Consider the following 138,883-nt stretch of genomic DNA (forward strand, 5'->3'; position numbering starts at 1 on the left):
TGGCCGTGATGACCTCAGGCCTGGCCTCGTAAACAAAACGTGTTCCTAACTTTCACTAGTACGCCACAGGATACAGATCCTTGTCGTATTTATGAAGAGCATTTATTGATTGCGCAAAGCAACGCAGCTCGCTTTTCATGAAGTAGACATACGCGTATCTGCCTTGTACCAAATTTCACTAGGTACTGCACCTTTATTTACGAACAAGCATCATTATTTCGGATTGCACCAAAAATATGAGATTAATCAATTTTTTCCAAAGCTATATAATCATGCAAGCTAAAATCACAACGGTTGGAGATTTATCTTGACTGTATCAAATCATTTTCTGAAGAAGTGCTTAAATTTCCTTGCCACCTAGGACAAATTCGGTGCTTATTTCGTACTCCTTCCGTTCCAAATTGTAGGTTGTTTTGACTTTTTTAGGTTAATAAATATTATTATGCACCTAAACTTACACTATATCTAGATGCATAATAATATCTATGATCTAAAAAAAAGCTAAAACGACCTACAATTTAGAACGGAGGGAGTAGCAAGCATGTCTATAAAAAAAGGATCTGTCTATCCCTCACTCGAGTGATTTGAGGTCTCTTTTCACCTGAGTGAATTGGGTAGACAAATCACCCAATATAGATTAAAAATCTGGGTGATTTGAAGCCTGCCCTCACACGGGTGAATTGAGCAGCCAAATCACTCAAAAAAATTGGGTGATACAAAATGGGTGAAACAAGGATATTGCTCACCCAAATTTAATACAAAACAGATTAATATGCAAAAAATTCTAAAGCAGCTAATATTAGATTAACGAATTATGAAATATGATCAGAACAAACATATTTAATACAAACATAATTACATAACATATTTAAGACAGATCAGATCTAGCAGACCATATTCTGAAAAAAGAAAAATTACATATCGAGTCTGAAAATATTACATAGCATTATGAAGAAATTACCTCATACTTTTTAAAGTAATAATACTTAGAAAGTATTGTAATGTATTGATGAGTAGATTCATTTGCACAAAGAAAATGAACATAGGTGAATTTATGTTCAGACTAATGAAAAAATAATTAAGACCTAAGGAAAGCAGGTTAACATTTTAAATTGCAGTGTGACTAAAACCACCAAATGACAAACATACTTCTACAAAAATAAATACCAGACTTGTCAAATAACTCAGATTAATCTGTAAGGAAAGCAGATTAACATTTTAATTTGGGGTGTGATTAAAAACCTGAAATGACAGATCTGTCAAATGAACAAACTTCCAGAAAAAAAATTCCAGAATAGTCAAATAACTCAGGTTAATCTCTAAGGAAAATGAACAAACTTCCAGAAAAATAAATTCCAGAATAGTCAAATAACTCAGGTTAATCTCTAAGGAAAGCATGTTAACATTTTAATTTAGGATGTGACTAAAACCCTCAAATGACAGATCTGTTAAATGAACAAACTTCCACAAAAACAACAAAAAATATTACACAAAGAAAGTATCTTAATCCTAGCCATGTGGATATCTGCATATATTAACACAAATTACATATACAGACAGTACAAATGACAATGAGGATGTCCATATAAATTTAGTGCATTTGAACTGTATATGAATCTACCTACGATAATGCATTTAGACACAAAGAATGCTAAAAATGGATGTATGGAACATATCAATCAAAGAGTTGCCAGATGATGAGATGAACATATATGAACAGAACTGTATGTGTAATATGCCCTTTTCCGTAATTACTTATCCATTATACAAAGCAGAAATATCTAACTAGCTTACCAACAGAAAGTACTTCTGCCCAAAATATCTTAGATGCACAGTTAGGTTATTCTGCAAAATTCATATTATACCCTACAACCAAAGGAAACTCGTAACATCATACCGGAGATAAAAATTCAATGGCTGAAGCTAGAACTGATAGAATAGACCTATGTGATAGAATAGACTTATGGATAACATCAGCTAATAAATAGAACGCATATGGAGCCAATCAAACTACAGTAGCAAATTAATAAGGAGATATTAGAGGAATCGTATAGTTGCTTTTCCTAAATGTTGACTCCCCCACCTAATTTTGAATTAAACAAATCCAACTGCACAGAATAATGAGTAATTGAACTATCAAACAGAGCTTAATGAACTTGTCAAGCAGATCTAAAAGGGGAAACAGAGGAAACATAGAAATCACATCGATTATAGGGTTTTATTCAAAATTAAATGGTAATAAAGTGGAGAAATCAAGGACTAAAAAAGTGAAGAAATTTAACCTATCAAAGATACTGAATACAAAAGCACAAACTAGACCGAAGCAAGAGACCGAACAAGCACAAGCCACAATTGCATTGAATAAAAGGATGGAACTAAGAGTAGAAGTGCACTGATTCTTCTGCAAAATATGAAAGGTAAAACGAGGACAAACATACACAAAGTTCATAGAACCAAAACAAGTAACTTTATAGATGAACTCACAAGCATACCAGGCAACTAAACCTATGACTGCCTACTAAGGTAACCATAATTTTCAGCATAAGATAAAGGTAAAAACTATGGCAACAAGCAGATTCTTCAGGTAGAAAATATGATAGAGATAGAAATGCTAAGACTAGAATTTTTTGCTAAAAAGATAATTGATAACTACATTAGATCACAAGATAATTATTTAACACCTCAAGTATATTACACCATTATATCCAATAAGTTATGGTGCAAATGTTGTTGTGATCACCAAAATATGAAACTATACTGCTCAAATGTCCCAAAATCCCCATAACCATATGCAGATTACTCAAATACCTCAGATTTTTTTTCTACGGATTACAGATAAACAAATTAATTTGGATACTGAAACCCCCAAATACAGATTGATCAAATGTACCAAACTTTCCAAAACCATATGCAATTTAGAGCATAAATTAGATGCACAGATCTGTCAAATCATCAAACTTCTACAAAAACAAATACCAGACTTGTCAAATAACTCAGATTAATCTCTAAGGAAAGCAGGTTAACATTTTAATAAGGATAATAGTAAGACAACAGTAGTTCACATATGCTTGTAAAATACAGATAACAAAAGGTAAGTCTGAATGAACTTTAAAGTCTGACATGAACAAAAGATAATAAGAGGAGAACTAGTAACATGGATAAAGGCTAAAAACCTAGTAGCAACCAATGATATCAGAAGTTGTAGATATTCAAATAGTAACTGATGCGGAATCATTTGGAATTCTCTGATCTACACATATGAAAATGAAAAAAATTAGAAAAATTAAATGGAGAAATTGAAGCATCAAAGATAAAGTACATGTAAGGACAATCTAGAGTAGGGTGAAAATATACACATACCGCAATGACATCTTCCTCTTCTTAGAACCGCCAGCTTCAGCATCATCTTTGCCCTTTAGAGCTGCCTTGTCATCTAACATCTTCTGGGCCTTAGTGATTCTCTGTTGCTTCTTAGTCCAGTAATTTGGATCCACCTCAGATATGTATTCATCAGTGTTGGCATCCTTCATTGGGACATGGTTAGCGTTATCCATAGCATCATGTTTCATCCTCCTGAAGCCGATAACAGCTTGCACACAGACTTTAACTTTCTCATGGAGTCTGTTAGCATCAGCAGCGGATGAGCACTGGACAAGGTATTCCCCATTATTATGGAGCTGACCAACCTTGAAATTTCCATTTTTCAGCAAACTATAAAAAACTTCAATCACTTTGAACAGCATTTCATCATGATCACTATATTTTTGGACAGCAACATAGACTAGAGTGCCTGTGGGTCCATTCTTCAGATCCAGATATGCTGCAAGAGCCTTTCTAGGGAACACATTCCCCTCATAAAGCCTCCTCCTAAGATCCAGCATTTTCTTTATGACAACAGAAATAAAAAAAGTGAAGCATAGAATTGACAAGAAAAATATTACATAAGAAATAACTGCATATTAACTAATAAGTTTAAAAACAGGTTGTTCTGGTAGACCGACCGAATCATGAAAATTAAAAAGTTATATGCAAAATAACACAAAAAATTCAGCTTTATTTTGTAATATAGTTATAAAAGAAAATACAATACAGTGGGTATAATAAAGCACATGATAATATAAAAGAGATATCAACTAGAGCTTGTCAGCTTTGTTGAGAGTAATGATGCAGATCAAAATAGGGAAAAAATACACTGATGGACAGGACACCAAAAAATAGATAATTGAACTAGATAAGAAAGTAAACCAGATACAATGATGAAACAAAAACAACAATAAAGCTATAACTGAATTGAATCAAATGACCCAAAATAACCTCGAGGCACAAAAACAAGATTAACAAGAATTGGTGCAGCTAGAAAAGTTTTAGAAGCCATACCTTGTTTGTCACTAATGAAGCACCAATTCCTAAAAAAATATAGAAGAAAATAAAACACAAGTTATCTTCCTTTACATGGATTACATAATTGCATATTAATTTAAATGTATATATCAGTGCTGACAAACTTCTACAAAAATAAATACCAGAATTGTCAAATAAATCAGATTAATCTCTAAGTAATGCAGGTTAACATTTTAATTTGGGGTGTGACTAAAACCCCCAAATGACAGATCTGTCAAATGAACAAACTTCTACAAAAACAAATTCCAGACTTGTCAAATAACTCAGATTAATCACTAAGGAAAAATAGGTTAAAAATTTAATTTGGATTGTGACTTAAACCCCCAAAAGACATATTTGTCAACTAACATATTTTTACAACCAAATGTTCACTTACTATGAGATGAACAAAGTAATTCTAGTGAGTACAGAAAGTAAGCACTAAAAAATAGAGTTCTGTTGCTGAACAGGCAACAAAATCTGACATATTAAAAATGTGATTAAATCTGACAAGCAATACTTCACGTAGAACTTAAATGTATATATCAGTGTCGTCAGATTAAAATTATATGCAAAATACAGGACCGTATATGATTATATCTAGTAAAGTACATTGGTATAAAGAATAACTTAAAAATAGATCATTTACCTTCGTAAAAGATTTGATGTGGAAGAGACTAATATGAAATCTGCTAATAGGAAAAAATGAAATAAAGTTAGATTAAATCCATATGGGTATGCAAGAAAATAGAGAAGCAAAAAATGAATGTGGTATAAAAAACCCATGACATCATACATAAGATATAAAACAGAAGGAGGAAAAAACCCCCTAAACATGGATAAAGGTAGAACATATGGATCTTAAAAAACCCAAAAAAAGGTTAAAACCATAAGAGGAAACAACATTTAAGATGGAGTACTAGAGATGGTTGAGATTGGAATAGATATATAAACAAGAAATGAAAAAATAAACAAGAAAGGCAGGAGAAAACCTACCTCTGCCTTCGAAAACCAAATAGAATAGAACAAAGAAATATAAAAAGAAAAACAAAATAAGGAAAAATGGATTGAGATCTATATTATCCTCGAGGACAAAAGAGAAAGGAGATTAATCTAATCCTCGAGTTAAGAACAAACACAGAAGAGTGGAAGATGACCGGAAGATCTGAAAAGAAAAAGATCAAAGGAAGAAATGATGGAAAAGAACAAAAATAAAAGAGAAAAACCTACCTCCTCCGCAGAGAAGAAGGCAGGACAAGAAGTTGGAGAGGCGGACGAAGGAATAAATGGAAAGAGATGGTGGTGGTGGTGGGGGGGGGGGCATATAAAGGCAACCGTTTGAGAAGGTGGAGAGGCGTGCAAACTGAAAAGGCAGCCAGAAATCACGTGCGTATGGAACTGCACCTGGCATAAAAGCGTGCGGTTATTCTTCCAACTACCAAAGCCCATCTGAAAAAAAACACACTTCAACATGATAGGCCGGTGGACGAAGTCCACAAAAGCAACATGGGCCTAAAATTTAGGAAGTCCATGAAGGAGATAATAACTAATTGAAGAACAATAAAAGGAGCAAAGCCCATTTAGAAGCCCAACTTTGCAACTTGGTTTCTATCTGGAAATCGAATCCAACTTTGCAAGATACGGAAGGGACCCATGGAAACCCAGATCCAGGCGATAGAGGTGGCAAATAACACCAGAGAAACGAGAGGGGTCTCAAATCTTCAAACAAGCAACAATATAGAGGTATCAGCAATAGATCCAACACATGTGCAAACCTCAATTCTCAGGTAAGAGACATAAACTAGTAGAATTTACAAGTATATTCTTGATTGTACCAAATTATAATTGAAATTGACAAACAAATCTACTTTCTCATGTGTATATACAGAAAGAACAGAACAAGGAGCTTCAAGTAGAAGAAAAGCTTAGGGCTGATCAAGGACAGAGTATCAATAAAGGCATCATTCAGACACAGAATCAAAGGTATCAAAAATTAGAATAAAATAAGAACATCAATGTAATTATATTACTAGATGGTGTTTCAAGTGTGTCTGATCATATGGACTACTATATGAATGCTACCTAGGTTGTACCCAAAAAACAACAACCTGTCAAGAAAAAGCATATCAAGAGCAAGTTAAGATCACCTGGATCAGCAAGTATAGAGATGACAAAAGAGTAAAGAATCATAATTGACAATGCAGAGGTAGTTGTTTTATTGATCAATGAATATAATTTATGAATGATAGGAATGTACTTACCTTCATATATTATGAATACCAACATGATGTGCAGGAAGAGGAATCGATAGCACAAATGCCTAAAAGAGATATAAGCAAGGATCAAATGGTGAGCAACCTTGGAAGCAACAATTTCGACATTCAGAATATGGAAACAAGATCAAGCTACAATAATGAGGTGAGTGTGTTTATAATAATTCAAAAGTTACATGAATGTAAGAACAACTGGTAAACACAGAAATAATACTGCAGTCCAATAGCTAAAGCTAGGAAGGTAACAATGAAGATCCATCAAAATGGTTACATATATATTCCAGGTAAAACAAATAAAATGAGAGGAACAATCAGGACAGATGGATTACGAATAGTGGACAACTACTGATTTTGATAGTTTGGGCTATATGGATGTAGATAAATTATACAACTCTCAACAGGTGAAGGGATAATGTAAAAGATAATAAAATATCCAAAACAAAATGAAGACTTGCATATAGATCATTGAAATTCCTTTTACATGCATGGATATTTCACAGGGTTGCTGATGGAACAGATTAGAAATTCTTAGAAAGAAATACAAAATGAAGGCAATGCTCAGGTATAAAATTGTGTTGGTAACAATTTTTGAAGTCACAGTCATTGTAATAGAAAATTATAGAACATATATTAGTGTTTACATGACAGTTTATGGATGTGTGTATTACAGGGAACAATACAAACATACATAGATATTCTAGCTGAAAAATATGGACTTGAGGTATATATCAAATATTAAACTGTCATGTATATTGGGAATAAAAAATGAAACCTAAACAATGTACTTGATAAATTTTTTATGTGAAACAGGACATGCATTTGCAAGGATTTGAACAACCAAAAGTACACAAAATGGATGCACAGAGTGATGATGATGAGGTAAAATAAAATTTCATTGCAGTAAATAATCTTGATTATGATGAAAAGACTGAAGAAATGGAAAAACTAACCAGCAATTGCAAATATTCTTGAAGATGGTGAGCAAAGAATCAAAAGAAGAAGTGGCAACACCTAGGGCATTGGTAGTAATAAATTTTGAGGTACAAAAATTAATAATTTGATATCCAGAAATAAAAAAGGATGCATGCATAGTTAAGATAAAAAAATGAAAAACATACTTTGCAGGTAGAAGAAGGAGAAGAAACAAAAGCATGGAATGACAAAAATTACTAGGTCAATGATGGAATCTGTCAAAATGACATTTTCAGTGCGTTACAATTAGAGGAGGTGAGAACAAAATTGGGAACACAAATGTAAAAAAATAGATCAAAATAATAACACAATTTATGGGAATGAATAAATGAAAAACATACAATGTTTTACTTTGTAGATTCCAAATCCAAGAGAGGATGGTTCAGAAGCAAATTTAGTGTCACAAAATGTTGAAGAAGGTAGTAATGAAAACAAAGAAGAGGAAAATGGCAGTCAGGAACTCACAGAAGAAGAAGTTGAAGCATTCATCCGCAGTGAGCAGTTAGCAGCATTTGAAGGAAATGATGCAGACATTGACAACAAATACATGCCACAAATAGGTATGGAGTTCAAGGATAGACATGATGCCCACTACTTCTTCTCCTTCTATGGTTTCCTTGCTGGATTTGAGGTTGTGGTTGCACATGTTACTCGAACAACTAGCAAGAAAAAGAACAATGAGGTATATAAACAAGAAATGAAATACCACAGGTATGGAAAGCCACTAAAGAACAAATAAGAAGATGTTACAGAAGACACCCTACTAGTGGAAGTAGGAAGCACAAACAAAGAGAAAAAGAAGACAAATGTGTAGGTAAAAACAGACTGCAAGTGAGTGATGGTTGTTAAGGAAATAGTAGGAATTTGGAGAGTTGTGAGACTAGATTTAGACCACAAAATCTAGTCCACAAAATCGAAACCAACTATTCAGTGGAAGGAAATACATGACAGACATGAAAAAAGGTATGATCATAACACTGAATGACAACAATATACCGACAAGGAAGATGATAGCAATCCTATTATACCTTAGAGGTGGTTTGACAACACTGCCATACAAGACAAAAGATGTACAGAACATTAGAACAAAAATAAATAGAGAGGTAACTGGAAATGATATGACACAAGCCATGGACTATTTCAAGAAAAGAAAAAAAGAAGACCCAACTTTGTACTACAGATTTCAAGTTGATAAAGATATGAAAGTGAAAAATCTTTTCTGGAGGGAAGGCATATCACTGCAATGGTATGCAGAGTACGGAGAGTGCGTCAGCTTTGAGACAACGTACATGATGAATAGATACAACCTACCATTTACACCATATGTTGGTATAACAGGACGTTCAAACACATGCTTGTTTGCGTGTGCATTCCTATCAGATGAAACAACGACAACTTTGAAATGGGTGTTTGAAACTTTCCTAGACTCGATGGGAGAAAAACACCCAAAATTGATCATAATAGATCAGGACAAAGCAATCAAAACAAATACAAGATTAGCAGAAATGTTTGAAGATACAGTTTACTTCTCAGTGACTGAAGATGAGTTTGAGATGTTGTGGCAGAAAATGATATCTGACTTCAAACTTGAGAATAACAAATACTTCAACAAGATGTGGAACAAAAGAAAGATATTCATACCAGTGTACTACAAAAATGACTTCTACCCATTCATTCAGAGCACTGGCAGAAGTGAAGGTACCAATGCTAGATTTAAAGATAATGTTGGCCCTACATACAGTCTTGTGAGCTTCCTGCGTGAGTATCAAAGAATAATAGATGTCATAAGAAACAAGGAGGAAATAGATGACAACCAAAGCAAGCAGAAGATGCCGAAAGAGCTGTACTATGGTTACACAATAGAGCAACAAGCAGTCGAGTTGTATAACTGGAACATATACCTCAAGTTCATGAACCAACTAAGACAAACAGAGAGCTACAAGTACAAAGAGACAGAGAAGGCAAAATGCTTTGAACTATGGTACAAGTCAAATCAGATTAAAGAAAGGTAGAGAATAAGGAAATATATAGTTTTGACTGACCTGACTGAAGGAAGAGAACAATTCAGCTGCTTATGTGGGAAATTTAACAAGGATGGAATATTCTGTACACACATCTTGAAAGTCATAGTGGAAGAAGAGGTTAAAAAGATACCAGAGAAATACTTTATAGATAGGTGGAGAAAGAAGGAAAAGAAGATTGCAATGCCACTAGTTCGAGAAACATCAACTACACATGAGTTGCTAAGATTTAATTTGCTACCAAGATAAGGGGCAATATTGATATCAAAGGGAGCAAAAAAAGAGATAGCAACACAGTACCTTTTTAAGAGTTCAAAAGGATTGACAAACATCTAGACATGTTACTGGCAGAGGTAGATAGAGGAGCATCATCAAGTGCACTATGGAAAGTGGGCAAACAATTAGTTTGGAGGCATCAAGCAGAACTCTACCAGAGGAAATAGTGGTACTGAGAGATCCAGACAGCATATAATAAAAAGGAAGGCCTAAAAAGCCAAAAAGACTGATGGGAATGGTTGAGCAAGAGCGTGAAAGAATGAGAAAAGCTGAAGCAAAGAAAAAAAACAAGAAACCTGCCATCGCAAGTAAGACTGAAGTTAAAATAAATTTTATAGTATAATTTTGTTATGCATGCTGTAGGTCCACAAGAAAAAAGTAAGAAGAAGTTGAAGAAACGAGACATGAGCAAATACAACGATGACTAGTACAAAAAAATGCAAAAAAAGGGAGGAGTAAAAATATAGGAAAAAGTTGCATCTAGAGCGTGGAAGAAGAGAAAAAGACAATACACTATTTATAAATGTATGCAGTTCAAATCTATTATTATGTAATAAAGAGTATGAGTATTGAATATTCCGGATTCAATTTAATATCATAAACTTATGTATGCCTATTATATGTACTGTATGAAAACTGTTAGATGACAAACCGAAACTAATTACATGCTTGTGTTGCAAAACTTACAGATAGTAAGCTCCTGTGATATGAATGGTTACATTATGTAAATTAATTAATATAGAGAAAAAGAGAATATGATAAGAAATGTTATTTAAGAAGGTACAAAATTTAGAATATGGTTACCTGGCAGAAGGATAGCAAAAATTCAGAATAAAATGTGTAAACTTGAAAACAGAAATAATGCATCTTCTTGTCATAAATCCTAAAAAAACATAGGTAGAAGTGACTAGAAAATACTAATTAAAAGTACAGAAATAGATAAGTGAAAAGATAAAAAGGAAGAAAACTAACCAGAAGAATGTTTGGAGCCAATGTTAGTGGCAAGATAGTTATTAAGGTAAAAAAAATCCTACAAAAAAGAAGGCAGCAAAGCAAACAAATAAAAAAGAGTATGAATAAATGAATATAAATTGAAAACAGATGATAATACAACTTCACCTTGGAATGGCAGGAAAATATCCATCAGCTTAAAAGGGAGAGATGAGGTGAGGACATCAAAAAATAACATAGAATGAAATGTTGAATCCTCATATACATCCCGTATAAACTTAATGAAAGGTACACAAAAAAGGGTAAAATAAAATAAAGAGAGTCATGGTAAGTCGCCAAATAATGATGCAACATTAGTGAGATAACAAAGTTGAAGTAAACATATTAGGAAAACTAGTAGCATAGTAGCAGGCACATATTAAGTTCGAATGTAGCACATTGCGCGACATAGTTCACACTGGTTATCATACGTAATAAAAGCTTGTCTTATTACATGCTCCATGAGCAAGAAATTGCAAGCAACTGTTTTGTAGACGCAGAGCGACTTTGAAGGCTGATGAAGCAAAGATTGGTTGAAGAAGCAGGGACTATAATAGACAACAATTCCATTACTGATTGTCATATGCCTGAAAGAAAAGGTACAAAAATATAAATATCAATATATGATTACATCAATAGCAATACAAGTAGCAAAAGAACCAAAAAAAATAGTGAAATACCTTGTGATCAAATGTGATGACTAGATCCTTGTTTCCATTATTCTTATGAGAAAAAACTAAATCATTTGCTATCTTGATTCTTATGTTTGGGATATCCTTCTCTTGAAACAGATTAGCAAGGAGACTTCTAGGTAATTCCCACTTCTCCAAAAACATCATAACAAAAACTCCAAAATCAACTCTACAAGTAAAAAAAAGAATGATAAATACATTTGTGATAGAAGGATCATGAATTTATGAGTTCCAAAATAAAAAAGTAAAATAAATGAAGAAGTATATGAGTAGTAAAAAAAGGAAAAGTCATACTCATTAGATTCAGACTGTCGAGGTACACGTGGGTAAAGCAATTCAGATTCTTCAAAATGCTTGGAAACACAAACATACTTATTTCACCCGAATACAAATGAAGGGATCTATAATAAACACACTAGTTTATTAGAAATTATAAAAAAAATTTAGAGAAGAAAAAACAAATGTAGAGACATACCATTTGATCTTTAATATACACATGATATTCATCATTTTTAGTGTAATATGAATCAAGGAAAACAAATTTGGAGTCCTTGATGTCAACAATGAATAGAAACTAATGATCATCATAAAAAGTAGGGAAATATAGCTGCAAAAAAGAATAAAAAACAATGTTTAATAGATGATTTATTATGTGTAAAGTTAAACTGTAATTTCAACAAAATATAAATATAGAAATAAAATGGAAAAAAGGAGCATACAAGATCAGACTGGTGCAGCGGACGGGTCTTTCTAGATCATTTAAGTGCTTTTAATAATATCTTCACTTGCATCATGAGGGTCCTTTAACAGTTGTTCCTAATAATACAAAACAGAAGATCAAAAAGATATAATAAGTAATATGTTACAACAGACAGAGATACAAATGAAACTTTATAAATAAAGAAACTTAATAAAACTTACAGAAATGTTAGAGAAGAAGTAATGGCGCTTTGAATCATTTGGGTGTCCTTTTGGTGTGCAAAAGAAGTGGTAGCAAAAGGTAACAATCACAAAGTTATTAACACAACCACCTCGTTTAAGATATTCACCTAAGGACCAGAATGTGCATCTAACTCCACCAAATAGAACTGCATTCTCACTATGAGACATAATACAAAAGTAAAAATATAAGCACAATAAAAGTATTAATTGAGAGAACAAAATAACAAAAAAGTGGAAATAGGAAAAGGAATATACTAACCTACTGGAACTTGAGGAGGCTAAACTGCAGGTAGCTTGATAATTAGCAATTTTAGATTTGCTAACATGGTACTTATTGCTTTGCGTGACAAACTTATCAGCAAGAAAATGACTTGGAACTACTAGTCTTCTTGGTCCATGAATTGGAACTTTACCTCCAGTTGAGGAATTTCTTACTTTGTAGTCAGGAAATTTTTGAAAACTTTCAGGATCCAGGGAAGAATTGGAAGGGCAAACATGAATTTTCCTAACAGATGGAGTTTGAATAGATGATTTGAAATTATTAGAATTGGCATTGTACAATGCATCAGCTTTCTGCACCATATCATGAACATTCTCAGCCAAGGTCCTTGACCCAACAATTTGAATATTGGGAGAAGATTGTACCTTTAAATAAAATAAAGGGTAAACAATGAAATATAAAAAATACATTCATAAATATTAGAAAGAAAAATGAAAATTAACTTAAACAACTTCCATTTTTATGAGAAGCAACACATGCATCTTTCTTAGTAGAACTGCGAATAGAAGGAAAAATAGGAGCCTTCTTTGACAAATTTGGAGTAATACGAGGGCAATCATAATATAGTCCTAAAATGAAATGAAAAAGATTAGAGAAGAATAAAAAAAGAAGAAAACTTAGAAAAATAAAAATATGTGGAATAAAAACACTTGTTTGAAAAATACAAAAAAGAAAAAAAGAAAGATAATCTAACCTCCTGTGAGTCTATGAGAATAGTATTAGCAAAAGCACAAGGGTCCTGAGAAAATAATTTAAAAGAAGAAAGATGATGTAGAAATAAAAAGTAACATAATGTCCAAAGTGCAATACTACAGACCTATAGAGCTACGACGCCTTGAACAAGGTGGAGAAACAGAATCTGGAGCATAATCATTAACAATGCGTATAACATTTTTATCTCCAGAAACAGAATGACTGAGAGATATGCATTTTGACTGTTGATGACTTAATCTAGCAAATTTCAACATATCAGACACAGGCTTTTGAACAGAATCTTTCTGAGTCAAAGGTATCTGATCAAATGATTTATCCAAATTGCACTTAATTTTGCCGTATATATCCGTTTTCCGACATGAGAGAAAGGAAAATGAAAAGGAAAAGTATTAGCAAAAAGAAAAAGGGACATCAAAACCAAAACTAGAAAAGAAAGGATATGTTACAAAAATTGAAAGCAAGGAAAATACAAAGATGTAGATAGAATATTACTGCTACATCGAGCATCAGTAACGGGGGGCTGAAAATATGTTTGTGAGATTCCTTTGTCAGCAGCGGTAGTTACAACTGAATGGAAAAATAAATGAAAAAATTCACATTAAAAAAAATAAAAAGGCATATAATAGAAGTGAATAATGTAGATAATTATAATTTCAAATTTATAACTAACCATTTTAACCAACTTTTTCATAAGATGATCAACCTCTGTGTTGCCAGACTAGAGAAAGAACATAGGGAATATAATGAGAATGCATGAAAAAGGTTGGTTTTAAAAAAACTAAATGATTGAGGTAAGAATGGAAGAATACTCATATTTTTTGAAGTAGGAGCTGTAGTTTTATGATGTTGAGATTGATGTCGAACAGAAGGTGAAGTCCTCGAACGCTGGACAAAATTGAAATGTTAAAAAAGTCTAATGCATAATATCGAAAAGTATAAAAAATATAGAATGTTAATATAACAGATGTAAACTTAAGAGATGGAAAAAAAGAAAATACCTTTCCAATATCAGCAGATTTATCAGAACTGGGTCCTTGAGGGGGAGGATCTATTTAAATGGTATATTTTTCATGATAGAAAGAAACAAGACAATAGAAATTGAAACATGAATAACATAAGAAAAAGAAAATGAAGGTAGCAGTAACCTGGAAAATCATGAAAACCAAAAGAAGGAGGAGGATTAGATTGGGGACCACCGCCGGGATCTGAGTGCGATGGAGATGGACTGGATCTTCAGAATGAGTTCTTTCAGTTTCAGCTATGGCTTTCATTAGTTGAACAACAAGATCCTTAATTCTAGTAGTAACATTGGAAGCATAATTCAAAACCTTTGTAAACATCCTTTTGAGATCATCAGAAACATTGTCAAGAGAAGTCACATCCAAGTTAATGGACAAGCCATACATGGAGCGATGCTTTTGAACCAACTCTGAAATTTTAACCTTCAAAGTATGAGGTATCTTACAACCAGCAACTTCTTCCAACTGTTGACAGAAATCATCATCCAAAGTGACATCAGGTTCAGTAGACCTGAATAGACAATACTGCAAGGAAAAAATGAAACTCAATTAAAATATGAAAAAAAGACAAATAAAAAGAGTGTAGACAAAATAACAATGAATTAGACAATACAATTCAAAAATAGATAAAAATGAGGATGATCAAACTTGAGCATAGCAGATAGAATCATAATCAAGTAGAGGTCTATGTCCATATACTCCAAGAGGCTTCTTATCAAGGTCTGAGTAGAATTGAATCATGGAATCTTTCCAAACAGAGATCCAAGGTATATCAGGTTTAACTTGACATTGATAGAAATCAATGTGATTCAAATACATGACCTAAGGAAAAAATACAAAAACATAAATGTGATTGATCTATTTCCATATACTCATTGAGATGAGTAGAGAAAACAATGATAAATCTTATAAATAACTAAGCAGTAGCAAGAGTCAAAATAAAAAAAATCATATATTATCATTGATCAGATGACCATGGAAAAGCAATGAATAAGCACTAAAAAATAAACATAGGCTTGATAAACATATGGAGAAAAAGAAAGACTTAACACAAAAAATTAGGAAGACTTACATCGAGATAATATATACATCCACCTAGACATTGTCGAGACTTTGAACTGCCAGCGCTAGAATTCACTCTATTGAAGACCTTAACATGACCTAGAAGCCAAGATAGAACCAGGCCACACCAATCGTAGTCTTTTGCATTATCGATATCTTTGAAGACACCGAAATATTTTGGGCTGGGAATCAATGATGTGTTGGAGCATAGAAAACTACTAAGGGCATCAACCATAAAGCACACAAAGACATCCTCATCAGACATTTCAGCTTGCTTGATGATTTTCTTAGCAAAAAAAGTGACTTGGGGTATATGCTCCTTGCCAAATTTTGACAGAACAATTGACTTTCCAACATTGGAGTCAGCTAGAAATGGTTTTGGACCAAGAGGAAGGCCCAGCACTAGATTGATACATTCCTTAGTAAGGGATATAACCTTTACACACAAAAAAAAACACATGGACAGACTGGGGCTCAGAAAACAAAATGAACATAGCTGAATTGAAGACATGCTCAGAAAATTATCATAATAAAGCTACTAAGACATAGGAACAAAATAGGATATGCAGATAATGGTAAATACTAAAATAAGATGAAGAAATCAATAAAGTTGTAATCAGTAGAAAACACAAAAGCTGTGACCAGATTTATATGCGTACTCAAGGGAAATACCTAAGTAACAGAATAGTCACATGTCTCAGAATTACAAAAAATAAAAAGAGGCCACAACAAAAATCCTAGAGCCCCGCGAAATTAACAACTCAATGATCCATATGTTACAAAATAATGAACAAAGTAAATAGTGTAACTACAGAAAAGAAAGGAATACAAATCCTTAGTAAGGAAGATAACCTTTCCTCCCAAAATAATATCACCAGATTTTGAATCAACATGGCGTGCAATCCAGGTCGCGATTTTTTTAGGGATAGAGCACTTGCTAAATAGGAGAAGAGAGCCAAAACCATAACCTTCAATGACAGCTCTTTGGTGAGGTGTCAAAGCATCAATGAGATTTGCGAATGCAGTAGCAGAAAATCTAGTAAAACCATCATCAGTGTTCTTAGTGACCTTAGACCTTTTAGACTGTAAATAAAAGAGGAAAAAATAGAATCAAATGAGAGCGTGATTCAAAAAAAACAAATAGAGTTTGGTTCCATAATATATTAGAAAAATAATATACAGTAAAGTGAAATATATAAACCTTATGCTTTGAAGAGGAAGATAACTCACGCTTCAACTTCTTAATAAGCTTGAACTGAGAGATAAAAAGAGTTTAATATTAGAATATAAGACAATCAATCAAATAGATTGAACTAAAAGCAGAGTACAGTGCAGGAGAATGTATATGAAAAAAAGTACACAGTTACCATACATCTCTCATAACTAGGTCAAAGAGAGCTTGGTTAAAACCTTCAGTGCTGTCGGATGATGAAGATGACTTCATTTAAATATGAAAAAAAGATATTGATATAAGTTAAAATATAGAATAACACAACTACATAAACTTCAAAAAAAATTGAATTAAACTCATTATACTAACATTAGATTGGGCTTCATGGTCGGAAACAAGATTAGGTGAGTCAGAATCAAAGGTAGGTAGTTGAGAGCATTGCACATCTTCGAAATCAGGGTCCTCAGATTCAGCACTAGATATGTCAGCAGCATGAGTAGAGCGTTTCCGAGTCATCTGGAATGGGTTACCTAAATCAAAGAATGAATGGATCCACATAAAATCCTAGAGAGAGGATGGATTAACCACAATAAAAGTAGATCAGAAAACCGATGAATCAGGCAATCCCACCACCGCCAAATCCTAGAATGAGCTAAGCAACTAGATCACATAAGAACAAATAAACATATAAGCTTATACTAAGGGTGCAACAAAATTTCAATTGCAAATAGTATTTCAATTGCTAATAATTAAATGGATGCAACAAAATAATCACTATCAAATCATAATTTACAAGTACATATGCATCATAGTTCAGAGGATACAAAACACTATAGAAACCAAATTGAATCTCATGAGTATAATCAAAGAGATACATCAAGCTATAATCAAGAAATTGAACATAGTAAACAGTTTCAGATAGGGACGATATCATCAAGTACAGACAAGCCTAATAAATCCTAGAAAATTAACGAAGCAGCAAACCCTAGCGGAGATTTTTTCAGATAGAGAAGCTAAATTATACGTACTAACAGCAAGTGATCATCGAAAGGATATTACCAGCATATTACCGGATAACGCGAATTTAAATAGGACAAAGCTAAAATAGGACACAAATTTGAACGAAAGGATTGAAACAGAGGGAAATAGTGCACAGCTACGAACGAATCACCAAGTTAAACAACACACATACTGAATTAGAACTCCACAGAACAAGAGATACTCAGATTAGCATAAGAAACTAGTGGATTTTGACAAAATCAAATAGGTATGTGCCAACAAAGAATGAAATCAGAGGGAGCGCAGACAATCAAATCGGATACATATAAGCTTAATACTAAAGCATAGAAAACTAAGCAATTAATTGTACTCATAAACATATAAGCTTATACTAAGGGTGCAGCAAAATTTCAAATGCTACCAAGTAGTAGAAGGATAATTAAATGGATACATCAAAATAATCATTATCAAATCATAATTTACATGTACATATGCATCATAGTTCAGAGGATACAAAACAATATAAGAACAAATCCTAGAATGAGCTGAGCAACTAGATCACATAAGAACAAATAAAAATAGAAACTACAAACAAATCAAAACCCACGAGAACTACTAAATCGACAACATAAAGGATGGGGGTTGATCAAAAGGGTAAGGATGCCACGAACCCTAAGGGCGAAATAGATGACAAAATCAACACCGCGATAAAAATCACAGAACAATAGAATAGAAAAGGGGGGAATCGAGAAAACAAAAACTAAAGCACCGAAGCAGAACAACAACAACCAAGGGAACTAATGGATAAACTCGATCCAACGAGGGGGAAATCACCATAGTGGTCGGAAGCCTAGAATCACCACTCGATGCTGGGATCTAGGAAACACAACAGTGGAGGGGAGAAATGAAATAAAACATCAAAGCAGAACAACAAAAATCAAGAGGGGGATCGAAAAAACAAAACCATGAACCGAAGCATAACAACAACAACCAAGGAAACTAGATCCAACAACGAGAACTCACCGCGGCGACCGGAAACCTAGAATCGCTACGCGTCACCTGGATCTAGAATACCGAACAATGGAAGGGGGAAATGAAACAAAGCACATAGGATTAACGGAGGGCACGCAGCGCCAAGGATTCAACGAGGATGAACGAATCAGAAACAAACAAAATACATATCATCAAAATCGTACGTGACCAAAAATACCAAAACACATAGGATTGGGAACGGTGGGAGTCGAGCAATCAAATCAAATTCGCGCATCTAATGGAACAATATCAACTGGAAGCTAAATGACTAAGCAAACGCGCCATGAACCTAGGGGAGAATCAAAAAACTGCAACGCAGAATCATCAAATCACCAGGGGTGTGACCAAAAAATCTCAACACAAAAAGCGAATCAACGCAAACAACAGAAACACAGGGAGAGGGGCGCAATCAAACAACACATCTACTAGAGCGAAATGGGTAGACGGAGTAGAAATCTCACCGGGGCGGCCGAAACCCTAGCTCCACCTCGAATCGTCGCGGCTCGGGAACGGGGAGGAGAAAGACGAAGCGACTAAAGGTGAAGCGGAAGAGACGCGAAAGAGACGAGAAAGAAACATAAGTAATGGCGCGTTTTCCAAATACAAACAGTGACGCGGGCCCACAAGTCAGAGAGACAAAGCAAAACAATGGTGTTGGGAGAACGTGAAGCGCCAAATCCACATCCAACGGCCAAAAAAATCGAGTGAGCACCGTCCTCAAATCACACGTGTGAGGTTTAGCTTTTCCTTAAAAAAAAAGTATGCACCAATACCGATGTGCAATAGTGCTAATTGTTATTGCACACAGTTTGCATCTTTTTATTGTACTACTGCGTGTCAACTGCTGTTAAGTTTTTCGTTTTTCAAGAACACTAGCATCCCAACCGCAGGTTCGTTTGATCCAGGGCGCTTTTCGTAACAGTTGGACGTAGCATCTCGAGGCGTCGTCCCCGGCTGATTTCCCTTTAAAAATGTAGCGGGATGGCGCGAGGGTGTCCACATGATCGGCTCATCCCCACGCGCCCCCGGCGCAGCCGAGTTCCACGCCGCGCCCGCGTCCACTCGCGTCGCGTCGCGCTGCACGCATCGGCGTCACGTGCCGGTGGCGACGTCTGGCGCTACAAGAAGCCCCCGCGCCCCGCAGGCCTTTCTGATCAGCTTCTTTCTCCGAGCGTCGAGCGAGAGAGAGAGATGGAGCAGCAGCAGCAGCTGCGCGACGGCGATGGCGGCGCGGCGGAGGGGGACATCGAGCGGCTCCCCGCCGACCTCCTCGCGCACGTCCTCTCCCTCCTCCCCTCCTTCCGCGACCTCTCCATGTACGAACCACTCGCTTCCTCTGATCGATGGATTCTGCCCGGCTTCTTAGCTGATGTGCCATGTCGATCGTGACTCGAATTGCTTATGTTCTGCTTCTATGTGTTGTGGCCGTCAGGGCGGGGGGAGTGAGCCGGAGGTGGCGCCGGGCGGTGGAGCGGTCGCTGGCGTCGCGGCGGCGGCTGAGCTTCGCGGGGCAGCGTACCGGCGACGACACCGCCGCGCGCCTCGTTCGCGCCGCCGTCAACCTCCGCGACCTCGACATGTGAGTTCACCGGCTCGATATCGCCTACGCTTCTATGTTCTATCTCTCCCTCTCCCTCGATCGACCGATCAGTCCTTTCCTAACGCTGTCTCCCCGTTCTTGGAGTTCACGAAGCTGCTGGGGGTGCCAAATCTCCGACGAAGGCTTGATCAAGATTTCAACCGCGGATTGCGTCGGGAAGCTGACGTCCATATCGCTCTGGGGATTGGCTGGAATTACAGATAAGGGCGTTGTTCAGCTGGTGAGAACGGGAATCTTCTGATTAGCTTGTAGATGACCTCTTGTCAGTATTCAGATTGAAGTCATTAGCTCTTGCCCATTGACAGAAAAAATTGAACGAAATGGTCTCTGCTATTTTTCATTAACCTGATCTTTTTGTCAAGTGTACGTGAATCAATTTTCTTGGTCATTAAATTTGCGTAGAGATTGATATATGTTATTTGATAGGATGTTGACTTATGCTCAAGAAAAAGTTGGGTTGCTTTACAAATTATAATTGTGTAACTTGTTTGGTTTTGCTTTCTCATCATCTGCTTATAATTTTATTCATTCTTTTCTGGGTCATGTCACCATGTAGACTATTAGGTTGTTACTTGAAGAGTGATCCATGTCTGGGGTGAACTCACCTCTCTCTATCTGCAAGAAAAAAATTGTTGACAATTTGGTTAACTTGAGTAAGCTTGTCCTTGCAGTGTTAATGTCCATTATAAGAAATGTGCTTTTGTCAAACGTCCCTTCAGATTTCTTGTGGTTAGCGCATCAATTGCTTTCAGTTTTTCCTAGGTCATGTACCAGTGTATTAGACTTTGCAGCATGTCGAGAATCGGAATGATCTTTATGATTATTTAAGCAAATAGAACTCATATCTGCAATGCTAGCAGTTTGGTGATTCAGACCACTAAGAACTTTTTTTAGGTGCTATTTGCCCTCATAACAATTGCGCTTTTCTCAATCTCCCCTGTAGGTTTCAAGGGCTTATTCTCTTCAGCACCTGAATATTGGTGGGACATTCATCACAGACGAGTCCCTGAATGCAGTTGCAAATAGCTGCACAGATCTGAAGGTGCGCCTCTCGTTTATGAACTTCAATTATTTCAGTATTGCAAATTATGAACCTGACGAAGCACCTTATGAAAATTGGGTATAGGAACAGTCCAGTCGGTAGTTTGAACTTTGAAGATACTTCTAGTAGAAGATATTTGAATTATGACATTATTCTGATACTTTGGAATTAACTAGACAATGAGGAAAATAAAAACGTGGAACAAATCAATGAACTTGGTTGGAACAAATTAATGAACTTGGTTTGTTGGGCCTATCACGGAACAGTGATCCATTCAATTTTGGTCCGTGGTACATTGGCTGGGAGCAGATTAAGTATAGCTTGGACTTATTATGCGTAATTATGTGACAAATAATGCTAGGTAGCAATTGAGAATTCCTTTTGTCATCGTTCATGTGATCAGAATATGCATACAGGAATTTGAGTCTGCTGTTCTTTTTGTATGTTTTCTAAACATTGTTTTTTCACTATATAGTAAGCTGTAATTATTCAGACCACCAGCCCACCACTGCTTTAGCACAAAGAGGGGAATTCAGTATCAGAGTAACTAGGTCGTCTGGTCTTTTTACCTAACAGGGATACATGAATATATCCTTGCTGCACTAGTAGTTACATTTTTTTTATTTAAGCTCAATCTCTTTGATGAAGATAGAATCACAGAGATACAGGCTTGTGCATCTGCCCCTATGCCCATAAATCCACTTTCTTTCCCGGAAAATGCTTGTCAACATTTGCTGTTTAGTAGAGAAAGTGAGGTTCACTAGACTCTGTTTGGTAGAGAAAATGAGGTCAACTACACTCTGCATTAGCTTTCCGTTTGGGCGCTAACTGGAATCGACTCCTTTAATGCAATGAAACACGATGACTCACACAATTCTCCTGTGTTCAAGAGAAAACTACTGATCGTGAGGCCAATCTCAGTGTATGGTTTCATCGCACTGTTACCAAGATTGTCATGTCATGAAACTGTTACTCTCATTGCACAGTTTCATAGACAGCCTATAACATTTAATTTTTGCATAGAGTTATGATCAAATGTGTCATGCAATGAAACTATAACATTCTCAGTGTAAATTTCATTGGGTTTCATGAGACTCGGTAACTGTGCCAGGTGGGTTTCATGGGATGAAACTCCTCTCTCCTCTCTTTTCATAATTAGGTTGCCAAGTCAGCAAAACTGCTGATGTGGCATAGAATTTAATGCCTATAAAACCCTCCGTGACACCCCACTAAAACTGGCCTTAGAGGGTGTTTGGATCTTTAGTCCAGACTAAAATTCATGTCACATCGAATATTCGGAGGTTAATTAGGAGGATTAAGCATGAGCTAAAACTAATGGAGTCTAATTCCCAAGACGAATCTATTAAGCCTAATTAATCGATCATTAGTACATGTTTACTATAGCACCGCATTGTCAAATCATGGACTAATTAGGCTTAATAGATTCATCTCGCAAATTAGCCTCCATCTATACAATTAGTTTTATAATTAGTCTATATTTAATATTTCTAATTAGTATCTAAACATTCGATGCGACAACAAACGGTACTTATATAGTTATGCTTTCCACTAAGGAAAACATGGAACAAATCAATGGACTTGGTTCCTTGGTCCTGTCATAGAACAGCATTTATCTTAAGTCCGGGGGCCACGGCCATCAGCTGGACAGATGCTTGTCGTGCTCGTGCAGATTGAGGTGGCCAGTGGAGCTAGATACTGATTTTATTGTCAGGATCTGGCGTGCAGTACCTGACCACGAACCCATGATGCTGCCGTTTTATACTGCGCGGTGCCTTTCGGAACATCCCTGGCTGTCTGTCTGTTATATCACATAAACGTAGGCTGCTAATAGTTTTTCCTACAGCTGTGAGGGGGTTAGTTAGCTTTCAGAGCTTTGACCAGAGTCGTTGTGCAGCTATATGCTGATATTCCTGAATCCTTTAGTGAACAGTGAACACTACATTGGGAAGCAGCAGTGATTACATACAGCCAGGCCATCCTATATTCCTATTTGTGCAGATTTATTTCCAGCAAACTAATCCAAACAGAGAAATTCCAAAGTACTTACCTGTGGCATTTAGTTTTACTGTTATGCACACTGCACAGCATAAAAATGGTTTGGTCAAAACATATCATGCATGAACTTGGTCACAACATACAATTTGCAACGTGTTAACCATCTGCAAAGTTCAGATCACCTGAAATGGAAATCTGAGTTGCTGACAAGTGCTTGAAAGATGCAGTTGACTTGCATGCTGAGTTGCTGACAGTGTGGTGGGGTGTGTCTTCCATTCCATTCCATTCCATGTGCAGAGCATCATCCTGTGGAGCTGCCGGCACGTGACGGAGGCCGGGCTGGTGGCGCTGGTGAACAATTGCCGGCGGCTGGAGTGCATCAACGTGGGCGGCATGCGGGTCCCGCCGGAGAGCTTCGTGGGCCTGCTCTCCATCAGCCCCGCCCTGCGGATCAGGTCCATCCCCCAGATCCTCAACGCCGGGGTGCAGGTCTCTTGATTGATGCCGCCGTCCATGGACAAGGATTGTTACAAAAGCCCGCCATGAGCCCATGCCCATCACTACTTGTTCATGGCAGGAATCATCACAAGGGATCCATGAAATAAAGGATCAATTGTTGTTTCGTGTTGTCCTGATTATTGCTCTCCAAAAAAAAAAGATGTGTTGATTTGAAAATTGTATCTTTTGTATATTCATTCACACCTGTACATGATTTTACACAGAATAAGTGGTACCACCACAAGTACAGATTGTGAGAGGAAGGGCATACATGACTATGTACTAATGAACCATATAGTAAGTTAAAGTTCAGATAAATCTTAATGTTCAGTTTGATGGGCGATCTGATAAAAAGAAATGGTTAAATAAGACTGCATGGTGCTAGCTTGTGGATAGAAACCTTCAGCGACCTCCTTTAGGATCTTGTCTATTTTTTTCGTACAAAAAGGGAAATCGTTGCAGATGGATCGTCTAGAGTCATACTTGGAGACCTATATTCCACCAAGATGAGCTTCAGGATGGCAGCGTCTCACCAAACCATGCATGATTCACCCACCAGTGAGACAAGGACGCGAACCCAACTCCGGCAACCTGCTTAACTGTCCTGGAACCCACTCTCTGATGGGTTGATTTCCTTGCACGCCACTTCCATTAAGTGATGATCAAGCTGCTACAAAACTGCTACCCCTCACATGGCTGCCTGACTGACAAAGTGGTTAGTTCTTTGCCAAACTATGGCAAGTCTACAAGACTTGGAATTTGGGGCAGTGGTTAGTTCCTGGAACCCAACTAAGACCTTGTTTAGTTCACCCCCAAATCCCAACTTTGGCACTATGCAAAAAGAAGATTCCCCATCATATCAAACTTGCGGTACATGCATGGAGTACTAAATGTAGACGAAATTAAAAACTAATTGCACAGTTTTGTTGTACTTTGCGAGACGAATCTTTTGAGCCTAATTAGTCAATGTTTGGATAATAATTCACAAATACAAACGAAACGTTACAGTGTGCTACAGTGCTAGCACAGTGATTTTGGCACTCCAAAATTGGGCAACTAAACATGGCCTAATGCGGTGGTTAGTTCCTGGAACCCAACTAATGAAGTTTGCTCTAGGATTTCTTTTTGCAATTTGGGGCATTGGGTCTTGCGACTTAAAAAAAATACTTAGAAATTTGGAATCGGCATGCCAAACTGCATTATGATTGGTTTTTCCTTTTGTTCTATCCATAACAGCACATGGCCACAGGCCACATGGGCACTCAACTATCTGTCCTCTGACAGAGAAGGTTCTGTTCACAATCAAGTCGTTCGGCAAGCTACAGCTCTACATATAGATGCTACAAGCAAATATCTGCACGCAGCTGTCGCTGTCGATGAACTCCTCGCTCGAGCAACTGGATGCCATCTCTGTCAAAATGTGGAGTGATCGACAGACTGGGTAAAATTTCAAAGAGCACACGTACCAAACAAGAATGGAGTCCACAACTCTGGATGAATGCAAAATGCACCGAATTTGGCAGCTATGGGTAAAATTTCAAAGAGCACACGTACCAAACAAGAATGGAGTCCACAACTCTGGATGAATGCAAAATGCGCCGAATTTGGCAGCATGCCAGCTTCGATTCGACCAAGTTACCGACTTCCATTGTCTGAACTCTGAAGCGCTGAACTTTTGCCAAATTCCGGTTGGAGAGTATCGACATCGTTGAATTCGTCAGCAATTCGAAGTATGTTGTCAAGCTAGTATACAACGAAGCATAAAAACACTGGATCGGATCTTCATCGTATATGGAAATTAATATAATGATCTCGACATTTACGCATGAAATGGTGACAATTTCCAAGAAGATAGATTACAGGGCCAAGAAAGGAAGAGCCAAAAAGACGGTGGATAATTAATGCTGCGCGTCGTCGCCTATGATTGGAGTCGGGAGGCGGCGCCGGCGCCGTCGTCGGTGCGGGGTAGGCCGGTGGGGCAGCCGAGTAACGCTCACTTGACGCGGCGGCAGAGGGTGACGCCGTCGCCGACGGGGAGCTGGCAGATCTCGACGCGCTCGTCGGCGGCGAGCGCCTTGTTGAGGACGAGCACGAAGTCGCGGTAGTAGCGGATGTACTTGCGCATGGGGGCGTCGTTGGGGAGCACGACGGAGCCGTTCCACAGCGTGTTGTCGTAGCCGATGAGGCCGCCCAGCTTCACCAGCTTGAGCAGCCTCTCGTGGTAGTTGAGGTAGTTGTCCTTGTCGGCGTCCACGAAGACGAAGTCGAAGCTGCCGTGGTTCTTCTCCTGAAAGCATGGAGCAGAGGATTCAGGATCATTCGAGGCTCGATGTCAGGGGCCGGCCGCGATTTTTGGACGGGCAAGGTCAAGGACAGGAGAATCGGGCAGCATTTTTTTCGTACGTCGGCGATGAGGTCGTCGAGGACGGGGAGCGCGGGGCCCTCGCGGAAGTCGATCTTGTGGGCGACGCCGGCCTTCTCGATGCAGGGCAGGCCGAGCTCGTAGTTCTCGCGGTTGATGTCCATGGCCAAGATCTGCCATTCCAAGTCGAACCCGAAAAGAAAAATCAGCATTCTTTTCCATCAGCGGACCGCTGCTGCTGCTGCAATCCCAGAACAGGGAGGCAGATCTGGGAAGAAACAAAAGGAACTGACCGTGCCGTCCTCGGGGAGGGCGAGCGCGGTGGCGAGGAGGGAGTAGCCGGTGTAGACGCCGATCTCCATGGTCTTCTTGGCGCCGATGAGCTTGATGAGCATGTTGAGGAACTGCCCCTCGTCCGCCGACGTCGTCATCAGGTTCCTGCAGGACGCGGAAGGCATCGAATTTCAGATCTGACCAAGCTCGATTCGCATCGACCAAAGGCACACATACGTACCAGGGGTGCTTGGCGGTGATCTCGCGGAGCTCCTTCATGTTCTCCGGCTCCCGCGGGTACACGCTCGTGTCCAGGATGTACTGCGGATTTTGGAAAAATCCCGAATCAGTCAGCTCCTCAGAACCACACAGCAAAGGAGGAGGAGGAAGAAGATCTAGAGCGCGAGCGCGAGAGCTCGGGAATGGACAGGTACCTGGTAGAGGTCATCGCTCTTGAGCAGGCTCTTGTGTCCCACCTCGGAGTGGCGCGTCTTCTGCTCGCCGTTGCCGTTGGCCTGCTGCTGCTCCGCCGCCGCGGGCTGCTCCGCCGCCTTCGCCGCCTCGGCCGCCGTGCTGGCCATTGCCGATGGTACGGTAGTGGCTGCTGAACGGGTCTGGGAGATCTGGGTACGAGAGGGGGTGTAGCTGGATTGACCGAACCTTGCCTTTGGCTGCCAGGACGAGGCTGGCTGGCTGGCTGGGTCATATAACGCGCGGCCGCGGCAGCAGCGTGGCGGTTGGGCGGGGCATGTGAGGTGAGGTGAGCCAGGTAGGCGACGCGATGACCAGTAGGGCTAGCTAGTCGATAGAGGAGATGGGAGAACGTGAGGCAGTCGTGGGGGGCCGGCGCGCCAGCGGTCGTTGTGGGTAGGTGGGGACGTGGGGTGGCCGCGACATGGGGGTTGGGGGGGGAGGGGGACGAGGACGACGGGGGCTCGGCTCAGTGCGGCGTGCGCGCGCGGGTGCGGCCGTGTGGGGTGGGTGGCGGGCGCTGGAACCGCGCGTTCCGGTCAGAGGGGACGGCCTCGCTCTCGCTCCTGTTCCCGGGCAGCCGGGGTGCCCCGCTCGCCCGGTGGTCTGGTGCTGCGCGTCCATGGCCATGGGGGCATGTGGCACTGTCCAGTTGGGAGCGGAGGGTTGGTGGGAGAGGGGCGCGGCTGACTCTGCCCGGTGGTGCTGGCCGCCCGCCGAGACGGCGAGGCCTTGATGGTGGGGCCTCGCGGTTTGCCTTGCTATCCATCCTCCTCTTCTTCCAGACCGGGACCGGGGCATGATCCGTTGGTCGTCGCGGGGCCCGGCGGAAGAAGCACCCAATTGGCGCCTGCCGTGGGGGACGGGACGGTCCGCCCACCAACCCACCATACTTTTCCGTGCATCAATCATTGTTGGAGTCGAGACTGGCTCCACTTTTCTGGTAGGAGCAGGTGGAGGAGCGAGCGGCAATGCATATGCGTCGCACGCACCCGCGCCCTCTGCGGCTGCTTGCACCGGCCAATAAATTGGGCTGCGTCCCTGCCGATTTCTGGGCTGGATTAGTGAGATGAAGAGCCCGATTGGTTAGCTACCAAGATTTGGGCATGCCAAAATTTTAGCATACCAATTATTTGGCCACCATTCGGTTTGCTACCAAATGTTGCCAATGTCTCACATCTGACTTACCAAAATGTTGGCAAGTTTTTTGCCAGCTTTTGACTTGCCAAAACCTTGGCATGCCAATTTTGTTTGGTAGATAACCAATCAGTCTCGAAGGGCGATTCATCACCTGACTGTTGAGCTGAGCTTCATCGATCAGTCCCCACGAAATGTGTGTACGGAACCCGTTGTTTCGCGGAGCTAAAACACGGCAGCAGTGCATTCAGCCAGCGCACCATTTTTTTTTTTGTTTTATGTAGGGGATGGGCACGAGCAGCCCGGGGGGAGGAAACGGACAAACCAACCGGTGGCCGGTTGCGCATGATAAAGGCGCCGTGGCTTGTGTTGTTGTCGTGTCGGCCGCGGAAGACGTCAGGCGGCCACCGCGCGCGTGCCCGGGTACAGTTTTTTTTTTAAAAAAAGAATAATGCCCGGGTACAGTTTGCGAAACGGCCCACGAGCGGGAGCAGGCAACGGGCTGCCGCTTTGCGTGCCACACACGCGCGGGGCCAAATGCGGCGGGCAAGCTCTGAAGAAGAAGAGGGGTAGGCGTAGGCGGCCAGGGCGCCGAGGAGTATCGGGAGGCCCAGCCGCCGCCGTGGCCGGCTGACCGGGGCCCGAGGAGCAAGCAAGTTGCATTGGTTGGTGCACCGTACGTGCTGAGATCGGACAACAGATTGGCCACCGCCGATCAGAACATGGACCTGACGTCCTGACCCAACGGCCAACGCCATGCAGGGGACATGACACACGAGCAGCTGCAGCCTGGGGAAGAAACGGACAAACGAGCCGGCGGCCGGTTGCGTGCGGCGTAGGAGGCCCGTGTCCGCAACCGAAGCTGGCGTGCGTGCTGGAGGCCCTCCCCCCGATAGATGACGGGTGCACGGTGGCTTCTGGCCATTTCGGCCGCGGGAGACGTCACAAGTGGCCGGCGCGAGCGGGGGCAGAGACAAGGGCTGCCGCCTGCGATCGAGCCACGCGCCGCGCGGGGCCAATGTGGAAGACGAGAGAGGAGTCGGGAAGCCCGGCCGGCACCGTGGCCACCTGACCGCGCGCGGAGAAACTGGGTGCCGTAGGCCACGCCCGCGAGAGCTGCAGCTCCACCGGCGCCGAGGCCCCCGGGTGTCTTGTTTAGTTGCCTAACTTTGGGCTGCCCAAATTACTGTAGCAATACTGTAGTGTTTCGTTTGTATTTGTGAATTATTGTCCAAATATTGACTAATTAGGCTCAAAAGATTCGTCTCGCAAAGTACAACAAACTGTGCAATTAGTTTTTGATTTCATCTACATTCAGTACTCCATGCATGTACCGTAAGTTTGATATTTCTTTTTGCATAGTGCTAAAGTTGGGATTTGGGGGTGAACCAAGGCCTTGGTTGGTTTGGTTGCCGCCACCGTGCTGTGACTCGAATGTGAATTCGTGATTGCACAACAGCAGATTGGCCAGCGCCGATCAGAACATGCTCCTTCTGTTGTAAAAGAAGACGAGGCTGATGGATACAGGTGCTCCATCATTACCAGTACCCGGTGTCAGCACTGCCGTGATGGACCGGCCGAAGCACTGGCCAGGCCAGTCAGTCATTGCATTGCATGGCGTCTTTAGCTCCACGCCTTCACCTTCTCCATCTGGTTCTCCCGGTCGGCCGACAAGACCGTCGCCTGGACGGCCAACCGCGACGCTCCGCAGAGGGCCATGTATTTCACAGATCCGAGCAAATAACAACGGCTTCCAGAAGTCCGGGAGCTTAGATCTCCTCGACTACGATGGCACGGCCGTATGGAGCACCAACAAAACCGCGATTCATGCTGACACCGCAGCGCTTCTCGACACCGCCAGCCTCGTCATCATGGATCAAGGTGGTAATCGTCTCTGGAGTAGCTTCAACTCGCCGACGGACACACTTCTGCCATCGCAGTCGATGGCCACGAATACTCGGCTGGTCTCTGCATCTGCCATGGGTTTGCTCTATTCCGGCTTCTACACCTTTTACTTTGACAGTAACTACACCTTGAGTCTTATCTACAATAGAAAAAAATGAGATTAGTACCAAATATTGGCCTACACACAACCAATCATGGGCTAATAATGGTAACAGGAACCAACACGGTGGTCTCGACAGCAAAGGTGCATTTGTCGCTGGTGACCAACTTAAATTTGAAGCCTCTGATCTTGATTATGGCATCATGAGGAGGTTAGCTCTGGATTACGACGGTAACCTTAGGATGTACAGTCTAGACATGACGACGGGCAGTTGGTCCATCTCTGGGATGTTATTTGCTCGGCTCTGTGAAATATATGGCCTCTGCGGCGTAAGCAGTGTGCAGATACAGACCGGGGCCTGAGTGTTCTTGTCTCGAAGGCTTCGAAATGACCGAACCAAGTGACTGGAGCAAAGGGTGCATGAACAGGACAAGTAGCGTAGCCAGCACGGGATTCCCATTCACAAATCTTCCTGGAACAGATTTCTGGGGGTATCAATTAAACTACAACATGTCAGTGCCATTGCAGAAGTGCATAGGATGTGCTTACACCAGTGGAAAGTGAGCATTAGTCCCGGTTGGAGAGAATCATATCTCTTAAATATCCAATCGGGATTAATCTTGCAGGACCAAAGGCTCCCCTCTTTAATCCTGGGTCACTCACCCGGGACTAAAGACCCTCTATTTACCCTGACTAAAGATTTTTTTCTTTTTACCAACCGGGATTAAACACTTTTTTCCTTTTTATCCTGAATTATTTTCCATATTAATGCTAAGTGTTGCTCAATTTTATATATACCCGTACGTATACATCCTTAGCATACACTTCTTACACGTATACGCTCGTATTGTATCCATATCGTACATATATTTCATAATACGTATACGCTTGTATTGTATGCATGTCGTATATATATTTCATGATAGTATATGCCTAATATTAATTATAACTACTATATATATTCTTAGTATATTATATACATCAAACTAATATTAATACAAGTACTATGTATACAATAATTTGTCCTCGTAATTTTTAGGATCCTCCCGTCGTGATGTTGCTCGGTTCAGTTATTGAATGTCCATCATAATAAAATTATCTTTTGGGATTTATCACCTCGTACACCAGAAATCCTATGAGTGCTTCTTGGATTGCCAAAAGGCTTTCCTTCTCCAAGAGTTCTTCGTGAATCCGCCACATCTGTAATTTGGAAATACATGAATGTTACACCAATAATTAAATAAAAGAATCTAGAAAATAATTAATAATTAATAGGTTTATTTTCTGATAGCACATTGTCCCTCGCGAAATGGTGTATGTGCTCACAAACATAGTATCCACGTAATATAGCACATTGTCCCTCGTGAAACGGTGTATGTGCTCACAGACATAGTATCCACATAAATTATTCCCGTATTCATGTCCAAAGCACTTTAGTGGAAAAAAATAAGTTATGAAATATTCATGTTATAAAATATACAAAATATGCAAACTTCGTACATACCGAAAAAGTTATATCGAATGTAAGTTTTTCTTTGAAATCATCACGGTGATACTTACGAAATCGTTTCCATGTGCTGCGAATTAAAATAATGAATATGATACATGTTAGCTGAAAATTTAGGAAATAAACTTTTGCACAGAGATAAAGGTCCATAATTATTACAAGTTAAGCATGTCTTGCATGTCTTGGTACTCGTCCTTTGGTTTTCTCAATGAATCAAACATAATAACATTGCTTTGATCAATTATAATTATAAGAAGAATCCAGTGGTAACTGTGTACATAAATGTTCATATTAGAACTAACTAACATTAATTAATTAGGTAAGGAAAAGAAAATAAAAATAGATGGTACCCACACTTACTTAAAGTTGTAAGGCAGTAGTATGTATTGCTTTAATTCTGTTGCTCCAAGAATTTGTATATTGCGTCCAATGCAGACTTTGGTTGATCCCGTATCTGCTTTTGGTTAACAAACGTCGGGTCCATGAAGCTAACGTTGAAGTAGGATTCTTGGCAGCACCTCTAAATTTGCATCCTACATAAAATGGAAGATAAAATTAGTGGGACGACACACACACAATAATAAGCTGAGCCAAAATTAACATCTAATAAACACACTTACAGAACCCAGGTGCTGATAAGAGAGACATTAAGGTTATCTTGATGGTACACTTCATAAATATCCTTAAATTCCAACCACAGTATTTTCTCACCTTCACCGAAAAAATAAATCGGATTAACAAGAAGAGCGAACATGGTCCTGTCATTGGCCGACTGCTCCATGTACCACTAATGGAATTCATACAACTTAGTTGTGAGCTTTCGTACCAATTCAGGCCTGACTAGAGGCTTGCCTAACTCAAAGGGCCATTTAGGTAAAGTCTTTTCTGTTGGTGGCGGTTTGTCTTGCCCTAGAACTTCAACAAGCGAGAGATCCGTGTCTGCCATAAACTTAACGACCTTGATTTGTTGTTCTAAAGGCAAAGCTGCTATTTTTTGAGCTTCTTGATCTGCTTGCTGATCCTATTACCCAAGCTGGGGATAGTACGACTGACGACGACTCTCCTCGTTTTTTCTTCTACCAAGACTTAACTAACGAACGATCATAGTTCGATAGTAACGTCTTCTCGACTTCTTTTTTTCATGCCAATAAAATTTTTTAATTTATTTGGATCTACTGGCTTAGGCTCCACCTCCTTCGCTTTTCTTTCTGCAGCGATTTCTTTCAAACCACTCCCTGCTTGCGATGCCTCCTCCAGTTCCTCAGGAGTCATATCGCCTACTAGCTTCTTAACAGGTCCAGACTTCTTTGTTTTCTTCCTTAGTTCTTTCGCCTTTGGCTGGCTTAGCTTGGAAGGCGGTGGTCGCGACTTCTTGAGAGGTGCTGCACGTGGTTCCTTGCTCACACCAAACTTTATTCTCGGTGCTGCAGATGGTGATCGAGGAGGGGTGTTTCGGTCATCGTCGCTCCCGCTTGTAGGATTTGATGGTGCTGGAGATGGTGATCGAGCAGGATGCGACGGTCCTGGTGGTGACGACGGTCCTGAAGGTGGATGTGCTGGAGATGACGGTCTTGAGTTCTGAGGAGATGGTGGCTGCGGGGGATCTATGGGAAGAAATGATGCCTCCTGACCGGGGATGATGATGTAACGTTTGCGCCATAGAATAATACCATGAAATGCATCTCCTAGTGTCCTTTCCCTCTCACCTCCCAGGAGGTCGAGCTCTAGGCCTTCATATTTACTATCACAAATCTGCTCCACCCAACGGTGGAGTAGCCAGGTGGAATCGTCATGCCATGACTTGTCTGTCCCGGCAGGATTGATAAAGCACTTATGTACACCACCTATACTGTCGGGGATAGATCCCTAGTACCCGTAAGGAAGGAAGAAGACGGAATCCTAGTAGGATCTGTCCCGGCAGGATTGATAAAGTACTTCTGTACACCACCTATACTGTCGGGGATAGATCCCTAGTACCCATAACGAAGGAAGAAGACGGAATCCTAGTAGGATTCCCCTGTAATCCTACTAGGACTCATACCTCGTAATCCTACTAGGACTCCTCCTTGTAACCGACTAGTAATCCCGCCCCTTGGAGTATATAAAGGAGGGCAGGGGTCTCTACCCCCTGGAGTATATAAAGGAGGGAAGGGGTCCCTAGATCGGTAGGGGAAGACCTCATAGAACCACAACAGAGGACCAAATCCTCAACACCAAACAACACCAAAGCTCAGGGCACAATATACAACACCCAAAACAGAATGTAGAGTATTGCGCTACTCTAGCAGTCCGAACCTGTACAAATACGTGTCTTGTGTCCTTGCTTTTACCTTCGAGTTCCAGGTTCGTCGATCCACCACCAACCAATCTACTACCTCGGGATACCCCTCGGTAGGTTGCTGGGAATAAAATATTGACATCTAGCACGCTAGGTAGGGGTGATTGTCGAGATCATCGGGCGAGCTTGAAGGACCTCATCGTCAAGATCAATCTACTCGATAAGAAGCAAGTCGCCATTTTCGACGTGCAGGAACATGTGCCTGGGCAATGAAAATTGCCGAGCTTTTGGTTACCGGATGGGGACGGGGCAATGTTATCCAAAGGTCTTGCTTCTCAATGGCAAGAACTTCACGAGACCGTATATTGATATCTATCTGAAAGTACCCAAGGCTGGTCTTCCTTCAAAAAAGTTGGTCCCTACAATAAACCATGCTTGCGAGGTTACTGAAAAAGAAGCTTATCCTGCATCACAAATGTACAAAGATGGCACTTCAAAGTTCAAGTTCGACTACTTCCTATCTTCTGCATTGACATTGTTTGTAATTGAAGTGACTTTAATCATATTTGGGTGTTGGATTGTCTACAAATGGGAGAGAAGACCAGAGATCACAGACGAAGGCTACATGATAATTTCTAGCCAGTTTCGAAGGTTTAGTTACAAGGAGTTACAGAAGGCGACCAAGTGTTTCCAGGAAGAGCTTGGAAGTGGAGGATCTGAGCAGGGAGTGCTTGATGATGAAAGGACCGTCGCAGTGAAGAAGCTAAATGATATAGTCCAAGGAGACCAAGAGTTCAGGTCCGAACTTAGTGTCATTAGGAGAATTTACCATATGAATCTGGTGAGAATTTGGGGGTTTTGTGCTGAGAAGACTAACCGGCTTTTGATTACTGAGTTCGTGAAGAATGGTTCTTTAGATAGAGTTCTGTTTGATAATCAGAACTCATCTCCTGTGCTAAAATGGACCCAAAGGTACAAAATTGCACTTGGGGTAGCAAAAGGATTGGCATATCTCCACCATGAATGCCTTGAGTGGATCATCCATTGCGATGTCAAACCAGAGAACATACTGTTAGATGAAGACTTTGAGCCCAAGATTGCGGATTTTGGCTTGGTAAAACTATTAGGTCGAGAGCACAAATGTTGTCAAGAGTGCATGGGACTAGAGGATACATTGCACCTGAATGGGCTCTAAACCTTCCAATCACCGGGAAGGCTGATGTTTACAGCTACGGAGTAGTGCTTCTTGAGTTAGTGAAGGGGATGCGGGTTTCAAGTCAGGCGATGGAGGGCGAGATGGAGGTGGAAATGGCTGTGAGATGCTCTTCTGAGGTTCTTAAAGAGAAATTGGCAAGCGAAGATCACTCGTGGCTCCTGGAGTTTGTGGATTGCAGATTGGGTGGAGAATTCGACTATTCACAAGCAGCCATGATGGTAAAGATAGCACTGTCGTGTGTGGAAGAGGAGAGGAGAAGACGACCAAACATGAGCCATGTCGTTGAAGCTCTGCTTTCACTGATGGAGTAATTTCGAGTACCAGTTGTTATTGCTCTAGCAAGCTCTTTGCTACTGTGTGAGAAAATAATGTGTGTGATGTTGCCCAGAAATGTTACTGGGAGTCTTGTGCCAATCTTATGTAAGATATATAGAGAAAATTATCTAGAGAACTATCTTAATTATTCCTATGTAATAGGTGTGGAGCAGCCTTTGAAGATCCAATGTTCTTAATATGGGGTTCAGAGGGTAGTAGTATGTCACTTGATTTAATTGTCTACAGATACCTTTTTTTTCCTACATACATTTTTACATTGTACCTTTGGAAATGCAGGAATTCTACCAACTACTACTTCCTCCGTTCCAAATTATAGGTCGTTTTGACTTTTCTAGATTCATAGATATTATTATGCACCTAAACATACACTGTATCTAGATGCATAATAATATCTATGAATTTAAAAAAAGCTAAAACGATCTATAATTTGGAACGGAGGGAGTACAAGATTGCATACAAGTATATACTGAAAAATACTGTAAAGCATCAATGATGCACACCAGTATCGTCTAGTTATAGTCTAGTTTCTTTCTGATGAACAAGCAACAAACTTACAAACCCAACACATCAAAAATATCCAGCACTATCCACAGATGCACCATTCTTTACAGGCCGTTTGCTTAAAAAGAAAAACTTTACAGGCCGCCCTGTGGCGTTGATCAAGTACCTGATCATTCTTTTGTACAACTCAACGTACATCGTTATACCTAGGCGGCCAGCATTGGAAACAAGAGTCCGGACTCTGCTGGCTACTTAATCGATGACGAGACGGTTATGCAAGAAAGTAATGGTCTATGCAGTGGCTTAGTTCAGTACACTGTAACTCTTATGTTATATGTACTACACAGCACCAGGAATTCTTTGTTAGAAAAGGGCGTAATAAGACAAGGTAGACTGAAGAACAAGATATGCCAGAACTTTTAGAAAAGAAGACAACTTGTACATACACTATGCCGATGGTCACTGTACCAGAAGATTTGCAAAAGCAAGCGTTATTACAAGTACTCTGTGGCGGCTACACAAGTATGGGGGGAACAGAAGAAATTAAAGTTGTATACGAAAACAAGTTTGAAAGGCAAGCCGATCCATCACCAATTCACCATCGAACGGAGTTCAGATCACAAAGTCAAATGTCTGCTACATCCCTACGTCTGCCTCGCCGTCCTCGGCAGCTTATTCACCAATCGGTCCCATTCCCTGCTAGCCGTACTCACGTACATGCTGCAGAAAGTCACAAATAGAGGCCATCTGAAGCCGCCAGGTTACTTATGGCTCTTGATCTACACATATGCTATAAAGTACTCCCATATTAGCTTCCTTTCTGCATCATTACGAAGTAGCCATGGCCATGAGATGCATTTTCACCATATTCATCTTGTTTCTTCTCATGTTGTCCTATGTTGCTCTAGCAAACAACCAGAGCTACCTTGCTAGAGGTTCCTCCGTCTCCACCGGGGATGACACCACCACCATCCTAGTGTCGCCCAATGGTGCCTTCACCTGTGGCTTCTACAAGGTGGCTACTAATGCATTCACCTTCTCCATCTGGTTCTCCTGGGCAACTGACAAGACTGTTGCCTGGACGGCTAACCGTGATGCTCCGGTTAATGGAAAAGGATCCAGGCTCATGTTCCGGAAGGATGGGACCTTGGCCCTTCTTGACTACAATGGCACGGTTGTATGGAGCACCAACACAACTGCATCTCATAGCAACCGTGCAATGCTTCTTAGCAGCGGCAACCTTGTCGTCATGGATACAGATGGGCATCACCTATGGAGGAGCTTCGACTCACCAACTGATACGCTTCTACCATGGCAACCAATGACTCGAAATACTAAGTTGGTATCTGCTTCTGCTAGGGGTTTGCTCTATTCAGGCTTATATGCCTTCTACTTCGCCAGTAACAATATTCTAACTCTTATTTACAATGGTCCTGAGACTAGTAGTATATATTGGCCAGATCCATTCCAACTGCCATGGGATATTGGTAGGAGTACTTATAACAGTACCCGATATGGGGTTCTTGACCAGACAGGCCAATTTGTGGCAAGTGACCAACTTGAATTTGAAGCTTCGGATCTTGGTGATGAGATCATGAGGAGATTGACTCTTGACTATGATGGTAACCTTAGGTTGTATAGCCTAGACACAACAAGTGGCAATTGGTCTGTCTCTTGGATGGCATTTCCTCGACTCTGCGACATACATGGATTGTGCGGAGCAAACAGCTTTTGCAGATACAGACCGGAGAAAGAGTCATGCTCTTGCCTTGAAGGTTTTGAGATGATTGAACCAAGTGACTGGAGCAAAGGGTGCAGGCGCAAAACTAATACCATGCCCAACCAGGACTTCTCATTTAGGAAGTTTCCTGGCATGGACTTGTGGGGCTATGACCTCAACTACTCAAAATTTGCACCATGGTGGATGTGCAGGGATATATGCTTGAATAGTACTGACTGCCAAGCTTTTGGTTACCGGAAGGGAACAGGTGAATGTTACCCAAAGGTATTGCTTTTCAATGGAAGGAACTTCCCAGATCCATACAACGACATTTATCTGAAAGTTCCAAAGGCAGCATTGTCTTCGCCAGAATTGGCTGCTGGACTAACTCATGCTTGCAAAATTACTGAAAAAGAAGCATACCCCTCATTGCAAATGTTTGTGGGTGGCGGTTCCAGGTTCAACTTTGGATACTTCCTATCTTCTGCATTGACACTGCTCGTCATTGAAGTGATTTTTATTATAGTCGAGTGTTGGATCTTTTACAAATGGGAGAGAAGGCGAGAGATTAGGGACGAAGGATACATGATAATTTCCAGCCAGTTCCGAAGGTTCAGCTACAATGAGTTACAAAAGGCGACGAAGTGTTTCCAGGAAGAGCTTGGAAGTGGTGCATCAGGAACGGTTTACAAGGGAGTCCTCGAGGATGAAAGGCAGGTTGCAGTGAAGAAGCTACGCGATGTGATGCAAGGAGAGCAAGAGTTCAGATCTGAGCTCAGCACAATCGGACGAATTTATCATATGAATCTGGTGAGAATTTGGGGGTTTTGTGCTGAGCAGACTCACAAGCTCTTGGTTTCCGAGTTTGTTGAGAATGGTTCATTAGACAGATTTCTGTTTGATTCTCAGAACTTAATTTCTGTGCTGCAGTGGAGTCAAAGGTACAACATTGCTCTTGGGGTAGCAAAAGGACTTGCCTACCTCCACCATGAATGGATTGTTCATTGTGATGTCGAACCAGAGAACATATTGTTAGATGAAGAATTCGAGCCAAAAATTGCAGATTTTGGATTGGTAAAACTACTAAATCGAGGAGTAGGAGCTCAGATGTTGTCAAGGGTGCATGGTACTAGAGGGTACATTGCTCCAGAGTGGGCTCTAAATCTTCCAATCACCGGAAAGGCCGATGTTTACAGCTATGGTGTAGTGCTCCTCGAGTTAGTGAAAGGGGTTCGGGTTTCCAGTTGGGCGGTTGAGAGCGAGGAGCAGGTGGAAATATCTATTCGATGCTTTGCTGAGGTTCTTAGAGAGAAATTGACGAGAAAAGATCAATCGTGGCTCCTAGAGATTGTTGACTGCAGACTGGATGGAAAATTCAACTACTTACAAGCAGCCATGGTGTTAAAGATAGCGGTGTCATGTGTGGAAGAGGAGCGGAGCAAACGACCTAGCATGAGCCAGGTCCTTGAATCTCTACTTCCACTAGTGGAATAATGATGAACAAGTAGCAGTTTTTCTTTTAGTCTAGCTAGCTGATGTCCCATTGTGGGAGTGGATAAGTAAATAATATTGTGCTGTTGAACAGAATTGTTACTAGAAGCCATGTCTTGAGCAACTCTAAAGAACAAGGAGTAATAGTATTCCCTTCAGTGTATATATTTGGATAGTTTGTTCTACATAAAATGCACCCACTTGCACTGTTAAATGGTGAAGAAATGCTCGGAGTTGGATTCAACAACAAGATGAGTGCATACAGTCATAATGAAAAATGTTAAATCTAACACAAACATGCCAATGCTAGTAACATGTGTGAAGTGATAGTCTAATTTCTTTATTGATTTATTGAGCAAGCAACAAAATGAAGAGTGACGAACCAAATGGAATCGAAATATTCACCACTACACAAACTATACGATTAAAAAGAATCGACAATGACAGAAATTGTGAACAATCACCATTGCTAGTCAGGCGCACGCAGGTCCTTCATTGTTGCTGCCAATGCACTTCGCAACACCAATGCACGCCCGTCAACCTCGACTCCTTCTGATCCAGCACCAGTGCCAACTCCCTGGCTCTGCACTTCCCTTTCACTCTCTGCCTCCGCCTCATCAGGTGCCAATGCAGAGTAATCCTCCCTAGTCAGCAACACATTGTGAAGCATCGCGCACGTCCCAATGCACGCCACAGCGGCACGAGGGCTCTCCTCCTCGTGGAGCCGAGCAATGGCTCCCCACCCCATTAGGCTCCGGACGGCACGCCTCACCGGGCAGCACATTGCCCTGTGCGCAGCGTTGAACGCTGCTTCTGGGGAGCCAGGCACCACCGGCCCCGGGAACGGCACCATGAGCCAGGGCAGCAGCGGGTACCTGCCCCCATCTCCAACCAGATACTGCGCGGGCTCAAGCACCCTCCCCTGCTCGACCTCCTGATACAAAGACGACAGCCTGAGCACCTCGAGGTCCGTGCGGTCGCCGCGGAAGCCGGCGGCGAGGGAGAGGACACGGGAGGAGGCGCCCGCCACGAGCTGCGCTGCGAGCGGGCCCGTCGGGCCGGCGAAGCGCGCGCAGCAGAGCGCGCCGCGGCAGGAGGGGAGCGGCGCGGAGTAGGCGCTGGTCGGGTCGGAGGGGAAGGCGAGCCAGAAGCGGAAGTTGGCGAGAAGAACGCGGCGGAGGCGGCGGGAGGCGGCGCGCGGGGCGGAGGGCGGCACCCCGAAGAGCGCCGCGAGCGCCGGGTAGGGCAGGCCCGACGCGAGGCGCGCGAGCGCGAGCGCGAGGAGCACCGGGGGCGGCGGGAGGGCGGGGTGCGAGAGGAGCGGGTCGAGGAGGCCTGAGAGGAAGTTGAAGGTGGGCGCCGAGACCCGGAACGCGAGCGGGTAGTGGTCCGGGCTCGTGGGCGGCAGCGGCAGGGACAGGGGCGCCGACGGCGGTGGCGGAGGCTCCTGCTCCGGGGGCGCGGGTGGGTCGGCCGCCTCGGCGTCCGAGTCGGAGCCGCCGCCGGCCTCGCCGCGGCGCCTGCGCTTGCGCGCGCGGGCGGCGTCGGGGCCGAGGAGGAGGAGGAGCGCGGCGGCGGAGTGGGCGGTGAGGAGGAGGGGCGGGGGCGTCATGGAGGGGGGAGGGGGAGGGGGCGGGGGCGCATGGCGCTGCTGGTGGTGGTGCGGCGGTGGTTGAGCCGTCGGCGTTGCGAAATACGGGAGGGGGATTTCGTTTCGGAGGGGAGGCGATCGCAGTGACGCGACGCCGATGATGATGATGCCGCTGCCGTGCACCGGTCGCGCTCAGCCACCGTTTGCGCCGGCTTCATTTGATTTTACCTGAAACCGATCGGTTTCTGTAGAGACTTTTGAGAATTTTCTCGTGCTCCAAGTAAAATTTCGATTTCAGAGTCGAGAGTTTCTGCCGTTTTATGGGAAGTTCATGCAAATCTCTAGTGAAAGTAGTATATTATGTGGAAAGTTCAGCTTGGTGCGGGTTGCTCTGAATAACTGATTTTATGGCCGGTTCTGATTCTGACCCACCAGCTGAATAGGCAGGGTTTTTTAAAAAAAAAGTAGCTGAATAGGCAGTTTGAACCAGAAACTTGGGTGCACAAAAGACTGCATCCTGAAATCCACATCACAATATTATTCAAATCCTGAGCTGCATGATATTCCAAACAAAAAAAAAGAAGCATCTAGCCTTTCCAGCCTCGGGTTGCTTCCAATGGCCTTTACATCTCTGATCCAGCAGTCCAGCACAAACTCTGATAGTGGAGCTGGATAACTTGCCCATAAAACAAAGGGTGCAGTTGCTTACACGTTGCATTGCCTGAGCCCTAAGCCTTTGAGCTGCTAGTTGTGCAAATCATCACAGCGCACTACATGGCCTCGAATGGACTCTGAAATGTGCAACGGGTGGCATGGTTTTCGACTATCATTAGTGGCTACCAACTACCAAGTGACGCATGCAGTTCGCCCCAAGAAGAATACTTACTACTAGTATTAGTTACTGCTATTATTTTAATAACGGGGTAAAAAGAAATTTTGGAAAGCCTAACTGTCAGTTTTGTCAGCAGTCAGTCAACAGCTCATATTTTAATACTGTCAGTAAGCTGTGCCAAAGGTTGAAAACGAAAGAAATGTCAGATAACAGGTTTCTTTCAGATCAGAGCTGCAGAACAAACAAAAATAATGATGCACTAAAATTACCCCTTGTTTACTTCACCCCAACTCCCAACTTTGATACATGCAAAAATAAGATTCCCCATCACATCAAACTTGCGGTAAATGCATGGAGTACTAAATGTGGACGAAATTAAAAACTAATTGTACAGTTTTGTTGTACTTTGCGAGACAATCTTTTGAGCCTAATTAGTCAATATTTGGATAATAATTCACAAATACAAACGAAACGCTACAGTGTGCTACATTGCTGTAACAGTAATTTGGCACCTCCCAATTTTGCCAACTAAACAAGGCCACCCCAACTCCCAACTTTGACACTATGCAAAAAGAAGATTCCCCATCACATCAAACTTGCGGTACATGCATGGAGTACTAAATGTAGACGAAATTAAAAACTAATTGTACAGTTTTGTTGTACTTTGCGAGACGAATCTTTTGAGCCTAATTAGTCAATATTTGGATAATAATTCACAAATACAAACGAAACGCTACAGTGTGCTACATTGCTGTAACAGTAATTTAGCACCTCCCAATTTTGCCAACTTAACAAGGCCTTAGATTAGGAAGCGAGTAGTACACCTTTGTCCTTCCTACGTAACATGCCAATCGTGGCAGGCACACATTATATATCCATGGAAATAATATAGTGGAGCAAGAGTGATTAGTTCAGCTCCCTGCTATAGGAATATATGCTTTCCCGGTCTGCTATGAGCTAATATCGTTGCAAAAGTGCATGCAGGTGCAGTGAACTCATGTCGATCCACATACCACTCTTCAACATCAACTCATGCATGTCGATCTTACACCATTGCAAACCGAGGACTAACACTAGAACTTCTGAACTTATGCTCAGCTTACGATTCGGTTGCGATCTTCCAGCAGTCTTTCCTGTCCGACTCCGACTCGCGTACGTCCTGCTGCAGCGCCAACGTCAAAGACCACCACGCGATACGCGTCCTCGAGTCCACGGAACGCTGGTTGCAGGCCGGGGGCTATAAAATCTCCAGGCCGTCTCCCCTTCGGCCGCTGCGCTCCGGACCTGTTCATCTCAATCTTGCACGGTGGCGGCCCGGCACTGCTCGTCTTGGGCAGATTTCCAGCCGGAGCTTCTGGGCCTTGTCCTTAGTCGGCTGCCCTCCTTGGCCGATCGCGTCCGGCTCGGAGCCCGTTCCCGTGGCTCGCCCTCCTCGACGGCACCTTCCTCAGCGTCCCGGACGGCGAGGTCCACCGCATCCCCGCGGCGGCGCCGGGCGACTCCCACTGCCACGGCTCCGTAGGCGGCTGGCTCTTCCTCGAGCACCTCGACGCCGCCAGCGGCGTGTTCTCGCTGTCGCTGACGAATCCCTTCTCCGAGGACGACGTCGTGCGGCTGCCCGACGCCATCTGGCGCCATGAGCCGCTGGACGACCACGACGCCGCGCGACGCCCGATCTTGCACAAGCCGCCCGTGCCGCTCTCGCCCATGGACGGCGGCGGTGGCCGCCCGTCGCCGGATTCCCTCTTCGCCGTGCTCATCACGGACTGCGCCTACCAGAGTGTGATCTACATCTTCCAGTCCTCGGCCGCCGCCGCGTTCAGAGTGCCCGGTCGTGAGCGCATCTCCGATGTCGCGCTCGTCGACGGGAAGTTGTATGCACTCTCGCCCAAGAAGCTCTTCGTCCTTGAGGTCGATTCGAGCCGCAAAGCAGGGGAGCCAAAGACCCCATCCATGAAACCCATTGCCGACGCCGTCGATACCCCGGCGCCGGCGGGGATCCTTTACAAAACCATTGCTGTGAGGGGTATGCTTGTGCGTACTGGAACTACCTTGCTGAATCCGGCGGTAAACTGCTGCATGTCAGGCGCCTCATTGGATATTTGTGCACTTTGCCAGATGAAGAAGATAGGATGAAGCATAGCCGGACCTTCTCATTTGAAGTGTATGAAGCAGACCTGGCCACCGATTCTTGCTTGCAGTGGAGACGGCTCAATTCTTTGGGAGGCCAAGCACTCTTTGTTGGCCCCAGCTCCAAGTTCCTCCAGGCTTCTGAGTGTGGAGCTCAGCCAGATTGCATCTACTTCATCTGTGACTACGATTGGGGACATTCTTTAGCAGTGCCTCTCCGCGACTGCGGCGTGTTCGACATGAGAAATGGGACGGTCGCGCCTATGTTTGCCGGAGACTACGGCGATGCGGCCAAAAGATGTTAGCGAAGGGCGTTCGGCAGAAAAGTTCTATTCGGCCCGTCCGGGATGGTTCTTCCCCTCCTGAAGCTATGTAATATGCAATGCTCATGCCAAACATGGCATATGCTTTGCTTCATCCTCTCAACTCAAAGGTTGCGGACTCCACGTCTTCACTGCTGAACAGAATTCCTTCCGACTGACTTCGTGTGACTGAAATTTTCTCCGAAATTGAAAAACTCCAACTTGGTAAGTACGGAGTACTATTGGGATTGCAAGTTTCAACCCCCGAGCTAGATTGCTCGTATCTGGTATCTCATCATGCTGATCAAGCTCAACAATTAGGAGGAAGTGAGCCTAGCTCAACTGCATGCTGATCAAGCTCAACGATTAGGAGGAAGTGAGCCTCGCTCAACTGGTCACAGTGGGTGGTCACGGTGGGAGGTGTGAGCCTAACTCAACCGGTCACGGTGGAAGGTGTGTTTGTACACTCTAACCATCCAGGTTCGAATCCCCTCTAGCTCAAATTTGGGTCTAGGTTGATCTATTTTTTTTAAACTCAACGACCAGTCCAAAAGATTTAACTTGAATTCGAAATGGACTGTTCTGAATTATATCATAAAAATCGACTTCTGCCACCCTTGTTGAAATATTACAAATAAGCATGAAGCCTTTTCGGTCTCTGGACTGCTTTCAAGAGACTATCTTCAGGACCTCTGATCCAGTAGCACAGTTCTGAGTGGAGCTGGCAAACTAGCCTCACAACTCTGATCTAGCTTACACACAGCTTGGCTTACGCTGCTAGTTGAAAAACACATTACAGTCTCAGTCATCTGCTGGTTTCCCAATTCCCATAGACCACGAAATGTGCGACGTTCCATGGTTTTCTACTATCAATACTGCCCTGCTAAGCGAAGCATTCAGGTTGCTTCAAAAAAATAAAGTTACTATTGCGGTAGAGGTAAATAATTTTGGAAGCCTGCGTGTCAGCTGGGTTACTGAACTATCCCACTCACTCATCCTGCCTTCGGTCCTCATTCAGTTTCATCCGTCGCCATTTCCTAAGCTGTCCCAAGATTGAAAACAAAAGAAATGTTAACAAATAGCAACTGAGCAGCAGAACCACTAAGAAAAGCAATTTTAGGTCAGGAAGCAATTGAGCTACTGACGTGCCTTATTCTTTTAACTAACTTGCCATTTGTAGCAGTCAGATCCGAGGATATAATAATGGTATAGAATGCATGTAAACTTTACGCTATAGAGATACCATGGTTAACTCACCTATTCCTTTATGGTATGTTTGAAGCCACAGAACAAAGGAACTTCATAATGGCAGGGAGCAAATGAACTCTTGTCGACCTACTTCATTCTAAACACTACATCAATTTCACTATTGAGCTGATTTTTCTGTCCTCAGCTTGAGTATCACCAATTTTCACATTTTTAACAACCAATAGTCTAATCAAACATGAGACAACATGCCAAAAAAATATGGCAAGTCCAGTTCAAACCAAGAAAGAACCAAAGTCCAACTTAGTTCAAAAAAGGTCAAGTTGTCGGAGTACTGCTATGCTGTGACCATCTATTTCCACCCATATGTCTCTTCAAGCATGAAACGAGAAGCTTACCTACACATGTCCTGCATTTTTTTGGTACCATATCATGTAATCACTCTTTGTTACGTGAGCAACCATCAAAATGATCAGTGTTTACAACTGATGATTCTTGCCTAATGGGGTTCATATCATTTCCTGTAAGGGGTGAAAGGGAAATGTCAGCAAATTGTCAAGGATGAGAAGAGAAACTCTGATGGGCAACAAATGGAAGTAAACTCTGATGGGCAACAAATGGAAGTAAATGGTCACAAACCTGGCAGACCAACTCTTTCTTGACCTGAAGTTAGCTGATGATTTGCAATCATCTCCCCCCGAAGCATCATCTTGCAAAGAAAATAAAAGTTATGAAAACACCAGTGAAACTGAAAAGGCGGTATTTAAGACAGTAAGGCTTTGGGTCAAGATTCTGATCTATTCCAAATAAAAAGAGTTACCTCAGAAGATTCAGGCATCCGAAATGTTCGAAGGTGGGACTGTGACGATTCCAATTGAAATTGATGTTCTGGAATGGTTTTGTCAGGAACACTTGGTAAGACAAAAGATAGTGGTTGATTTTGTGGAGGAGGATTTAATGGGTCAAATGCCTGATGAGCTCCTGAACTTTGGTTTACAGGTGGCATCACTGCCCCAGAGCTTGACGCTGTGATGTGGCCCCCACCAAGTGCAGCAAACATTTGTGATGCTTGCGCAGGCTCAAGTGCACCAGATAAATACGGTGGGTTCAGGTAAACACCATTTCTCATAGACAGCATCTGTAAAAAATTCACAGGGAAAATTAAAATCTATAGTTGCAGTTCCGCAACTAATGCTGCACATTAAAATCTAATTAGAGTAGTATTTCAACTGACATTTGTGCTATAAAAATGGACCCAGCTAACATAGTAATATTTGGTTCAAATCTTGGTGCTCACTGTCACAAACAGTCTAACATTTCTGTACACTACAGTAAATAGGCAGTATTATTGGCTTAACACTAACTACGTACGTTGCCACGAATGCCGCAAACCATCTTTGGCACCAACTCTTCTCGACATGTATTGCAGCATATAAGGATTTGCACATACCATGGCAGTTCTCCCAGTCCACTTGTCATATTAGTTATCTTGGGTTCACAGAACCCAATGAGATTATGTATTAAGAAAGTATATATCTTGACAAGAACCTAGCGCCCAAATTACTATCTGACATAACAGACAGGGAGGTGCTTTCATTTAACAAAACAAGAAGCAAGCTTGGCATTGATCAATAATTTGACAACAGTGGGGTAACGGTCTTAACACTTTAAAAACAAAGAAAGCAACCTGCCAACCAAATCATGCGTGAACAAATGAAAATGAAAGGTATCTGCAAATTAATGAAGCACCCATCACACATCATGCAAAGGCCACCTGCTGGGTATAATAAGGCGGCTGGCATCAGAATCACACTTGTCTTTCGTCACAGGTTGGAAGAAGGATCACTAAAGCCAGATACTCCGGTGTGCCAATTCTATGTTAATCCTCCTAGTCTGAGTCGGAGTGGATGACAGATGCTTTCGCATCATGCAGACATGTACAAGTTGCTCACCTGCACTTGGAGCTGCAGTTGCTTCAGATACTCGATGGCCTCGTCAAGCATGGATGCCTTGTCAGTCTGCAGACCAAGAAAACACAACAGCACAAACACATTTTAAGCTCATACCCAGCACGAACACAACCCTACAACATTCAATTCATGGCGAAAGAGGGAGGGGGGGCGCTCTTCTCGGTTTCCACTGACCTTGTTTGAGTTCGGTATCAGGCTCTGCAGCGCCTTCATCTTCTCGTTGATCTTGCTCCTCCTCCTCTGCGCCCAAAAGGCAACCAAACAAAGCAACGATCTTTAGCACTCGCACTGAGAGAACTCAGAGCACAGCAAGAGGAACACGAACAAGAAACGGGCGGCGGCGGCAGCACCTTCTCGGAGAGGTTGTGCACCTCGGCGGCGCGGCTCCGCTTGCTGCCGGACCCCCCGCGCTGCCGCGCCTGCGCCGGCTCGGGCTCCGACCCGCCCGCGTCGCTGTCCCCGAGCCCGTCCGCCTCCTCCCCGTAGTCCACCTGCTGGCCGCCGTGGCCCAGCCCCAGCGCCGCCGCCGCCGGGAACGCCGCCACCCCGGCGAACATCTGGCGCCGCGCCGCCGCCTCCTCCTCCTCCTCCTCCAGCTGCCGCCGCCGCTGCTGGTGCTGCTGGTGCTGCAGCAGCGCCATCGCCTCCCGCCCGTGGTCCCGCACCGCCCCGCGGCCCCCGCCGCCGAAGCCGCCGAGCCCCTGCTCGTCCATCCCGCCCGCACCACGACCCCAGCAGCTTCACCGCGAGGAGAGGGAGATGAGGCGACAGGCGAGGAGAGAGAGAGGAGGAGGAGGTGGGTTTGGGGTTGGAGGCGCGGCCGCTTCCTTCTTTTTAGTGTTGCGCCCATGCCGTGCTGCTGCCGCTGAGCGGAGCCGAGCTCGGTGGGTGGCCGGTTGCTCGCTCGCGCCCGCGCGCCCCCCGCCCCCTGCTTCGGGCTTGTTTTTTCCCGGACTTTTTACGGGGGTTTTGGCCGCTTTTTCCCGGGCGCGGCCGTGCGGCAGCGCAACGGTGGCAGGCCAGCGCGGGGCGGTCGCTGTCGTCCCTGCCTCTGGGTCCGTGCAGAGCGGGTGTGCATTTATGTTGGCTTTCAGTTGTGTGTGGGTTTGGGTTTCTCAGTTCGGCGCCGTGGGTTTTCTGCGTCGGAGTCTTCTGTGGCGCCGCATGTAACCACGCCGTTGCTCTTCTTTCGGCTTCTTTTTTTGTTTTTGGTTTTCTTTTTTTTTGTTTTTGGTTTTCTGCAGCTCGGAATCAGAGTTTATAATTTTCAAAACAAAAGATTCAGAGTATAAACGAAAAGAACTATACAAATATCCTAACATTAGATAAATATCCTAACATTAGATTGAGGATGCTGCCAATAAAATAATATGTTGGGGCAAGAAACTTTTGGCCCAGCATAAAAAAGATAGGAGCTTTTACCATACCGAAGAGCCCAAGCTCAAAATAATGAAAAGGGAAGGGAGGAGGGAAAAAATGGATTTGTTAAGTAATTTCCCCTTTGGGTCTAATGTATATATGCTCATCAGCTCATGTAAGTGATCTTTAACTTAATTACTTTGATCTTTAACTTAATTACTAGTGCACATGAGCACATCTATGCTATCTAAAATGTGGGTTACGATGTTCCTCAAACATAATGATTTTTTATATAGCTCATATTCTTATGAATTCACATAAATATAGCTTCCTTAAGAGAGTATGTGCTTCTCACATAAAGTTAGAAGTGTTAGTACAATGTAAAATAGTTGTATTAAAAATCTAAGATAACATTAATGTTGTAGTTGATCTTGGATTACCAAGCTACCAACCTGCAATTCCGTTTTCAAAATGCCAATCCATCAACTCAAGCCAACTAATAAATTACTAGTGCATCCTCAAGAGACCGTGTAGTACAATTTGGAGCTTTATATTTTTTATCCAATCTCTAAATCTTCTTATTGATATATCCTCTATGTTGGCCAGGTTGATTCCTCGACTGGAGCTTTTTAATATCAAATTATAATTTTTTTCATAGTTTTAGATAGTCAATTTTTCACATCATATATCATATTAGTATCTCCAATAACTTACATTTGCCGTCCATATATGTACAATAAAAGAACAATGCAAATTGCAAGTTCAAAACCATTCATTTTAAAAGTAATCAATATTTTCCTCCTCTCGATCTTGAAGTACTTAGGTCTTCATGCTAGCAAAACCATGTCATGTGAAGCCGGAGCTATGTCCTGCGAAGCTGTAAAGCAGGCTTATGTAAGGGGATGTTTGGGTCCAGTTGCTTATTTTTAGCACCTATCATATCGAATGTTTATATACTAATTAGAAGTATTAAACGTAGACTATTTAGGGGGTGTTTGGAAGGAGGGTGCTAAACTTTAGCCCTGTCACATCGGATGTTCGGATACTAGTTAGGAGGATTAAACATAAGCTAATTACAAAACTAATTGCAGAACCCCTAGGCTAAATCGCGAGACGAATCTATTAAGCCTAATTAATCCATCATTCACTAATGGTTACTGTAGCAACACATTATCAAATCATGGACTAATTAGGCTTAATAGATTCGTCTCATGATTTAGCCTAGGAGTTGTGTAATTAGTTTTGTAATTAGTCTAAGTTTAATACTCCTAATTAGTGTCCAAACATTCGATGTGACGGGGGCTAAAATTTAGCCCCCTTCTCCCAAACACCCTCTTACAAAACCCATTACACAGATGGGTGCTAAACGGCGAGATGAAACTATTAAGCCTAATTAGTCCATGATTTGACAATGTGCTGCTAAGTAAACATTTGCTAATGATGAATTAATTAGGCTTAATAGATTCACCTCGCTGTTTAGCCTCCATCTGTGTAATTAATTTTACCTAATTAACATTCAAATATTCGATGTGAAACAGATTAAACTTTAGCTCGAGGAACAAAACACAACTGCCCACCGGTCCACCGCCTTTCCAAATTCAAAACTAGAGCAGGCTGACGCCGCGGGCCCAACCCAAACCGTAGACCGTAGTCAAGCCATTCCAAATCCAAATTACACGACAGCTTCCCGGTGTACCCCCCGCGGGGGACTCGGCGCGATAACCCCACAGGCTACCGACTCCGCCTCCCATCCAGCAGTCCCCTCCCCTCCCGCTCCTACCCTTTCCGTGTCGTCTTCCCCCCGTCGATCGGCGAGCGCTAGGGTTTAGCGGTTTCCACTTTTGGCTTGGGGGGGTTTTATCCGCGAGGCGCGGCGAGGCGGCGGCGGCACCTCAGATAGGGTTTCCCCTTCCCCGGCGACGCGAGGCGATGGAGGCGGCGGCGGTCGACGACATGATCCGGCGGCTCCTGGAGGCCCGCGGCGGGCGCACGCCGCGCAACGCGCAGGTGACGGACGCGGAGATCCGGCGGCTCTGCGCCGCCGCCAAGGACGTCTTCCTCTCCCAGCCCAACCTCCTCGAGCTCGAGGCCCCCATCAAGATATGCGGTAAGGGGCACCCCCTCCCGACGACCCTGATAGCGTGGACTAGCCTTACTAGGCCTCCGTTTCCTTCGTCTCTTCCGGGGAAATTTTCTTGCCTAGCGCTGCTCGTTTATGTTGTGTTCCATCTAGTTGTTGTTGCTAAGGGTGTGGCCTTTCTGGACTAGCTGCTCGCCTTATTCTTGGGATCCCATAGCGTGTTGACATGCTCTGGCAGCTCTGCTAGTAATTAGAGGTGGGTGCATGGTGTGCGAAATCAAAAATGATCTTGAATATATGACTGCCTGTGGAGCCGCACTGCTAGGTTTTCTTTGTTTTTTTAATTACCGTTCTTGGGAGGGATTAGCAATAGTGGGGATTGAGGTGAGGGGATGCTAGTTTGTGGATATCTGTTATCTGCCGGTGTGAAGGATTGAACAAGAATAAATATTGGGCCTGTGAGGTCCTCTTTAACCTCCCTCAGCTTAAGGACTCCTGTGACGTTTCAAACCTTGATACCGTAATGGCGCAATGCCATCTAAACCTTGATACTTCTCCGGGAAGCTATAAAGCCCTTGCTTAGTATTGATTTCATTGTCAGCTGAAGGTATCTCATCTTTTGTATTGTTGTATCTTGTATGTTGATTTTCTTTGGATTGCACAGATATCCTCTTCCATGTGTTTATATGCAATTGGCAACATGTTTATCTTTCTATTAATCTCAACGTATCCTTAGCGTAGTCTGTTTATGGCCACTCTTGAGTTTGAAACCCCGAAACAATATATGTGATGGCGTTTACACCCCAGTAGAGGTCAACTCTTTTCTATCAAGCACATGATAACATAAGCCAGTTGAGTAATAGTGGTTAACAAATGTTATAGCTTGTCTAACATGCGTATGCTGCTATACCATGTTGGACTGCTTGAGCTAGCAGATAAGAGAAAATGAGAGTAACTTGCGTGCTAGTATGTTAATGACTATTTCTCAAAGCTTTTTTGTGGTTTCCCAGTGAAAGTACAATAGCGAAGAAAACAATTATCAGGGAGACAAGGCTCGAGAGGAAATGTCATAGTTGTTTGAATGACTCAATAAGTTGCAGAGGTGTCTTCAGATTGTAGGTTGCAACTTGGCATCCTAGCATGCCAGAATTGATATCGAGCTTATCAAGTCAACAACTATTCATAAATTCTCATAATTCCTGTTAATGATTGTTTGAATGTTTGGTTCAAGGTGTGATTGTGTAAATTTTATGTTATTTATCCAGTACACTTTAGGGTGATACGAACTATACCAATATACTGGACAGAAATGTGTAAAAATGGGAGTTGCTGCTGACTGCAAATTTCGTATTTGGTTTCTTTGTTGGGAGCAGATGCTGTCCAAAGAACATTTTCCCCTCGATATTTTAGTTTTGTCTAACGTATGGTGATAAATTCATATAAAGAATAGCTAACTTTACACTGAATTCAATTGAAAGAAACAATGGTTAATTTCCTGCATTGTGCGTCATGAGTGTGCTAAGTGCACTAACAGATATCGTCGCATGTCATATAATTTGCTGCACTGCCCTTTTCTTCTCTTGTGAATATGCTCATAGTTTCGCCCCAAGCAACATACCCTCTAGACTCATCTTTAATCAATTTATGATGCATGGTGAGATAATAATTTGGATGATGCTAAGCATTTATCTTCTTTACTCTTTGCCAGGGGATATCCATGGCCAGTACTCTGATCTTCTTCGATTATTTGAGTACGGTGGCTACCCACCGGAGGCAAACTACCTTTTTCTGGGTGACTATGTTGATCGGGGAAAACAGAGTATAGAAACGATATGTCTTCTCCTGGCGTACAAGATAAAGTACCCAGAAAACTTCTTTCTCCTCAGGGGAAACCATGAATGTGCCTCCATCAACCGGATATACGGGTTCTTTGATGAGTGCAAGAGGAGATTCAATGTACGGATCTGGAAGATTTTCACTGAATGCTTTAACTGCCTTCCAGTTGCTGCACTTATCGATGATAAGATCTTATGCATGCATGGGGGTTTGTCTCCTGAATTGAAGAATATGGATCAGATACGCAACATTGCTCGACCTGTGGATGTGCCTGACCATGGTCTCCTCTGCGATCTTCTATGGTCAGATCCTGATAAAGATATTGAAGGGTGGGGAGATAATGACAGGGGAGTGTCCTACACTTTTGGGGCTGACAAGGTAGCTGAGTTTCTTGAGAAGCACGATCTAGACTTGGTCTGCAGGGCACACCAGGTATTCATACTGATCTTGCGATACGGCTTTCTTGCAAGTAAGAATAGCTGTGCATGCGTAATGTGATAATCCAGTTAATGTTATTCCACGAACTATCAGGCTGAAAATTGTTCAACCCCTGATCAAATGACCACCAACCTGTCAACCTTGATTAAAAATGTTCAAAATATGATTTGTAGACCTACTCGTGCAGGTTCCTACCTTCTTTTGTGAATGAAAGTACTTCTGGTCTATTTTGGACGTATTTTTTTTAAAAGAAAGTACCATCAACCTTAAACTTGGTTGAGACTTACTGTTAAGTGAAATGCTCAAATTCAGTTACATTGCATGGTATCCGAAGGTCTCAGTCTGAATGTTTACGCTCAACCTAAAACTCTTTACATATTTCCCCTTCTTCACATTAGGGAAATATAACTGAAAGTCTGAATCATCTGGAGCACCATTTCTCAGTTGATCTCACTGTTGTGAATTATTATTGTTGTTGTTGTTGTGTACTGCCTTCCTTACTGTTGACTTTGTTTTGACTGAAACTCTCTGCAAAGGTCGTGGAGGATGGCTATGAATTTTTCGCCAAGCGCCAGCTCGTCACTATATTTTCTGCACCCAACTACTGCGGCGAGTTCGACAATGCTGGTGCCATGATGAGCATCGATGATTCCCTAACATGTTCGTTCCAGATTCTTAAGCCGTCAGAAAAGAAGGGAAAAGCAGGAACCGTCAACATGTCAAAACCTGGAACACCACCGAGGAAGATAAAAATAAGTGTCACCCGTATCTAGCTGGATTCTCTTTATTAAACTGAATTTGAGAAGTTGTGATGAAGTGCCCCCCTAGACTTGTTATGGTAAAGGGTTTTGGTGCGCCTAACACAATGTTAAAATGTGGACCAGCTTGCCTCTTCGTCTTACTTATGATCTGAAGTCTGATGCAAATGTATCCTGGCAACTTTGCCAACCGAAAGGAAGATCATGCTAACAGAAACTTTTGTTTGTTTGTTTTATTGTGGACTTCTATTCTTATTCCTCTACAAATGCAACATGTTAATGGATGGGTAGCCTTGGTTGCGGTGATTGTGTTCTTATATAGACGCGATGTTTTGTTCTTTATCTGTAAAAAGCTTGTCTTAGAAAACGACTGGATAGCAGCAAATGTCTCTTACTGATGTTAATGGCAGAAAACGACTGAACGTTTCGTCAATGTCTGTTTTACTTGCTGTAGGACGATGCCTTTTCATGCTTTTGAACGTGTGGAGTACGGTTAAGTATTTGTTTGTTTTGTCATTCTTATTTTGTTAACATGCACAGGCGAGACCATGTCCACGATCCTTTTCGAGGTATTTTTTTTTGGTTATCTGGTCATATCATACAGAGCTAGCTGTCTCGGTGGTATGGTATCTGCTGTTCGGCAGATCCAGGGATATTCGTGCTACATACGTGTCCCCGTAGCAAATATTTTCCAGTGCTGTTCCATTCCCAAGCCCACCTCCCTTGAAAAACTAGGGACTGGTTGGGGTGAATTGAGTTGATCTCTCTACTTCCATTCGCACTTGTGTCTAACTCTTCATCACCGGACTTGGCAGCAATCAGCATAAAATCGCTAATCAGTAAAGTTCATTCCAATGCTGGTAGTGTGGTGGTTATGCAATGACAAAATAGGTTATACGCGTGCTAGCTATGCCCAATAGGTTATAGGCTTTGCCCACAGTTTACTGGCGCTTCATATGTATTGCTTCTTGATATTAGTTATTGGTAGAGATCTATGCTTTACACACATGTTGAATTTGTGGTAAAGATCTATGATTTATCATACTTTAACTGTTTAAGTTCGGGTTTTATTTCATTAAGATTGCATACTTGCAATGTCATATCTTAATAATTATTTAAGATATTTTTTGAAAAAAGTAATTATTTAAGATAAAAATTAAAGTGTGACATAAGGATGGTAACGTGTGCAAACGAGTGCTCGCGGGTAGAAAGCTTGTATGGTGCCATTTTGTGTTCACTCGATGTGGGGATAATGAATTTGTATTTGAACTCGATGGGTAGCAAGGAATAGTACACGGGCCTACTCCAACCCTGACGTGTAGACCCCACATACAAGTATATAAGGGAGTAAGAGCGCTTCTAGGGTTTCCCCCTCTCATTCCTCCCCTCCGCAGCCGCCACTCCAACCTCGAGAGCCCAAGCGTCTGAACCCTTGACCTCTTCGTTTCACCAAATCTCCACCTCGTCAGAGCCACAATCCTGCATACATCGCAGAGAATCTATGCCCAAGCCCCCCTAACTCACCTCACCGGATCCCCTAAGACCTGAGCTTGCCAAGCACCTGCGCTTGACTGCTTGAACTCACATCCTCGCGTGTCAAAAGCAGCACCACTTCATCGAATCCCTCATGAAATCGGAGCCACGCCACTTCACCGGGGCTCTCCCGAAATTAGAGCCGCGCCACTTCTTGGGAGCCCTCAAGAAATTGAAGTCGGAACCTTTAAAATCGGAGCCGCACCATGTCATTGGAACTTCACTGTTCGCGACTGAGGTACCACTTTTCCAAACTTCTTCCTTATGTACTCCATAGTTAATGCTAGTTTCACGGGTCTATAATCTTTTTTGGCTTGTTCAACCATGTTTACTTAGTTTGTACTTTTATTAAAACTGTGAATAATGTATGCGAATGGTTAATGATATATTCATGAGGGTAATATTTGAGCGTACCCACAGTATGAGTAATAATTACAATTTATTAGAGGGTGAGGGTGAGTAGCTTCTACCCAACTTGTAATATGGCGTAATAATATGGTCATTGTCATAAGACATGACGACTAAAGATCTTACCAAAATATATTTTTTATAGAAAGAAAGAAATTAATACAACGGAGAAAAGAGGATTTCTTCCATTTCTTTTATTTTACGGCGCTCTTCCCACCAATCAATCACTACGCCCTACTGTTAACCACTACCCGAGAAGTTCTCAGTTCTTTATTTTTTCTGTGGTACAAAGTTCAGTTTCTTAGTTTGTATCAGGCTTCGAACACTAGCGGAAAAGCAACCTCCCGGCTCTCCGCCGCTCGCGCTCCGGGGCCGCGCAACCGCGCATCGATGGCGACCGCCGCCGCTCCGGCGCCTCAACCGCCGCCGCAGCCGCAGGCGCAGCAGCCACACAATGACCAGCAGCAGAGGGCGCTGACCGTGAATGCGATCCGCCTGAAGGCCATCGGCGACCGCATCAGGGCCCACCTGGACGGCGTGGCCGCCCTCCCCATCAACGAGTTCGCCCACCTCGTCTACGCCTTCGCAAGGTGCGCCCTGCCTCCCCACCGCCTCTTGCGATTCCGAGCTTCCTAGGGTTTTCCTCCGCCGCTGCGCCCCACGCCCCTTGGAGTCCCCTTGTAGGTTAGGGTTTTGTGCCCGCCGCGCTGTTCGTCGGCGGCGTACTGACATTTCGTGTTTTGCGCTCGCAGAGGGATTGATTTTGCGGTCTCGGCTGGTGATATTCCTCCCATGGCCGGTGACATACCTGGCATTTTGAGAAAGGTAATGCTGTTTGCTCTCACCCTATACCAGTCGATCGTTTCTTGTCTTTTTAGGGAATTGTTCTTGATTGGTGTATGGCTACTTGGTTAAAGTAGTGGGCTAACATATATGGTAATTATGCGCTGAGAAGCTAATTGCATGACCGGATTTTTTTTCTTGGATGAGTATCTGTTAGAATCAATTATTGAATTGGTCGCGTTGATATTAATGCATTATAGAAGAAGAATGTCTCACCGCTCTTTGCAAGAGCTTCTAACTTTTTTTAATTAACACGTTATTGTCTAAAAGTGGATTGTATATTGTCTTAATTAACGCATGGTAGTCGTGTAGCATTTTTTCAGAAGTACATGAGATGCATGACATATCATTTGAAGTGTCACAGCACATTCAATGTGGTTTTAATAGTTAAAATTAGGGAGCCTTTGCAACATAAAAATAACATATTTTGCCAATGAATGCACTGCATGAGTTAGAGTTTGTAACATGCAGCAACAACAAAGCCTTTAGTCCCAAGCAAGTTGGGGTAGGCTACAGAGAATCTAACATGGTAAGTAAAATTAAATTACTAGAACTGCTGAGCATATACTTCACATTCTATCATTATGTTTTAACAATTTGTTTGATCTACCTCATGCTTTACTTTGGCAGTTGCCACACATTAAGTACCTTTTGTTCCATCAATTTCCCTCTCAAGGTGCCATCTGGCCCATCCTTGATTTGCTTGTGCCATCTTCCAACTTTGATAGCATGTTACCTGAGCTGTTGAACAAATGTCTGGTAGGGTTACCAGATTTGACCTTGAACTCTGTTTTCGCTCCACATTATGGGGGATCGTATAATTTGTTGACAAATTAAGGTATGGCCACAAATTTCTGTGTCGCCGATCTGAAATCTATCATTGTTGTCTAGGTATATGAGCTGAGAAGAGAAACATTTATACAATCTTCGCTTATGGTACTAGTGATATCGTGCAAGGTAAATTTTTGTTCTTTCTTGGTTATATATGAAATTTCAGGTAGTTGCTTTCTTTTTCAATTGTAACCAAATACTGCTTCAATTTCCTTTGCTCAAAGTCATTTTTATTTCCTAATCAGAGTTCCAAACATATATATACTGGTCGTGTTTGAAAGGAATAGTCTGTTGCATAACTGTACATTTTCAGTAACTTTTCTGTTTTAGTCAATGTTGAATATGCTATGACCTTACGCCTTTGGCAAGAATCACCATGTTCCATGTTTGTTTTCTGACGGCCTAATTGCACATAGTTTTAGGCATATTTTGGTTATATAATATAGTCTTAGCAACCAAGTTCCCATGTCGATGGGGTCAAGGAATGAGAACCCAACACAGGACGCAGGTGGTCACTTTCGTATGAAGGTGTATACCCTCTGGGCGGTTTGCCTGAGAGATGGAACGCGAACCATGGGTTTTAGGGACATTAGTCTGGAATGATGTTCCAGGAAAGTGTTTAATGCGCAGTCATTTATTATTTTGTGCCACATTCTAGGATGATACATAAGTGATGAACCATAACAGATGCATCACAGCATCACATGCTTTTTTTTTTAAAAAAAGGGAAAAACAGTAAAGGAGAGACATGCTATTGGGCTGTGCTTTCCTGGGCCTGGCCCACTCAGCCAAACTAGATAATTTGCTGTAACTCTCCAAGCCAGTACACAGCATACGCAAACCAACTTTCGCCACCTCTCTTTTCCCCTTGCTTCTTTCTCCTTCTATGATGCAAAGCCGCCGCCGCCTGAAATCACTTGCCACTGGCCATCAGCTCCCGCATCAGGGACTTAAAATCAGTTGCCCCTGCACCCATCATCCATCTGGTACTGATACTTTCTCTGGGGATCTCCAATGTTGATGTGGTTGCCCCTGTGGATGCTGCCACGGTTGTGGTTGTCTTCTCCGTCGCTGGCAACCTTTTACACCATCTATGTTTTGGCAGCTGCCGAGTTGATGATCTTGGGTTGACATTCCATTCCTGGTTTCAGGACGAAGTTCCTGGAACCAGGGAATGGAATGTCATTCCATGTTACAGGCTGCTTAGCATATAATTGTATTCAAGCTATATAATTTTCTTTTGAGCTTATTTTTCTATAATATGCTGGTTAATCTACCAATAATATTAAGTTAGTAACTTACACAGGCTGTTTTACAGAATGCTTGTTCCAGTAAATGGTTTCAGCCTGCAGATTCCAGAGACATTCTCAGTATGGCTAATGAGGTATGCATGTAATATTTTTTTTTATATTTAGGTCTTTTGTTCCATGGGCAGTTTTTCATTGTTTGGATTCTTGTGGTGGGATGACCTCCAAACATTACATTGACTAATACTTTCCCCCGTGGCATGCAGCTCTCTGGCAACTTCTGCACATCCTCGGGCCAGGCAGCTAGTGACAGCACTGTGCTTGAAATTATATCACAAATAATGCCTAGGTAGGGAATCTCTCTCTCTCTCTCTCTCTCTCTCTCATGTACGGATAAAAGCACGTTCTTATTACTGTGCCTAAAGATTACAAAATTATACGTTTTTTGACATGGGAAGTATTTTTAGTCAAAGTAGCATGTGATCCTCCAATATCTGATTTTAAAGTTCAAAACATGCATGCTGAAAAATGACATAAAACTTGACAGGAGCATTGCATGTTTTTCTTAATTCACAATTTGTAATACAAGACAAGATATAAAACCCAACTGAGCCAAAAGGTGTTAATAGTGACAATAGTAAAGATTATTTCCTAGGTCATGGTTTGAGCACGTGAATTTCTAATGTCCTCGTTTGAATCTGAAGATGTTCATGGTATTTAATATGATATTTCAATTAAAAAATAGATTACTAATTCATATTTTCCTAGAGCAGGTGATTACTTTTTTGAAACTGCTGATTTCAAATTTGCATTAATCTCAAGGATTTGGTTAATTATGCACCAAACTGGAATAACTCATGCCAGCATACTCAAATCCTGATCATACATTATATATTACAAAGTTATCTGCTGAAACATTTCCCATTCATTATTCACGCTTATATTTTATAGGTATTACCCTCGGCTGAAGTTTGAGCGTCTAATCATTTCTATGGAAGCAAAGGTAGTTACTCTGTTTAGCTTAAACGAGAATTTTACAATTGTATCATTCACTATGTCAGCTTTTATCTAAGCTGGAAATCATCATAGGTTGAGACATTCTTGATGAATGGTAAAGGCTTGTTCTACCTCTGAATACATGATTTTTATGTTTTTGTCTACCCTGTGTAGGTTGGCTATGATATATTAATGGCTGACTTCTTTATTGAGAGGAACCTACCTCGAGATGAAAAGATTGTAAGTATTGTCAGCAACTCGGGGGGACAAAATTTATGGCATGCTTATTCAGTAGGCAAAATAGTATTGCTAGCTAATGGGTGTTCTCAACAAGTTGTTGCTATTCAAGTTGTTTATGTACTGATGCTAGTCTTTCGGCTGTTGAATTATTTACTTCTATGACTATTCTGTTTCTTTATCAAACATGTGAATTGAACAAATCACAACTCTCTTAGGTCTTCTTTTTTGAATATATAAGTTGCATATGAGACGGTATTGATCCTGTAATTGGCACTATTTTCAGAGTCACACTTTGTACTTGATCTCTTGTAATGCTCATTGCATATTGAAGATCGGTATTTTTGGTACATTTGATGTTTCTGTATGCTATCCACTCTTTCCCTTGTAATACAAGGAAAAAAAAATATACTACCTTGCTTAAATATCCTCTGAATTGAAATGCATCTAGGTATCTATGATAATCTCTTTGAAACTGTAGAGGCCAGAAGACTGCTGACTACCTGTCACTAGTTTAAAATTACCATTTGCATAAAGTTTGCTCGTATGCTAAATAATGCAAGGACTTTCTAAGAGCTCACACTTGTCTTGCTCCAAGTGCATATTTTTTAATTTGTACTGATTGCAGTTAGGGCATATTTGTGACTGGATTTCAGGACTATTTATTTTAGTTCTCTTTTGCACGTAGATTTTTTTAAGTAACCTCACTAATTGTCAATTTTTTCAGAGGCTAATCGTCGTACAAAAGGAAAATTTGGATGCCTCGGCATGTGTCACAAGCCCACCACATGTGAGGTTTGTTTCTCTCTCAGCTTTGATGCTTGTCACATGCCATTATTAAACCAAGAAACATGAGTGTTCCCTTTTTCTGTTCAGCTTTCTGGTCAATGGAAAGGGTGTGGACAAGAGGACTAATGTTTCAATGGTTAGTGCCCTTTTACATTTATTTTGGCTTCCATGCCTTCGGAACCTCTGGTTAAGCTTCATTTTTTGTTAATTGGACAACTGAGCTCTGTGCATATCAAACAGGAACCGGGACCCCAGTTCCCTACTGATATCACCAAAATGCTCAAATATGGGGCAAATATTATCCAAGCTGCTGGATATTTTAATGGTATGCTTGGCCACTATGCTATGCTCTCGAAATTGTATTTTGGCACTATACACCGATCAGCCCCAATTATTTATTTATGAATGTTGATTGTAACTTTACATTGCAGCTAATTATATCATAGCTGTAGCATTTGTAAACAATTCGACGTCCTTCAGTGCTCCAAAACTGGAGGATTATGCGCAACCTATGACTGTTTATCCTGCAGGTAGGTGAAATTCATTTCGGTTCTTTCAGTTGCTTAGTATATTTTATGCTATATGTCCATTGTCTTGACTCAAACTAAAATAGCACCTTTTTTTTTCATGTAATGACAGTTGTATTCTCTTGAATGAAATATCCATTTATATGCATTTACACTTGTTTGATACTTCAGAACTGCTGACACATTTTTTAATGATATATTTCTTTATTGGAAATGGGCTTGCACTTTTATTCCTATAATTGCAAACTACTTGTATTCAATGATTGTCACTCCTTTTGAGTTTTTTTTCACCATCCTCTATCTGCTCCTTTCTTTTTGTTTGACCTCATGTCAAGAACAACTGACTAGCCCAGCTTGGGTGATGTTCTATGCATGGTCATGGGGCATGTAAAATGAACTTGATGCCTGGAACTGGATTGGATGGGTACTGACCTTGTCACGTGGGTTCAACAGTTTGCCTGCCCAACTACCAGCTCTCGTAGTACCTAGTATATATGTCCTAGGTGGTATGGTCAGCACAGTTTCATCAAAGTCCCTAAACCCCAATTTTCTGATGATCAGTCTCGGTTCGTGCAAAATCGGATGGCTCAGTGATGCCTTGCCGGTTTGAAATGACACTGCAAGATCTATCTGTTGACATGAACCCTGCTGAACCAGGCTTCAGTTCTGCTACCAGTCTGTTTAGTTTTAAAAACTACTCATTTGTCGATAACACTCCATACCTTTTTTTTTTGGTACCATGCCATGCTTTCCTGTCCAAAGAAATATGTTTAGTCTGCATGAAGTTTATGTAGCGACAGTAAAAGTTAAACCGTGTAGTTCTTTCACTGTAGTTTCAATCTCCACATGGAGCGATAGTAAAAGTTGAAGCTTTGAATTTCAAACATTGCACTCTTTGGTTCCTCTACACCTATCTATTGTCTTTATGTAGTGCGGCAGAAATTTTAACTTTTTAGACATTTTCCATTATCGATGTGTTTTCATTGACATCAGTTTATACAGTACATGAATTTTTACATTTTCAGCTTAGTTTTGAATTTTTCCCCTTATAGTTATGATGTCGCCTTATCTCCATGTAGATTCTGATGTACTTGAGGGACCATCAAGAGTTTCCCTAAATTGTCCTATAAGGTATTGTGTTGCTCTTTGCATGGAATAGGCTTTGTTGTATCATGTTTCAAAACATTATATTTTGTGAAATCTTGTGCATATAAACATATATGTAGAGGAACTATATTTGCTACTGACTAGTTTTCAATGGGATTTTGCTAGAAATGACAGGGTACCTTGAGAAAAACTAATCTTTTTTGAACAACTAATCTTTTTTGAACAACTAATCTTTCCGTGTATGGTTGGTGATGAAAAATATGCAGAAGAAATAATCATGCCTTGAATTCATATGAACGTGATGAAGAAATAATCATGCCTTCAATTCATATGAACGTGCTGACTATGACTGCAGTTAGCCTTTAATTGGATATTGGACCATACATTCATAATGTAACAGCTTTCTGATGTGTCTGTCACTCTGTAGGTTTTAGATAGTTGGGTAACATATCTACTCGACATATACTAATGGAGTTAATATATTTGATTGTATACTAGTGATTTGCCTTTGGATGAAGAACTTAATTCTTGTTTGCCTTCTCTTGTTGCAGTTTTAAGCGCATAAAAACTCCTATTAAAGGGCGCCTCTGCAAACACTATCAGGTACTTAATTAATCTTGCCTTTTTATATTTATTCAGTGTTTTTTAGACATTGTTAACATAACCATATTGTCTAGTGTTTTGATTATGATAATTACATGGAGATGAACTCAAGAAAGCCAAACTGGCGCTGTCCATTTTGTAACACCCCTTCAAACTTCACTGATCTGCGCATTGACCAAAAGATGGCAAAGGCAAGTTGCATTTTGCGCATATTTTTCATCTTGTTTTTTCTTCTTCTCTCTCTGACCCCTTTTCCTTTTAATGCAGATTTTAGAAGAGAATGGGAATGATGTCATTGATGTCCTTGTATTTGCTGATGGATCTTGGAAAGCTGCTCCAGCTCATGATGAGAAATCAGATAGACATAGAGGTGATGCTGTTCAGCAGAATGGAGATACTATAGAAACTGATTCATCGTCTTCAGGTGTCATAGATCTGATAAATGGTAACGGTGATGGTGATCTGCCGATGGATTGGACATCGACTTCAGAAGATACAAAGCCTCAGTTGAATAGTCAAGATTTATCTGTGTCAGACTATCTTCCAGATTTCCCTATGGCAGACCAGACAGAAGATCTGTATCTAGGAGATGGAAGTAATGGGGGTAGCAACATGGCTTTCACCTCTCGTCAAAATTTGTTACTACCATCTACTAGTGGGCTAGGCTCAAGTTCTTTTGGGACCTTGGAATCTATTCTACCCCAAAATGTTCTGCGCCCTGTTATTACAGATGCTGTCTCTCCTTCTCTTGAAGCCTCTAGCTCAACATCTAGCATGCAACATGTTTCACAGGAAACACATTGTGAAACTGTGCAGTTGCAACCACAAATAGGTCCAGTACTTGGATCAGAAGTGAGAAGGATTTCTATACCTAGAAATCCAAGGAGAGAGCCAGTAGGAGTCCAGGCATTGCCAGTGCCACCACAGAATCCTGGGTCATCAGCAAGGTTGCAGCCAAATATCCTCAATTGTCCACCACCTATCCCACTATCTACTCCAGCTTCTTCAACTTACCAAGGACATCAAGTGACGAATCCGGACTGTGCTCCAATGAATAACGGTTGTGGGCCGTTACCAAGAACTCCCAGTGTTGCTGCATCATCGCATCTACAGTCAACAAGGGTAAACATCTTTTCTACCCACTATATATCATCTGTACTAGCATGTAATACTCCCTCCGCCCCAAATTACTATTTGTTTTGGCTTTTCTAGATACATAGCTTTTGCTATGCACCTAGATATATATTATGTCTAGATACGTAGCAAAAGCTATGTACCTAGAAAAGCCAAAACAAATAGTAATTTGGGACGGAGGGAGTATAAGATACTATACCTTTTATCATCCAGTAGTCACCTTGACAATAGTTCAATAGCAAAGTTGCAACCAGATATTCTGTGGTAAGTGAAAAGTTATCCTGCTCATCAGAGCTAGGAGACTAGAGCTATTTAAAGGTCAAAGATGTGTCATTTTGTCAACATTAGTTTTTACATACTTGTATCACATAAATTATATGTAAGAAACCTTGCAACTAGCTTAAATGGTCTTGTCTTTTCTTTTCGAGAAAAATCTGCAGGGCACCTGAGATATTATAACATAATAACAATAATAATCTAGTGTTTACAGTTCCAGAGGAAGTGAATGTTTAAGTTTACCCTGCCTTATTCAACTATAAGATAATGATATCTAACTAATACAAACTACCTAGTAATTGGTCTAAGGAAATGTTGCAGTTGTTGTTGTGCGTGTTGTATCTCTACAAACCTACCAACTACTAACAAGAATCACGTCCTAGTTTGCTATGTATTTCTCTTGGCATATACTCTGGGCGATTGTCTGTTTGATGTACTAGCAAGGATGTTATAGTGGCCCTAGGACCTGAAACTTGATATAGTGAAGTACTTCAGTCTGTTGACTGAGCCCAGCACTAGCAGCCAGCTACAATTTATGACATGAGGAAAGGGTCTACTTTATTTTATATATCATAGCAAGTATCTATTGACATAATCATAATTGTTGGCAGGACATGCGCAATACATCGAGCCATCAGCCCAGTCGGGTGGTTGGTCTGCCTGCGCCACACCTCATGGGTGCACGACCATCGCCAGGACAGGCTGGAGGAGTGAACACCTACAGACCTACGCCTATGCAGCAGACTCCAACCGTTGATCCGCTCAGACACACACGAATGACCATGAACCAAACGGCTCTTGCTGCCGTGGGCCAAACCACTGCAGCTGCACATGTTAAACCAACCCAAGCGGATGTCCAAAGCCGTCACTTTCCCATGCAGCAAATTCAGGTACCGAGATTGCAAACAGTGCCTCGGGCAGCAACTCCTCCATCTCTACAGCGGGCGCCACCGCATCTGCAGCCTTCCAGTGTACCATCCGCTGCTCCGAGTATACATCCTCCGTCTCTACAGCGGGCGCCACCGCATCTGCAGCCTCCCAGTGTACCACCCACTGCTCCGAGCACACCTCAGGCTGGGTCCTCAGACGGTCTTCCACCGGAGCTTCCTGTGGATGAGAACTGGTGCCCCACGGGTCAGATGAGAGGGAGTCTGACAGGCAATGCCTACAGTTCTGCGCTTCGGCGCTATCTGGGCCCGAATGAGCAGCAGCAGGGTCAGGCTCATCCTCCCAGCGCTTCGGGTGCGCGAAGGCCTCACTGACTGCTGGGCATTTGGGCGCGCGAAGGCCTCACTGACCGCCTGGCATCGCACAGTGATGTGTTAGTCTTCATGCAGGGCTTGCGGCAGCTAACTCATCAAGGTGGCATTATTTGATTCTTTTGGCTGGTGTTTCGGAACTGTGATGATCTAAATTGGTGTATGGAGAGCCTAGTGAATAGTGAGTGGTGCCAGTGCTCGGCTGCCTGCCGCTCTTGTTTCAGTTGTTTGTACTTTGTAGCTTTCTTAGTACCTGTGCTGTAAAAAGCATTATGATGTATTGATGTTTAGCATTAGCATTAGTATCTTGTAATCTATCGCTATCGCACTAGTTCGCATATGTAATCATGGTTTTCGTTTCTGTGCTGCGGTGGGATGAAGGTAATGAAGTAATTACCTGAGTAGTAGTATATCCAATTATATTTCCTTAGCAAAAGTATGTGGAGATTTCCAATTATATTCAGTAACGTAGTTTTCATGCAGGCTTATTTTCTTAGAAATTCGCCCCGTGCCTGTAAGATTTGCCGGAATTTCATTCAGATTCGCTGTACCAGTTTTCCCGGCATGATTTGTCTTCGATTTGCACCCCGACTTCTCAGATTTGCTAGATCGGCCAGGATCAAACTCGGGAGAGATTTAAGATTTCCCGTGAAAGCTTTTACAATCCATCCCGGACATGGATCCAGTGCAGTTGCAACTACACTGGATTTCGCGTGAAGACAGATCTTGGTCCTTGTGTCAGTTGTTACACTGTCCCTAGCACACAGACGTAGGCTGATGTTCTTTCTGTTCGACTGTTCCCGGCACGCGTGACGTCAGCCAAATCAGCTTCGGCAATCGGCATCCGCCCGATCCCACCCGCTATTATATATCCAATCGACGGCCGCCCGGCATGGCCGCAGCGAGACTCCGTTGCGCGGCCGCCATCGCCGTCGCCACAGCCACCCCGGCCGTCGCAGCGCCTCCGCTTCGCCGCCACCCGGCCTTCCTCCCCGTCCCAGGCGCCGCCCGCCTCCGCCTCACGTCCTGCCGGATCCCGCCGCCGAGGGGAGCGGCGGCCGCGGCCATGTCGTCGTCAGCGAGGGCGGAGCACGAGGCCGGCGCGTGGTACGCGGTGCCGGGCCTCAGCCTCCGGGACCACCGGTTCGCCGTGCCGCTCGACCACTCCAGCCCCGACAGCGGAGCCGCCATCACCGTCTTCGCGCGAGAGGTCGTCGCCGGTAGGTCGCGCTTGCTTGTCCAGTTGTCGTCCCCCTCGCCTGCCTGCCTGCCTGCGATCTGCCGTACGTGCAGCGTTCTGTGTGCGGCCTGCAGTTTTTGCTGGATGCATGTGTGGGTGTGTTTATTTGTGAAGTTGGCACGTCATCATTCACTAGATTCGGACATGAATGGTGACAAGGCAGTATGATCGGTAGGTGCTAATCGGTGCCACTGCACCAGACCGGCCTGCTTAAGTCAATCCTATGTGTGTATCTCTGAGACAATGAAAAACTAGGACCAATTCTTTAACGAAACTGATTCTTAGGTACCTATCATCATGAAAACGATGTGGCAAAAGGGAGAAGAAACCTTGGCGAAGCCAATTCATGAAACAGTTTAAATGGAGCTTTTGTAATGTATCTGCTGGTTTAGGCTTGTATCTACGTGAACTGATCTTATATTGGGAGAGCTAGAGCCACAACTTGCTTAGTGCCTTAGTGCTTCTGTGTTACTATCTTTCCTGCTCAAAATTTTGATGGCCGTCATGTTTGGACTGTTCCAGCTGGGAAAGAAGACGCATCTCTGCCTTATCTGTTGTACCTGCAAGGAGGGCCTGGATTTGAGAGTCCTCGTCCCACGGAAGCAGGCGGATGGTTAAAGAAAGCATGTGAAGACCACCGTGTTGTGCTGTTAGATCAGGTAAGAATGCACGGTCGAATTCCCTGGATAGATCCTGAGCTATCTTCGTCTTTGTTCTCCCCTTGGATTGTCTTATGCTTACATACTTCTTAATTCAGCGGGGCACAGGATTATCCACACCATTAACACCATCATCTCTTTCGCAAATTACATCTCCAGCAAAGCAGGTTGAGTACTTGAAGCATTTCAGGGCGGATAATATAATTAAGGACGCAGAATTTATTCGTCTATGTCTTGTACCAGATGCCAAGCCTTGGACAGTCCTTGGACAGGTATACTATCTTAAAAGCACTTAATAGATTGATGATATCATTGTAACCCTTTAGGTACAAATGTATATCTAGTTCCATCTAATCTAAACTTCTAATAGTGAAAAAAAAGTTTCTTGATTTCTGTTTGTCGTTAAAGTCACTGAAGTATGTGAAAAGACATAGGGGCATGAAAACTAACTCTGTAAATAACATAAAGCTAACTGATTGATACTTAGCTCTCTGCAGACAAAACCTTAAAATGGATTTTGTTTCACACAAACCTCCCTTGCAATTTCTAATTATTGATATGGATATTGCATGACGTAGGACAGAGTAATGTATTTTTTAGTTCTGTAGCACTATTCTTACGCAACCATCTACCCTTTTTTCAATTACAGAGTTACGGTGGATTTTGTGCTGTTACATATTTGAGTTTTGCTCCAGAAGGCCTGAAATCTGTTCTTTTGACTGGAGGGCTTCCACCACTAGGTGAGCCTTGCACTGCACAAACTGTATACAGAGCCTGCTTTAAACAGGTTCAACAGCAAAACGAGAAGTACTATAAGAGGTATCCTCAAGATATACAAGTCATTCATGAGATTGTAAGATACTTAAGTGAAACTGAAGGTGGAGGGGTAAGTAAATTTTTACAATGAAAATTTCTGTGGCTTTGGAAATTTGTTCTTATGCGGCATTTCTTTTACAGGTTGCTCTTCCATCTGGTGGCAGGTTAACTCCTAAGATGCTGCAGTGTCTTGGACTGTCAGGTTTGGGTTCTGGTGGTGGATTTGAAAGACTGCATTATCTGTAAGAAATGCATTATCTTCTCATTCACAATTTGAGGAAAGAACACAATCTATCTGATCTGCACCATACCTTGCTATTTTGTCCAGTACAGGCTTGAGAGGGTGTGGGATCCTGTACTAGTTCCTGGAGCTAAAAGGAGAATAAGCTATTACTTCTTGAAAGAGGTAAAATCTTTGATAGTATTCTTAATGTTGTTCTTCTAAATCTTTGAAGCAATGTCCTAGTGTTTACATTTGCTGATATTCTAACATTATACTCTTTAGTTTGAAATGTGGTTAGGTTTTGATCAAAATCCTCTTTATGCCCTTTTGCACGAGTCTATCTACTGTGAGGCAAGTTCTGAACCTTATAGTAGTACTAATACTACCTCCGTTCTTTTTTATTTAGCTCTGGCGAGCTCAAATTCGAGCTAGTCAGCATCAAATGAAAGAGTACAGAGGGAGTAATAATTAGGTGGTGGTACAACAATACTATGAAGTATTCCTTTGTTTATGATCACAGGGCTCTTCATCAAAATGGTCTGCTGAAAAGATTCGCGGTGAATATGAAAGTTTGTTTGATCCTGTTAAGGCTACAGAAGAAGGCCGTCCTGTGTATTTTACTGGAGAGGTAGCTCCCATATCGAGGAAATTATCATTCTCTTGAGCTTATATTCTGGGTTCCCATCATCTTTTGTAGAAGGGATGGTACTCGATATTTATAAATCCCTCACAAGTTTATCTGTAAAGCAAGACCAGCGCTACCCCTTCCGTACATGTTTGGACATCTTGCTGAACCCTCGGGCAGAAACATGTTAAAAGGAACTTATGCAATGCCAATTACATGCTATGAGTTTATTCTTTCAATCTTGGGTCAAACTATAAGCAGAAGCTGTCAACTAGCTCCTGCTATTTGTTTATTTGACATGTCATCACTTCCCTAAACTTCTATTCCTGACATGATGCTGTTTCTCATACACAGATGGTATTTCCATGCATGTTTGACGAGATCCATGCTCTACGAGACCTAAAGGAGGCTGCCCATTTATTAGCTGAGAAGGAAGATTGGCCTCCACTATATGATGTTAGCAAGCTGAATAACAACAAGGTTCGTACTTTATAAGAATCATAATCCTTTGTATATGTCATGTTGTACCATGCTGTAAAAAAGAGTCATCTGTTGATAGTTACTGGATACATCGCAATGTTACTTAAAAGATGGATTTAAATTTGAATTTTGGCATTTCAAGCTAATTCCATCAGGTTTGCTTCTTAGTTCCATTGTTGGTGCTTATAGAGCAGTGTTACAATGTTTAACTAGAGTTCTTACAGAACAGTGAACTTAATTCCCATGAAGGTCTAGAGGACTGTACTACTAGGAATTTCATATTCATATGCTATTATATGTTACGTCTTTATGCAAGATCAATATGTTCTAGCAAGCTTGCAGCATTGGGGCTTTGCTAAACATTCGTGTGGGCATGGCATCCTGCAGGTTCCTGTTGCTGCTGCGGTCTACTACGAGGACATGTACGTGAACTTCAACATCGCCAAGGAGACCGCCTCCCAGATCGCCGGGATCCGGCTCTGGGTGACCAACGAGTACATGCACTCCGGCATCCGCGACGGTGGCTCGCATGTTTTCGAGCATCTCATGGGTCTTCTGAACGGCAAGAAGCCGTTGTTTTAGCTGTTTTGAAACCCTACTGTGTAGGTTCGAGTGACAGTTTACCTGAGCTTATTATGATTTAAATACGCCAACAATACGGTCTGTTCAATTTCTTGTAGATGAAAGTGAAGAAATGAATCGAAAACATTTCACCAACTGGAGTACCATTGCATAATCTTGTTCTGCGACTACATCATAGAACTGGAACTTGCTATGTTAGGCGAATTGTTGCAAATATTTTGGGCATATGGAACAAATATTTAGGCGAATTGCTATGTTGCATATATACATTTGTGTCCCAAAATGCAAACAGATCCTCGAGTACTTGCTATTGACATTGTGCCAAGACAATGTTCTTTCAAACAGATTTGCTTCTTTTTAAGAACGATACAAAATTTTCTTTACAGACTTGTCAATAAGCCTAAGCCTCGTTTGTATCTGTGCCAGCTCATGCTACTTTTGCCCCTAGGGGCTTATGGACCTACTGAGAAGCTCAAATTCACCTTCGCCACATCCCAAGGTGATGGGAAAGAGTTAGCTGTAGCTTCTCACCTAAAGAATTAGCTCTCAGAGATTTTTGTGGCTATAGCTTGTGTCACAAAGAACAAAATTGTGGATGACTACAAGCAACTACATGTTGATGTCACAAATGCCTGAATCCTGACAGATAATGAGCTTTCCATGTGGTTGCACAACTGACCAATCAGCTCTCTTAAGCTCGAAAGTTAGCTGAGCCTCTTGCTGCTGAGTCAAAATGTGTCTTGATGGACCCCATGAGCAAGCTGAAAACAGTATCAGGAACTTCCAGCTGCTGAAATACTTTGTCATGTTGCGCAGATGGAGCGCTTCTTTTCTACCCATCATGACTGGAGGCCTGAAACGTAGCTGCTAAAACCCCTATCCATCCTCTCAAGATTGTCACATTATACCATACTTGTTAGCCGACTAGCCACCGACCCTTTTCTTCGTCGGCGGCGTTTTTGTTGCACTCTATAACTAAGGTACAACATAAGGCCTGCATGTTGGAAAAAGGATTAAGGAAAGGAATAGCACAACATGGTCATAAATTTAAAAGTTAATCAACAAGTATTTGCTACTTACAAGCTGTGGCCGCTAAGCAAGGTACCATCCACTGGCTTGCCATTAACATTCCTAAGTCAACCTGAAAAATAAAAATCAGCATATTCCAGCAACATCCAGTGGATAAATCTTAGGCACTGCTTCGCTTCTTCTAACTAAAAGATAACCATAAAATGCACAAGCTTCCACAAAACTCTGTGACCAAAACTCTAAAGAAACAACACCTGAATCTCTTTCTATAATCTATCATCAACATTGAATTCACACATAAAGGAAAATATTGTGCATGTCAACATGGCAGGCTTTTCTACTCACTACAACTTTCTGCTTTTCTACAGCCTTGAGCTCTTACTTAATTCTTCACTGCAAATCATTCAGGGTTCTTCCTAGTACACAATATCTGAAACATTTTTTCCCTTTGAAAATTAGAACTTCATCCACACAAATACCAATATAGATTTCAGGACGAGAAACTGAAGATGCCATAAAAAACACCATGGTAAATCCTGTTTAATGGATCTAGGTTATCATTTGGAGCTAAATGCATTTGCTACTCTGTAGAATTTGTACTCCAACATAACAGTACGAAGACACAAGTCTAGTTCTATCAACAAAACTGTTGGATTAGTGCATATAATGCAAACTCTGATGTACTCAGTGTTACATGAATTGTACAGCTCAAACTGGTCCCTGAAGCTACAATTATTCTTTCAGTAACATAGCTAGTTAATCATTTTCATGTATTGTACTCCAGCTGAAGACTCTAGTCAAAGTTCCTTAAGGGAAAGCAAGATTTATACCTCTTCATGACCAATAAAGCCAAAATATTCTCTTGTATCTTCAAACTTAGCAGCATCTGGTGTTGAAAGATTTATTTTAGTAGCATCTGGTGTTGAAAGATTTATTTTAAGTGTTTCGACTTTATCTTGTTTTCTGTCAGGAGTTTGCACTGTAACATTGAGAGAACTAGAATTTTCATCCATCTGGTATTCTGGGAGCTTTCTTGTTGTGCCTGTTGGTTGAACACCATAACCTTTCGTACCCCAAACCTCAAACCGGGAATCTTGGTGACAGATCAATTCCTTGCCAATGACTGTTGAGTACGTTGAAAAGTTTACATCTGACCTACGTGATGGCTGATGGATGTTCTCAAAAACTGGAAACTTTAACTGCGTAGTCTCCGAGAAAAGGACAGGATCTTTCACTTTATTGCCAGTGAACTCCAATATTTTTCTCAAAAGCCAATAGCAGTTCGTTACCATGTGACTACTGTCAAGACAATTTGAATCACCATAGACTGCAATCCTCCCTTCTCCTGCTTCCATCATTCCAAGAATCGAGGACAGCTGCGAGAAACCAATAAGCCTTAAATATTAATACATACAGCAATATAATATATTTATATAATCAACACTACCATCAGACAAGATTATTGTGTGGTACAGTGTGGTAAAAAATGTTCTATTCACCAGAGGAATTGAACACTGAATGGGTAACTGTGCTCCTTAGCATTCATTTTTTATTTAAAAGGGATAATATATTTCTTATCTGTTTTCATCACCAAAACTATTAGCTTTAATGGGTGTTCCATTTCTATCCTTATCAAATTAAATTGAACACACTAACTGAGTGTAAGGATGGTAGCTTACATTACAATATTATTTTTGGAATTTCGGAATAATAAGTTGTAGTAAATGGATACACACTAAACAAACAGACTTTACTTAACCAACATAGTGTTATATGAGAATTAAAGATGCTATCAATGCCAGGTGAACGAGCTCTTTATCAGTTAGCTTAGAACCTTGCACTCACAGATATAGAGATGGTATCAGAAGTACTGAACTAAAAAAGGCAATATCCTCTAACCTTGCTTTTTCCCTGGGTGTTTTCTGTATCTAGTGTTCCTATGTGATCCTGCACAGTCCTTGAGTTTTCCTGGAGCTGGAAGCTATGCAAGAAACCTCCCGCTGGAAATTGCACTATATCAGTTCCAGAAGCATAGTGGGTCTGCTCACCATTTATTGAGAAGTCACCAGTAAGTATTTTGTCCCCCAAAGCAATGCCAAATGGTGCCAGAAGTTCATTAAGTGCAGGTACATTTGCACCCCCAGTAATTGGAGTCCACCAACTGCGGGTATTCTCATCAAAGAATGTCATCTTAATCATTGTATCAACATGGTACCACTCAGCAAAAACAGCAATGCCAAGTCCCTTGTGTATAACATCATCCCTAAGTTTCTGAATCTCTTCATCAAAGTATTCATCCTCAAGATCAACCATAAGCAATGTCCCATAATTGCTAGCATCAAAGCAAGTAAGTGGTGATCCAAGTGTCTCAATATAGTACCCTGCATCTCTTAGCATGTTGAACAGAATGTGAAAGTTCGTGTGCAAGTGATCACCATGCCAGTCAAGGATATCGTTATGAACATTAAGGGAATCCCTTGGAACATATCCTGACGGGTACTTGATATTATGATATTGGTCCCACAGTATTCTTTTTGACCTAACAGGTGTTGGAACTACCTTGATCTTCAAGTAAAGAACACATGTACTAGTCCGTGGGCTGCTTTCTCCATGAGCTGCTGGGGTATAAATAGTCAGAGTAACATTGCCACTAATTATGCCTGAGAACTGAGAACCCTCATCTTTAACTTGCAAATGTAGAGCAAGATACCCCGTCCAAGGCCAGATAACATCCGAGTAGGTGAAGTGAACACTAAGAAGATTGCCGATATCTTCAGAAGGTTGCCATAAAGGTTGATCCTTCACATAACCAATCACCCCCATCCCATTCAGAATTGTAGCATTGAAGATTACTGGCATAGCTCCAGCATACATGGGTTGGCGACAAAAAGGCCAGAAATATGGACACTCGGTGAAGTCAAGCATTGTAGGAAATATGCTTGCACGTGGTTGGTAATTTTTCAAGATTTCATATGACTGCCAACTGGAACAAATGGTGCAATAAATGAGTGTGATTTTGTGCAATGCTAGGGAAAGCAAAGGTCAATATGATCATGTTCCTGCATTCTAAATGGATGCACCCTTAATGTCGTAAAACAATGGAGACATGGAATAAGATAATTCTGAAATATCCAACAGGAAACAGACCTTGTAATTGCTCATTTTGTAATTTATGAAAAGGTATCCCAAAAGGGGGGCGAGAAACTTACAGATCAAGCTTGCCAGCACCTTGCTCGTACATGTTTGGCCCTGAAAGCTTAGAAGCACCCTCAACAAGGGCCTGTTTCATAGCAGCAGGGTTAAGGATTGATTTCCGCTTGTCTTCAGGTATAACACTAACAAGCAAGCATACTACACCAGCAACCACCGGGCTTGCTACACTGGTGCCTGAAAGGGTCTTACACCCTGTGCTGATCTTCGAACCAATTATATCTCGGCTATATGCAACAACATCAGGTTTCACACGACCATAACTGCAGAATAGAATACATACTTCTGAGAATGCTATTTCTTGAATAAGTAACGTGAAGCAGGTGCAAAGGATAATGGCTACATATAGTTAATTCTCCAAGTTTTCCAACAACAATTATAAGCTTGGTAAGGCCGTCTACGCTGGAATGTAGAAGCATTTCTTCATCATGTTCCAGCAAAACTATCAAAATTAGATTTTTAATTAATCCTCAAGCATAACTTAAAATCACGCACAGCAAGAAGTAATGGCTGAATCATGCTTCATCACTTCCAATGAAGTGTCATAAGTTAAAAGCAAAGTTACCCACAAAAGACAATACTAAGATACCATACGATACTTAAAGCAAGATAACTAGTATACAACCATCGTATGTGCAGATTGCGGGCATACTAAGAAAACTGTACCAGCAAGATAAAGAATGTACCCATGAGGAAGCTCCCAGGTAGTCATGCCCCGAGAGGAAAATGAAGCTATATGGTTATTGTAATCAATACCGCCAACACCAATGACATCGCTTTGATCAGCTGGGTTATTTAATGTGCCATAAAGAGGCCCATCATTTCCAATAGCTGATACCATAATAATGTCGTTTGCTGTGAGCTCCCAAACCTACAGAAACAGTCAATAAAAATTTCAAGTCTCACTAGAGACCTTGTTTAAAATAAAGGGTTTATCCACTCATCAAGCAGCAGATGTAAATAGTATTTGTGTTGGTTGTACAGTCAACAGCAGAAATACATAAAGGAAAATTCACAAAAAAAAACTACAAACACGAACAAAACAAACTTCCACAAATTATAAAAAGTGACTACCAGAACAATCAGGTAGCTAAAAAACAGTTGAGATGTGAAAACATACAGAAAAAATATTTAAACAATCACCAAACTTTACCTTCTCCACAAAGGGCAGATCCAGGTAATCAGGTCCACCAATGCTCAAGTTCAAAACATCCATGCCGGTTGCTATCGCGTAGTTAAATGCATCCAAGAACCATGAGGTGTAGGATATCTGCACTGAGAACAAGATGAAATTCTCAAAATCTTACCAGCATGCACTCCAATTAGAATGGTACCATGTAGATTTGTCCAAAAAAATGTTCATGATACTACAAATTAACTGCGATTCATAAAAACATGTTTATGTGGAAGTTGTTGAAAGTTGTGTTAGGAGAACTTCTAGATATCCAAAATGTCACTTTACGATTGGAGGGACTAGTTTTTGATGATACAAAAAGTTGCATATTCAGCCAAATCCAGTACCTGAGCATCTGTGAACACTCGAAAAGCATATATCTCAGTATCAGGTGCAAATCCAGGGCATTCTGCATCTTGACCAGCAATAACTCCTGCTACAAATGTTCCATGCCCAAGATTATCATTTAGCGTGTCTTCATTTGTCCAATTTGTGCGCTCCTACAAAATTAGTCTCTTAAGTAATTTTTTCACCTTGCTGGAACACAATAAGAATCCAAGGAGATGTGGTGTTCAAGATAACAATGTGAATTTAAGTTTGTCTTGCAATAGCATCTAATCTGGCAGAAAGTTCTGAACTATTTTGCCATGCGAGAACCATATGGCAGGTGACTGCAATTAGTTACTCCCACAGTTCCAACACATCAATACATGACTATTTGACATGAATCAATGCAACAGATAAATCACAACAGTGGAAAGAAAAATGTAAGGCAATGCCATCAATAGTGGTACGATGTTGTGTATGCTATTCAAGAACAGCGGCAAGCACTTATTTCAAGGTCCTATTTTTGCCTTTCAAATTTATGGTTTTTTTGAACTTCTGATGCATGCATTTAGTATTATTATCACTGCAACAAAATTGGCTAAATACAGTAGTAATACCTTAATATTGCGAAAGTGTGGATGATCAGACCGAATACCAGTGTCAAAAATGGCCATCTTGACTTTCTTGCCAGTGAAGCCTCTTTTCCATAATCGTTCAGCTCCAAGAAGAGATGTAACTTGTGGTCTCTGTCAAATGATAAATTTCAATGTTAAAACATGACAACATGGGGCCATATCAACTGACAAATTATGGACAGTGTTGTTGACTTGGAGATATGTAAGATCTATCCAACATTGTAACTGAAAGAGCTCGTATGCATAAATCGTATAGCGAACAATAGAGTTTGACTATTAAAATTACCATAACTAACATATATCCTTTGATTATGAAAATTACAGTTGTAGTAGTTGAGAAGATAGGTCATATTGTCAACTGCCGGATTACCATAAACGAGCATTAAATCACAACAGTAATTGAACTTCACACAAGCTGATATCAGAAAAGTAGCAACCCCAAAACAGACAGAGTAATAAAAGCTAGCACTCATTGTCTGTTAATGATGGATTGTCCCAACTTGCAGTTTGCAACAAATGCTTGAAAGAGCGTAGCAGTGATTACACTGATATTTGACATGAAGACGATATATCCCATAAACCTGACAATCCAATTAACACTATTTTTTTTACTTCCAAAGATAATGCCAGAAACAATAATCTTCTACACTCAAGGCATTCAATAATCTAAACCGAACTTCACATGATAGTAGCTAGTTATGTCAAGAATGTCAAAGAATGTATGTAAATGCAACATTATACCTAGCCATATGGTGCTGGGTCAGCTTGCGACACATCACTATCATGCACTTATGACATTGAACTGGGTTGCCTATCATGCACTTATGGCTAGTTCAGAATGCCCTAATTTCTAGTCAAGTACACAGTATACTCATTTCAGATTCCAGATTATATCTGATAATAAAAAATAAGGGCCCCTAAAAAATATGGTTCAGAAACCAGAACCCTAAACAAGTACAAAAGCCATAAGTAATAGCTTCATTCCAATACCAAGGTTCTTCAGTTGCTGAAAAGTTGAGAACAATCCCTCTCAGCAGCAGATAAAACATTTTTACGTATTTTTGGTATTCAGACTTTCAGAGCAATAACATAATGACATATTGGCATGCTCAACACAAAGAAACAGTCTTGCAAGGATCTTTGGTGGTTGTACCACGAGCACAAAAGCTGGCGTACCTGCAGCAGAAGCCTCCGCCCCCAAGTAGCAGAAGACGAATTTGCAATCTCTCCTCCCTCCTCTTCCCCCTCGAACGACATGGCGGTGAACAGCTTACCCCGCCGCGGGGGCGGCCGATCCGCCGCGGACAGGACGGACCGCGAGTACGTGGCGTCGGCGTGCACGTCCCGCACGCGGCCGAGCGCCAGGACCGCCGCCACGACGACGTCGCGGTGCGCGTCGCGGATCTCGAGCACCGCGAAGTCGGTGGGGAACGCGGCCGCGGGGTTCCGCCGCTCCACCCACCTCCACGACGCCGCGGGCGCGGCTCCCCCGAGCCCAGCGCCCAGGTACTCCCGGTGCTCCTCCGCGCGGAGGTACTCCACGAACCGCACCACGTACCTGGACGCCGGCGGGGCGGCCAGGGTTTCCCTCTCGCCGCCGCTGCCGCTGGGGGAGCCGGAGGGCAGGGGAAGGATGCGGAGCGTGAGGAGCAGCACGGGGAGGACGGCCGCGTACGCAAGCCGCTTCTCCATCGCGTCGGGCGGCAGGCGGCGGCGAGCGGATATAGCCGCCGGAGATCGGCGGCTGCTCGCCGTCAGCGCGTGGGGTGGAGGGAGGGAGACGAGACACGAGAGGCGAGGTTAATTAACCGCGGAGGTCACTCATCACTAGCGGGCGTTTTGACCGCATCATTCTCACTGCATCGCCAATTAATGCTGCGTTAGGAGGCATTTACCAGTGGTAAAACACCATTATTAACTGTAATATCAGTGGGCTTCATTATTCATCCTGCCATTCTGATTAGATCACAGGGAAATCCCGGCCCAACTTCCCAGGGCCACGATGAGGGAGAGGCCAGGGAAGAAGGAAGAAAGTAGAGGGCCGGAAGTGGATAGGGCCCATGAAGAGAGCACGAAACAAGCCCAGCACCAACTCGCGAGTCGTGAGGCGGTGCGGCGGGGTGCTCGGAGCTAGTTGTTTCGTTTAGCGTGCGTTAGGTAGAGCTGGAGACGATTCTCCATTGATTTCAGAAGGAGCTCTGCTTTTCTCTGATGATTCTGTGAAATAAATCTCTGAAATGAACTAAGAGGTTGGGAGCTGAAAGAAATAGCATCTTCTGATTCTGTAAAGTGACGTCCTGCTATATAAAAAGCAAAACGGACACATAATTGTGGTCCGTCGTTCAACCGTGGCACGATGGCCCTCGCTCCGGCATTCCTCAGTCGTCGCTTACAGGGTCCTCCACGCGAAAGCCGTGGATTTGGCCCTTCCCTGAATTGCGGCGTACCAGGTTTCCTCCTCCATCCGTTTTAGTCCTCCGTGCGGAACTCTTTTGGCCGTTCCCTACGCCGCCGATCCTTCTCCCTACATTGCTAGCCGCCGCCGCCCCTCCCTGCGTCACCGGCGCGCTGCCACCACTCCCTCCCTACATCGCCCCCGCGCCGTCACCACTACCTCCCTGCGTTGCCGCCACCTCTCCCTCCCTACGTTGTCGCCGCGCCGCCAGCCACCACCGCTCCTCCCTGTGTCGCCAGCTGCGCCACTAGCTCTCCCACCCTGTGTCACCCCCTCCCTGCGTCACCGCCTCCCGGTGACGGCCGGTTGTTGTGCAAGTCGGATGGTGATGGGGAGACCGAGGATGGTGATGGCGATGGGGTCGGGACTCGGGAGGTTCCATCAGATGGTGGCGGCGGAGGGTGCGGGGCAGGACACGCTTGTGGCAGTGCTGACGGAGGTGGCCACGCGGGCGCTGGTGCGGCGGGGCGACGATGATGGTGCGGAGGCTGCCCCTGACGGGATTCTGCTCTCCATGCACACCATCATGTATCTCTACGCTACGACGCTATGCTGCGTGCCGCCGACGCCATCATCCACCATGGCATCCTCCCCATGCTATGCTCTCAGCTCCTCGCCATCGAGTACATCGATGTCACTGAGCAGGTAAGCCAAATGTGCTGGCCATCAGATCGTATCTTTCAATATGAAATCTCTAGAGAAAATTGGTAAACAGTGAGGTATGCTCATATGGAAGTCAGAATGGTGCTTGTTTCTGACCAATAAAGTTGTTTGGATATTGGTCTGAAATTAAATATATTTCAAGCTATTGATTCTCTCTTGTTGTATTAGCATGGCATTTCAGCATTTTAGGGATCATATTCTGAAAGTGTATGCTTCTTGAAGAAACTTTTTGAGGATTACGTTGGCTAGCCTGTTCTAGCATCCAGCTTTGGTGGAAAATGAAGAACCCTATGCAATCAAAATGAAAGAGGAAAGGTTGAGAAGATAAGGTGTGGCAGCAATTGATTGTCATTTACCAAGCCTATCTTTTTTTTTCTGGTTCCAGTATAGCAAGTTGTCGTCAGTTTTGATCATTTTCTTTTCTTACTGCAGATGTGAAGTGATGTGAGTTTGATGGATGGCATCAATGTGTTTGGTCCCTTCAAAGCAAGTAGGTTTGACTGATCAAGAAGAGATGCTATCAACTGGATACTATCAACTGAGTTTGATGGATGGCATCAATGTGTTTGGTCCCTCAAGAGGATTGCACTACAGACTTCAGTTTGACAGTTTCTGAATTATGTGCTCCCTTCTAGCAGCAAGCTACAGGGGGTCAACAACGATATCCTGTCTGATGAGAAGTTTGAGTTATTGAGTGGCGATGGTTATGTGTAGATTCCTGCTATAATTTTGCTTGAACTGACAGTGGTGGAGAGTCCACTGCTTTCCCTGATGATAGATGTGGCAGAACCATCAAAATTAACTTAGCTAAAGTGTGCTAAACATCGCCTTAAATGCGAATATACACTTTAATCGAATCAAAATGATTAAATCAAAATGTTAGTATGTCGGGTTTCACCCGATACAACCACGTATTTTCGATAGACACAAGCATACAAACTCGCACGAAGACGAGCTTAGAGATTACAACAATCCAGATAACATGTTACAGAGGTCCCAATTAAGTTATTACAAACTGAGTGTTCAAGTTATAAAGTAGTTCAGAGTTCTAATGCAGCGGAAAAGAAAATGATAGTTCTAACGACGATACGTAATACCATGGTGAAGCCTTCCATGATATCACTCACCATGATTCTCGCCCACCAAGGATGGGTCCCACTCAACCATCCATTTTGGAGGGAGCTGGCACGGCCAAGTCACACTAGCAACCATATCATCCACATCAACATTACCTAAAAATATAGCCACAAGTAAGGCTGAGTATACTAATACTCCGCAAGACTTACCCATCAGGTGGTATCTAATCCACCGACTCCTAGACATGCAAGGCTTTTGGGATGAGGGGTTTGTTTTTGCCAAAATCTTCTAAAGTGGATCCTTGCTTTCAAGTTTTAGCATCAAGTTCTAGTTGATTATCCATTCTAGGTAAGCACCTATTCTAAGCAAGAATGATAGAACAAGCAATTAAATCAAGCATCAATATTAAGCATCATCCTTGTTCATCTCCTTACTCAGTGCAGGTTGGTGATCAAGCAGTCCCAAACTGTGAGAAGCAGACAATTCGAATCGAATTTCTTAACCTTGCAAGGTGGACCTAAACACACGACATATGCGTACCCCGATGGTTCACATATATCAACCATCCCCATCGATCCCCGGCACGTGTTCAGGTCCCACTTCCCTTGGATACAAGGCCCCACCGGTCCTGTAACGACACCGTACCGAGGCTGAACTTGTACCCACATGATGCATCAGGGGAACCTGGTTCTAGAGAGAGCGGAGAGTATGTCCACGTCCCGGTTCAGTCAGGTACTAGGCTTCCCGATCCCATACTCGGTATGTGTTTAGTACTTTCAAACACTTGACCACAACTCTAACACATTTCGACCTTAGCAGTTTTTCTCTAAACAGACGGGGCATCCACCATTCAAAACATATTACCAAGCTTCGCCCGTCAACCTTATGATTCTAACATAAGTAAACAGGCAACTCCTATAACTCGCGAATGACAGGAAATCACTCGACTTTTACCGTGTCCCTATTTAGCATAGCAACTACGCAACTTAACATGCTAGTATTCAAGTCATGGGTATTAGGAGCATGCAACTAAGGTTTCAAGTAACTCCTATGAACTTAATGCACAAACATAAGTAACATAAGTAATGCCTAATTTGGAAATCAGGGTTATGCTCTGGGGCTTGCCTTCTTACCCTAAATCAGCCTTGGGCTCTTCCGAACTTTGGTTCGGGCCTTGGTTTGCCTCGATCACATTCAGCTCAGCAGTGGAGTGTTCCTCTTCAGCTTCCGGAACCAACTCGTACGTGCCGTCAGCGAGATTAGCTTCTACACGAGATGTATATGCATAAGATTTCATTTATAAGCTTTCATGATGTAGGTTGCATTTCGTTAATCGTAGGTTGTAAAAGTTTAGGGTGCATTTTCGACTACATTCACCTAGAGAAGGTTCATAAACATTTATTTCCTTTTGGCCACATTCACCTAGACAAGTTTATAACATTTCTTTTCTTCACAAAACAAGGTTGGTTGGGAAGAAAACATAGATCCTAATTTGATGGTGATTGTGTCACATATAAAATTCTTAGAAACTTATTATTCAAAAGATAAAGGGTGGTGTCATGTTGGTCCTGTTAAGTAACCTTCTTAAGAGTGATAATGTTACTGAAGAAAAGCACAATTAATTACTTGTGAGCCTATAAGTTCTAATAGTACTTATTATTAAAGATTAAACTAGCATGCAACATGAATAAATATTTTAGGAAGAATCTGTTAAGATATGAACATGAAATGTTTACATGAGCTTTCCCCCTACACAGGATATTTACTATAAAAATTTGAGATGAATTTGGCATCTACTGAATTTACTAAAAATTAAATAGTGTTAAAATGCAGAACCTGAAGAATTATTTTTAACTAGAGTTTCATCATCAGTTTAGTTCCACAAAATTTATAGAAGGGTTACCAACACTAACATATACTACTGTGAATTTTTCAGGGTTTTATGAGCATGAGAACTATTTATCCCATAACAAGGAGATTAAACAACATGTATTTTTATCAAGCAAAGGAAAACACATATTTCTTAAGAACAAGTATTTTTACTAGTCAGGAATGAGCATAAAAAATCTAACAAAATTTATCTTGCATTTTTATTTATTTTCCACTAATTATCATGTAAATAACAATATTAAGATAGCAATTAAGCATTTGAATTTAAAACAATATGAACCTCATGGATTTCATTAACACAAATTACAGATCTAGAACATGCATGTTAAAAGAAAGCTAACAAAACTGGTTTCACAATTTTTAGAGCATCCCATGATTTATGAAGCATTTAATAGATTTTATAAAAAATAAATCCTAGTGTTAGATACAGGATAGTAACATGCACACGAACATTTTTAAATTAAACTAGACATCATCGGGAACCCAACAAAATAAGTTTCATATTTTTCTACAATTTCTTAGACATTTTCCAAGCTTCAGCTGTTTAAATCAATTTAAAAACCGAAAAGGAAAACACGTTTTGCGCTTTGGCCCTTAGATCTCTTTAAACTTCACAACAAGGCCCTTGCATTTTATGCGTAAGACCTTGGAAACAAAATGGGGTTTGCAATGTGGCCCTCAGCGTCCGCCGGCGGTGCGATGGCGAGATTTTGACGGTGTGGGTGTGGGCTAAGGTCAGGGGAGTGACAAGCGGCTCACCAATGAGGTTTGTGCTGTGGGGGTCGAGGGCGGAGGAGGTCGGGCGGCTGTGCTCGACGGTGGAGCTCCGGGTGCAGCTTGGGTGCTTCTTCTCCAGCGAAGGTGGCAGCGGAGAAGGCCGGGGAAGGGCTCGGGAAGGTGCGGTGAGGCTTGGGTGGTGCACTGGAGAGCTCAGGCGGCGTTGGTGGGGCTTGGGAGGGGGAGTTCGATGATGGGTGTCAATGGCGCTCGGTGAAGGGGGTGAAGACGGGTATGGCGCCGACGAGCTGGGCAAGCGCGTTTTATAGCGGCAGGATGGCGTGGGGGAGCAGTGCGATGTCAGGGCGAGCTCGTGGTGCAGTTGGGCAAGCCGGCGGTGGCCTGGCAGAGGCGGCAGGCGGAGGCGGCGCTCTACTGGCCAGCGGTGGCATGCGGCGTTCGGGCGCGCGTGGCCCGCGTCCCGGGGTTGGCCGGTGTGGATTTTGCTTGCGGATGGGGAGATCGTGTGCGCGAGGAGTGGGCAGCGACCGTGCTCAAGTCGTCTTGTCACCGGCAGCGGTTGGGCGATGGGGAGCGGCCAGCCGGGCGGCGTCGGCGTGCACGCCGTGCGTGGTCACCGCGCACTGGCGCACGTGGCACGTGCATGTGGCGCGCGTAGGTGCTGCCTTTGGTGCAGTTTTGCTCCGAAATTTTGAACTAAACTTTGAAAATTTCAAATATAAAAGTTGGAGCTTGAACTATGGACTATAACTTCTACAAAGGCTGATGGGTGAAAAACTTGCTAATTTTAAAGATAAAGTTGTGCAAACTTTGGTAGAACGGGGGGCAAGGTTAATTTGAATTTAGCTTGAATTTGACCCAACTTTGACCTAGTTTTTGAATGCCCTCCACTCAAAATCAGAAAAAGTGCCAATTAAGATAGTTGTTCAATTTGAAAAGTTCTACCACTTTTACGTTTGCCAAAAGTTGAGTTCTTATATAAAAATCTGTTTTTATTTCCTACCCATGTGAGTGCCATTTGGGGGTATTTTTACACTTAGCTAGAATTTGAAAGGTTTTCTTGAATTTGACACTTTGCAAATTTGATTTGTTTCTAATCTCTTTCTTAATTTCTCTTAATTTATCCTTTTAATCACTAGGGATGTCACAATGGATCAACTGATGAAAGCAGGAAGCTTCCTGAATTTTTGCCGGGCAATCTTCTAGCCACTGCTTTCCCAAGTTCTTTGAACATGTACTCCATACTAGAACATTTGTTCACTGAAGTTTGTGTTATCGTTGACAAGGTATGCCCAAATTCAGCTAATGACCTATCACCTGTTCATTGCTAATTGTTATACTATGTTATCTTCTTGCCTATTGTACTCTGTGTGTAGCTTTGGGAGCTGGCAAATTATGGTAACTTGTAACATCAGACTGCAAATCAAAGTATGATGATTGTATATCTTCTTCAGCTTCTTACATTTTTAATAATGAACTAGAGGACAAACATTTCTTTTTTTAATGGAACAAGTCATTTTTAAGCCTACTCAGCTCTTGCTAGAGTCCAGAAAACACCCTTCAACTCCGAAATTGTTTGCCTTTTAGAGTTTGGCACTTGCTACTGTTAGATGTATATGTATTGTTGGTGTTTACCTTTTCTATTAGGGGGTTTCTGTATATTTTCCCCTTCTTATACCTGTATATATATATGGGCCTAGAGCCCCTGTTATGAATACAAGTGCTATTCCTAACATGGTACAGAGCTGAACTAGGGTTAGGTTTCTTCCCAATCTGCCCTAGGGTTCCTTTTTTTTCCTCCGCACGTTGCACTTGCGTGCTATTCTCCTCCGTCAACTCCGGCCGCTGCCCGTCCGGCTCTCCACCCGCCGGACTCGTCGTCGTCCAGCTCTCCACCCGCCTGCCGGAATCGCCACCCACGCTGCCCGCCCCGCCGGAGTCGCCGCCCGTGCTGCCCCGGCGCTCCGCCCGTCCCGCCGGAGTCGCGGCCTACCCGCTCGCGCCACTCTGCTCTGGCACCTCGTGGCTGCCCCGCTCGTCCGCCTGTGCTGTGCAGTGCGGTGCAGACCACGTGACAGGATAAGACTCCTGTGAAGGAGTTAGGTCCCGTCAAAAAAAAAGGAAAAAAAATGCTTGCGCCGCTTTTCTTCTGCGCTCTCGCCGTCGCCCGCCGCTGTTTTCCTTGCGCTCTTGCCGTTGCCATGGCTCCTTCGACTCCTTCGTTTGGTGGTGTCCCAGTGTTACGTTGCCCGGTACTGTTCAATGGTAACAACTATCGCGATTGGGTTCCTCGTCTACGGATTCATATGCGTGGTCTTCGTCTTTGGGAGTTTCTTACCGGTGAGTTGCCTTGTCCACCTCGTCCTACTGCTCCTACATACCCGGTGCTTCCTACGAAGCCAGTGATTCCAGAGAAGGCTACGGCTGAAGAGATGGATCGGTTGCTTGCTACTCATGATGCAGATGTGGCGAAGCTCCTTGCTGATTATGATGATGGTCTTGTGTCGTATGAGTCTCAGTTTACTGCATACCGGACATGGGTTGATGAGGATGCTTGAGCTGCTTCTATTTTCTTGTTGCTAGCATTGAGGACAGGGTTTCGGCTGATATTATTAAGCTTGATTTTGCACATCAGATGTGGGCTTTTCTTCGCACACGTTATGAGCCCACTGGTCAGTCTACTTTTCTTGCAGCCATTCGTCAGGAGTAGCTCGTTCGACAGGGTGATGGTACCGTTGATGATTTCTATGGTCAGATTTCTACTATTTGGCGCCAGCTCGACACTCTTAGTCCTCCATTGTCTCCTAGCACCTGCCAGTCCTACCTGGGTCAGCAGCAGGCTCTTGAGCTTCGTCGCACCTACGACTTCTTGACGCGTCTTCGGGATGAGTTTGAGCCACTTTGTGCACAGCTGCTTGCTCGCCATCCCTGTGTCTCCCTGATGGAGGCTCTTGCTGCTGTTCGTAATGAGGAGACTCGCCTTATTGCTGCTGGATTGATGCGATATTCTTCAGTTTTGGCTGCCAGCTCCTCTACTCGTCCTGCGGTGCCTTCTTCTGAGAGTCGAGGGGGTGGTCTTAAATGTGATTGGTGTGGCAAAGATAATCATGTGGAGGCATTTTGTTACAGGAAGAAGAAGGCTCAGTCTCGTGAGGGTCAGTCTCGCCGCGGTGGACATTCTTCACAGGGTCCTAGTGCTGCTGATGGTTCTGCTCGTTCTTCGTTGGGTGCTAGTGCTACTGGTGGTTCTAGTTTTGGAAGTCCTCAGAGGAGTTCTGCTGGTTCTGAGACACAGGAGATCATCAGGTTGCTCAATCGCCTTGTTACCTCTACGTCACCAGGTGCTGCGGGTTCTGTGACTCAGCCCTCTGCACCTATAGGTTCTGCTGCTGCTGCTTCGCAATCTTCCGCTTTGGGATCACCTTCCACGTCTACTCCAGGTATTTGTCCATGGATTCTTGATTCTGGTGCTTCGTTTCATATGACTCCTGATTGCACCTGTCTTTCTTCCATACGGTCTCCACCTGGTTCTCCTACTGTTCATAGAGCCGATGGTTCTTCTCTTCCTGTTGTCGGACATGGAACTCTCCTATCCGACTCTTTTCATGTCCCTAATGTTTCTTATGTTCCCAATCTGACCATGCAGCTCATGTCCGCTGGCCAGCTTACTGATGATGACTGTCGTGTCATTCTTGATCCTGATTTTTGTTATGTTCAGGATCGTCGCACGGGTCAGCTGGTTGGTACTGGCCCTCGTCGTCGTGATTCTCAGCGTCTTTGGGAGCTTGACTGGCTTCATCTTCCTTCCGCTGCGCCCGTCAGTCTAGTTGGCTCCGCTTTGGCTGCTTCGTCGACCGCATCTTTTGATCAGTGGCATCATCGCTTGAGTCATCTATGTGGCTCCCGTCTATCTAGTTTGATTCGTCGTGGTCTTCTAGGTTCTGTTCCAGGTCATGAGTCTTTAGCGCAGTGTCAGGGTTGTCGGTTGGGCAAGCAAATTCAGCTTCCCTATCATTCTAGTGAGTCTGTGTCACAGCGTCCTTTTGATCTTGTTCATTTGGATGTCTGGGGTCCTGCTCCCTTTGTTTCTAAAGGGGGCCATCGATACTATATTATATTCATAGATGATTTTTCTCGTCATACATGGATTTATTTTATGAAACATCGTACCGAGGCCTTATCCATCTACAAGTCTTTTACTTCTATGATCCGCACTCATTTTGACACTTCTATCCGTGTCTTTCGTGCTGACTCTGCAGGCGAGTACCTTTCAGTAGCCCTTCGTCAGGTTCTCTCTGAGCAGGGCACTCTTACTCAGTTTTCTTATCCTAGCGCCCATGCTCAGAATGGTGTGGCCGAACGCAAGCATCGTCATCTTCTTGAGACTGCTCGTACTCTTCTGCTTGCTTCTTCTGTTCCGCCTCACTTTTGGGCTGAGGCTGTGTCTACAGCCACTTATTTGACTAACATTCAACCTTCTTCTGCGCTTCATGGTGAGATTCCTTTTGAGCGTCTTCTGAATAAGGTGCCTGACTATTCTAGTCTTCGTCTCTTTGGTTGTGTGTGCTATGTGCTTCTTGCACCTCGTGAACGCACGAAGCTGACTGCTCAATCTGTCGAGTGTGTTTTTCTTAGCTATAGTTCTGAGCATAAGGGATATCGTTGTTGGGACCCAGTTGGACGTAGGATGCGGATTTCTCGGGATGTTATTTTTGATGAATCCCGTCCTTTCTATCCTCATCCTTCTTCTGATGTTTCCCCGGAGTCTTTGGTCGATCCCCTCTCCTTCTTAATATTACAAGATACTTCTATTGCCATCACCCCTTTATCTCGTCCGGCACCTCCTCACATGGTCCCCCCTGTAGTCTCCTCGCCTGTTCATCGTGCTGATGTGCTTTCCCCGGAGTCTACTTCTCTGGAATGTCCTACTGATTTTTCTATAAAGCCACCGGTGACACATGTCTATACTCGTAGAGTTCAGCCCTCTGATGTGCCATCTTCTTCTGATGTGCCATCTTCTATTGTGCCTTCTTCGTCTGATATGCCTTCTTCTCCTACTGAGGCCTCTCTTTCAGAGGATTCACCTCCTGAGCAGCTTCTTCGTCATAGTCATCGTCTTCGTAGGCGTCCTGATTAGTATTCTCCTTCTGCTTATGCTGCCGCTGTTCTTTCGGAGCCGTCATCTTATCGTGATGCTCTTTCTCATCCGGAATGGCAACACGCTATGGCTGAGGAGATTGCCGCTCTTGAGCGCACTCACACGTGGGACCTTGTTCCTCGTCCTGCCAATGTGCGCCCTATTACATGCAAGTGGGTTTATAAGGTGAAGACTCGCTCTGATGGCTCTCTTGAGCGCTATAAAGCTCGTCTTGTTGCTCGTGGTTTTCAGCAGGAGCATGGTCGTGACTATGACGAGACTTTTGCTCCAGTTGCTCACATGACCACTGTTCGCACCCTTCTTGCTGTGGCCTCTGTTCGTGGGTGGTCCATTTCTCAGCTTGATGTCAAGAATGCCTTCCTTAATGGTGAGCTGCGTGAGGAGGTCTATATGCAGCCGCCGCCTGGGTATTCTGTTCCTGAGGGTATGGTTTGTCGTCTTCGTCGCTCACTTTATGGGCTAAAACAAGCTCCTCGTGCTTGGTTTCAGCGTTTTGCCTCCGTGGTCACTGTTGCTGGGTTTTCTGCCAGTGCACATGATCCTGCCCTGTTTGTACATACTTCACCTCGAGGTCGGACTCTTCTCCTCCTTTATGTCGATGATATGATCATTACTGGCGATGATTCTCAGTATATTGCCTTTGTCAAGGCCCGTCTCAGTGAGACGTTTCTTATGTCCGATCTTGGTCCTCTTAGTTTCTTTCTTGGGATTGAGGTTTCTTCTATGCCCGAAGGCTTCTATTTGTCTCAAGAAAAGTATATTCAGGATCTTCTTGATCGGGCTTCTCTTACTGATCATCGGACTGTTGAGACTCCCATGGAACTTAATGTTCATCTTCGCGCAACTGATGGTGAGCCCCTTGAGGATCCCACTCGTTATCGACATATCGTTGGGAGTCTTGTTTATCTTGGTGTTACTCGTCCTGATATATCTCATGCTGTGCATATTCTGAGTCAGTTTGTTTCAGCTCCTTCTCATCTTCATTATAGTCATCTTCTTTGCGTCTTACGTTATCTTCGTGGGACTATTTCACGCTGTCTATTCTTTCCACGCTCTAGTTCCTTACATCTCACGGCTTATTGTGATGCTACATGGGCTAGTGATCCTTCTGATCGTCGGTCTCTTTCTGCCTATTGTGTTTTTCTTGGTGGTTCCCTTATTGCTTGGAAGACTAAGAAGCAGGTAGCAGTTTCTCGTTCGAGTGCTGAGGCTGAGTTGCGTGCTATGGCATTTGTGACGGCAGAGGTGACTTGGTTACGGTGGTTGCTTGAGGATTTTGGTGTTTCAGTTTCTGTGCCGACTCCTCTTTTGTCTGACAGTACAGGAGCTATCAGTATTGCTCGTGATCCAGTGAAGCACGAGCTTACTAAGCATATTGGTGTGGATGTTTCTTATACACGTTCACAGGTTCAGGATGGGGTTATTGCTCTTCAGTATGTGCCTTCCGAATTGCAGCTGGCTGATTTCTTTACCAAGGCACAGACACGTATTCAGCATAGATTTTTCCTCTCCAAACTCAGTGTTCTTGATCCACCATGAGTTTGAGGGGGGGTGTTAGATGTATATGTACTGTTGGTGTTTACCTTTTCTATTAGGGGGTTTTCTGTATATTTTCCCCTTCTTGTACCTGTATATATATATGGGCCTAGAGCCCCTGTTATGAATACAAGTGCTATTCCTAACAGCTACTACTAAGAGCACTTGTTGGTTCATTAGATGGTGACATGGACCATTTTATTCTACCCATACTTGTTAGTCCTCATCAGCTCATGTTTGTCTTTGTCTTGAAATTGTAATTAACAAGTAATCACTTATCACGGAGCCCTGGTCCTTTTCTACAATTATTGAACTGAGCAACAGATTATCTTAGCTGCGCTTTTTCTATATAAACTATTTGTGACAATTTGATGAATACCCATGCATTAGTTTATTTGTTCATTGCTATAGGAAAATTGACTAGGGAAGAAATTGAGAAGGAACTTATGTCGACTGGACTGTCATCTGAAGCTGTTCTTTGTGCTGAATTTGTTGTTAACCTGGCAATTTGGCTTTCTTTATCCATATAAATGTTTGTTTCTAATGAACAATCTTCATTGATGGACCTTTTGGCAAAGGTTCTTGTTTAATCTTGTTATATTCATGCAGAGGTGCTAGGCTCTGGTGTTGAAGCTGTTGCTGACTTGAAGAAACTCTGAATTGAGGATGCTAAATGAATCCACAGGTCTGTGAAATTGTTTGGCCATTGAGCATGAATGAGGTTATGAGAGCACAATACTTATGTGGACTCTGATAATTTGACCAAATAGTATACATGACTGGATGGCCATGGGCTCATACAGACGCAAACCATCTAATTATCTAGATATTTTTTCCTGAATTCTAATTGAATCTGTCATCCTAAGATAGGCTATGTGGTGGTCTCACTCATGAATCCAAAAGCAAGGTGTCAATTACCAACTGAAATGAAAGCAAGGGTGATAAGGAGTAGCATTTTTTCTGAGGTGAGGTTTCCAAACCTTTTCCCCATTTGATCAATGGTTTGAGGAATAAGTAGGCATTCCATCGAATTGATGAATCCAAGTTTTACTGAGAATTTTCAGATCTAGCAGTTTAGTTAGGGTCTAATTTTTTCCTTATGCTAGAGGATGAACTAATTATGGCCGGTGCAAGTTTTTTTCTGAATAGCATACAGTGTTATTAGTCTGCACATCTGTAGAAAGAGTTGAATTAATATAATTTTTTTTTTCATGCTTCAATAGCAGTCAAATTTTTGTTATGAGCTGTCATAATATCAATTTGCATCAAGGCAACTATTGTTGCTTGGTGAAATGCTGGAGTTTTCTGATACATTAGTGTTCTTGACATTATGTTTTCTGGTTTCCATATATATGACTGGGAATTCAGTCTTGAGGCTGATAACCATGATAATGTCCCAACCATACTTGGCGAAGGTTTTGCAAAAATTCTCCAATATACCTTCTAATTTGCATACTGTTATCCTATCTCAACTCATTAGATTGTATTTCTCGAAAGAAATTAAAGAACTTGAAATGTTTGGTTGCTCATTTGTCCTCTGTTTTTTCAAGGCATTTCTTTGATGGTTATTCTCACATGTGTATTATTTTGGGTCCAGATTGAAACAATGTCTGTCATGTTCTTCCAGCACTATCTTGCACTTTCGGACAAACACAAGGCAAGTTGATAAATCGTACAATACATCAGCCAGTAATGATGGCCATGTGGTTTGGTTTATATGGTAATTCAGGGGTAGTTCGCATGTTATTTCAAATAAGCAGAAACTTGTGGTCCAAGCTTCTCGTTTTATGGTGCAAATGGTGCAAACCCGATTACTCTCAACAGAAACTACGGACCAAGCTTTTAAGAGTCCTGAAAGTGCTTCAAGTTCAGCAGATGTGTCAAGCAATTTTGACATCGGACAGGAAGGCTCCTCAGCAGATGTGCCTCATGGAACAACATTGTTGATGCTCCTTTTATGAACACTTATGTTACTTCAGGATATGGCTTATCTAATGGACGGCATATTGATACTGACTGACTTTTTATGCTCTGTGGATATGTGATCTGAAATATAGTGTGTCATTGTGAATTTTAATTTCTCCATACTATTTCCGAGTTCCTTATTTGGATTAGCTGGCAGCCTGAACACTGTCCATTAACCAAATGAATCATGAGAGCTATTGCCAAATCTCAATGTTTTCAAACAAACATGCAGTTAGGACTTAGGATTTTGCAAAGTCATTTATTTTGAAGCTCCCAAATTTTGTATTTGTTTTAAGTTCATCTTTTGGCTCCTAACCCTCAAATCTGAATATGGGGTTGCTTTCATTAGTAGAGAATAGTAGAGTACGCTACTGAACCTTGTACATATATGTTAAAGTTAAATGTTCTAAAAAAACCTATGTTAAAGTTGAATGAGTAATTTATAGTGCTTGTGGAATCCGATGCAAAAATGACTATATCATTTAAGGCGACTATAGGTGGTCATAGATGGAATTTTGTTTTGCCCGTAGCAACGCATGGGCACGATCCTAATTTATTCTAAAAAATCAAAGAGAATCACTTCTCTCAGAGAATCAGCTCTCATAAAAAACTAAAATCAGATGGAGCTCTACCAAACAAAAGCGGCGTAAGAGTAGGGGTGGGCGAGCTGCAGAAAACATCTTTGCGCTTGGGGCAATGACAATGACGCAGCTAGTGTGGTAATACCGAGACGCGTCAATTGCTGGTTGAAAACTATTTCCAAACCCCCTCTACGCCCTATGGGCCACTGAGAATTTCTGGAAGGGCTCCTCCTCTTCGGAGAAGGGAAAGCCCTACGATTCAATAAAAAATTTATCATTAAATTGGTTTAGTGTTTCTGAAAACACGATGGGCCTGGGCGCTTTGCGCACTGCTTGGTGCTGTGCTGTGGAGGCCTGATTGCAAAAACAGTTCGGCTTGGTAAAAGTAGATATATTTGAGAAGCACTCATAGTTTGAACTATTTTCTTTTTAAGAATATATAAAGAGTAAAATACATGGGTGATTCCTGATGAACTTGTCATGTACTGTGCGCTCGTAGCTTTTATAGGGCTAATTGTGCTTGATTTGTGCTAATGCTAATTTGTCATGCGGTAAAAATTACGCCAAGAAATCTGTGAGTAAAAAGGAGATTCTGGACTGGTGGCTTTTATAGGGCTAAGGGTGCTTGATTTGTGCTAATGCTAATTTGTCATCGCGGTAAAAATTGCGCCAAGAAATCTGTGAGTAAAAAGGATATTCTGGACTTGACACTCGCGGTAAAAATGCGCCGTGTATTGTGTCCTGCCTGGTTCATTTTGGCGCCATGTAAATGGATGAGCGGCAAACATTGGCGCGAGTGTGTTCAGTTATTTTTGCGATGTCCTGCCTGGTTCATGCAGGCAGGAACTGTTCACGCCGGATGCAAACAAAACTGGCAGGCAAGCAATGCCCACGTGCGATGCTCGCGGTCAACCGGATTGCGCGCTCCTGTAGCGAGACTTGAGTAAGTGAGGTAATCTGTCTGAAAAAGGCTAAAGACAGCTGTATTTTGGAGCTTAAACTGTAAAAATGCATTTCAGGTATATATGAACTTATCTGTCTCAGTCTTAGGATGCCATCCGGATCTCTAAACTTTCAAAATATATTTTCAGACAGTACGTAAGAACTTTCAAGATGCATTTTAAGATCTCCAATCAAGCGCTAAGCAACACATACGTGATCATTAGCATAAGGTGGTTGTGAAGGCAACGAACAAAGAGGAAGCACCGTCATAAGCGACATGTGGTAAGTTTTAAGATTTGAAAATGTATTTTGAGAGTTTAAGAATCCAAATGAAACCTGAGGACAAGTTTGCGGGCCTAAACATGCACTTTGAAGGCCTAAACATGCATTTTGAAAGTTTATGGACCCAGATGACATCTTGAGAAAGTTTGAGGACTTGAAAATATATTTGAGAGTTTAGAATCCCGGATGATACCACAAGATAGGTTAAAGGACCACCGGTGTATTTTACTCATGTATAAAATTGCAGTCTATTGGAAGACAGCTGAATTTTGACCTTGGAACTTCGGAAGTAAAACCTGGGATTTTCATTTATGGAAGCTATTAAAATTGATTTACATGTCCGTTTGATCTTTTACCTATTCTATTTCACCTTAATACAAGTTACAACACGCGAACAAAGAAAGTTCTGTTATCACATTGGCGCAACGCACAAGCATGCTCCAATTTTTTTCCTTCACTGGACTACCGGCTATAGCTCATCCTTGATATTTTCCGCAGCTGGGGCATTGTCCGTGGCCGCTACCGTCTCCACGTCTGAGATTTGCAGCTTCTCCTTGATGAATTTGGCCATGTCCTTGACACTTAATTTCTTTGAAACTTTGATCTGCATTGCAAAATATAGTGCAGCAGCACGTCACTAACGTGAGGCGGAAAGAATTAACTTAACACCATGTTTGCATTTGTTTCTGTAGACATACCGGGTTGTTTTTGTCTTCGGCAGGATAAATGAAGAGCGTTGGGTAATTGTTCACCTGCGCAGAAGCATGGACAATATTGAAGTGAAATTCAGAAGTTAAAAATTGACATATCTATGTCGACTCAGATCAATCCATTTGGAGACTCCGCGATGCACCAAACTGAACTTCTAGTAGCCAAAGGAAAGTACCTCTAAACAAGAGTTGACATATATTGTCAGCTAGCTAATACGTGCAGTGAATCATACAGAATCCCATCTTCTGTGCACGAGGACTCATGAACTTATATTTTCCAAGTTGTTTCGCAAGTCCATGCATCAGAGCATCTGTCGTGAATAATGGGTGAACACTTGTGCCGTGTGGTGTGCCTGCGTGTGTGGAGTGTGGGCAGTGTCCATGCGTGTAGACAGCGGACGGTCTGCATGTGTGAAGCTCATGATTTTACAGAGAATAGTTACCTCACAGCTATCTAATTTTACACCTCAGAAAGTATTGCAAAACAAAATAAATGTCTTTGATAAGCATCTTCTAGCACAGAATACTAGATGGAAAATTGAAATTCATGTCGGCAACATGCAACGCATGAGCATATAGAAAAGGTTACCACTATCTGATATTTCTATGCATTTTCCCTATGATGGAAATGCAAAGATCGACTCACCTTCAATTTAGGATGTTCATTCACAGAAGCATCTATGCGTGCAAATTTAAGAGTCTCCAACCCACTGAAATGCTTGGCCAACTTCTCGATATTTTTACTTATCGCCTCACAGTCAACACACCAAGGTGTATAAACCTTTTGTTTAAAAGGTAAAAAAAAGAAAGTGTAAGATCATTTATAGAACACAATTATTTGTGCATTTAAAATGAGAAGAGATAACTTTGATGAATAAAAGAGAACAAGTAGAATATGCCATATACCTCAAGGAATACGTTTTGAGGACTTTCCAGCACAGAAGAATCAAATGTACGACCAACAACTTTTTCAACAAGTCCCTTCTGCAAAATGTAGGGTAAAAAATACCGGTCAGTGGTTAAACAAATTTCACAAGAGATAAATACCCCCAAAAAATTTAAAAACAAGCAGGTCAATAGCAATGTAAAGATCATGCAAGTTGGTTTTCACACACAGAACACTCGTGAGCCCCTCATTGGTAAACATCCTTGCTGCTTTACTACACTAACTTTCTCAAATGCAAAGAAGATTGTTACGAAGAAATGTTGACCTACATTTTTTAGAAATAGTAAGTTATAATGCTGAACCATGAACCTGTGATTATTTCAAAGTTAAAATGCTTAGGGAATTCAATCCCGGTACATACACTTGGAGAATTCAAAATCTAAACAAAATAAATAAAGCTTACCCCTTGCGGTACTGGTTCTGATTTGTGGTACGGAGGTAGTGTGCCATCTAGGAGACTTAAGCAGAATTCCTGTTGTCCAGTACATAATACAATTAAGTAACTGCCTCAAGTTGTCAGGTGATATAACACAATATCAAAATAAATATCTCAATACCCTTAGGTTCTTTGCGTTGATATCTGCCTCCATCACATATTTGGCTCCATTGCTTGTATCGAATGCTGTAACCTGGTGAACTTTCTAACTTTAGCAAAAAAAGTAATTCTGTGCAATTAAACAGTATAGAAAAGGTTGACGGTTGACAGCTGTCAAGTGGTCAGACTAGTAACTATAGTGATTTCCAACATCATAAAGGAATCAATTGTCTGAACCAATAAGTAATCTGAGTATCTGACTCCTTCCTACTTCAGATTAATAGAACACATGAGCAATAGATGAATAGAACCGCATGTACATACACGTTGTTTACTGCAAAAGGGACATGCGTGATTAATTGAGTCCAATGTGAAACTTACAGTAGGCTTTTTTTCTGATTCAAGACCATAAAGAGTGAGGAATGGCTTTGCAAGGTTTTCTTCAGCAGTGTCCACATATATAAACATTATCTGCAACACCATGGAGTAAACATGTTTAGCCAAAACAGCCATTCAAGTGATGTGTACATGGTCAGAAACAAAATAAAAGCATTGATATGTCAGCACCTTTGTCTTGAATGCTCTTGCAACTTCTTCAACCATAGATTCAAGATCCTCAAAATCATAAGCCTCTGAGAAAGTGAAGACCTAGAACAAATTTGCAAGAGAGTAAACTCCAACTGTCCTTTCATAAGGATCACAAATTATAATTTTCTGTTGGACATTTCTACAGTTAATGGTTTATTGCAGTTGAACGAAACATAAATAGCTCACACCCTTCTAATAAATTTAGGCATCCCTGGGATCTAAATATGAGATTGATCAGCAAAGTATGTGAGAAAGGACAGAGAGTGCCAACCTGCAGTTTAATAGGGCTTGAATATACTTTGCCCGAATTGAGCTCAGTGAATACAGTAATTAGGGGAAACTTGTTTAGCTCCACAAACCGCAAAATTGCCTTTTCTTCAAAGTCCCCATCTGCAAAATCCCAAAACCCCACTGTATGAGTTGCTGCATGGAACAAAAACTGGAGCTTAACCCAGCATATTTATTTCAGTATTCAGTGCATTTAACCAGTAAGCTTCGTTTTTTCACAAATTAGATGAAATATCTAGAAAACCCCATAATTATATAGCAAGTTCTTCAATACCTTACACTAAAGTGAGCAAGAGAAATTGTTACTATTGAGATCGTGGAAGGCAGACATAGTTATAACATGTTGAAAATCTTACTCGAGGGTTCATGATTCACAGAATCAGGATGGTATAGGAACACAAGATGACAATATGCATCCAAATATAGGTAGAAGATACTTACCAAACTTTTCAAACTTCTCAGGTTCGCTTTTAACAAGGCCTACGAATTGCTCTTCGGATGTAATACCTGGAAATAGAATTTTGGCAACACTCCTATCACTGGTTTCTACAAACTGTACTTCATCATCTGTGGTTGCTGCCTTCACAAATTCTTCGTATTCTGCTCCCTGCCAAAAGATGGATATGGAAAAGCAAAATTGAACAAATCCATAAACTTTATTCCACAAGTTTTAACGATTGGAGCAAAGCAAAACCTGAAAATGTATTTACATCCAGCATTTCACGTACCTTAAAATTCTTGAATAGTCCAATAACAAAAGTCTGATCCTTTTTAAGGAACTCCTTAGCTGAATCCTTAGACTGAAGCATAATGACTGGCGCACCAGTCTTCTTTCTTACCCAAGTAACTATCGCGTCCCTATCAACAAGGGAGATAGATAATTCCAAGTCAATTCGTAGGGTACATGAAAAGCAATTCCCATGATGCTAACGAAACAAGAGAGTAAGCAGCGTTCTCACTTGGTGTGGAGGCCATGGTACGCGTGCTCGGTGCCGTTGACGAAGAGGAGCACGGTGGGGAACCCCTTGACCCCAACGGAAGCGGCCGCCTTGGGGTACCGCTCCCCGTCGAGCTTGGCGAACGCGACGGCGCTGCCCATGGCGCGCAGCGCCGCGGCGGCCTCGGCGAACCGCGGCATGAGCTGCGCGCTGCGCTCGCACCAGGGCGCGTACCCGAGGAGCAGCAGCTCCGCGTGGTCCTCCACGGCGCGGCGCGCGTTGTCGTTGTCGAGCGCCAGCACCATCGACTGCGCCCGCCGCACCGCCTCCGCCGCGCCCCCGCCGTCGCCGCCTCCCCCATCCAGCTCGCCCCGCTCCGCCTCCTCGTCGATGGCCAGCAGCTCGTCCAGCACGTCCGAGTCGTCGTCGTCATCCAGGTCCAGCCGCGCCGACCACACCACCGACACGGCGAGCGCGAGGACCACCACTAGCACCAGCGCCCCGACCCGCCGCGCCCTCATCTTGTCTTGCTCGACGAAATGCGCGGCGCCTCCGCCTCCCTCTCCTCCGAGATCTAGCAGCGGCAGAGCTCGCCCGCACGACGCGCCACCGCCCACGAGGAGATCGAAGAAATCGGGGGGGAACGAGTGCGCGATGCGACGCCGTAAATGGCTCCCAAGCTCGAGTGTTCAAACGGCAAGGCGGACGGAGGCGTGCGCCGCGACTCCGCAAGCACGCGGTGGAGAGGATGACGTGTGGGACCCAGACAGTGGTGGGGCCTAGGTGTCAGTGTGGTAATGTCCTGGCCTGGTGCGGACGACGTGATGGCCGCGTCGGGGGAGGGGGAGCACATGGGCTGGGCCGCCGGGGATTGCGACCGCGGAATCAGGTAGGGGTTTAAGGAGTGAACTGGCTGCATCTGCATGTGATTAGACCATGGAGGTCAGCACCTTCATCTTCAGACGCAAGTCAAACTGGATTCAGATCCAGATCGAATTGTTGCTGTTCAATGTTCATCCAACATTTAGGCCACAAGAGTTTAGCAAATAATCTAGAAATCTCACAATTCTTGCAATGAAAAACCTACGAAATTCCTACCTCCAAAATGCGCACAACCATTATCTCCCTTTCTTGAATCTTTGACAATGAGATGGTGGTAGAATCTGACAAGTACCAAATTAGCACAAAGTGATGAGCCTACCACTGGCCCACCGCCAGATCCTTAAAAAAAATTTCAGCAATTTTTCTTTTTTTCTTTGCAGATTTTTCTCTTGCTGGAAATGATGTCACGCCGTCGTTTGATGTTCTCTCAAAAACCACCGAGTGGTTACCAAAGTTTGAAGCTGCAGATAGGACCATCACCTATCTCTAAGATCACACCCTAAAAAGATACAAGTAAAAAGAGAATACCGCCTTACAGCGCCATTTATCGACAAAACCAAAAGGCTCAAACAAACCATATGCGTGTGCTTATTGTTCTTCATCATCAACACGATAGCTAAATACATGCATCTTTGCAAGAATACACACTTGTCCGTCGACCACGATTCAGGAAAAATGCTCAAGCTCAGGCCTTGGACACGGTGCAGGCCTTCTTGGAGAACCTGATGGGCTTGGTCTTCTTGGCGTCGACGACGACGGGGCACGTCACGTGCACCTTGTGCGTCACCCGCACGAGCTTGCCGATCACGTAGCCCCGGGAGGTCAGGTCGAAGTCCAGCGTCAGGGGCACCGCCCCGCCTGTGCTGGACAGCATCAGGCTGCCACCGGCGCCGTAGAGGGGTACCTTCTCGCCGTGGATGACCGCAGTCACCATACGGTGGCTCTTCCTCGGTTGGTAGTACCTGCGAAGCTGCGTGTACCACAGGAAGAGAGATCAGTATATCAGATTCAGTGGTTATTCTGTAAGTTTGCAGCGATTCTGAATTTTAATCAACCATTAACGTGGAGGAATATGAATGCAGACAGACGATGAGAACTGGAGGATAAGCATGGATTCAAGTAACAACATGCATGCTGATCTGCTGGACCATTCACATTGTCTTGTTCTGAAGTACTCCAGCTTTGGTACGATTGACTCAACAAAGAATTCTGTGTCACTTAGTCGAACATTTTAATACCTTTGATACAATGGTTTGGGAAAAGATGAATAAAAGGGTCAAGCACTTGGCAAAATGATTTACCGATGCAATCTTCTCTTGAATTGAGGAGTGAAATAGAGAGAAGGAAAGATAATACATGGAATTTACTCATGCAATTTACTTTGTCGGTACGAGTGGTGTAGTATTGTCAGACAATACATGGATAAGAATTAAAAGCAGTTATAAATAGGCAAGGACAGATGACGGATAGATATACCTGGCCGACCGCGATTGAGATCTCTGAATAGATCAGATGAATGGGGCCAGAGGTGACATGAATTCCAAACATTGTAGCAGGGTTGTACACGGATATGTGCAGAGAACAGTTCGTCGTGACCAATTTGGTTGGCACCCCACTGTGGTCTGTGCCTTCACCAGCATAGAAGTCGTCCATCACCAAGCTCTGCGCAAAACAAAAGTGAAAGAAGTTCATGGTTTAGGACAGATTTGAGGCAACCAGCAGACTCAGATCTACGGAGAAGTAAATTTTACTTTTACCATGACAAGTAGCCCAGACCATAAATGCAGACCATAAAGAAAAAACGAATTTCATTATTGAAATGAGTTTGTTTCGCGATAAATCACGTGATGATTAGGAGTTGTAGCGCAAAAAAGTCAGCATGCTAAATGCAGTGCCAGCCAGCAACATCCCCATCAGAACTCATTATCAATCTGCAATGAAATAAATATACTACTGCTGTTTTGACTTTTGTTCAGTCTTCACTGCAGTCCTTTATTTAAGACCAGTATCAGATTCTCATTTCTAATTCTACATAAATAAAACAAATATTGTTTTCCGTTTCAGAAGAACTGGAAATTGTAAGCACAAATTTAACCTGGTTGTTAAGAACCATCAATTGACCTTCTGTAACTTGGAAGTCTTGAACCAATCAACTCTAACCAAAGCTTACTGGCCTTACTGGCTACCCCCCCCCCCCCCCCCCCCCCCAATTCACCCATTTACTTATAACCACACGCGCGCACATGAGCAACAAACCAAGTTGCTACTGTTAAATCCCAATCTGCATTCCTCACTCATTCCTCATTAAGTTCCAACACATCACTGTCTAACTGAACCACCAACCAATTCGATGATGTAACCCTTCTCGCCTACCGCAGGAACAGTGAGGCATGAGTCAATTTTAGTAATTGATCGTCAATTGCTCGATTAGGGGGTTAATTACCGACCTTCCAATCCAAAAAGATATTGACTGAATCAGAAACCAACAAAGAGGAACAAGTATTCCATATGCTCAACAGCTCAAAAAGTGAATTAAGCTCAGTCTCCGATGCTCCTAGGATGTATGAATGTGTATACCTTGACGATGACCTCGGGCTCGTACGGCCGCGCGGCGCCCCAGATGATGAGGCAGAAGACGGTGAAGAGCAGTACGAATGTGAGGAAGCCGAGGATGATCTGGCAGCGGCGGGAGAGTCCGCTGTCGCCGGCGAGGTCCTCGTATGGCCCCTCCTCCTCGATGACGTTGCACTCGGGCCACCCCTTGTCGTTGAGTGCCTTCCGCTCCCCGCCGGCACCGGCGCCGCCCTTGCGGAGGTTCCCGGAGAAGCGGCTGACGGAGGAGGAGCGGGAGTGGCGGCCGTAGGAGGGGTGCGACGGCGACTCGTTGGGGCTGTTGTACACCGGCGTGGCCTGCATCGACGAGGACTTGTACCCGCCGTCGTGCGACTCCCGCGACGGGCTCTGCACGTAGTAGTTGTTGCCGCCGCCGGCGCCGCCGCCGCCACGCTTCGGCGACCGCGGCGGCGACGACGCCGCCAGGCTCGTCACGTCCGACTCCGACTTGGCGTGCATCATCTCCGGCTCCGCCCTCACAATTCCTTCCTTCCTGACCAATCAACCCAAGCCAGCAACACGCGATCAGAACCACAACAGAAACAGCAACGCCGCCGCCACGCGGGTTTTGCAGGATTTTTCGATCCAAACGCACCACCACCAACCCCGCTCAGAAATGGAAGCTCCGCGGCGGCGATCTAGCGAACCCGCACGCACCTGCTCGAAGCGTCCGGACGCGCAGCCGGGGTGGTGGCGGCGCAGGGGGGGTACTGGGGCAGAGCACGCGCCTTCTACTCTGTCTGCCTGGGCACAGCACCGCACAGCACTAAAAGATGGCGGAGGGGGGAGAGCGAGAGCGAGCAGTAACGCACAGAAAGGGCCGGGGCAACCTCCCGCGGGATCCGCTGCGGCCGATGGCGCTGTGTGCTCCACTTGTTGGCCCGGTAGCAAGCGAACGCGTGGCGGGACGGAGGGGGGGAGGGAGCAGGGGATCCGACCAGTTGTTAGGGGAGCACGGCAGCGGAGGTGCGTGGGCTACCGGAGTGTCGGCAGTGACGGGTGAGTGGAGAGGAGAGGGAATGTGTGTGTGGTGGCGCAGGGAATTATGCTTTTGCTGCCTGTATTCCACGCCCCCGTGCCCTCACTTCACTACAGACCTCCAGGGGTATGAGTGCCTGAGTGCCCACCTCTAAGCGCTTTAGGAGACCATCCTTTACATGATTCAGCTCTCGGTACATAACTCATAATATGAATAATTCCACACGATCATCCCATATAATCTTGAAATACGTGTATAAGACTATCTTTTAATCAATAGATAGCTCTTCTCTCTCCTATTAAAATCATTGTTCACTTAAACGGCCGTTTAGACCGTTTAAACATCGTTTAAATGCAAAATAGAGACCTCCCGTGTTGTTTAGACTCTAAACGGTGAATTAAATGGTTGCACCGTTTAAATCGTTAAAACCGTCTAAACCGTCAAGTTAAATGTGATTAGATGAGCTAAATGATCATTGAATTCATAATTTAGTTAATAGGAGGATTATAGCTGCCACAATCAATACTAAACTAATTAGCATCGTAAGTATATGAAGTGAAGATTATTTGGTAGAATATTTACATTTTACATTTGTAAATATGTAGACTTTCTAGTATATTTGACTTTTATATACATAAATATATGTATTTTAATGTTATTATACAAAACCGTTTAGGTTGTTTAATCCGTTTAAATACCGTTTAAATGGCCTAGATGCTAAATAAAGAATGATCGAGTGTTTACCATTTAGCGTTTAGGATAACATTGATTAAAATATGAAAAAATATCCTATAAAGCTAGCTCACATGCGACCATTGAAGGAGGCCTCAGCCACTCACCTGGTGGCTGCTCGGGCTCACTCAGCTGAGATTCTGGTTACTCTTTTTTGAGCTTTAAAAATGCTTGAATTTTGTAGAGATTTTGTACAGTACAGAGTACAGACCTATAAATTTCCTGCATGTTCTTGGTGATGTGCTGTCACGTTGGAGGACTTTTGGGTACTTGCACTGAACCGTTGCTACTGTACTGGGTACTAGGGGACTGACGCCGAGCACGGCTGTCCTTGTTTTGCATCTCTGTAGAATGTCTAGTACACTGCCCAGTGCCCACCATGGCACCATCCAGCCATTCGGAGGGTAATTTGAACTTCCAAATGCCGATTGCAAAATTTTGAAAATCTACTAAAAGGGGCAATTGTTTGGACCCAACGCGTCGGTGGGTTTCCCGTGATTTTCTACCGGGTCAGGATCATCGATCAGAGTACCAGACTGCTGTCAATCACAGTAGCTGGCTGTTTTTACCTTTTTTTTTCCAGCGGTAATAATCACCATAAGAGTTTGGATCCGTAGACCGTAGTACGTCCAGTGATTGATTGACCGTGACGAAGATTTGAATTGATGCGGATTGCCCGTTGCCATCGTTTTTTGTTTCCTTGTGATGAAGTTGACGTCTTGCCTTGTTGGACGGACAGTCTCCGACGATGGAAAGGAGGTATCATATGAGTGTGCGAGTATTGCCGCTCACGTTACTTGCGTTGATTAGCAAAGAAACGAAATGGAGATGGGAGGTTGTTTGCAAGAATTATCCACCTCTAATTGCTTGGCCGCAATTTTATCTCTCTCTCTCTCTCTCTCTTTTGCAGCTTCCATCACAAAGCATTTCTTCTCTTCTTCAGAAGGTGGCACACAGGAACAAGAAGCTGTCATTAATAACTGATCAAAAAAAAAAGAAAATCTACGAGCAGTTGTGTTCCAATCCTGGCGTTTCTGGCAAGTAACGAACTTTTTCGCACGAGGGGGATGATTCATCTGTTGCGAGGGATAGCGAGGTCCAATCACTCGATCAATCATGTATCGCGCACTCTATCCGATGGGATTCCTTCCTTCTGGTAAAGCTAGCCCATCGGCGTGTGTCGGTCGTGTCAGCTTGTGCCTTTGCCGATGCCATATCCTTTTGCCACCTTTTTTTTTTCCTTCCCATTTTCTATGCGACCACGCCTCTGCACCAGGCTAATGGCATGGGGCGCTGCAGAAAAGGAGAGCAACAAAGACAAAGACGCAAAGGTAAGTTGAGAAGTGCAAAAGAACGAGATTGTTTAGGCCATGATCTCCATTGATATCATGTACTTGTGCCTCATAAAAGTTCTTGTACCTGGTGCCGTTCGTTACTTAACTAACTACTCTAATTCAGTGTAGGAAGTAGTAAAGCTTCATATAGTTGATGCGCCCAAGATTGGTGTTCGAATTGGGGAACAATTCTTTATTAGAAAAAAATTGGGGAACGATTCTTCAGTTAGTAGAGAGATCTTGTATGGAGAAAGAGATGTTCTAACTTCGGAGTCTTTACCTTTGAGTCACAGCCATATGAACCTAAATGTGGTGGGATCCGGTGATGATTCATGATACAGGGTCAAAGTTAGAGGAACATCTCCCGTTGTATGATAAGTTGGTAACAATGTTAGAATTATTAGAAAAAGAATTGTACTAGTGGTGGTAAGTATTTTTAACTGCATATATGTCCATCTAATTTGGACTTCCAAATCATAGGGCCAACTTGGATGCCTACTTTGTGTCATTCATCGTGAACTAGTTCCCAATGAATGCACTGACTCCCTAATAACAAAGTGGAAACTGTACTTGCAAAGAAATTATGTCATCTTAAATACGAGACGAGAATACATGTCACCACTCACCAGTGCGCAAGGATGCAAGTGGGTACCCAATAGTGTTTTCGAGATCAGCTGATTAATTACGATGACATGCCACTCTAATTCATTTCTCCCAAATTATTTACGCAGAATGCCATTTTCGTTCATTTTGTCAACCTTTTAGATCGACCCAATGCCCCAAAATATGTATAACTTGCGTCCCTACCGGTGCGTTAAGGTTAGTTGAAGCGAGACGAGACAAGGCCGCACACTTGGCCATAAATTGACGGCAGCACGGGGAACTCCAAATCTTTCACGACGGAAAATGACCTAGCAACTAACCTGGGGTTTGAAGCCGGCCGTTGCCCGGAGACGTTCAGCCTTCAAATTGACACGCCGCCTACTGCGGGGGGAGAAAGAAGGATCGGTGAGGCTGACGTCCCAACTCCCAGCTCCTTAACCGTTACCCTTGTGCAAACATGCCCCTCCCTCGGATTCTCAACGTGTGGCGGGAAGCCGTTTGGAGCCTCACCATGGAGCCTCAAGAAGGTTGAGCTATCACCATGATACTGTCGTAACGGCAGTAATTCTTGTAGATATCAAATGACTAGCAATTGCAACTTGTAAAATGTCGGTTCTCACTTCTCCCTGACCACGTGGCTGCAAGGTCAGTGCGGCAGGAGGTGGCTCTACCGGTCCACGTCAGCAAATCAGTGGACCATAATCTCAAAAAAATTAAAATCTTTTGGACCATCTGGCTGGTCCTGATTGGTGCGATTGACACGTCGGAACACGGACAGGTTCCATATGGAGACACAATCTGCATTAGCATATGGACTGAGAGTGGTAGAACATCTCTACCAGCAGGATTTCTGTAGCTGTTGCCCGTTGGTTTGCCCTAGTGAGCGACTCAGCGCCATTGAGCTGTTGACAGCTTTCCCTTCTACAATAGAAACGGCTCGTCTCTTCTGAAAACCTTGACAAACTGGTACTTCCTCTCATTCTGTCTATTGAGTTAATGATTATGTGTTGGCACCCCTTTTTCATATTTGCCCGGCTGGCAATAATCAAGGTATACAAGTAGAAATTGAGTGATATTAATGAACTTGGATAGATGCCAGTCACATTCGGCAAAATGCGATAGAAAAAAGGAGGGAAATTATTAGGGGGTACTTTGTGGTATTGGACTGTCCTATCCCTCCCTTCATGAAGTGTGGTAGAGGATGAGGTGACAATTGCTTGTCGCATTGATGCAGGACTCACCAGAGGAAGCGATCAAACCAATCGCTCGCTTCCTTCACCATGTTTACTGTCATTCGATGGCCGATTCCGGGCTCTGCAATGAACTGTAGAATAGAGATAAAATGTTAGTGACCCAAATAGTGAAAGTTCATATTTAGGTGGGAAATTAGAATTGTGTCCGTTCAAAATTCTAGGCAGCAATACAAAATATGCGTATCAGGGAAGAGGAAGCAAAATTACTGGAATAACACAATCAAGAAAGAGTTGCAAGGGTAATATGCAACAACACGAGAGAGAAGGTGCCACACTAATAACCATCATCAGGGACAATGATTGCTACACGCTTCAGGTATTGAAGCTGACTCTCCTTTAAGATGGAAAACATATACAGGAGTCGAGACCTCCAGCAGGGGTTCCTAAAACTAGTGGACCAGGCATAGCTGGTAGTCAGTGCTACTTCTCTGTCAATCACCAGCAATAATCAGTTCTGCATCAGGCCGATGCATTATTTCAAGGAATATTCTTACTTGCACTAATAAAATACATGAAGATATATAAAAGGCTTGATTTTTGGTTGAACAAGCACCGACATCCCTCCTTGTAACTCAGCGAATATATAACTTCACAATTTGCATGCATCAGACCTTTACTGGAGAAGGTCCCAAAGTCTATTATCTTCTTCCAGATAACTCTTAGTTCGGGTCCAGATTAGGACTGCGACTGCCCATCATTTATATTAAGAAGGGAAAAAATGAGATTATAAAAGTCTTGCTTTAGCCCCAAACTCTTCTTTAAGATTATATTAGTGTTAGATGATTATTTTGAAACCAAATAGTAAAATCCTTATGAGCAAATTAAAAAGAGTGATATCAAAAGAAGGTAGGAAGAGAGCATCCACACTACCATGAACTTCTCAGCAGAACCAGATTCTTCATAAGCCTTAGCAGCTCTTGAACTAGGCTCTTCTAAACCAGCAATTGGGCATCGAGGGTCTTCAGCACCTGCAAGGTAAATGAAGTACAAGCATCAGAAAATATACTATGTACTAAACTAAGTTACTTTTTTTTGGGGGGTGGGGGGTGGGGGGGGGGGGGGGGGGGGGTTCAGGTGCTAAAAGTAACTATCTGAACCAACCGCAAAATCCAAACATAGTGCAGATTAGATATTCCAACTTTCAACCCTCACCCAAACAAGTGCTGATACATGAAAGAAAAGGTGATGACTATCTTATTATTACTTATGGAACAAGTATCAACCAATCAAAAACATTCAGCAAGAAATATGCCTGACTTACCATTTAGAAGGAGCAGCGGCCGTGGTGCAATCAAACGAAGTGAATGGGGGGCATCAAATTGCGAGTCCAGACCCGGTGCTATCTTTTCCCAAACCTGGTAAAATATGTCAATGCACAACTGTACATAGGTCCATAGAAGGATTCATCAGAAATAAGGAGTCAAATAAATCAAGTGCTCACCTTTTCAACAACTTCTGTGTCTATTTCGCTCTTTCCTAGATCAATTCTTGCTTCTAGAAGAGAAAACAACAGTCAAACAAAACAAACATTCACATGCAACATTATCAATGGCGCGTGACATTTTTCTACCATAATATATTATTCCAGTGACACAAGCATCAGCTCTCAAATAGGTGATACAGTCAGATGACGCGTGGAGTCTCACCTTCAAATAAAGGTTTGATGCTATTTGCTCTAGCCTGCCACTTGTTATTATCAATGGCCCATCGGAATCCCTAAAGTCGTAAAAAGGATACAGCTTTACACAGAGCACATCATAAAATTATGTGCATATCTACAAAATTATGCAGAACAATTGTACCTGAACACCAATTATAGGAACAATGACACTATATCGTGTGTCCACAAAAGCAGCATACCATGCATGCATTCCTGTATGCTGTCAAATTAGTTAAAGAAGTTCATAATCTAATTCGATGTAATGCTGCATTCATGATCTGCAATACCTCCAAGAGATTCACCGGTAATCCCAATCCTACAGGGATCGACATCCTCCCTCTCGCTAAGGTGGTCTCCAAGTTTTATCAGGTCCCACACCTACAGATGTCAAAACCTGATTAAGATCCCTCATTGACATAAAATATATATTAAAAACAGAAGGACTATCACATTTCAATGTATTGTGTATCAGTTCCTAAGGCATGATACAGTCATGTTATGAGAAAAAGGACAACAAAACAAATCCAGCAAACTAAAGGGTCAATCTAGAGAGTGCAGAGAGCTATATATCACATGACCTATAAAGGTTAACTCTAAGAACTGGAATAAAATATAGTACCGTGTCAAAAATAAAAGGCATTGTATCCCCATTCCGCCAAGCTGATTTCAGTGCCTGAGTTCAAAAGTGAAAGTAGCAAACAGGGTCAAGCCGAACGACATAGATGGATACAGCTATCAAATTTAATGGAAATACATGTAAATTGGGCCCATGATAAAAGTAGGTTACATCTATGTAAGTGGTCTCACTGCTGGCCCGTTCACCATGATAGCGAGAGTCAATAGCAACACAAATGTAACCCCTGGAGGCATATGCCTGCAAAAGCAAACTCATCAGATAAAAAATAAATTAGCGTGCTACATAGTGGTGTGCAGTTATAATTCCAATAAGAGGTTATTTTACCTCAAGCAGTGGGCGCAGCCATTCTTTGCATTTGTAAGAGCTGTGCAAGAATACAATAACTGGTTTTCTTTTAGGGACGGGGTCATTAAGTTTCAGCAGAAGTACAGGTACACGTCCTTGTTCACCTAGCTGTTTGGAAAAAAAAAATAGTAACAAGCTCTTTTGTTTAGGAAAAGAGAGGCAAAATAAACCAAGCATGCTTCATAAATAAAATAAAAACCAAGAAAGCGTGCTTTGATTCCAGAATATGGTGGGATGCATGTGAATCTGCATCTCAGAAGTCAGAACAACACCCCCCCCCCAAAAAAAAATAACGTATGAGTAGACCCTCCCACACACCCACACCTTGTTAGCTTTGATCTCATCTGACTCGGTCCAACGATCGAGTCGGACTCCTCGATCGTGCCTTGATCTGGGCGCCCAACCGAACATGGTTGGCAGGCCCCCGTCGCGCAGCGCTATAGAGACAAAGGTGGGGGCCGGGGGCATGCAGGCCGCCATGCCCACCAAACCGCCCTGACAAAACCCTAGACCGATCAAACTAGCGCTGAAGCGGCGGGAAGCTCCGCTGCCCTAACGCCACCTGCCTGCGCCATCAACCGTCATCGCCATGGCAAGCTTGTCCTCCAAGCCTGATGGTGGTGTCCCTACTCTCTCTCTCTCTCTCTCTCGATCTTCTTGATTAGTCACATAACACATTGATTTTAACCTAAAGACCGAGTTGTTTACCCGCTAGATTCACACCTAGAGATCCTAGAAACCTATCAATGGTATCAAAGCCTAACACCTGTGCGGCGCTGAGAGAGAAGGGGAAGGAGAGAAATGCTGCTAGGGTTTGGCCGGGCGCGAGCGGCCGGGGGGTTTTGTTTCCCTGAAAACGCCGCTCAGCCGTTGGATCTAGATTCACCGGGCCGCAAATCAGCCCAGGCGGGAAAAGTAAGTGGAGGCCCGGGCCCAGGTTGCGGCCTGCCAAGCCACGCGGGTGAACGCGCGCCGCTGGGCCGGGCTGTTTTGTCATGTGTCCGGCAAGAACAATAGATTTGCGGTCTGCCAGGTGAAGCGGCTGGGCCGCCGTGCGAGCTGGGCTTGCATAGGCAGCTGGCCGACCGAGCTGGGCTGGTTGGCACGCTGGTCGCGCGAGCCGAGTCGAGCCGTTGCTGAGTAAGCTGCGCTGGGCTCGGTCGGGCCGCATGAACAGTATAGATTGAGCCCTTTTCTTTTTTCTTTTTCTAGTGAGTTTTTGATTTTCTGGAAATTGAATTAAGGCTCAAATAAAATTAGTTTTGAGGAGTTTTTCATGTGGGTAAAATTCACGAATTAAGTCTAAGTCTCAGTAGCAACATTTTGCTGAATTTTTTAAGTATTTTTGCATCTATTTTTCTGATTAAATTGGAACCAATGGGAAAATTTAATTGGAAAATGGATTAAGATTGAGATAAGTTGAGAATAAGTAGTGATATTTTCTGAACTTATATCTTTAAGTTCAGAAAATTATCCTAAGCTTCCGCTGTGTTAAGTTTAAGATAAGTTGAATTTTTGGCATTATTTTGCCAATTTATGTATTAAGTTGAAGTTTTTAGTCTATTTTTCTAATTAAATTGAAACCAACGGGAAAATTTAATTAGAAAATAAGTAATTTTCCCGAGTATAATAATTTTATCTACTAACCAACATTGTTGATAAGATTATTATGCTGATAAGTTTTAATTTTATCATTATTGATTCTATTTCTGCCCAACGGTGATATAGAATTAATATTGAGAAGTTTCATGTTTTAATTTGACCAACGTTGAATTAACTCAAATTTTTTCTGAATTTTTTGTTTTCAGACAATCCTTTGAGTTATATCTCGTCCTTAGAGCCCCTAAATGGATGGAATTACAGCTCATGGTGAGAGAAGATTGAGATAGCGCTTGTGCTATCGGATATTGATCTAGCATTGACGGCTCCCTGTCCCATTGCTCCTAAGGATCCCGTGAGGGGTGAAAATGAGAGCGATGAGGATTTCACCGCTCGAGCACGTGAGCATGCACATGTTAGAATGAAGTACGATCTTGATCGTGCGCAGTGGGATCAATCGAACCGCAAGTGTTTGATGGTGATTAAGAGCTCCATTGTGGAGGCTATAAGGGGAGCAATCCCAGAGTGTGCCACCGCTAGAGAGTATCTCAAGAAGGTGGAGAGTTAGTTTACTGGCTCTTCAAAGGCTTATGCAAGCACTCTCATTAAAAGGCTAGTTACTGAGAAGTACACTGGTGGTGGGATAAGGGAGCACATATTGAGGATGAGTAACATGGCATCCAAGCTCAAGCCTATGGACATGGAGCTCAAAGATGAGTTTGTAGTCCATTTGATCTTTGCCTCCCTACCCAAGGAATTTGAGGCTTTTGTTGTTAACTACAACTCACAGCCAGACAAGTGGGGCATTGAAAAGCTTATTGCCATGTGTGTGCAAGAAGAGGAGAGAATTATTGGCTCACGTGGTGATTCTATCAACTACGTGAGGCAAAATAAGAAGAAAATTTATTAGAACAAGAATTCTAAACCTCAAGGGAAATCTCAGTGGAACAATACCTTATCTTCTAAGGCATATGGAAAGGCTCCACAAAATGATCACCATCAGATATCAAACCATGAACAGGTGGTGGACAAGGACACTTGCATGTGGTGCAAGAAGAAGGGACACTATCAGAAGGATTGTGTGGATTTCTTGAAGCATCTGTGTAAGAAAGGTGAGGACCTTATTACATTCGTAGATGAGTCCTTGTATTGAAGTAGTTATGCAAAATCTACTTGGTGGATTGATTCAGGTGCAACTGTTCATGTTGCAAATTCATTACAGGGATTCCAACGAGGAGGACCCTACAAAGAGGAGAAAGAAGCATTAAGGTAGTAAATGGCGTCGAAGCTGAAGTTGAAGCCATTGGAGAACTCCCATTAGAATTAATTGATGGTTTTGTACTTCATCTGAGAGATGTTCTCTATGGATCCTCTTTGCGTAGAAATTTAATAAGTGTCTCGTGCTTAGACAGTGATAGATTTGCTTGTCACTTTGGTGATGGACAATGTAAGATTAAGTTTCATAACAAGTGTGTTAGTCTTGCCTTCAAACAATACGAGCTTTATTTGCTATCACTTGGTGAGAATGTGAATGTTGTAAGCACTGAGAATGTGAATGCCTTCTCGTCTATGAATGTAAGAAATAAGTGAAAAAGAATTGATGACGTATCTTTGAAATTATGGCATTGTCGTTTAGGCCATATTTCAAGGGGGAGAATTGAACGATTAATTAAGGAATCAATTCTTCTGCCCTTAGAATTTTCAGATTTAGAGCAATGCATCGATTGCATTGAAGGAAAGTATGTAAGAAAATTAAGAAAGACGCCAAATGAAGCACAAGAATTTTAGAAATAATTCACACAGACATCTGTGGTCCATTTCCTATGACATCTGTGGATGGTTATGATTCATTTATAACATTCACAGATGATTTATTCACGTTATGGCTATATTTATCCAATTAAGGAACGATCAGAAGCGTTAGATAAATTTAAGATATTTAAGGCTGAAGTAGGAAATCAGCATAATTTAAAGATTAAGATAAGATCTGAACGGGGGAGGGAGGGGGAGTACTATGGTCGACATACCCCATATGGCCAAGTTCCTGGATCTTTTGCAAGGTTTCTACAAGAAAATGGCATAGTTGCCCAGTACTCCACACCGGGCGAGCCTCAGCAGAACGGAGTAGCTGAAAGACGCAACCGTACCTTAATGGATATGGTGAGAAGTATGATAAGTTACTCCACTTCACCGATTAATTTGTGGATGGAGACGTTAAAAACCGCCATTCACATTCTTAATCGGGTTCTGTAAGTAAGTGTCTAAAACACAATATGAGAGCCCTCACTGAACTATTTGTGTGTGGGGGGCTGTCCAGCTGAGGCCAAAGTATTTAACCCAAATATTAGGAAACTAGATCCTAACACAGTCAGTTGCCATTTCATTGGCTATCCAGATAAGTCAAAAGGTTATCGTTCCTACTATCCTGACAGACATACTAAGTTTGTAGAAACGAGACACGCTGTCCTTTTGGAGGATGAGATGATCAGGGGGAGCATGGTAGCCCGACAAGTTAGCCTTGAGAAGAAGCGGGTATATGTACCCACTCCGATGATTTAGGAACCATTTTTCTCGATACTTGTTGCTGCTGCACCGACAGTGCAGGACACTGTGGTAACAACACCTGTTGTTAGTTCTCCCGTAGCAACAACAAATGAAGATGAGGAACCTGTCCTTCAAGATCCTATAGAACCTATTGTCACATGAGGAAGAGCTGCAACACCCCCATATGGAAGATGTGCCAAATGTTGAGGCCCCTAGAAGGTCTCATAGAGTTAGAAAATCAGCTATTACTGATGACTACGAAGTCTATGTTAGTGAAGAAGTTCAAATGGAGGGAGATCCCACCTCATTTGAAGAAGCCATGAGAAGCGCTCACTCATCGAAATGGCTTGAAGCTATGGAAGATGAAATGAGATCTATGAGTAGCAATAAGGTCCGAGACTTAGAAGGAATTCCTAAAGGAGTCAAGATAGTAGGCTGCAAATGGGTCTACAAAGCAAAATGTGACTCCAAAGAGAATGTGGAAAGATATAAAGCGCAACTTGTGGCAAAAGACTTCACACAAAAAAGGAATAGATTATAATGAGACATTTTCTCCAATCTCATATAAGAATTCCTTTAGAATCATAATGGCTTTAGTGGTGCACTATAACTTAGAATTACATCAGATGGATGTAAAGACGGCATTTATCAACGGGGATTTGGATGAAAATGTTTACATGGCACAACCCAAAGGTTTTGTCGTGGAAGGAAAAGAACATATGGGATGCCACCTGAAGAAATCCATTTACGGATTAAAACAAGCCTCCAGACAGTCGTATTTGAAGTATGATGAAACAATAAGAAAATTTGGGTTTAGTGAGAATAAGGAGGACAATTGCGTTTATGCAAAGTTCAAGAATGGGAAATTTGTTTTCCTCATCCTGTATGTAGATGACATCCTACTCGCTAGTAGTGATGTTAATCTGCTATTGGAGACAAAGAAGTTTTTGTCCTCGAATATTGATATGAAAGATCTCGGTGAACCTTCATTCGTTTTAGGAATTGAAATTCGCTGAGATAGAAGAAAAGGGGTTTTAGGATTATCGCAAAAGGCATACTTAGAAAAGATTCTAAAGAAATATAGTATGCATGCGAGTAAACCTACGCCTGCTCCCATAGTCAAGGGCGATAGATTTGGGAAATTTCAGTGTCCCAGGAACCAATACGAGATCGATCAAATGAAAGCGGTTCCATATGCTTCAGTTGTCGGAAGCTTAATGTATGCTCAGGTATGTACACGTCCTAACTTAGCTTTTGTGACCGGGATACTTGGCAGATATCAGGATAATTCAGGAATAGATCACTGGAGAATGGCAAAGAAGGTATTGCATTATATGCAAGGCACGAAAGGCCTAATGTTAACGTACAGAAGAATTGATTCCCTAGAAATAGAAAGGTACTCAGATTCAAATTTTGCGGGAGATGTAGACGATAGAAAGTCTACGTCAGGTTATGTATTCACTCTCGTAGGTGGAGCCATATCGTGGAAAAGCTCCAAGCCAACCATCATTGCATCGTCCATGATGTATGCTAAGTTTGTAACATGTTATGAGGCCACGGGACAGGCAAAATGGCTAAAAAAATTTGTACCCAGGTTGAAAGTGGTAGACAGCATTCAAAAGCCACTCAAGATGTACTGCAACAATGAACCAACTGTGTTTTATGCTCACAACAATAAGTCAAGTGGTGCTGCCAAACACATTGACATCAAGTTTTATGTTGTGAAAGAGAAAATCTAGGATCATACCATTAGTCTAGAGTATATGAGAACAAAGGAAATGCTCGCGGATCCGCTCACGAAAGATTTGCCGCCCAATGTGTTCAGAGAACACTTAGCCGGCATGGTTTACGGGAAAGCCTATGATCCTTGAATACTAAGAGCCTAGAATAAGAATCTGTTTCAAAATAGAAAGGTGTATTGTAGTTGTTGAATCTGATAGTACGTAACTGACTATTATGACGAAGCATGCTCTATACACTGATCTGTGATGAAATGGGTGATAAGTTAAGTATTCCAAATTTAAGACTAAGCTTAAGTATAAGATGAGATCAAGGGGGAGAATGTTAGTTTTGATCTCATCCGACTCGGTCCAACGACCAAGTCGGACTCCTCGATCGCACCCTGATCGGGGGCGCCCAACCGAACATGGTTGGCGGCCCCCGTCACACAGCGCTATAAAGACAAAGTGGGGGCCGGGGGCACGCAGGCCAAGGTTCGCCGTGCCCACCAAACCGCCTTGACAAAACCCTAGACTGATGAAACTAGCGCTAAAGCGGCGGGAAGCTTCGCCGCCCCAACGCCACTTGCGCCGCCTCGTCGCCGCCCACACTCGACGTCAACATCACCGTCACCGTCACCGTCACCGCCATGGCGAGCTCGTCCTCCAAGCCCGATGGTGGTGTCCCTACTCTCTCTCTCTCTCTCTCTCTTCTTGATTAGTCACATAACACATTGATTTTAACCTAAAGACCGAGTTGTTTACCCGCTAGATTCAGACCTAGAGATCTAGAAACCTATCACACCTGTCTAGAGTAGAGTAGTGGCCCACATGTGCATTAAGGCTATTATTGCTCTTCTATTGCCTCTTGAGACTGCTTAGATGTGATTGGCTCCTATAGGCTACAGGCCACAAGTTGCATCTCAAGGAGCCAAACCGAAGTGTGATACCCACTTGCAAAGAAATCATGTCTGATTCACTAATCTGGCCACGTACCTCACTAATTAAGTAGAAATTTTCTTCAACCAGCTTCTCCTTGAAGTTCTCCACCTCTTTCCTTGGGCACGATTCCATTGCCACCGCCTGAAATATTCCAAACACAACAAGCAATCAACAACAATATTGCCGTCCATGAAAGATTTTCATTCAAACCAAGGATCCTAACCTCATTGGGCCCCAGAGGTTTTTGATACATCGGGTTCTTCACTGGACTCCCTTGCTCCACCGAGAGAGGCACTGGTGCAACCAACACAATCCGAAGCCAGCCATTCATCAGAACACTTATAACGGCATTATTTTCAGCTATGACATATCCTTTGAAGAATTCAGTTTGTAGCATGAACTATAATTAGTGGGTTATACTATGCTGCATCTCAACAAGTCAAATGCTAACTGCTGATAAGATCCTACATAAATCTGGCATTTGACCCGAATTACCTAGAGCATACTACCGAAGTAACAAGCTTGACTCTGAACACTCAAATTCCATCGCCTGAGATACTCCAAGTACAGCAGCAATCAACAACAATACATCACTCTCACAAAGACCTTCGTTCCAATCTAGGATCCTGACCTCCATGGACCACAGAGACCCTTGGTATCAGGTCGTTCACTGAACTGTGGACTCCCTGGCTCCACCGAGGCAGCCCACCTATTCAAACCAATCCAATTTGACCCAGCCATCCATATTCCATACATATCCTCTGAAGAATTTAGTTTGTAGCATGAACTGTAATTACTGAGCTTGCTGCGTCTCAAAAAGTCAAATCTATGCTAACAGCTAATACGATCGTAGCTAAATTTGCAATTTGACCCGAGTTGCCTAAAGCATAAAGCAAGCTTGACTCTGAACATTCAGATTCCACCCCGAAATCTCCGAGCAGCAGACGCGCGCACGAGCGTGATCGGGAGGGAGAGAGAGGCTGACCTTGGAGGTCGCGGCGGCGGCTGCGCAGGACCTGGAGGAACTCCGACCTGATCCCCGCGCCGGCGTCGGCGTCGGCGTCGGCGTAGGCAGTGGAGGCGGCGGCCATCTCTCTCCCCGGAAGCGCAGCGCTCGGGGCTCCGGTGGTGGCGTCGCGGCTGCTGGGGCCGGGATTGTACTTGGAGCGGAGCCGCTGCCGCTGCTGTGTCTTCAGGTACACCACGCCCCACTCCAGAGTCCTCGAGACGGGCACGTGCGCGAGGTCAGCGGCGGAAAAAAATTCTCTGCGGCGGTGCCGCACCGCGCCTGGTGCGACACTGGCCACATGACCCACGTGTGACGGAGCACCCATCCTTTCCATCAGCGAACCAAGCCGAGCAGGGGTCTCCTCCACGAAGTAGATCGAGCTGACTTCCACTTTGGAGCAGAAACAAAAATCAAATCGGCTCTCTGAAATAGATCGTGCCGTCCTTGTCCTCAGGCGTTGGTCGCCGATGGTGAGCGGCACCTCCGGCCATCAAGCTTGATGCCGCGGCTGCACGTGGACTCTGGCTGCTTGGAGCAGGTTGCAGTTGGACAGTTCGTGTGCGTCCAAGAGGTGCAGATCAAGCAGAACATCACCGACTTAGAGGTTGAGAGCGCACGGTGTCCAGTCCCGTCAGGCTCGTCGGCTCCATCTGTTAATCACGTGGCGGCTGCCTCTACAGTGACCCGCTCCTGCAGCCATGGCATCCTCATGTACCGGGGCAAACTGTAGTAGATGCAAATCAAGAGAAAGGCAAAGGAATACTACCATCTTCAGAGTTCATCTGCTGTTGGTTGCTGCCTTGTTGCCGGCAGCAAAACCATGTCGGGCTTTTACATCCTGATATTTTGGTAGCATATTGTCGGATGGATGGAGGATGGAGTTTAGATTTCTGAAGAAGATTTGGTTCAGGATCTCTAGTTATTGAGCCTTACTAGTGTAGGTTCGGTACTAATTTGATTTATTTTGTAGTAGCAAGTTTTGTTGGAATTTGTAGAGGAGACACGCAGTGTTAATTTTGAACTAGTACCAATTAATATGAATATTTGATTTCATTTGGTTCCGCATAGCGCTCGGCTTAGAAAAAAGCTCTATGTTCCAAGTCAGCTTGATCTGCTAGCAGAGGAGATGCAGGCTTGACTCATTCGATCGCTGATGGAAATGTCCGTGGACATGCGTCGGCCGTCTGGGCGGTGTTGCACCAGACGCGCGGTGCGGCACCGCCGCAAAGAATTTTCTTCCGTCAGCGGCGGCGCACGCGAGGAAGCGGCCACGCGGGCGCCACATGGCCGCCAGCGCGTCGGCATCGCCATCAAAGTCGCGCACCACGCGTGCGAGTTACCTGTGCTATGTGTTGTCGAGATCGAATCCTATGTCGCTCTCGGCTCGGACACGAATGAGATTTTGCTGGTACGGGGCGAGAGAAGCCATTTGGCTTTGGCCCGTGACGCGAAAATTCACAGATGCTCATTCCATATTTTTTTATATTTTTTCTTTTACGATTTTGCTGAAATAAATTGCTGATCCCAAAATTTGCAGAAATAGACCCTACCGTAGGATCAAACAGCTACCACCCCGGTTGAAACAGTGGTAGCTATGCAGGTGCGCCACGTCAGCGTCAGAAGACTGCTTACCGCCGTTTGAAATGGCGGGCGGCATACGGATCCGTGGCAGTCGCGGGACCCACCGAGTTACCGCTGGATGAGATGGTGATAGCTCGTTACCGCCGGATGAAGCAGCAGTAACAGGTCGTCACCGATTTAAACGGCGGGAGCGGGAAGTTACCGCCGCCTGATTCGGCAGTAGGCGACGTGCCTTTAAAAGCCGCGAAGCAGCCGGGGCCGGGGCGTGCGCGCTTGGCATTCGGGACCAGAGCAACTGAGAGAAAGGGAGGGAGGAGAGGAACCGAGAAAGAAGAGGAAGAAAGGGAGGGAGGAGAAGAGAAAGAAAGGAAGGGAGGAGAGGAGAGGAGGGCAGAAGAGAGGGAGGGGAGTAGGGTGGAGATTGAAGCGAAACTGTGTCGGATCTTCACTTTGCTTGAGGTATTATTTGAAATCTCGCAGTTTAGCTTAACTCATAGTTGGTAGATGTAGTAGTTGATATGCTATATAAATGGTGTAGTGTTAAGTATTAGATGAAATCTAAGTGTTCATATGAGACATAGACAAATATTAGTTTATCGGTATAGTGGATTTAGCTTAGTTATTTTGGTTATAGTAAAATTAGTTTGTTGATTTATTTAGACAAATTTAAGATTAATATTATTGGCAATGCACGAGTTATATTTTATATAGTTATCTAGGATGTAGGTGTTTTTGGGTTAGTTCAAATTGTTACATTATGTAATAATTTTTGTTCATGTTATGTATATCTTTATATAGTTTTTCGGAATGTAGGTGTGATTAGGGTTAGTTAAATTTAATAATATTTAGTAATGATCTCTCTTGATGTCGTGTATATTGAGAGGGTAAAGTAAAGTTAATTTGTTGATATATTTAGATAACTCTAAAATTGTTATTATTGGCAATGCACGAGTTAGATCTTTATATAGTTGTTGAAATGTAGGTGTTGTTGGAGTTAGTTAAATTAATAATATTTAGTAATAATATCTATTCATGTCATGTATATTGATAGGCATGTCAAAATTTTTATTTTTCCAAGTGATCTATGGTTCGGGGGAGGTCAGATATGGTTCAGAAGGGGTAGATTTGTCTGAATTTCAGTCGTTCTGCAAACAAGTACCAAGAGCAAGAGAGAGCACTTATGCATCAATATGCAACTGGCTATTTAAAACTTTCAGTCTTGATAGAGATCAAGTTGAGCTGTCTGTTACAGCTGTAGTGAGGTTTTGAACTGATATAATATTTTGGGAGTTGATGTCGCTTGAAGGAACCCAGAACTGGAGGGCCTATGTAAATGCTTGTACTGAGCACAATTTATCGCTAATATTGTTTGTTGAAGTGTTCAAGAAGATTGGATCTAGCAGTCAGTTGCAAGAAGAAGTCAGAGATGGGGAAGTTAGAGGTGAGGAAGGTCTGGAGATTACCGATGGGCAAACTAAAGAAGATACTGAAGATGGGGTAGAAGAAGGAGATGCAGAGGATGAAGATGCACCTCGTGAGCCGAGCCAAATGGCGAGGCTGATAAGAGGGTACACATCCCTGGGTTAGTTGAGCAGGTAGAGAGGGAAGGAGAAGACGACCTTCGTGCCATGGATGATAACTCATCGGATGAAGATGATGTTCATCCTGTCCCGTGGAACTAGTCAAGTTATGACCATTCCAACCTAGCAGTCAATGAAGGGGAAAATATCCCTTGGGAGTACAGGAAGAATGAGGTTTATGTAGGTGCTTTGTACCCCAGTGGGGATCAAGTGAAGGCAACTATGAAGCGATGGTCAACTTTATCTTTGCAACGGCAGTTCAGGGTTGTTGGGGGGAAATATTAACAACCCCTTTATACCCCTTAAACAACAATCATAAAGGTCCGAGCCCACCTGCGACGATAGCAATCCCCGCCGACCCGGCATAGGCAAGGAGCATTCCACTCCGCCTCGCCCGACCAAAGGTCCCGGGATCGGACATGCCCAACCCCTCGCTGGCGAAACTCTGCCTCGCCCGACCCATGGTCCCAGGGTCGGATGCGCCCGACCCCTCGTCGCAAGGCTCCGCCTCGCCCGACCCCGAGTGTAGGTGGTCAGACTCATCCGGGCCCACAAGACAAGGATCCGCCTTGGCCGCAGACCAGTAGACGAGGGCGCGAATCTCGTGGGCCCCCACCAATCTTGCCATAAATGCGCCGCGGCTCTAGCGCGCAGAAAGGTGCCTGTTCTCCTCGACGTGACCCGCCACAAGTACCCGGGCGGAACACTGTAGCCATGACCGCACAGGCTACAGCGGTCGATGCCTCCCCTGTTCACCGTAGGGCCCTCATTACATGTGTCTCCCAGCACAGGAGGGAGTGCCGCCCGCTTTCGCGCTCGGTCCGGCAACAGAGATACGATGTTCGTGCTCCACGGACAGTACGCAGAACTACAGGGGTCAGCTGTCCCCCACGACGCGCACGGTTGTGGCGGCCGGACATCATCATCATGCCTAGCGGTGACGGTCGACCGGAGGATCGTCGACCGGATCCGACGGCAGCCGCCCCCCTCCGGCGGCCACGCTGATGGGAGACAAAGGCCGGAGCGGAAGGCGGCGACCCGAGGACTCGGTGCTTTTCCCTGTATTTTACTTTACTTAGCTTATCTCTTTTACTTCTCTAGATGCCTGGCTCCCCTGACCCCTGTACCCTCCTTGCGCTATAAAAGGAGAACCAGGAGGCCCGAGACAGGGGGGACTCGAAAGCGAACAGAACCCACACCCTCTTCTCAAGAGCATCAGTGCACATCCAAGAGACTTGGGATCAGCTCCTTCTCTCGCCTGTTTGTAACCCCTACTACAGACCCTCGTGAGTAACATGAGTAGCTCCTCATACTGGACGTAGGGCTATTCCTGCCCGAACTAGTCTAACCCCGTGTCCTCTCACACAACCATCCGAAGCCTTACGCGCATAAAAGAAATTTACTTGCCGTAGTCTTGATCCGCTAATCTCGACAATGACAGTTGGCGCGCCAGGTAGGGGACCTTTGCGCGTACATCACTGGCTTCGAATGGCCAACTGCGACGCTAGCTTTGCTCTCGGCTCCCTTGTCCACTTCGGGAGCTTGGACTTTTTTGCCACGGGGGAGGGAATCGAGCTGATCCCTCTCCTTGTCCTGCCCGCTCGCCCCGTCGTTCCCGGCTCCGCAGCCGGGATAGTGGCGAGCGGCCGGGCGCGTGCCACAGGGCCCCCTTCGGAGGAGTGGCCCTTCGGGCTGCGCAGTGCCGCGGCGACCTACGGTCGTGTCCTGGTGCGGTCCATGATCGTGCCACCCACGAGCAATGAGTTCGTGGGCGTGGCGAGGACAGCCTCTGACGCCAGCTCCGACAACGGGAGCCACCATCCCTCGTGAGAGTGCTTCATGGCCGACGTACACTCCGAGGGATCCAACAACAACGGCACCGCAGGGAGGCAGCGTACTCCCCCACCTCGCGCCACAGCCACAACCGGGGCCCTCGCCAGGATCCCAGAATGGCCATGTCTGCCGGAGGCGCGCGCGGCGCCCATTCATTAGGTCGAGTGCCCCCGCAACGAAGGCGGGGCACGCCAACGGGCGCGCGACGTCCAGCGGCGCATCTGCACGGATGAGGATCGCCCTCACCTCTTCGCTGCGCTAGCCAAAACATCACCGCAGCGGCGGCCCTACTCCGACGACTCCTCGAGCCGGCGATGCCCGAACAGCGTCAAGCGCACCAAGAGGTGCGCAACCTGCTCGAGTGCGCTACCGTCCAGTAGGTGGAGAGCTCCGCGTCTCGGCGATGTGGGCACAATGCCAGCAGGGCCGCGCCCACCGCGCCTTCCGAAAGGCGTGGGGAGTCTGTCCACCAGCCTCCCCCCAAGGGGAACCGGGCCACGCCCGCTCGAAGGACACTGCCACCCGTAGGAGGCGGAGCCCATTCCGTCCACCGGCGCGTCAGTCCCGTTCATGACGCTCGCGACACTCTGGACGCGCGGAGGCGCTCCCGCGCGGACAGAGAGGATGGAGCAGACCGCGGCTACCACGTCCACTGTGGTGGCCGCTACGACAGTGAAGAAGATCGCAGCCCGAGCCCTGACCCGGCGAGGCCTAGGGCCTTTTCCGCACGCATCCTAAACACGCCGTTCCCAGCGCGCTTCAGGCAGCCCACGAATGTGGCCAAGTACTCCAGGGAGATCAATCCCGGACTTTGGCTCAGCGACTACTGGCTTGCATGTCAAGCCGGTGGGGCGGATGATGACCTGTTCATCATTCACAATCTCTCGCTATTTTTGGCCGACTTGGTGTGAGCCTGGCTAGAACACATCCCCTCGGGTCGGATCCGTAACTGGAACGACCTGAAGGAGATCTTCGTGGGGAACTTCCAGGGCACGTACATGCGCCCCGAAAACTCCTGGGACCTCCGGAGCTACCGCCAGGGGTCGGATGAGTCCATCCGGGACTACATCCGGTGTTTCTCCAGGAAGCGCACCGAGCTCTCCAACGTCGCGGACGCCGACGTCATCGGAGCTTTCCTAGTAGGAACTTCCTGCCGGCCCCTGGTCCATGAGTTGGGACGCAGGGGTCCGCGGACCATGAAGGAGCTCTTCAACATTGCCACCAGCTTCGCCTCGGGCGAAGAGGCCATCAGGGCAATCTTTGATCGTTCCAAGGGCAAGGCAAAGTGGGAGGAGGACGCCGATGAGGGCACCTCTAACCGCCAGCAAAAGAAGAAGAACAAGCAGCAGCGCGAGGCTCCCCTCATCGCTGAGCGCAAGCGGGGACAGCCGCCCCCTGAGGGCACCCCTAGCTTCTTCGACAAGCTGCTCGAGGGACCGTGCCCGAACCATGAGTTCCTCACTAAGCACGCCTACAAGGACTGCAACCTAATGAAGAGGTATTTTGTAAGCAACCCAGTGAAGGGCGACCGGAGACGGAAGCCCGAAGAGGAGAAGAAGGACGACGAGGAGAAGGAAGGCGGCTTCCCCAACGTGGACGACTGCTTCATGATCTTCGGCAGGCCGGCGGCTTACGACTCCAAGTGTCGTCGGAAGCTGGAACGCCGCGAGGTCTACGTGGCCGAACCCGCTACCCCAACTTTCCTCGACTGGTCGAGATCCGCCATCACCTTCGACCAGTCCGACCACCCGGGGCTCATCCTGCAGCCAGGACGCTACTCGCTCGTCGTCGACCCCATCATCGGCACAAAGCGCCTCACCAAGGTGCTCATGGACGGAGGCAGCGGCCTCAACATCCTCTACGCCGAGACTCTCGACGCCATGGGGATCGACCGCTCCCGCCTTCGGCCCAGCGAGGCGCCGTTCCACGGCATTGTGCCAGGGAAACGGGCGATGCCTCTCGGGCAAATCGATCTGCCCATCACTTTTGGGACTCCTTCCAACTACAGGAAGGGGACCCTCACCTTTGAGGTGGTGTGTTTCCGCGGAACCTACCACGCCATCTTGGGGCAGCCATGCTACGCCAAGTTCATGGCCATCCCCAACTACAGCTACCTCAAGCTCAAGCTGTCGGGGCCCAACGGGGTCATCACCATCGGCACATCTTTTCATAAGGCATATGAGTGCGATGTAGAGTGCTGTGAGTACGCCGCAGCCATTACCTGCGCGGAGGATCCCGCGGTCCGGCTCGCGAAGAGCGCCGAGGACCCGCCCGAATCCAAGCAGTCTGCCACCTCCTTCGAGGCCACTGAAGGGATCAAGGAGGTCCCCCTCGACCCCAGCAGTTCTGCCGGCAGGACCGTACGGATAGGCGCTACCCTATCTCCCAAATAGGAAAGCGCACTCGTTGACTTTCTCCACGCGAACAGTGACGTTTTCGCGTGGAAACCCTCGGACATGCCAGACATCCCGAGGGAAGTCGTCGAGCACTCCTTGAACATCAAGGTCGGCTCCAAACCGGTGAAACAAGGCTTGCGTCGCTTCGACGAGAAGAGGCGCAAGGCCATCGTCGAGGAGGTCCAGAAGCTTTTGGCGGCTGGATTCATCAAGGAAGTGTACCACCCCGAGCGGTTAGCTAATCCTGTTCTTGTACGAAAGAAGAATGGGAAATGGAGGATGTGTGTTGATTATACAGATCTCAACAAGGCGTGTCCAAAGGACCCGTTTCCTTTGCCACGTATAGATCAGATAGTTGAGTCAACCGCAGGGTTCAAAACCCTTAGCTTCCTTGACGCGTATTCCGGCTACCATCAAATTGCGATGAAAGAGTCTGACCAGCTCGCGACCTCTTTCATCACCCCTTTCGGCCCCTATTGCTACGTTAAGATGCTGTTCAGCCTCAAAAACGCGGGGGCAATGTTCCAGCGATGCATGCTTAAGTGTTTCGGGGACCTCATCGGGCGAACCGTTGAGGCTTACGTAGACGACATTGTAGTCAAGTCCAAGAAGGGCAACCAAGTCATCCCCGACCTCGAACTAGCCTTCGAAAGCTGAGAGACAAGCGCATCAAACTCAACCCTAAAAAGTGCATTTTTTGGGGTCCCGAGGGGCATGCTGCTCGGCTCCATCGTCTCCGTGCGCGGCATCGAAGCCAACCCGAAGAAAATAGCCACCATCAGCGATATGGGGTTGATCCAAAACATAAAGGGAGTACAGCGCGTCACGGGATGTCTTGCGGCCCTGAGCCGCTTCATCTCGCGCCTTGGCGAACGGGGGCTCCCTCTCTACCGACTCCTGAAGAAAACCGACCGCTTTGTGTGGACCGTCGAGGCCCAGGAGGCGCTTGACCAGCTCAAGAACCTCCTAACGAAGGCCCTCATCCTGGTCCCACCAACCGATGGGGAGCCACTCCTGCTCTACATCGCGGCGACCACCCAGGTGGTTAGCGCGGCTCTAGTGGTGGAGCGAGAAGAGGAGGGACACGCTCTCTAGGTGCAGCGCCCGGTGTACTTCGTCAGCGAGGTCTTGTCTGAGTCCAAGGCCCGCTACCCTCAGATCCAGAAGCTCATCTACGCAGTCCTCATCATGAAGAGGAAGTTGCGCCACTACTTCACCTTTCACCCGGTGACGGTCGTGTCATCGTTCCCCCTCGGCGAAGTGATCCGGAATCAGGACACCATAGGACGGATCGCAAAGTGGGCGCTCGAGCTTATGGACCAGGGCATCACCTACGCCCCCCGGATAGCCATCAAGTCCCAGGTACTCGCCGACTTTGTTGCAGAGTGGACGGAGATCCAGACGCCATCAGCGCCGGAGAAGCAGGAATACTGGACGATGTATTTCGATGGGTCATTGATGAAGGCTCGCGCCGGAGCGGGTCTGGTCTTCGTCTCTCCTCTCGGCGTGCGCATGAGGTACATGATCCGCCTCAACTTTCCTGCCTCTAACAATGTCGCTGAGTACAAGGCTCTCCTCAATGGGCTTCGCATCGCCATCGAACTGGGCATCCGGCGGCTGGACATACGGGGCGACTCTCAGCTAGTCGTCGAGCAAGTCATGAAGGAGTGGAGCTGTCACAGCCCCAAGATGGCGGCGTACTGCAATGAAGTCCGCAAGATCAAAGACAAGTTCAACAGTCTGGAACTCAACCACGTCGCAAGACGTTTCAACGAGGTAGCGGACGAGCTGGCGAAGGTGGCATCCGGCAGAAAGCCCGTCCCCGATGGCGTCTTCATCATGGACCAATAAAAGCCCTCGATCCATTAAAAGGAGCCGGGAAGGGTCGGCGACGCGCCACCTGTCCCGAACTCGGGTGCCAATCCAGGAGAGGTCGGCAACGCACCACCTGTCCCGGACTCGGGCGCCGACCCTAGAATGGTCGGCAACTCGCCACCTGTCCTGGACTCGGAGGCCGATCCCTCTGACCCCGAGGTCATGGAGATCGACACGAACCCAGCAGAGGGGCCCGACCCCCGCCCTGACTGGAGAGCCCCGTACCTCGACTACCTCATCCGCGAGCTGCTCCCAGCGGACAAGACGAAGGCGCGAAGAATTGCACGCTGTGCAAAATCCTTCGTCATCGTCGACCAGGAGCTATACAAGCGGAGTCACACCGGCATCCTCCAGCGCTGCATCCCGATCGAGCAGGGAAAGGTGTTGATACAGGATATCCACGCTGGGGCCTGCGGCCACCACACCGCACCAAGAACCCTCGTCGGGAACGCCTTCCGATAGAGCTTGTACTGGCTGACGGCGGTCGCCGACGCCACCCGCAAGGTGTGTACTTGCGAAGGGTGCCAGTTCTTCGCGCGCCAAACCCATCTGCCCGCCCAGGCGCTCCAGACCATCCCCATCACGTGGCCCTTCGCGGTTTGGGGACTGGACCTTGTCGGGCCCTTCAAGAAGGCGCCCAGGGGCTTCACCCACTTGCTTGTCGCCGTCGACAAGTTCTCCAAGTAGATCGAGGCACGACCGGTCGCACAGATCAACTCCGAGCAGGCGGTACAATTCTTCACCGACATCGACATCATCTATCGCTTCGGAGTCCCCAACTCCATCATCACGGACAACGGCACGCAGTTCACCGGGAAGAAGTTCCTCAAGTTCCACGACGACCACCACATCCGAGTGGACTGGTCGGCCGTGGCGCATCCCTGCACGAATGGGCAGGTTGAGCGGGCCAAAGGCATGATACTCCAGGGTCTCAAGCCGTGGATTTTCGACAGCCTCAAAAAGTTCGGTGGCCGATGGGTCACGGAGCTCCCCGCGGTCCTATGGAGTCTGAGGGCGACCCCAGTAGGGCAACTGGCTTCACCCCGTTCTTCATGGTCTATGGGTCCGAGGCGATCCTCCCTACCGACCTGGAGTACGGGTCGCTGAGGGTCAGGGCGTACGAAGAATATGGGAACTAGGCATCTCTCGAGGACACGCAAGACCAGCTCGACAAAGTGCGCGATGTGGCGCTGCTGCACTCGGCCAAGTACCAGCAAGCCTTACGACGGTACCACAGCCACAAGGTACGATGCCGAGGCTTCAAAGTCGGTGACCTGGTGCTTCGCCTCGTCTAAGACAACAGAGGCCGGCACAAGCTGACCCCTCCGTGGGAAGGTCCTTTCATCGTCGCGCAAGTACTGCGGCCGGGCACGTACAAGTTGGCGACCACCGATGGGCAGATCTTCACCAACGCTTGGAACATCGAGCAACTAAGACGTTTCTAACCTTAGCTATTGTTTCCAAGTTTGTACATACACACTTATGTGACCTTTTAATCCACGGATAAGGGTGGTTTTGAGTCAATTTCATTTGAGTTTCGTCCCAAGCTTAGGGATATCCGACCCTGGCTCTGCCCCAGGGTCGCATACGGATATCCCTCGGGGGCTATCAGGGGCTCCGGCCCAAGTCACTTGGCGTCTTCTCAAAACACCATTTTTCCGAACCGACCCTCTTCCTATATGTTTGGGTGTGAAAAGGAAAGAGTGCACGAACGACGCTCAGGCAAGACTGATCGGGCCGCGAAAAACCTACACCCCAGTGGCTACGGTGCCTTCACTCATCGGCGCTTACTGACGCGTCCGACCCGCACTCTAATCTTCCCAAACCCAAAAAACAGAAAGAGGATCAAATTTTTTTTTGATAAACTATAGAAAAGGCCTCTGCGGCCATCACAGAAGCAAGTTCAAATTTAACTAACATATTTACACACTCTTGGGCGTTTGAGCCCGATACAGCTAACTTATTCCTGGGTCCTCTGGCGGGACGGCCTCATCCTCCAGAAGTTTCACCAATGCCTCTGCTGGATAGAGCACCGACACGTCGATCTCATCCAGCTCGGCCTCGGAGTAGCCGGAGGCGTACCCCCCGCTCATCCCGGCGAAGTTGATGCCGGAGTAGTGGAAGCCGAAGATGCCGAAGGCCGCCTCACGCTGATGTGGAGCGCCTCCCGAGCGATCTCACGGGCCCGCCGGTACGCCCCAAGGACACGAGCCATCAACGAGCTCGTCCCTTCCCCCTGGACCACGCCGAGGCCGTCGCAAACGACGTGGACCGTGTCCTGTAGGTTGCCGTGCTCGGCGCGCTCCGCATCAAGGACGTCTCTCAGCTGGGCGAGGTTGTCTGCAAGGCCCGTCCAGAAAGGTCTGCCAAGTCAGAAACCACCGCAATGCCGCAAGAACAAAGGAACGAGAAGAGCCTTACCCTTAGATTGAGCCTTCAGCTAACGCTCCCAGTCGAGCCCCTGGGACACGGCGGTCTGAAGCCCCTGCACCTGCACATGGAGCCGACTGACCTCCTCCCCAAGGTCGGCCACCATCTTCTCGACCTCAGCCTTCTGGCTCGCCTCGAAGTCGCGCTCCTGCCAAGCCTTGTGCCGCTCGTGCCCGATACGATCAACGGTTTTCTGAAGGGCCTCATTGTCCTCCTTCAACCGTGCAAGTTCCTCGGCATCTCGGTGGGCCTTTTCGGCAACGGCCTGGGACTCCTCAGTGTCAAGGCAAGCCTTGTCCACGATGGCCTGGAACTTAGCGTCCGCCCGCCGTGCGCCCTCCCACGCCTCCTGCTCACGCGCTCGCAGGTCGGCAATGTTCTGCTGGGTGGTGACGAGCTGTTCGGTCAGCTCCCCGGTCCGTTGCCTTTCCACAGCGAAGCGTTCCCAGAGCCCCAGCTCACACCGGAGGAACTCGGACTTCCCCCGGCTATGTTCCTAGAGGGCCTATAGAATGATTTACATTCAGGAACTGTCGAAGAATGGAGGGACGGAGAAACGAGAAGAAAATAACCAGCAAGGAGAACACCATACCTAGCTACCAGGGATGACAACGCCGTCTAGCTCTCCCATTGCGGAAGACAGGGCAGCGTGGACATTTGCAAGCCCGCACTGCACCGCATGCCACTTACCCCACTCCTCGACATTGTCCAGCACAAAGAGGGGCCTCTGCGGGTCCTCACGGGACCTCCAGCGCAGGGTCGGCCTACCCCACGCATTGGGGTTGAGGTCAATTGGGACAAGGGCGGAGGCCATTCTAGACGACCCCGGCGCCGCCATCCCCGACGCCACCGCCGGGGTAGGTGCCACCGCTCTTGACGCCGCCGGCCCCATTGACGACCTCAGCGCACGTGTCGCTGTCTCCGTCGTCGTCGCCGCAGCCGTCATCGCCTTCGACGCGCGTCCCGCTCTCTTCGCCGCCGCCACTGTCTCCGTCGTGGCCACCGGAGGGGGCATTCCCATCTCTACCGCCACCGCGGACTCCGTCGCAGCCGCTGGGGCAGGTGTCGCCGTCTCCGCTGCTGCCGTTGTCTCTGCTGCTGCCGCTGGGGCGGGTGTTCCCATCTCCGCTGTCGCCGCTGTCTCCGTCGTGGCAACTGGGGCATGTGCCTCCATCTCCACCGCCACCATCTCCGCCGTCGCCGTCGCCGTCGGAGCCCCCTCCGTGGCCGATGGCCTGGACGCTGGCGCTTCCCCTGCTAGCTTCTCCGCTGCCTCGTCGTCGAGGTCTATCACCTCGCCGGGCGGAGGAACCCCAGGGGCAGCACCTTTACCCGTAGGGTCGGCTGCGGAGGCAGAAGGTAGAACAGGGGACGGTTCCTGCCCCATGCCCGACTGCGGCACCTTTCCTCCAGTCGCCGCCGCAGAGGCCGCCTCTGCGGGAGGCCCCGCGGCCTCTCAGACGACACCATCGCTCGCCACCGGCGGGGTCCCGGCAAGCCTAGCGGAGGTGGTCGACACCCAGAGCGTCTTCTTTGGTGCCAGCGGGCGGGACGAAGTCTCGAGGAGCAGCGCTGTGAAACAACAACAACTTCATCGAAAACGGCTCGATGCCAAGAAAGGAATAAGGTGCGCGAGGAATTCCCACTTACCTTCCCTCAGCGCGAGGGCGACGGGCGCGCTTTACCTCTGAGCTCGATGCCGGCCCCGGGGCATCCAGCAGTGGCCGCTTGCCGCTACTCCTCTGCTCACGCGACGCAGGCAGAGGGTGGGGGGTCGGCTCCATCGACTCCCGAGGTGCGTCCTGCGCGGACCCCTGGGGTGTGGCCCCTGAGTCCTGCGAGGTCGGGTCCTAGGCAGGCGGTCCGCTCGACCTGTCCCCCGTGGCCGGTTGGGGGTGCTGCTCCCAGATGACGAGCGCACCCGGCCGGGGGGCCAGAACATACTCCTCCTCTTCCTCGGTGTCGACCTCGGTGTCAGCAAGTACGTCCATCGTAACGACTGCCGGAGCCACGGAGGCATACCGTGAAAAACATAACGGAAAACCCACAGACTCCGTCTAGCGCATGCACCACAATAATGAAAAACCTACAGATTTTGTCGCTAGGTCACGTCTGTCGTACATACATCTATGGGCCCACCAGAAGGTTTGGACAGATCCATACACAGGGCTGTACACCGAGACGTGTTAGACATAGGGACTATGGTGCAGGGTGGCATATTCTACATGGAGGGCAGGAACTAGTCGAGGACTCGGAGATTACTCGTAGCAGTTAGAGTAGGACTCTCTAGTCGAATCCGACTAGTATTCTTGGAAAATAACCGACCTGTAACCCTTCTCCTCCGATATATAAGGATGGGCAGGGACCCCCTCCAAAAAAAGTTCATTTTAATACAAGTGAACAACACACAGGACGTAGGGTATTACTCGATCTAGCGGTCTGAACCTGTCTAAATCGCGTGCCTACGTACACCATCGAGTTCCTGATTTCGACGACACCCACCAATCAAAACTCTACCTTGGGTACTCTCTAGGTAGGTTGCTGGGTTTAAACACCGACAATTGGCGCGCCATGTAGGGGAAGTCGCCGAGATTTCCCTTGCGAGTTCGATGGCACAACTCATCATCAAGCCCGCGATCATGTTTGAAGCAGGTGCAACGTTCATCTTTGGCTCCTGGGTATGCGTCACAGACGGCACTGGAGGCTTCCACTGCCACATCGCGGAGGCCCCGGAGGAGAAGCTTTACGACATCAACCTTCATCGCCAAGCTTTGGAGGAATTCGTTGAGAGATTTAACGGAATTTTCGACCTGTTCCAAGGATCGAGAAGCAAATCTGAGCACAACTCGGGCTCTACATCTACTCGGATTGATTCCCATGAGCCGGCATTCCAGCCATTGTGCGAATCAAGACAAATTCTAGGCCGATTCTCGTTCGGACTCCATAACGCGCCTACCACCTATCAAGCAGGCCTATCCAGATTGCGATCCAACCCTGACTACGATCACTACTTGGATTCCAATGAGGAGACGCCGTTATCAAGTCCGCAGCAGGGCCTAGTGATCACTTCGACCCTCCCAAGGTAGATTCATTTACTGGCCTGGCATGAAGCCACCTGCCCTTGCCTATGACAACGGGTCATGCTTCCTCACCCACCTCGACATTCTCCCATACTAGGAATGGAGGCCCTTGTCCCCTATCCATGAAGGCGATGGCTCTACAGAAGTCATCACCTCAAGTTCTGGAAGCCGCTCTCCAGATAGAGAAATTTTCGCCCTCGTCATAGGGCAAGATATGGAGAATGGTGATCCACCGGAGAGGAATCCTCGACATGAGCGTCTTCCAGATGACGTCTCGCAGGATGAACTCACCATCAACATCGTCGGGGAGGAGACCGAAGCTCAGAGAACCCGGTGACAAGCGAGGAATGCAGCGAGAGAAGATCGTCGCCACTAGCTTGTAGAGGAGCTCCTGATCATGAATCTGAACAACGCCTTTGAAGCAGTCCAAACACGACATCACCGTACGCCTCTCGCCACCATTGCTTCCATCAACCTTATTACCCGCGCCATGCCACAGAACAGTTATACCAGGCAGTTGCAGCGCTGGCGGAACATGCCTATGAATAACTCGACAGGCAGAATCCTATAGCCTCGGTAGCACGTACTCCAGCCAGCGAAGTCAATAGGGCAGTAGCCACAGAGGCCCTTCAGCTCGACAATCTGGAGGCACCAGACAAAATTAGGATATACCAGAGGGTAGTCAAACACCTTCTGAGGCCGCCGCCACCATAGAGCCAATCTTGAGCCTGCGCGTCCCGTGGTGGATCTTCAAGAGGTGATAAACAACAACCGTGACGCTCGCGACATCATCGAAGGATGGCATCATGAGCGCGAACTCAAAGTTGACTATAGGGGCGATGACAACGATAGCTTCCCGGCTTTCACAAGTTGGGTCAGGAAGACTATTTTGCCCAAGAAATTCAAACCTCCAGGCATCTCCAAATACAATGGCAAGTAGGACCCAGTTCAATGGCTCTGATGCTACTCATTATCAATTTAAGCTGCAGGAGAGAATGATGACACAAAAGTCATCTATTTTCCCATACGCATGGAAGCAGCACCACTCACCTAGCTTGAGTCTTTGAAGTCAAATTTGATTGATTCGTGGCAAGATCTGAAGAAGGCATTCACCAATAACTAGGTGGGAGTAATGTAGCGTCCAGGCAACAGACTTGATTTAGCACAAGTCAAGCAACGGTGAGACATGACCCTGCGAAGCTACCTACGCCACTTTTTCAATAAGAAGGCCACCATTGTAGACATCTCAGAGCAGGATGTGATTGACTGTTTCCAGAACGGTCTCTACGATCGGCGTATGTTCCAATATTTTGGCAGGCGGCGCCCCCATGATGTCAAGTCACTCAAGACCATGGCGCAAGCATGGGCAGATGAAAAAGACAAGGAGCTTGAAAGGTTCGAGTCAAATCGCAACTGAGGCCAGCACAACAACAATCAACGCAACGGCCAGGACAATGACAAGAACTGCAATGGGGATCACCGAAATAACTACTCGGAAGCTCATAATTGCAAGTACAAGCCAGACAATACTATCGCGGCAATGTCTCAATCGTCCAAGAAAGGAGGTGGCATAAGTGAAGACATGCCCGTTTTTAGCGAGCTTTTGAAAAACATAGTGCCCGTGGCATCATCACCACAAACACGCTGCGATAGACTGCTACAGCTTACACAGAGTAATAAAGGACTTGCTAGAGCCATCGGGTACCAACATCAAAGGGAAAGCCAAGGAAGACGAAGACGAGGATGGCGATGGCAAGTTCCAGACCCCGTCTAAGACTGTCCATGTCATTTTTGGTGGGATCCCGGGTACCGCCTCGAAGTGGTCCCAGAAGCTAGTGCTACGAGAGATTATGTTCATTGAGCCTGCTATACCCTCACCCCTCAAGTGGTCTGAGGTACCAATTACCTTCTCTCAGAAAGATCAATGGACTAATTTCTCAGAACCAGGATGATTCCCTCTCATCTTGGACCTGGTTGTTGTTGGCTCCAGGCTCACCAAGGTACTCATCGACGACGGCAGTGGCTTCAACGTCCTGTTCGCCAAGACTTTGAAGAGGATGGACCTCAACATCACGGAGATGCTCACCCCAACAAATTGTCCCTTCTATGGGATCGTCCCAGGCAATGCGGCTATACCTCTTGGACAGGTAGTCCTGCTAGTTACCTTCGGGACCAAGGAGCACTGCCGGACAAAGTACATCCAGTTTGAGGTGGTGGATTTTAAGACTTCTTATCATGCCATCCTCAGAAGATCAGCATTAGCCAAGTTCATGGACATCCCACATTATGTGTACTTAGTACTCAAGATGCCAGGACCCAAGGGAGTCCTCTCCCTCCGTGGAGATTTGAAGAAATCATATGAGTGCGACACAGAAGCTGTCGAGTTAGCTGCAAGTTCTCAAGTGCCCAATTCAATACAACAAGTCTTAGCTGCCTTAAAAAAGCTCTCCCCGACCGAACTCAAAATTCCAGAGAATAAGTTGGGGGCTACTGAAGGTCAAGCCGGCAAGTGACATGCACATCAAAGCCATTAACGTCGAGACCGGCAACACCTCCAAGACAGCCTTGATCGGTTCAGGGTTTGATCCTAAATAGGAAATTGAGCTCATCAGCTTCCTTCAGGCCAACCGAGACATCTTTGCGTGGAAACCAGAAGACATGATAGGGGTGCCCAAGGGGTTGATCGAGCATTCACTAAATTTAGATCCGAAAGCTTCTCCAAAGAGACAACGACTATGAAGATTCGCCTAGGACATAAGGGAAGCCATCAAGAAAGAGTTGGCAAAACTACTCGCGGCAGAGTTTCATAAAAGAAGTCTACCATCCCGAGTGGCTTGCTAATCCTGTCGTAGTTCGAAAGGAGAATAACAATAAGAGGAGGATGTGCGTTGATTATACGAATCTCAACAAGCACTGTCCAAAGGACCCCTTCGGGCTCCCGAGGATCGATCAAGTCATCGACTCCACAGTTGGATGTGCACTACTCTGTTTCCTAGATTGCTACTCGGGGTACCACCAGATAGCTCTCAAGGAAGAAGACCAGGCCAATACCGCGTTTATCACCCCTTACGGAGCTTTCTGCTATACAACGATGTCCTTTGGGTTGAATAACGCAGGCACCACCTATCAACACGCAATCCATATGTGCTTTCAAAAATAGCTACACCGCAATGTTGAGGCGTACGTGGACGACGTGGTAGTCAAAACCAGAAATCCAGATGACCTCATCGCTGACTTGTAGAAAACCTTCTCTAGTCTGCGGAAATTTTAGTAGAACTCAATCCAACAAAGTGCATCTTTGGCGTACCATCTGGAAAACTACTCGGGTTCATCATTAGCCATACATGGCTGAGTTTCTCCATATTACTAGGTCAGCTATAGGTAGCCTGGTAATTCTGGGTGAAAGCTCTAGCGAGCTGACCCCAACTGTCGATGTTGTTCGGAGGAAGGTTCTCCAGCCATAGGAGCAGGGCAAAATCCATTACCACCGGGAACTAGACAGCCATCTGGTTGTAACTGCCATCAGCGGCTTTCACTTCAGTACTGTACGTCTTGAGCCGAATGGTGGGGTCGGAGCAACCGTCGTACTTTTCATTGATGGGCAGCTTGAATGTGGCCGGCCAATCGACAGCCCTGAGGTATGGAGTGAAGGCAGCGAAGCCATCGATCGCCGTGTTGTCATAATCATCGAGGTGGTACTCGACGGGTAGAGCCCGGGGACGTCTGCCATTGTCACGCCTGGGCGGGTCGTAAGCATCCTCAGGGGCGCCATAAATGCAGTCGTAGTCGGCATGGCGGCACATCTCATCTTCCTGGCGACAGCGGTCCTCGCGTTCAGCGTCACGCATGAGTCCAGGAGCGCCGTAGTCACGGTCGTACTCGGCGCGACGGTGGAGCTCGGCCTCTTCCCGCTCTTGATGACAGTTGTTGAGGTCGCGGCGGTTGCGGAGGTCACATAATTCTTCATGGAGATCACGTTGCCGACCTGGTTGGCTGCGGTCCTCATCGTCACCTCTCCTACCACGGTGGCGATTTTCATGGTTGTCGTAGTTGGCGTTGCCGTTGGTGGGTGGGTTGGCATTCTGCTACACCTCTTTTTCATGGATTGGCTCCATCCAACCTCCCGCGCAGTCGCCTCGGCGGTGGTCAGATCTGTTATGCCCGGATCAGCTCCGAGAGTGCCGGATAGCTATGGACCGAGAGTGTGGGGACTGATTGTGGGCCCACTCCTTGATCTGGGTGTTGGCAACTTGGAGTCACGCCCGGATCTGCCGGATTTGGTTCGAGTCTGATTTTCCAGGTTGGCAAACGCAGCCCCCAGGTTGGCCTAGGGTGTACTGAAGATGTTGTGGCCGGCCTTCTCGAGGTCGGCTAGTAGATTGCGGGCGTGTGCAAAGTGCCTACATCTGTCTTGGGCACCGCCCTGGTCGGCGTTGTCACCGTCGTTGCGCGATGTTTGGCGCTGGTCGCCTGCTACCTCCGCAGTGGGTTGTTGTTGGATGTTGGCCTGCTCCTGTTGGCATCGTGCTGCATGGTTCTGGTTCCTGGCATTGCGGCCTCCTTCCTAAGAAGAAGTTTCGCCATCCCTGGGTGGCTCGTCAGTGGAGACCACAAAAACTTCGCGATCCAGCATGGAGGAGTTGCTCTCGTCGTTGCTTCCGTAGGGATTCGGTGTCAGGACGATGCGAGGGACCTGAAACTCACCATAGTCCGAAAACTGAGAGGGTTTGGTTGGATCTCCAGATTGGATCTAGAAGGTGTGCACGAGGTTCACGGAGAACGCAGCAGCCGAGTTCCTTAGGCTAAAGGGGGCGAGGGAAGGACCCTACGCTGACCTGGTTGAGTGTAGCACCATCTTAGACAGATCTATGCACTCAGCAATAATGTTGCTGATGAGATCTAGCCCTGCGATTAGGTCGGAGGGCGTGGGTGGGCGGGTAGCAGCTAGGATGCTTGGAACCCTCTCAGAGAGAGAGATCGTTGACCTGCTGGGCAAGTGGCGTAATGATCCTCGGGTGGAGGTTTTGCTCCATCGGAGTAGATCCAACGGGCGCTGAGATGGGCACCGAGTCGACGAAAGCCGCCGAGTCGATGGAAGAAGCAACAAGATCAGAATCCGTCGGCATGGTCCCGAAATGAATTTGGATCGGGTTGGTGAGGTAGTCCTTCATGCTCTTAGGAAAAACAACGCTAGGGCAGGATGCCATCGAGGTCGCTAGGAGGATGTCACAATCACCCCTACTTGGCGTGCCAACTATCGGATTTATACGCCCGGCAGTCCACCAGGAGGTTACCCAAGTGTTTGATTTGTAGGTGAGGGCGATTGCGAAACCAAGATCTCGAAGGTAGTCGTGAGAACACAAGGGACACGAGGGTTTTAGACAGGTTCGGACCTCTAGAGAGTAATGACATACGTCCTGTATGTTTGGTGCCTTGTATTGCTTGATGGTTCGGATGCCCTCGGGAGGCTCCCTTGGCCGCCTTATATAGGCTGGTGATCTAGGGTTACAAGTTGGTTTGAATTTAGAGCGTGTTTGGAACTGCTCCACTCCAAAAAAACAGCTCCACTCTACCAACTCCACCTTTTGTAGCTCCACTCCACCAACTCCAGGAAAATAGGGAGCTACGTACCTATTTGGTTACCGGATGCATTGTACGCGGTGACGAGCAGCGAGAAGAGCACCCACCAGAGCACGACCACAGCCCACGACGGCCTATCGGGCTGGACGTGCAGCGACTCCAAAAGCGCGACCCAGACTCGTCAGGAGCCACCGCCCCAACGTCGTCCGAGGCTTCCCGGAAGCCAGTGGTGCTGTAGCCCACGGCAGCCAAGACGCAGCACGCAGAGACGGCGGCCAACCACCAGCGAGCACCGCCGCTCCTCCGGCTGGCGGCACTGGCCCACCGCCGCCGGATGCAGGCAGCGACCAACGTGGAGGCGTAATCGACGAGGAGCGCCGCATTGATGCAATCTATGAGGGCCTTCTGCACGCACGGTGATGCGATGGTGAGCTGCCCGCAAGCCCATGAGCTTGCTACCACCACCATGCGCGCAAGTATAGCACGCAAGAAGATGAGCAGCTCATCGGACCATTGACCCCAACCAACAATAAACAAAACAGGACAAGAAAGCAAGAGGCGACAAGAAGCAGGAAGGCGTCCTTGACCTGCGACCACGCCGGCGCAGCAAGCGAGCAGTGAGCGCTCGCCAGGAACATCGCCACGGGCGCCCAGAGCGGGGCGGTGAGGAGCACAAGCAAGCTGAAGAGGACCAGCACCGTGAGCGCGCCCGCGAGCATGATGCCAGCTAGGATGACGAGCGTGGTTAGGGTCACAGCCAGCGCCAGGAAGCCCAACAGCTGGGAGGTTGGAGCCATGGGCATGGAGTGCCTCGACGGAGCAGCCAATGAGCGAGTGCTCCTAGTGCTCCGTCCATGGCGGCGCATGGCCACGTCGGGCGGTGGGATGGAGTGGGGATGCACGAGGCGGAGGGGATGGGGCAGCGCAGATGCATCGGGAGGAAGGGGAGGGGACGAAATAGTAGCGGTCTGCTGGATGTGTTTTCTGGAGTTGGGATTGTTGGAGTGGAGCAGTCCTTTTCTGGAGTTGGGATTGTTGGAGCGGAGCAGTCCTAAACACGCTCTTAATCTACTCGGTAGTTACATGGAAGATAATTTGAGTCGGACTACAACACGTGTTCCGCAATATCCGGGCTGATTTGAATCTCCCGGCCTTCGTGACGTGTACTCCAAGTAACTTCATGTCCATGGGCCGCACGCCCAACCATTCTGGAGTTGGTATTGTTGGAGCGGAGCGTGAACATGTCGTTAATCTACTCGGTAGTTACATGAAAGGTAATCTAAGTCGGACTAGAACACGCGTTCCGCAATATCCGAGCTGATTTGAATCGTCCAGCCTCCTTGGCGTGTACTCCAAGTAATTTCATATCCATGGCCCGCACACCGTGGTCGAGCGAGCCCACTTGTCAAATCTGATCAGTATTCTAGTCGGTGGGGACCCATGAGGTAGCACTATCCCTCATTTTGCGCAAAATGATCGATCTGAAGTTAACTAGCTTCTCAGGTCAGCTATTTAAGCTGGTTCAGCTCCCTCCCGTTTCCGACATGGGACTATCCCTGGCGCTATAGTGCTCCGTGATGAACAGTACCAGAGCGCTACCGTAACCACGAATCTGGCCCGACCCAACTTTGGCCCATGGGCTGGGTCTCACACGTCTTCTACTGATTTATCATCGTCCATTTTACCATCTATTAATGGGAAATCAAGTTTGTCATCATTTTTTTTTCATAATTTGAAACTTTTCTTGAATTTCTTGTTTTAGTTCTTGTAGGATTTGATTTTTCATCTCTTGTTTTAATTCTTTGGTAATTTGATATT

General features: G+C 44.9%; 14 protein-coding genes, 1 non-coding gene and 2 pseudogenes across 20 annotated transcripts; 10 read left to right on the plus strand and 7 right to left on the minus strand.

Annotated features, from left to right (window-relative positions):
- The first annotated feature begins 8,755 nt into the window (after positions 1 to 8,755).
- LOC140222493 (protein FAR-RED IMPAIRED RESPONSE 1-like) lies at positions 8,756 to 9,637 on the plus strand. The gene has a single exon (XM_072293147.1). It carries the CDS (start codon positions 8,756 to 8,758, stop codon positions 9,635 to 9,637), a length of 882 nt encoding a protein of 293 aa, XP_072149248.1.
- A 10,152-nt stretch (positions 9,638 to 19,789) lies between these two features.
- LOC117854197 (F-box protein At5g67140) lies at positions 19,790 to 24,309 on the plus strand. 2 transcript variants are annotated; one of them, XM_034736501.2, is made up of 5 exons: positions 19,790 to 20,139; positions 20,256 to 20,402; positions 20,508 to 20,643; positions 21,367 to 21,465; positions 23,779 to 24,309. In XM_034736501.2, exons 1-5 carry the CDS (start codon positions 19,805 to 19,807, stop codon positions 23,977 to 23,979), a joined length of 918 nt encoding a protein of 305 aa, XP_034592392.1. In that variant the 5' UTR covers positions 19,790 to 19,804; the 3' UTR covers positions 23,980 to 24,309. The 2 variants fall into 2 exon arrangements, with proteins under 2 accessions (XP_034592392.1, XP_034592393.1); XM_034736502.2 differs by having other exon boundaries at positions 20,517 to 20,643.
- Positions 24,310 to 25,740: 1,431 nt separating this feature from the next.
- LOC117851216 (caffeoyl-CoA O-methyltransferase 1) lies at positions 25,741 to 27,373 on the minus strand. Its single transcript, XM_034732987.2, has 5 exons — positions 27,049 to 27,373; positions 26,856 to 26,935; positions 26,635 to 26,779; positions 26,383 to 26,514; positions 25,741 to 26,266 (listed from the first exon to the last, which is right to left on the minus strand). Exons 1-5 carry the CDS (start codon positions 27,193 to 27,195, stop codon positions 25,973 to 25,975), a joined length of 798 nt encoding a protein of 265 aa, XP_034588878.1. The 5' UTR covers positions 27,196 to 27,373; the 3' UTR covers positions 25,741 to 25,972.
- A 136-nt stretch (positions 27,374 to 27,509) lies between these two features.
- LOC117853804 (putative receptor protein kinase ZmPK1) lies at positions 27,510 to 35,760 on the plus strand (annotated as a pseudogene).
- Positions 35,761 to 36,882: 1,122 nt separating this feature from the next.
- Positions 36,883 to 39,492, plus strand: LOC117851784 (putative receptor protein kinase ZmPK1). Its single transcript, XM_034733683.2, has one exon. The coding sequence runs from the start codon at positions 36,907 to 36,909 to the stop codon at positions 39,277 to 39,279; it is 2,373 nt and encodes a 790-aa protein (XP_034589574.1). The 5' UTR covers positions 36,883 to 36,906; the 3' UTR covers positions 39,280 to 39,492.
- Positions 39,493 to 39,591: 99 nt separating this feature from the next.
- On the minus strand, positions 39,592 to 41,060 carry LOC117851788 (protein ANTAGONIST OF LIKE HETEROCHROMATIN PROTEIN 1-like). Its single transcript, XM_034733689.2, has one exon. The coding sequence runs from the start codon at positions 40,886 to 40,888 to the stop codon at positions 39,746 to 39,748; it is 1,143 nt and encodes a 380-aa protein (XP_034589580.2). The 5' UTR covers positions 40,889 to 41,060; the 3' UTR covers positions 39,592 to 39,745.
- Positions 41,061 to 42,677: 1,617 nt separating this feature from the next.
- On the plus strand, positions 42,678 to 43,973 carry LOC140222494 (uncharacterized). The gene is made up of 2 exons (XM_072293148.1): positions 42,678 to 42,683; positions 43,071 to 43,973. The coding sequence occupies exons 1-2, from the start codon at positions 42,678 to 42,680 to the stop codon at positions 43,833 to 43,835; spliced, it is 771 nt and encodes a 256-aa protein (XP_072149249.1). The 3' UTR covers positions 43,836 to 43,973.
- A 719-nt stretch (positions 43,974 to 44,692) lies between these two features.
- LOC117851786 (uncharacterized) lies at positions 44,693 to 48,255 on the minus strand. Of its 2 annotated transcripts, none has more exons than XR_004639646.2 (7): positions 47,658 to 48,255; positions 47,482 to 47,547; positions 47,290 to 47,355; positions 46,158 to 46,475; positions 45,977 to 46,046; positions 45,389 to 45,858; positions 44,693 to 45,173 (listed from the first exon to the last, which is right to left on the minus strand). XR_004639646.2 is itself a non-coding variant. In XM_034733686.2 (7 exons), exons 1-6 carry the CDS (start codon positions 48,018 to 48,020, stop codon positions 45,776 to 45,778), a joined length of 966 nt encoding a protein of 321 aa, XP_034589577.1. In that variant the 5' UTR covers positions 48,021 to 48,252; the 3' UTR covers positions 44,693 to 45,173; positions 45,736 to 45,775. The 2 variants fall into 2 exon arrangements, 1 of the variants encoding a protein (XP_034589577.1); XM_034733686.2 differs by having other exon boundaries at positions 45,736 to 45,858; positions 47,658 to 48,252.
- Positions 45,853 to 54,014, plus strand: LOC117851785 (serine/threonine-protein phosphatase PP1). 2 transcript variants are annotated; one of them, XM_034733685.2, is made up of 4 exons: positions 45,853 to 46,252; positions 46,337 to 46,448; positions 52,455 to 53,014; positions 53,557 to 54,014. In XM_034733685.2, the coding sequence occupies exons 2-4, from the start codon at positions 46,403 to 46,405 to the stop codon at positions 53,791 to 53,793; spliced, it is 843 nt and encodes a 280-aa protein (XP_034589576.1). In that variant the 5' UTR covers positions 45,853 to 46,252; positions 46,337 to 46,402; the 3' UTR covers positions 53,794 to 54,014. The 2 variants fall into 2 exon arrangements, with proteins under 2 accessions (XP_034589576.1, XP_034589575.1); XM_034733684.2 differs by lacking the exons at positions 45,853 to 46,252; positions 46,337 to 46,448 and adding an exon at positions 50,401 to 50,773.
- A 1,998-nt stretch (positions 54,015 to 56,012) lies between these two features.
- Positions 56,013 to 65,929, plus strand: LOC117852684 (uncharacterized). The gene is made up of 16 exons (XM_034734881.2): positions 56,013 to 56,309; positions 56,472 to 56,544; positions 57,454 to 57,519; positions 58,712 to 58,777; positions 58,907 to 58,989; positions 59,592 to 59,643; positions 59,811 to 59,876; positions 60,601 to 60,668; positions 60,750 to 60,798; positions 60,903 to 60,987; positions 61,094 to 61,192; positions 62,269 to 62,320; positions 62,848 to 62,899; positions 62,974 to 63,090; positions 63,167 to 64,021; positions 64,921 to 65,929. The coding sequence occupies exons 1-16, from the start codon at positions 56,110 to 56,112 to the stop codon at positions 65,569 to 65,571; spliced, it is 2,634 nt and encodes an 877-aa protein (XP_034590772.1). The 5' UTR covers positions 56,013 to 56,109; the 3' UTR covers positions 65,572 to 65,929.
- Positions 65,930 to 66,445: 516 nt separating this feature from the next.
- LOC117852685 (uncharacterized) lies at positions 66,446 to 70,328 on the plus strand. Its single transcript, XM_034734882.1, has 10 exons — positions 66,446 to 66,788; positions 67,331 to 67,467; positions 67,566 to 67,739; positions 68,117 to 68,353; positions 68,425 to 68,525; positions 68,617 to 68,689; positions 68,789 to 68,857; positions 69,027 to 69,134; positions 69,486 to 69,611; positions 69,999 to 70,328. Exons 1-10 carry the CDS (start codon positions 66,461 to 66,463, stop codon positions 70,191 to 70,193), a joined length of 1,548 nt encoding a protein of 515 aa, XP_034590773.1. The 5' UTR covers positions 66,446 to 66,460; the 3' UTR covers positions 70,194 to 70,328.
- Positions 70,329 to 70,503: 175 nt separating this feature from the next.
- Positions 70,504 to 78,384, minus strand: LOC117852683 (subtilisin-like protease SBT6.1). Its single transcript, XM_034734880.2, has 10 exons — positions 77,745 to 78,384; positions 76,551 to 76,679; positions 75,954 to 76,106; positions 75,586 to 75,702; positions 75,119 to 75,303; positions 74,432 to 74,695; positions 73,122 to 74,205; positions 72,053 to 72,598; positions 71,274 to 71,334; positions 70,504 to 71,187 (listed from the first exon to the last, which is right to left on the minus strand). The coding sequence occupies exons 1-10, from the start codon at positions 78,258 to 78,260 to the stop codon at positions 71,096 to 71,098; spliced, it is 3,147 nt and encodes a 1,048-aa protein (XP_034590771.1). The 5' UTR covers positions 78,261 to 78,384; the 3' UTR covers positions 70,504 to 71,095.
- A 14,351-nt stretch (positions 78,385 to 92,735) lies between these two features.
- LOC117854308 (U4 spliceosomal RNA) lies at positions 92,736 to 92,883 on the plus strand. Its single transcript, XR_004640238.1, has one exon. It is a non-coding gene; the product is annotated as a U4 spliceosomal RNA (small nuclear RNA).
- A 1,254-nt stretch (positions 92,884 to 94,137) lies between these two features.
- On the minus strand, positions 94,138 to 98,568 carry LOC117852511 (protein disulfide isomerase-like 1-5). The gene is made up of 12 exons (XM_034734618.2): positions 97,882 to 98,568; positions 97,651 to 97,780; positions 97,364 to 97,529; positions 96,906 to 97,024; positions 96,614 to 96,694; positions 96,428 to 96,517; positions 96,069 to 96,140; positions 95,915 to 95,983; positions 95,472 to 95,549; positions 95,212 to 95,346; positions 94,554 to 94,607; positions 94,138 to 94,459 (listed from the first exon to the last, which is right to left on the minus strand). Exons 1-12 carry the CDS (start codon positions 98,379 to 98,381, stop codon positions 94,325 to 94,327), a joined length of 1,629 nt encoding a protein of 542 aa, XP_034590509.1. The 5' UTR covers positions 98,382 to 98,568; the 3' UTR covers positions 94,138 to 94,324.
- A 688-nt stretch (positions 98,569 to 99,256) lies between these two features.
- On the minus strand, positions 99,257 to 102,365 carry LOC117852512 (NDR1/HIN1-like protein 1). Of its 3 annotated transcripts, none has more exons than XM_034734621.2 (4): positions 101,961 to 102,365; positions 101,320 to 101,848; positions 100,219 to 100,404; positions 99,257 to 99,712 (listed from the first exon to the last, which is right to left on the minus strand). In XM_034734621.2, the coding sequence occupies exons 2-4, from the start codon at positions 101,815 to 101,817 to the stop codon at positions 99,428 to 99,430; spliced, it is 969 nt and encodes a 322-aa protein (XP_034590512.1). In that variant the 5' UTR covers positions 101,818 to 101,848; positions 101,961 to 102,365; the 3' UTR covers positions 99,257 to 99,427. The 3 variants fall into 3 exon arrangements, with proteins under 3 accessions (XP_034590512.1, XP_034590511.1, XP_034590510.1); XM_034734620.2 differs by having other exon boundaries at positions 101,951 to 102,365; XM_034734619.2 differs by having other exon boundaries at positions 102,013 to 102,364.
- Positions 102,366 to 105,991: 3,626 nt separating this feature from the next.
- LOC117853149 (uncharacterized) lies at positions 105,992 to 117,400 on the minus strand. Its single transcript, XM_034735520.2, has 13 exons — positions 116,687 to 117,400; positions 115,925 to 115,995; positions 115,756 to 115,842; positions 108,878 to 109,006; positions 108,704 to 108,790; positions 108,536 to 108,589; positions 108,204 to 108,294; positions 108,059 to 108,129; positions 107,903 to 107,972; positions 107,698 to 107,750; positions 107,518 to 107,611; positions 107,127 to 107,224; positions 105,992 to 106,327 (listed from the first exon to the last, which is right to left on the minus strand). The coding sequence occupies exons 1-13, from the start codon at positions 117,042 to 117,044 to the stop codon at positions 106,241 to 106,243; spliced, it is 1,350 nt and encodes a 449-aa protein (XP_034591411.1). The 5' UTR covers positions 117,045 to 117,400; the 3' UTR covers positions 105,992 to 106,240.
- LOC140222462 (uncharacterized) lies at positions 110,068 to 112,023 on the plus strand (annotated as a pseudogene).
- Positions 117,401 to 138,883: the final 21,483 nt, after the last annotated feature.

This window comes from Setaria viridis, chromosome 4, assembly GCF_005286985.2.
Source record: "Setaria viridis chromosome 4, Setaria_viridis_v4.0, whole genome shotgun sequence".
NCBI lineage: Eukaryota > Viridiplantae > Streptophyta > Magnoliopsida > Poales > Poaceae > Setaria > Setaria viridis.

Coding starts and splice junctions, on each gene's coding strand:
- LOC117854197 (XM_034736501.2), top strand. CDS start 19,805: ATGGCGCGAGGGTGTCCACATGATCGGCTCATCCCCACGCGCCCCCGG. Junction 20,403..20,507: donor AACCTCCGCGACCTCGACAT/GTGAGTTCACCG, acceptor CCGTTCTTGGAG/TTCACGAAGCTGCTGGGGGT. Junction 20,644..21,366: donor ATAAGGGCGTTGTTCAGCTG/GTGAGAACGGGA, acceptor TCTCCCCTGTAG/GTTTCAAGGGCTTATTCTCT.
- LOC117853149 (XM_034735520.2), bottom strand. CDS start 117,044: ATGGAAAGGATGGGTGCTCCGTCACACGTGGGTCATGTGGCCAGTGTC. Junction 115,843..115,924: donor AACCTCTGGGGCCCAATGAG/GTTAGGATCCTT, acceptor GGAATATTTCAG/GCGGTGGCAATGGAATCGTG. Junction 106,328..107,126: donor GTTCTGCTGAGAAGTTCATG/GTAGTGTGGATG, acceptor TCTATTCTACAG/TTCATTGCAGAGCCCGGAAT.
- LOC117852511 (XM_034734618.2), bottom strand. CDS start 98,381: ATGAGGGCGCGGCGGGTCGGGGCGCTGGTGCTAGTGGTGGTCCTCGCG. Junction 95,550..95,914: donor CAGAACCAGTACCGCAAGGG/GTAAGCTTTATT, acceptor TACATTTTGCAG/AAGGGACTTGTTGAAAAAGT. Junction 95,347..95,471: donor CTCAAAACGTATTCCTTGAG/GTATATGGCATA, acceptor TTTAAACAAAAG/GTTTATACACCTTGGTGTGT.
- LOC140222493 (XM_072293147.1), top strand. CDS start 8,756: ATGGACTATTTCAAGAAAAGAAAAAAAGAAGACCCAACTTTGTACTAC.
- LOC117851785 (XM_034733684.2), top strand. CDS start 50,596: ATGGAGGCGGCGGCGGTCGACGACATGATCCGGCGGCTCCTGGAGGCC. Junction 50,774..52,454: donor GGCCCCCATCAAGATATGCG/GTAAGGGGCACC, acceptor ACTCTTTGCCAG/GGGATATCCATGGCCAGTAC. Junction 53,015..53,556: donor TGGTCTGCAGGGCACACCAG/GTATTCATACTG, acceptor CTCTCTGCAAAG/GTCGTGGAGGATGGCTATGA.
- LOC117851784 (XM_034733683.2), top strand. CDS start 36,907: ATGGCCATGAGATGCATTTTCACCATATTCATCTTGTTTCTTCTCATG.
- LOC117851786 (XM_034733686.2), bottom strand. CDS start 48,020: ATGGACGAGCAGGGGCTCGGCGGCTTCGGCGGCGGGGGCCGCGGGGCG. Junction 47,548..47,657: donor TGCACAACCTCTCCGAGAAG/GTGCTGCCGCCG, acceptor TTTTGGGCGCAG/AGGAGGAGGAGCAAGATCAA. Junction 45,859..45,976: donor AGAAAGAGTTGGTCTGCCAG/GTTTGTGACCAT, acceptor CACCCCTTACAG/GAAATGATATGAACCCCATT.
- LOC117852683 (XM_034734880.2), bottom strand. CDS start 78,260: ATGGAGAAGCGGCTTGCGTACGCGGCCGTCCTCCCCGTGCTGCTCCTC. Junction 76,680..77,744: donor GGCGGAGGCTTCTGCTGCAG/GTACGCCAGCTT, acceptor ATCATTTGACAG/AGACCACAAGTTACATCTCT. Junction 75,304..75,585: donor ATCTGCCCTTTGTGGAGAAG/GTAAAGTTTGGT, acceptor CTGTTTCTGTAG/GTTTGGGAGCTCACAGCAAA.
- LOC117852512 (XM_034734621.2), bottom strand. CDS start 101,817: ATGATGCACGCCAAGTCGGAGTCGGACGTGACGAGCCTGGCGGCGTCG. Junction 100,405..101,319: donor AGCCCGAGGTCATCGTCAAG/GTATACACATTC, acceptor TGTTTTGCGCAG/AGCTTGGTGATGGACGACTT. Junction 99,713..100,218: donor TCTCAATCGCGGTCGGCCAG/GTATATCTATCC, acceptor TGGTACACGCAG/CTTCGCAGGTACTACCAACC.
- LOC117852684 (XM_034734881.2), top strand. CDS start 56,110: ATGGCGACCGCCGCCGCTCCGGCGCCTCAACCGCCGCCGCAGCCGCAG. Junction 62,900..62,973: donor GCCTCTGCAAACACTATCAG/GTACTTAATTAA, acceptor CATATTGTCTAG/TGTTTTGATTATGATAATTA. Junction 64,022..64,920: donor CGCATCTACAGTCAACAAGG/GTAAACATCTTT, acceptor AATTGTTGGCAG/GACATGCGCAATACATCGAG.
- LOC117852685 (XM_034734882.1), top strand. CDS start 66,461: ATGGCCGCAGCGAGACTCCGTTGCGCGGCCGCCATCGCCGTCGCCACA. Junction 68,526..68,616: donor TTTGAAAGACTGCATTATCT/GTAAGAAATGCA, acceptor TGTCCAGTACAG/GCTTGAGAGGGTGTGGGATC. Junction 69,135..69,485: donor CTGTGTATTTTACTGGAGAG/GTAGCTCCCATA, acceptor TCTCATACACAG/ATGGTATTTCCATGCATGTT.
- LOC117851788 (XM_034733689.2), bottom strand. CDS start 40,888: ATGACGCCCCCGCCCCTCCTCCTCACCGCCCACTCCGCCGCCGCGCTC.
- LOC117851216 (XM_034732987.2), bottom strand. CDS start 27,195: ATGGCCAGCACGGCGGCCGAGGCGGCGAAGGCGGCGGAGCAGCCCGCG. Junction 26,780..26,855: donor ATCACCGCCAAGCACCCCTG/GTACGTATGTGT, acceptor CGCGTCCTGCAG/GAACCTGATGACGACGTCGG. Junction 26,267..26,382: donor TCGACGACCTCATCGCCGAC/GTACGAAAAAAA, acceptor CCATGCTTTCAG/GAGAAGAACCACGGCAGCTT.